This window comes from Coffea eugenioides, chromosome 6 (assembly GCF_003713205.1).
Source record: "Coffea eugenioides isolate CCC68of chromosome 6, Ceug_1.0, whole genome shotgun sequence".
NCBI classification, from domain to species: domain Eukaryota; kingdom Viridiplantae; phylum Streptophyta; class Magnoliopsida; order Gentianales; family Rubiaceae; genus Coffea; species Coffea eugenioides.
The window spans coordinates 6537233-6675312 of record NC_040040.1 but is presented as its reverse complement, the minus strand read 5'-3'; the positions used below and the strand labels follow the sequence as shown (position 1 = coordinate 6675312).

At 36.6% G+C, this 138080-nt stretch overlaps 18 protein-coding genes and 2 pseudogenes across 32 annotated transcripts; 8 read left to right on the top strand and 12 right to left on the bottom strand.

Annotated features, from left to right (window-relative positions):
• The first annotated feature begins 2125 nt into the window (after nt 1–2125).
• Nucleotides 2126–5633, top strand: LOC113775935 (fasciclin-like arabinogalactan protein 15). Its single transcript, XM_027320988.1, has 2 exons — nt 2126–3754; nt 5041–5633. Exons 1-2 carry the CDS (start codon nt 2404–2406, stop codon nt 5112–5114), a joined length of 1425 nt encoding a protein of 474 aa, XP_027176789.1. The 5' UTR covers nt 2126–2403; the 3' UTR covers nt 5115–5633.
• A 2840-nt stretch (nt 5634–8473) lies between these two features.
• LOC113776507 (protein WVD2-like 4) lies at nt 8474–11833 on the bottom strand. Of its 3 annotated transcripts, none has more exons than XM_027321687.1 (8): nt 11621–11833; nt 10584–11186; nt 10445–10497; nt 10150–10215; nt 9950–10034; nt 9794–9865; nt 9575–9682; nt 8474–8992 (listed from the first exon to the last, which is right to left on the bottom strand). In XM_027321687.1, the coding sequence occupies exons 2-8, from the start codon at nt 11175–11177 to the stop codon at nt 8609–8611; spliced, it is 1362 nt and encodes a 453-aa protein (XP_027177488.1). In that variant the 5' UTR covers nt 11178–11186; nt 11621–11833; the 3' UTR covers nt 8474–8608. The 3 variants fall into 3 exon arrangements, with proteins under 3 accessions (XP_027177488.1, XP_027177489.1, XP_027177490.1); XM_027321688.1 differs by having other exon boundaries at nt 9950–10031; XM_027321689.1 differs by having other exon boundaries at nt 10584–11093; nt 11621–11832.
• A 4936-nt stretch (nt 11834–16769) lies between these two features.
• On the bottom strand, nt 16770–21210 carry LOC113775279 (calcium-dependent protein kinase 1-like). Its single transcript, XM_027320091.1, has 7 exons — nt 20412–21210; nt 19198–19341; nt 18949–19101; nt 18241–18356; nt 17840–18007; nt 17310–17534; nt 16770–17057 (listed from the first exon to the last, which is right to left on the bottom strand). The coding sequence occupies exons 1-7, from the start codon at nt 20941–20943 to the stop codon at nt 16932–16934; spliced, it is 1464 nt and encodes a 487-aa protein (XP_027175892.1). The 5' UTR covers nt 20944–21210; the 3' UTR covers nt 16770–16931.
• A 7622-nt stretch (nt 21211–28832) lies between these two features.
• LOC113775297 lies at nt 28833–31116 on the bottom strand. The gene is made up of 2 exons (XM_027320112.1): nt 30755–31116; nt 28833–29631 (listed from the first exon to the last, which is right to left on the bottom strand). Exons 1-2 carry the CDS (start codon nt 30973–30975, stop codon nt 29262–29264), a joined length of 591 nt encoding a protein of 196 aa, XP_027175913.1. The 5' UTR covers nt 30976–31116; the 3' UTR covers nt 28833–29261.
• A 1192-nt stretch (nt 31117–32308) lies between these two features.
• Nucleotides 32309–35455, top strand: LOC113773462 (putative pentatricopeptide repeat-containing protein At5g06400, mitochondrial). The gene has a single exon (XM_027318109.1). It carries the CDS (start codon nt 32309–32311, stop codon nt 35453–35455), a length of 3147 nt encoding a protein of 1048 aa, XP_027173910.1.
• Nucleotides 35456–35691: 236 nt separating this feature from the next.
• On the bottom strand, nt 35692–41533 carry LOC113775742 (iron-sulfur cluster co-chaperone protein HscB, mitochondrial). 4 transcript variants are annotated; one of them, XR_003468928.1, is made up of 8 exons: nt 40810–41533; nt 40511–40607; nt 40306–40395; nt 39511–39576; nt 38815–38883; nt 38114–38256; nt 37893–37997; nt 35692–36018 (listed from the first exon to the last, which is right to left on the bottom strand). XR_003468928.1 is itself a non-coding variant. In XM_027320737.1 (7 exons), the coding sequence occupies exons 1-6, from the start codon at nt 41238–41240 to the stop codon at nt 38119–38121; spliced, it is 891 nt and encodes a 296-aa protein (XP_027176538.1). In that variant the 5' UTR covers nt 41241–41532; the 3' UTR covers nt 35692–36018; nt 38114–38118. The 4 variants fall into 4 exon arrangements, 1 of the variants encoding a protein (XP_027176538.1); XR_003468929.1 differs by having other exon boundaries at nt 37893–37967; XR_003468930.1 differs by having other exon boundaries at nt 37893–37959.
• Nucleotides 36727–37295, top strand: LOC113775743 (annotated as a pseudogene).
• A 665-nt stretch (nt 41534–42198) lies between the features above and the next one.
• LOC113776444 lies at nt 42199–47599 on the bottom strand. 4 transcript variants are annotated; one of them, XM_027321606.1, is made up of 11 exons: nt 47324–47599; nt 46394–46572; nt 46162–46286; nt 45968–46076; nt 45801–45840; nt 44943–45044; nt 44767–44866; nt 44518–44657; nt 43966–44068; nt 42823–43502; nt 42199–42746 (listed from the first exon to the last, which is right to left on the bottom strand). In XM_027321606.1, the coding sequence occupies exons 2-11, from the start codon at nt 46530–46532 to the stop codon at nt 42473–42475; spliced, it is 1812 nt and encodes a 603-aa protein (XP_027177407.1). In that variant the 5' UTR covers nt 46533–46572; nt 47324–47599; the 3' UTR covers nt 42199–42472. The 4 variants fall into 4 exon arrangements, with proteins under 4 accessions (XP_027177407.1, XP_027177409.1, XP_027177410.1 ...); XM_027321608.1 differs by having other exon boundaries at nt 46394–46538; XM_027321609.1 differs by having other exon boundaries at nt 44955–45044; nt 47324–47598.
• Nucleotides 47600–52640: 5041 nt separating this feature from the next.
• LOC113774850 (39S ribosomal protein L22, mitochondrial-like) lies at nt 52641–56364 on the top strand. 3 transcript variants are annotated; one of them, XM_027319490.1, is made up of 7 exons: nt 52641–52744; nt 53301–53457; nt 53718–53800; nt 54262–54423; nt 55130–55240; nt 55653–55719; nt 55801–56364. In XM_027319490.1, the coding sequence occupies exons 2-7, from the start codon at nt 53340–53342 to the stop codon at nt 56079–56081; spliced, it is 822 nt and encodes a 273-aa protein (XP_027175291.1). In that variant the 5' UTR covers nt 52641–52744; nt 53301–53339; the 3' UTR covers nt 56082–56364. The 3 variants fall into 3 exon arrangements, with proteins under 3 accessions (XP_027175291.1, XP_027175289.1, XP_027175290.1); XM_027319488.1 differs by having other exon boundaries at nt 53715–53800; XM_027319489.1 differs by having other exon boundaries at nt 52686–52733; nt 53715–53800.
• A 615-nt stretch (nt 56365–56979) lies between these two features.
• LOC113775399 (dihydroneopterin aldolase 2-like) lies at nt 56980–59545 on the bottom strand. The gene is made up of 3 exons (XM_027320253.1): nt 59348–59545; nt 58601–58805; nt 56980–57481 (listed from the first exon to the last, which is right to left on the bottom strand). Exons 1-3 carry the CDS (start codon nt 59367–59369, stop codon nt 57283–57285), a joined length of 426 nt encoding a protein of 141 aa, XP_027176054.1. The 5' UTR covers nt 59370–59545; the 3' UTR covers nt 56980–57282.
• Nucleotides 59546–61916: 2371 nt separating this feature from the next.
• On the bottom strand, nt 61917–70950 carry LOC113775528 (ubiquitin carboxyl-terminal hydrolase 8-like). 2 transcript variants are annotated; one of them, XM_027320448.1, is made up of 13 exons: nt 70505–70946; nt 70134–70409; nt 69586–69715; nt 68457–68516; nt 68259–68348; nt 67322–67666; nt 67040–67180; nt 66694–66864; nt 66188–66445; nt 65595–65743; nt 64429–64950; nt 63951–64224; nt 61917–62409 (listed from the first exon to the last, which is right to left on the bottom strand). In XM_027320448.1, the coding sequence occupies exons 1-13, from the start codon at nt 70807–70809 to the stop codon at nt 62275–62277; spliced, it is 2856 nt and encodes a 951-aa protein (XP_027176249.1). In that variant the 5' UTR covers nt 70810–70946; the 3' UTR covers nt 61917–62274. The 2 variants fall into 2 exon arrangements, with proteins under 2 accessions (XP_027176249.1, XP_027176250.1); XM_027320449.1 differs by having other exon boundaries at nt 62297–62434; nt 70505–70950.
• A 14549-nt stretch (nt 70951–85499) lies between these two features.
• On the top strand, nt 85500–90389 carry LOC113775091. Its single transcript, XM_027319831.1, has 4 exons — nt 85500–86138; nt 87616–87768; nt 87883–88569; nt 88999–90389. Exons 1-4 carry the CDS (start codon nt 85725–85727, stop codon nt 90082–90084), a joined length of 2340 nt encoding a protein of 779 aa, XP_027175632.1. The 5' UTR covers nt 85500–85724; the 3' UTR covers nt 90085–90389.
• A 3409-nt stretch (nt 90390–93798) lies between these two features.
• LOC113773461 lies at nt 93799–94809 on the bottom strand. The gene has a single exon (XM_027318108.1). It carries the CDS (start codon nt 94807–94809, stop codon nt 93799–93801), a length of 1011 nt encoding a protein of 336 aa, XP_027173909.1.
• A 1205-nt stretch (nt 94810–96014) lies between these two features.
• On the bottom strand, nt 96015–97024 carry LOC113773460 (annotated as a pseudogene).
• Nucleotides 97025–99979: 2955 nt separating this feature from the next.
• Nucleotides 99980–103280, bottom strand: LOC113774573 (putative phosphatidylglycerol/phosphatidylinositol transfer protein DDB_G0282179). The gene is made up of 4 exons (XM_027319125.1): nt 103060–103280; nt 102400–102501; nt 100895–101055; nt 99980–100387 (listed from the first exon to the last, which is right to left on the bottom strand). The coding sequence occupies exons 1-4, from the start codon at nt 103169–103171 to the stop codon at nt 100274–100276; spliced, it is 489 nt and encodes a 162-aa protein (XP_027174926.1). The 5' UTR covers nt 103172–103280; the 3' UTR covers nt 99980–100273.
• Nucleotides 103281–111555: 8275 nt separating this feature from the next.
• LOC113774543 lies at nt 111556–114602 on the top strand. Its single transcript, XM_027319084.1, has 2 exons — nt 111556–111865; nt 114189–114602. Exons 1-2 carry the CDS (start codon nt 111706–111708, stop codon nt 114452–114454), a joined length of 426 nt encoding a protein of 141 aa, XP_027174885.1. The 5' UTR covers nt 111556–111705; the 3' UTR covers nt 114455–114602.
• Nucleotides 114603–117996: 3394 nt separating this feature from the next.
• Nucleotides 117997–123225, bottom strand: LOC113774542 (zinc finger CCCH domain-containing protein 11-like). Of its 2 annotated transcripts, XM_027319083.1 has the most exons (9): nt 122757–123225; nt 122548–122632; nt 122211–122351; nt 121825–121925; nt 120556–120744; nt 120327–120457; nt 120114–120216; nt 118427–118621; nt 117997–118281 (listed from the first exon to the last, which is right to left on the bottom strand). In XM_027319083.1, the coding sequence occupies exons 1-8, from the start codon at nt 122925–122927 to the stop codon at nt 118433–118435; spliced, it is 1110 nt and encodes a 369-aa protein (XP_027174884.1). In that variant the 5' UTR covers nt 122928–123225; the 3' UTR covers nt 117997–118281; nt 118427–118432. The 2 variants fall into 2 exon arrangements, with proteins under 2 accessions (XP_027174884.1, XP_027174882.1); XM_027319081.1 differs by having other exon boundaries at nt 117997–118621; nt 122757–123223.
• Nucleotides 123226–124158: 933 nt separating this feature from the next.
• LOC113773285 (pentatricopeptide repeat-containing protein At5g02830, chloroplastic) lies at nt 124159–130104 on the top strand. 3 transcript variants are annotated; one of them, XR_003468800.1, is made up of 12 exons: nt 124159–124761; nt 124888–124975; nt 125076–125280; nt 126061–126168; nt 126469–126633; nt 127193–127783; nt 128129–128194; nt 128295–128375; nt 128713–128810; nt 128907–129111; nt 129211–129316; nt 129546–129583. XR_003468800.1 is itself a non-coding variant. In XM_027317896.1 (12 exons), exons 1-12 carry the CDS (start codon nt 124218–124220, stop codon nt 129908–129910), a joined length of 2577 nt encoding a protein of 858 aa, XP_027173697.1. In that variant the 5' UTR covers nt 124159–124217; the 3' UTR covers nt 129911–130104. The 3 variants fall into 3 exon arrangements, 2 of the variants coding, with proteins under 2 accessions (XP_027173697.1, XP_027173699.1); XM_027317896.1 differs by having other exon boundaries at nt 129256–129316; nt 129546–130104; XM_027317898.1 differs by lacking the exon at nt 128295–128375 and having other exon boundaries at nt 129256–129316; nt 129546–130104.
• A 147-nt stretch (nt 130105–130251) lies between these two features.
• Nucleotides 130252–131809, bottom strand: LOC113773286 (DNA topoisomerase 6 subunit A). Its single transcript, XM_027317899.1, has one exon. It carries the CDS (start codon nt 131722–131724, stop codon nt 130465–130467), a length of 1260 nt encoding a protein of 419 aa, XP_027173700.1. The 5' UTR covers nt 131725–131809; the 3' UTR covers nt 130252–130464.
• Nucleotides 131810–132244: 435 nt separating this feature from the next.
• LOC113775732 (thioredoxin-like protein AAED1, chloroplastic) lies at nt 132245–136209 on the top strand. Its single transcript, XM_027320727.1, has 9 exons — nt 132245–132676; nt 132877–133012; nt 133125–133170; nt 134037–134096; nt 134336–134372; nt 134785–134864; nt 134978–135069; nt 135807–135867; nt 135961–136209. Exons 1-9 carry the CDS (start codon nt 132367–132369, stop codon nt 136018–136020), a joined length of 882 nt encoding a protein of 293 aa, XP_027176528.1. The 5' UTR covers nt 132245–132366; the 3' UTR covers nt 136021–136209.
• Nucleotides 136210–138080: the final 1871 nt, after the last annotated feature.

The following is a 138080-nucleotide window of genomic DNA, read 5'->3' as shown; positions in this document are numbered from 1 at the left end:
TTGGAAATTGTAAAGATGATGTAAGCAAATAAAATTGGGGAAATATGAAGCAATCCAAACAAACCCATTGGTTGTTGAGATTGTCTGGCTCGTTTGGATTGCATTTTTCATGAAAAAATTACTGTAGCGATTTGATGTGTGTGAGGGAAAAAGGTAATAGAAAAATGTGATCACGAAAAATGATGTAATTTTTTGACAGAAAATGACAATTCATACAGGGCAATGATCATGGAAAATGACGTATTTTATAAAGTAGGACTTCTTGATATTAAAAAATAAATTTGATAGGAATAAATTTGATCACTTATGTAAGACAAATATCCCAAGGTCAAGAATGGCATTAACAAATCTTGGCCCTGTCGGCAAATCCACAAAATATGCATTTAGCACTAAGTTTTATATTATTAACCAAAATTGATAGCTTATAAATAAAAGAGGGTTACATACACCAACTTTGGATAGTTGGCGGCATTCATAGCTTATGTTGTATATCAGGCTAAAGGAGCAAAAGTATTTAGGAACTTTACGATTTCGAATTCCTTTAAAAGATAGCCGGCTTTCTTTGATTATTTATTTGTCATTTTCATTTTTTATAGATATTTGTCTTTTGGAACTTGTGTAATTATAGATATTCTTATTAAATCCACTTTATGCGTTACTAGCTGTACAGAGGCATTAAGGAGGAGTTAATTCAGTAGTATTAAGCTTCTGATTTTGACCCAAATTTTTAGGTCTTTCTCAAGTCTTGAGCGCCTAATGCCAGGCTTGAAAAATCCGCATGTTCGGCGAAGAAATAAAAGGCAGAACTCCCGAAGATGCCTGATCATTGATACTAGTAATTAGTAATTAACAGAAAGAAAAGAAGAAGAAGAAGAAGAAATAAGCACGAGGAGTGGACTGGACTCTGGAGTGACACCTATAAGAAGCAAAGACAAAAAACAAATGTAAAATGACAGATGAATGGTGGAATTAAGACAGCAGTGGCTTGGCTTACGTTTGACTTGCGAGCCGAATAAATGGCCAGCAAGGGAAATGGAAATGGAATGGAGGCAGCTAAGCCACCGACGTCCACCGCGTGGTCCCATTTTCCAGCCTGTCCAATACCCCAGCACATATATTCATCCGGAAAGCATACATTCCCCCCCCGCCCCCCCTCCTACCCCCTAGTGTAACAATACTAATCAGTGTAGACTCCTAATAAGTGCGCCATTACTTTTACTTCTAAGTACAATTATATATATATGACAAAATACTTTCATTTGTATTGCTATTTTTAAAAATTTTTATAGAAAAATATATTATAACAATATGATATAAATGAGGTAAAAAAATTAATTAACTAAAATGTAAAAAATTTTCTACATAAAATTATGCCCTGGTTGGAAGGTGAGTTTTTTGAAAGTTTATCTAAAACTTTACTGCAATTTACTGTAGAATTTTTAAATTTTTTTTTGAAATGTATAGATTTTTGAAGTGTATAGTGTAAAATGTTGAGAAATTTTTTGAGATTACTGTAGTTAAAGTTTTTAAAAAATTTGTAGCAGACAAACTTGATAAAAAACTTGGGTTCCAAACAAGGCCACAATCCAAACAACTGATTACATCTTTAGTTCACAAACAATTAGCATAGCACAATCTAGGGCCACTAATTTTTAGATTTTATCGTTTTGGGACCAATATAAACATTGACCATAACTTTATAGCTAGTGTTAATTAATTCACGTAAAAGTTAGCAAAAGATAGTAGTGATAAAGGGTAGCACAAGTTTAATGAATGGATAAGAGATTAACCACATTTGAACAGGGTTAATCAAAAAGATCAAAGCCATGACAGTAGTAATTTTGTAATCAAAAGCATACGAAAGGTAATAAGTACTACCATCCACCAGAAGCGTTTGAAAAAAAAAAAAAAGAATTATGAAGTGTCCGAAACAACAACTTTTCATTATTGTCTCCCGCGGGTTCCAATTGTTTCCCTCTTTCCACCTGTCCCGGTCTTTTTAATCTCCAAGCAATCTCCTACGGTGCATTTCTTTTCCCAACTCTCCTCCTTTTTACCAAACCTCAGGCACAAAACTATGCCCCCTTACCCTTAGGCCTTAAGCCTCACCCTCCCTCCCTCCCTCCCTCACACAACATACACTTCAATATCTGCCTCTCTCTCTTCCGTAGTCCCACAACTGCTACTTTTAATACCATTCCACCAAACAACGCACAGCCCTACTGCCTACGCTAAAACAAAAAGTCTAACATTTTATTTCCCCCATCCAGGTACAGCTCTTCTTCACAAGAGCGAGCGAGAGAGAGAGAGAGAGGAAAGGACCAAAGATACACAAAACGCATTCTAGAGTTTTGTACAGTGAGAAAGTAGTGACAGGAGGGTCTTCGGGACAGGACAGGCGCCATGGGCTTTCAGATCTATGGCGTTTTCCGGCTATTACTCCTCTTGATGATCTTTGTCTGTTCTACAGCTGGTGCTACATTGCGTGAAAATTCTTCATCCTCCTCCAAGAAGCACTCGTCAAGCTCAACCTCAGCAACCTCCCCCCAGATTAACTCTAACTCCGTTCTGGTAGCCCTTCTGGACTCCCATTACACCGAGCTCTCTGAGCTCGTGGAGAAGGCCCTTCTGTTGCAGACTCTAGAAGAGGCTGTTTCCAAGCACAACATCACCATTTTCGCCCCCAAGAATGAGGCCTTGGAGAGGGATTTGGACCCCGAGTTCAAGCGGTTTCTGCTGGAGCCAGGCAATCTCAAGTCCTTGCAGAATCTCTTGCTCTTTCACATGATACCCTCTCGCATTGACTCTGCTCATTGGCCTCACCACCGCAGCTCCAACAAATCCTCCCACCACGCCAGCCTCTGCAAGGATGCTTTCGACGAGAGCCTCAGGATTTCTCACCGCAACGGCGACGACCACATCAGCGTCGCCAGAATCTTCAAGCCCAACGACATCGTTCGGCCCGACGGCATTATTCACGGGATAGAGCGCGTGTTGATACCTAAATCAGTCCAACAAGATTTCAACTCCCGGCGCAGCCTCAGGGCCATATCGGCTGTTTTGCCCGAAGGAGCACCGGAAGTAGACCCAAGGACTCACCGACTGAAGAAGCCCGCCAGTCCTGCCCCAGCAGGGTCTCCTCCAGCTCTCCCCATATATGATGCCATGGCTCCGGGGCCATCCCTGGCACCAGCCCCAGCTCCTGGGCCAGGCGGACCTCACCATCATTTCGACGGCGAGGCCCAGATCAAAGATTTTATTCAGACGCTGTTACATTACGGCGGGTACAACGAGTTAGCCGATATTCTGGTGAACCTGACATCGTTGGCCTCAGAAATGGGGAGATTAGTGTCGGAGGGGTACGTGTTGACGGTTCTGGCGCCGAACGACGAGGCAATGGCTAAGTTAACAACAGATCAACTGAGCGAGCCAGGTGCGCCGGAGCAAATTGTGTATTATCATTTGATTCCCGAGTACCAGACGGAGGAAAGTATGTACAATGCGGTGAGGAGATTTGGGAAAGTGAGGTATGATACATTGAGACTGCCGCATAAGGTGGTGGCTGAGGAAGCTGATGGGTCGGTGAAGTTTGGGCAAGGGGACGGTTCTGCTTATTTGTTCGATCCTGATATATACACCGACGGCAGAATCTCCGTTCAGGGAATCGATGGAGTATTAATGCCGCCGGAGGAAACTAAGCTTGCGCCCAAGTCTTCCCCTCCTGTGGCCAAGGATGCTGTGAAGCCAAGGAGAGGTATAATTCTTTCTTCTTTAACCATTTTTTTTTTTTAAAAAAAATTAGTTTTTGTTTCTAATATTGGATTTTATATAGCAGCAGTAATTAAATTGCGTTTGTTTAGGATGAACACAAATTTCACCTCTGGCACGCTTGCGCAGTTGCGCGTGCATCCATAGATAAGGAAATAAAGGTTGACAAAAAGGGTGGAAATATTTGTGTAAAACCAATGCCAAATATTTCTGCAGAGATAGTAGTGAACGGTGGTTGAATTTTGATAGTAAATTGATAGGATAAATGGGTCAAAAATAAAAAAAGAGGCCAGTCAGTGAGATGATGAGAATTGCGCGTCAGTGATGGCCTCTAACTTAATTGGATTAATTGGGGACTAAGCTAAGTAAATACTACTGTTGTCACTTTAGGCTTTTGCACTCCAATTGAGTGAGAGCCCCATTACATCATAATAATATAGTAATCAGCTTTCTTTCTTTGTCACTACTCTTTTTGTTTTACTTTTAATAAATAAACAAACTAGCTGGAGCATTATTTGTCGATCCTCAGATTAGGTGGGTGTCGGGTTTTGTACTATTCAAAGTGTGCGTTATTGGATTTAAGGATGAATAAATAGTTTTAGGATTGAATGTTAGGTGGTTGTGGTGGTGGTGGTGGTGTCGGTGACCCTTGGAACGTATCCCTGTGCATTAGCCATTAGTGTGGAGTGGATCTAAAAAGAAAGAAGCATATCTCAAACAATGAAGTGTTGATGGAAGGGGGTTTGGTTTTGTATGGTTTGAGCCCATAGGAAGAAATGCCTTGAAAGAGATTCCAACGCAACCCCAGCTGTGATCCACGCCACACTCATGGATTCCTACCTTCAGTCTTGAGAAAAGCCTGTCTTTTGACCCTACTCCTGATAATTTCTCATGTCATGTCTTGAGATGCCATGGTTTTCATGTGGCTCTTGCCATGAATTCCTTTTTTAATATACATATACATGTATATATTTGGCCGGAATTGGTGGATATGAGCCCGAGTTTTTGGATCCTAATCTTCTTGTTGCAGTCATCAATTTTCTGAACTGCTCTCTGACTCTAAATTTGATGTTAATAGACTCTATGTATCGCCCTGCCTTATTCTTGGTCATATTATTTAATTTAACTTGTGATGGTGTTGTATTGATCAAGTTTTTTTGCTAATTTATTATGCTGTTGTTGTAATGTATTGATTAGGGATAATTAATTAATAGTAGTAATTGGGTGTTGGGAACATGGGGGTCTTAATTTAATCCTTTTTTACTCGTGCAGGGAAATTGATGGAAGTGGCTTGTAGAATGCTGGGGGCTTTTGGGCAGGATTCTCAATTCACTAGCTGTCATTAATGTTTTTTTGCACCCCCAGGAAATTGTCAAAGGTAAAAAAAAAAAAGAAAAAAGAAGGGAATATTGAAACGCAATGATGATGCAGCAAGCAAGGAGGATGGGTCTGGTCTGTAAATGGCTTCTCTTTTACTAAATCCTAGTGCCAACAATTCTGGATGGAAAAAATGGATAATAGAAAGAGTTTCCTGAATTATGGCAGTTCTTTTTTTTATAGGAACTTGAAAATTGTGCATGACAAAATAAAGTGGGGAGGATGTTCGATTGAGAAGTAAAATTCACCTTGGAAACCCACAGAAAAGAGGAGAGAGTTTCTTTGTTTTTCCATTTTGTTATAAATACTGTAATTACATATCGATTTTTTTATTGTATTTAAGTCCCTTTTTTTTTGGCTGCCTGGTGCCGACAGTAGTGTATGCACAAGAATATACATACACAATCCTTGGAAGAACATCTCTTTGGTTTTTCTTTGCAAAATCACGGGGTTGTATTGTATGTAATGTACCTTTCTGCTTTGTTTTCCTTCTTGTTTGTGGTGGTGGGCTGTCCTTTCTCTCTCATCGCTATTATTCATAATAATAAATGGGGTGTTTTTTGAGTTGGACGTTAATCAGTTTCCTAAATTCGTAAGCTTCAAGATGTCAAAAGAGGAACTGAACCAAGTTGTAATAATGATGATGATTTTTACCGCAGTTGTGACGGGTGTCGGTGACGGTTGTTTGCATGCACTATTATTATTATCTCTCGTGACTGAGACATCAAAACAGAAGCTGAAATTTGTAATTGCTAGGAAGGTATGATTATCAAATATATAATTGGCTAATTTAGAAACGAGTTCCCTTTTTTTTTTTTTTTTTTTTTTGTAGTAACAAGCTTGTGTATGAAATGCTCTGTTTGTGGAGATATACTAGTGTGTGCGTGATTGTGACGATTATCAATAATTGGCTAATTTTTTTTTTTTTTGCATGCGTCTCTCTGACTCGGACCAACTCAGAGGTTTGTTTTTTGCATTAATGATTAAGAGGACTGGCCACTGGCTATTTGGTCCAGTGGTCATCACCATTAAAGGTGATGCTGGAGGTCAGGGGTTCAATGCCTGCCTCCCACAAATTTGTCACAATTTGTGGCGGTCTTAATTGACGTTCATCGATGGAGTCTGTACTCACATCGAACCCCCTCCCCTTCCCTTTAGACTAGGCTAGATTAGATTATAGGACATCTATCGTTTTAATAATAAAAAAAAAGATTAAGAGGACTGGCAAAGAGAATGAGCTGGCTAACTTGGAATTATTATTACTCTCCAGTTGGAGGAACGGTTCGGTGGCCTGGTGGGGTATTATTATAATAGGAGTATCCCATTTGACTTGTATTTTACGGTTTTGATGATCAGCAACCGAAAAAAAGTCATTCAACAGCTGCAAAGCCAAACCCTTCAATGTAGTAACATGCAACATTCTACGGATCTTGAATCGGTGCCCACTTCTCTGATGATTTTGCTTGTTTAGGCTGGAGGAGGGAGATATGTGCAGGACTTTAGATTAGGTTGGGACGATTGAGCTGGTCAAAGATAAGGATGGGCCACTAGTACCGAAGACGAACAAATGATTTCACGAAAGAGTAATAAATACTCTTAGAACTATAAGTGAATAATGTTACCGTAGGTAAATAAACGTTTTTGGAGAATGACACTTGATACTTTCTTTAACTCGGTAGTTTCGCCAATTGGGTGTTTAAGCTTGCGGTAAAATTATTTTGTTTCCTTCTAGTTGGGTTGCCAACTTAATTTCGGTGCAGGTGACATGCACGGAGGCATGTGCAATCAAATCAAGGGTAATTTGATACAAAAAGTCAACCAGTCAACAAGAAAGAGAAAAAAAAAAAAAAAAATTTCACTTGAATTGTTTTTTTTTTTTTTTAAATTTTTTACCATAATTGGGTTGATAAATTATTTAGACGCAGCTTTATAAGTTTAGATATTCAGTTGACGAACTAGAATCTAATTTCTCAGATCTGCAATTTTTCCATCATTCTCAGATCTAAATTTCTTTTTGAACTTGAATCAGTTTCAATCAGATCTGATTGTCAGCAGATATGTACTGATGTATTGAGTTACAGTAATTCACTTGGATGGAAGATATATTGGAACATCAATGTTATCTTTATTTATATTGTTTTCTTAGATCTGTTATATCTATTGATTTCAGATCTATATGTATCTGTGTCATGTTTATTTGATATATTTTTCTCCATTAATACATATATTGTTTGAATAAAATGATCTTTTTTATCAAAATAAAAAAAAAGTTATTCAATAGACGTAGCTAAAAGTTAAGGTACTAAAGCGTCACTTTCTAAAAATTTAGGTGCCTACAGTGACATTTAGCCTACTTTATTTAACTGAACTGTGAAGCATCAAACTACTTCATTAAGCTCGTAAAGTATACCATAGAGAGGGAGAGAGACTTTCCAGTTTCATTTTTTTGAAAAAAAAAAACCCTGGGTCCCATCCTGTACTAGTTTTTTTGTCATTCTGTCTCGGTCAGGATACGTTTACCACATGTTCTTAGCCCTAAGAGCATTAAAAAGGCCTCACGATGTGTATGGATCATAGAATTCAGAGTTGGTTTGCTAAGAGTGAAATTGGAACGGTCCAATATGTAAGTTATGGACTCCCGACTACTAGCCCATATCATTCTGGGGGCTCCATCATCGAAGTTGCCGACAGCCTAGCGTCCCCAGAAGAAGTCTTTTAGGCTTGCCTCGTCAGTGGCTTGCTGTTCATTGTACAACTAGTATTTTTTTTTTCTCATTAAAAAAAAAAAACCTCCATTCTGTGTTTTTGTTTTTGTGACTCTTAATTAGTTTCCAATAATATTTTTCCTTTTTGATGCCGTGTTTTATCTCTAAAAAAAGGTTTATTTTGTTATATAATCCATTTATCATTTCCTTATCCATCAGACCCTTCCATACGTAGAAGTCCCGCAATAATCTTCCATCCATGCAAATGCGAAGGGCCTTTCTGCCTGCATCCAAGTCTGTTTGTACTACATTATTTATTAGTACTTCTTAATAAGGGAGTAATATAAAAGGTTCTGAGGTGTGGCCAATTTGCATTTGTTCCATTATTACCACTTACTAGCAAGTGAAGACTAGAGTGATAATCTAAAATCAAAATCAAAAGCCTTCGGCCATTGCTGCTGTTCTACTAGTATTTTATAGAACCATTACCAATCATAAGTTCAGCAGGTGACCACTCGTGCAATGATTGTGAAGGACGAAGCATTGGAGTCATCTCAAATTCTTGGAAAGTAAATCTCTCATATACTGTAGTATTCAAAAGCTGTCGAAAAATAAACCAGAAAAGATTAAAACAATTATTTGTACATCCGCAATTTTGAAGATAAAATAAATCTATGAACACGTAGTCAACCAATATACAAACATTTAAATACAGCATCCCACTAGCCTTCCTTTTTCACATCAATGTAAGAAGGCCCTTAGTCCTCGGCAGAGTTCTTATCAGCTTCCATCTCTACCTCTCCTGCAAGTTCAAGGGAATGGACAGTAGACTCATTCTGAATATCTTCTGAATCCTCTGTACAAGCTTTCCCCTCTGTTGGTTGCACTTTTATTTTGCCTGATTTTCCTTCAGCCTTAGCAGCCAAAGGTTCCCGATTCTGGGACTTGGATGGGAACCTTTTCAGTTGCTTCTTTGAAGCAGAACTTCCCTTGTCACCATTTGCCTGAGAATCCTTTGGCGACTTTCCCTTGTCAGTGACCGCTGCTGCGTTGCCAGGACAAGTTGCTCCATTTTCTGAGGATTCGTTTATTGAGCTTTTGGCCCTTCCAAGCTTCGGAGATACCGGACGAGTGGTTGGAATCTGCATGATTAACAAGCGATGAATAACAATATGATGATACTTTAATTAAGGCGCACGCTATGTAGCATTAAAATAAGAAAGAGAGAGACGGAAAATTTTGAGCAACTGATTCTGTGCTTAATAGACTCTTGTCAAAAAGTAATTGTGGTGTGTATCCTGCTGACACCAATAGACTTGAGCAGGCAGAAGAGCCGACCGTTCATTTGGCAACTGCAATGCCTGACAATATGATTTGCTACAAACTTTTTCCCTTTTTCAATGATGAAGCCACAGCGTATTACGGGTTCAATTGGCCAAATGATGACCCTTACAGACGTATAGTGAACCTAAAAAAGAGTTCATGTCCACAGACCACAAGCAAGAATGTACTACATTTTAATTGGAAGTTGAAGATGAAGTTTTAACCTCCATTTTAGTGGCCAAGTAGAAACTAAATGCATAAGTTGGCAAAAAATGCTATTCCTTCTTCCTCAACCCATTTTCTCTGCTCTCATCTTGCCATAGATCTTTGAAAAATGGTGTATATTCGACAAGGATCGTAATAAAGTCTCTGTACCGTATTAAAACTGACATCTAGTCTACCTTCTTCAATTCAACTTTTTGAGGGGGTTCTTTGTAGAAACTTGGCATCGGTGTAGCCTTGAAAGTCAAGCTCTTGCGGAACTGTTTTATCTCTGCTTCCTGGCTTTCCTGGTGACAGTAAAAGTAGGTCAAAAATGAAAAATCCAGATTTCAAGAGATCAATCAGAGAGAACCGCATAAATTCAAATACTTAGAGAAGGATCACAAAATACCAGGCACCTTTGATTTCGCCTGCAAGTTACTTTTTTCTGCTTCCTTTGCATGAATCTTTTCCTCCAGCTTTGAAAAGAACTGAGTAACAAAGCGAAGACTCGTAATTTGTACATAAAATCATGTCTTCAAAGGAACAGAAGCTATTCAAATTGCATTTTATACCTCTTTCCGCTTTTCAGCACGCTCCTCCAACCTAAAGGAAAATCCAGCAACACTAGCCCTCCGCTGCCCGCGAGGAGTGGTACTACTGATTATTGAGGCAAAGTCATGAAGGTTAAAAGTGATACAGAAAACATGTACTATGAAAGGCAAAAGTTTTCAATGCAATAGCTTAATTAGAGTAAAATGTTGAAGAACATTACGAAGAGGTAGTTGAGCGAGCATCATCCTCCCCTGTTCTAATTGATTTTGGATTTTGGTCAGGTGATCTGTAAGCATGAACAACTGATTCAGATTAAAAAGTGCTTTACTTCCAATTAATTACGATGGTAAATTACGTTTTCCTTCTCCTTCGCCACTGCATTAATTCGGATTTAACATGGTGATTTCCAGCATTCAAACAAAAAATAAAAGTAAATATGGATATAAGAGCAAAAAAGAACAAAACTGTTTCAAGTATTTCTTGCTCAATGAATATAAATGAAATGAGTCACTTACTCTTCTGATATTGCCTTCTTTGCAATTCCATTAGCAGAAACCGATTTTGTAGACTGAGGAAACAAATAAGGACAAATATCACACACGAGATGATACGTGAAGTAGAAATGGAGAAAATACTGAGCCAACAAAACCTCACCAAGGATTGACGAAGGCAAGGCACAGACCCTAAAGATGTTCGCTTGCTGATTGTACCCCCAGCGTTTGTTGCTACTCCCTTGCTGACCTGATTCAAGCGGGCACTTGAACTGAGAGTTCCATTTGAACGAGCAGCTTCAGCCTTCACCCCAGTGGTTTGAGAATGTCTGGAACCCAGTTTCGCTGTGAGTGCGTCAGTGCTCCTCGTCATACCATCAGGATGAGAAACTCTTGCAGGGAATGATAGGCTCTGAGTTAAGCTTGCTTTCGTCTTCCGAGCATGCAAAGCTGAAGCTCCCAAGCTATCTTGATTTCCAGTGTTCTTATTCTTCTTCAAACTGTTATGTTTTGAACCTGTCCTCGAATTTTTAGTATTCACATTTGAATTAGTCTTCGACAATTCAGTCCCTGACCCTGATGTCTTGATGGTCACCTTAGCCTTCATTTCAGAAAAGCCATTCTCATTAGATGCTTGTTCATTGTTTTTGACGCTGCCATCCTCCTTCACGTCCTGAACCGATCCAGTTCCATTAGTTCGCATTCCGACAAAACCACTCTTTTCATCTTCGACTTGAACCCCATTTTCAGACTCCATATGAAGAAGCTATCCATCCATAGAGATAAAATTTTCGAACTTTAAGTAAGAATTGAATACATACAGTTGAATTTCTTGCATTCACCAAGACTGAATATTAAAATGCTATATTTGAAAAACCTATTGTCAAAATACTAAAAAGAATAAAAAAATTGGAAGACATAAATGCAGAAACTAGGAAAAGGTGATGCTCTGATGCATTCTATCATCTCCACTATTCCTTACCATCCAATAAACATATCATCATAAAACAAGACCAGTCATTGGAATCCTAATGAAAATCCCAGAAAAAAGAAGCAGAAAAAGACAGTGATCCAACGGAATTCGGTGCTGAAATGGTAAGAAAATCGAGTGCAGGATCCAGAATTGTCATACAACTTCTAGTAAACGGGTAAAACAAGTGAAAGCGTAAAAGCATAAAGTTGGAATTTTGGAAGTGGTACCTTCTTTTTGGAACAATCGATGCGGATGACCTGATACGGTGATACCCCTGGAAATCGTGCTACTCAGTTGTTCAGTTGATATGCCTCGGAATTGTGCTCAGAGTTGATATCTGGTTCAACCAGTACTAAAAAGAGAGAGGGATGCCACTTGCTGGGGCGGTTTCCCATTCACTGTCACAGAGATTGATAATAGGAGGTAAAAATAAGTCAAGATGAGGGCCAGTTTTCCAAAGAAATGGTTTATGACTTGCGGGGGTATTAAGTTTCTGAACTGACTAAACTGCCACTCTCCTAACCAGAATCCAAAAACTGTAATGAGAGGGAAATAAATACGATCCTGGGGAAAAAAGAAGGCGCAGATCATTTGCATTTCCTATTTATTTGTGGGATTTGATAGTTTTTTTTTTTTGGGTCTACTTCAATGTGGCAATTCTTTTCCTAGTTCGTTTGCTTTTTATGGAGAAAATTTCCAGCTGATTGAGCAACATTTACGGTATTCTAGCTGTTGTAAACATAATGGAATATATAATTATTTCTCTTTCTATCACGACAAAATTACGGGAAACTTGAGCGAAACAGAAATCATGGTGGAGAACACCTCGGGGTGATTATAATTGAAGATCCAATTGGACAGCATGGAGCAAAGGTAAGCAAGTAAACAACCACTACATGCTTTGATTGAGCGGCCTGCATCTCAATTTCATCCTAGAATCCTCGCTCATAACAGTTGGTGTTCTTATAATGATTCTTACTAACTTTGATACCTTTGATTATTTAAAACATTGAATTAAACTCATACATTTAACAGTGATAGTGTATACACTTTAATGATGAATAATTAAACTCCTCAGAACTTATGCAAGTACTTAAGATTATAGCAATTTTTTGAAGTAATTTTTCATAAGCAAAACAGGATATATATATTTTAATGTTTGTTTTTTATATGATTCTCAATTCCGAACTCTGAAACATGTGCAGTAATTTAACACTGCAAGTCATCGGCAGACGGGGGAGGGATGGGTTGGATGATGCGGAGGGAAAGAGTGTAAGCGTGAGATCTCGGATTCGAGTCCTCTCGCTTACATTAAAAAAAAAAAAAAAACAAGTCATCGGCAAACTAATACATTTATAAGTGCCAAGAACAATTCATTAGCAATAAGAAGCTAATGTCATTGCACCCTCGTGTGCATATAGAAACTTTAGTATTTCCATATCTTACTAAATAAAATTTAGAAAAGAGGGTGGGTGTTACTTTTATAGATTAATCTTTTCTATGCTACATTGTCAGTATTGGATGAATGACAATTATATAAAATTTGAATTTGAATTTAAAATTTTATACCTATATCATGGATTCAACGCTGATAATATATACAATATTGGTATATATAAGATTTACTCTACTTCTATTGTCATTTTTTAACTTTCTCTGTTACCTTCTCAACAAAGGATGAAACCGTACTAGCACATTTAAAAAAAAAAAACTGATAAAGATAAATATCCCCTAACTTTTCCTCTTTGTGTTCAAACCGATTCTGCCCTTCGTAAACCGATTGATTATCCTCTTTAGTCATTTTGTTGCTTGAAGTCAACAGAGAAGCCATTTGGCAGCCGCAGGAAATCTAGGACAATTTGATACATATGGTCGAAATGTCAAAAAAAAAAAGGATCGAATTCTAGTTCCCTCCGAACAAGGTAAACTTACGCTTAATGGAGCAAATGAGCATGTCTTGACATTTGAATGACAAAAGCAGAATGGCAGATCATTATCACGCCATCATGTCTCATCTTCACCATACCATTTGGTAGCTGTGATTGAGATTTGAGGACCAAAAATATGCGAGCAAAGTCTCCGTGATGCAAGACAAAATTTTGGGCGAGCATGACATGAATACCTACTATGAGGCAACTAAAAATGCACGTCATGTGAGTGTTGATGAACGAAAACTATTCATCTCAGGAAACCCCTAATGTGAAAGCGAGTGAAATTGTTGTCGTCCAACTATGATAAGACAAATTTGTCATCAAACTTTAAATTATTTTCTAACCTGATTGTAGTGTTGTGATTGATAATATATTGAATACACAGTCGAAAGTTAGAAAGTCGAGATTACTATTCTATCTGTTTGTTCATAGACGAATAAATTTTCATATTTGACAATACTAACAAATTAACTACTGCTCATGATTTTTCAAAAAATAGGAAAAATTACTATACTTCGAGATTTTGTACGTAGGGAATTAGTAGTAATAAGAATCATTTCATGACATGGTAAAAGAAAAGCATGCACCATTCATCGGAGTCTTTTCATGTCTGTGTTTGAATTCCTATTCGTCCCCTTCTTTTAAGTGTAGTTGGGTTAATAAAAAAAAGTGTAATTGGGTTTTAATCAATGGTGAGGGGAATAGACAATTAGGTGGAGGGGCTAAATAGAAGGGCATATTAGTCAAATAGAGCATTTGATTGTTAAATTAATCAAGGGCAGAAGGGTAAAGTGGCGGTGCAGCAAATGATTGCACGTAAGGAGTATAATAAAAACAGAGGAGCAACTGTAGGAGAACGTGGGGGATAAAATTGGCGATGAGCCTCTGCGCACAGGCGGAGGGGCTGTCGCGTTGAAGGCCAACGTGGCACGACCGAGCAACGTGATTGGTCCCACGTTCGGCGTATCTTGACGTGCACCACCAACCGCCGTTGAGGATTATGAGCTGTCAGAACGTGTAGCGGAAGACGATCCATCATACGGCTGAATCGTATCCGTTGGAGGAATCTAGACCGTTGATCTTGGTGGGGTGGAAGTTGTTCAGAAATCATTCTCCCACCTTGGAATGATAATAATAATTGTAGTGAGGGAGGACTTGGGATTTTGTGAGTGGTACGTTGTATTCAAGCTTGGCATTCATCAGAGTACTTTCTTTTCTTGTCATCAAACTTATAATTTCCAGTCAAGCCCAAATGCCTCTTGGTCTTCATCATTTTTTTCTTGTTGAGATCGATGCATAATGGCATGCTATGCGTAGCTAGGCTGTGTTTGGATTGTATTTTTTTAAATTTTTTATAAAAAAAAAATTATTATAGTAATTTGATATAAATATATATATATAATAAAAAGATGATTAAAAAATGTGTCTACAGAAAACATAAATAGTAATTTTTCGCAATCCAAGCACATTCTTCTGGACAATCTTATTAGAGTTATCAGATTTAAAGTTGGCTACTTCTTTGCCTCAGTATATAATTATAATTGGGACAAGTATTGAGAGAACAAACAGTTGACACAGCAGGCATAGGATTCGTTATCGTACGTAACAGAGAGAAAATCATATGATATCCTCCTGTCCTGTCTTCTAAAGAAACACTAGAAAAAAGGGCTCAACCATTTATTACTTATGAATGTGTTAAATTCCAGTACCCCTGTTTCGTAAGATATTTTCAAGGAAAGCAGTCTTGCAGGACCAGGTAGGCATTGGGGGTTGAATCTCAAATGCATCTAGGTCCAACCCTAAGAATTTATCCTTCAAGTTTCTATGTTAAAAACAGAATCTTAATAATCCTTTAGCCATCAATTTAGACACTTAAATTGCGTTTGTAACTATCTTTTAATCAATTTTAACAAGCGTTGGTGTGATCTTTTTTTTTTTTTTTTTTACAACGATAACATTTGTATAACCTATTTTAGCCTAATCTAATGAGAGGGGGTCGATGAAATTTTTCTGTCGAAAGAAGCTACAATTAAATGGCAATCACAATTAAATAGCAAGGTGGGAGGCAAGAGTTAAACCCTTCACCTCCCACCAAGACTTAAATGTCTTGAATGTCTTGGGCCGTTGGCTGTGTGGTCTCATCCGAAGGCAACGTGGTGATGGTGCATTGATAATGAAGTATTCAAGCTGTAGACGATAGATAATTCGAGGACTAACTCTCGCGGAAAGCACAGGAGGGAGGAGAGATGATAGTATGGCAGACACATTTTAAAAATTGATACGGGCCCATCTCTATAATGCGAAAACTATTGAGTTATCCCTTTGACTATAAAAGCTTGGGACCAAATTAATGAATAATTAAATTTGGTTAAAAATAGAGATTTAAAGTAGTAGTATAATTTAGACGGGGTCAGGTTTGGGATGACATGAATTATTATTAGCGCAGCAATCAAGTGCTTGTACATGACTCTCAACGAGTCCTTGGTAGGGTATCCTATTTTGCAATTATCCTCAAACAGGATAAACTCTAAAGCTGAGTAGCCACTGGCCAGCCTTTGTTGCTAACTAAGTATGAAAAGCACATCGTAATCATAGCGATAAGAACCAAATCATTCTCTACTTGAGATTAACTTTAGGGTTAATTGCAAATTGTGCCCTCAATCTTATCATTCATTAGTAGTTCAGACTCTAAAGTATTAGCCGTAGCATTTAAGTACCTTGTATTATCAACTTACAGCACATTGCATAAACCAATAAAAAACGTAGTAGTTTTTTTTTATAAATTCGTTTTTAGTAGGAAATGAGTGAGATTTAAGAAACAGGGACGATACCAGAAATTTGGAAATTATAGTATTTGAATAAAAATTTCTAAATTTATAGGAGAATTTCAGTGAACATATGCAAACTCGGGGGTACTAAATTATTTCATTAGAAATTTGGAAGCCAAATTGGTTGCCCTTGCAACATTTTTGAACAATCTACGAAAAATTGATAGCATAAGGTACTAGAGAGGCAAATCACAAATCAATGATAGTTGAGGGGTGCATATCACAATTAACCCTTAATATTAAGTGCCTTCCTTTCTAGGGGGATTGTGAAAAGTGATACACTCTCGTCGAATAACGTGTGAGAAAACTTAAAAAAGAAATGACAATCAAGAGGAAATTTGAGGAAAAAAAAAAAAACATATGATTCGCTAGGAGTAGAAACGTTAATTGCAGCAATCTGCATCTTGTTTAACCCGAAAAATGGTGACAGTAAAATATAGGTCCAGGACCAAACGGAACATTGTGGATTAATTGAGCCCACTAGGGCTAGTTTCTCCCAGTCTCAGCCCATAATTTTTGTACCACTACTACTACTACTAATATGCTTCAAGCAGTATCATTTTTCTCCCGGATGAGCAAAGTTGCAAACGCAGAAAAGGACAAAAAGAGCCTCCTCAACTGGAAAACTTTTACTACTATCCATTGAACAATTTGCAGTTTCTAAAACTAAAAAGAGCTAAACAAATATTCTAATTAGCCAATGCTCAAACCTACTCAACTTATTCAATCATTTACAAAATCGGTAGAGATGCATTGGATTATTGCAGGCCATCGCATTGTTAGCAGGCCTGCATTGTCTCCCTAAATCCAAGGTTTAAACTACTTCCCAGATGCTGCTTACCAAGATCAGTAATCCCCCCTTTGTGCATCATGGCCACGAACTCATTGTAATCGATCTGGCCATCCTGAGAGGCGAAAAATATGTCCATGTTTATAAAAGTGGACATTAAACTTTTAAACACAATCATAAACAAGACGACCAATGCAGTGAACAATTCCCTTGTTCAGTGAAGCCAACTACATGGCAGTTTCAACTTGATTGGTTTCATTAGGTGAATTTCTTTCATCCTTGTACGTAGCGCGATTAAATGCATGAGAAGAGATGCAGCCAATAGTTCAGAATCTTGGGACTAAACAGGTGATGTGAAGCAACTTACATTATTCTGATCGGCTTCTTTGATCATTTCTTCGAGGTGCCCTTCATTTATGCCAAACTCCTCGCATGCCTTCTGAAGCTCATCCATTGTAATGTAACCGCTGCCATCCTTATCAAAATATTGAAAAGCAGCACACAGATGATCTTCTTTCTCAATTTTGTTGAGATGCAATGTTGCAGCAATGAACTCCCCATAGTCAATGGTACCATTGTTGTCAACGTCAGCCTGCATTTTCAGAATTTAACTGCTTAGATAAGGAAATCACACACATATATAATATATATATATATATATACATGTCCTGTCTGACCCAGAATTTCTGCTACCACATAATTTCTACTTCAAAGATTATCTAAAGAAAAACATGTTAAAAGTTTTGCGTTTACTAGAGCTAACAACTAGACCAACTCAACTAGACCAACTCAGAGATATATACGTGTACTACAACAATCTTTGGTACACGATCATATGTACCCCAAAAGAAAAAAGAGTTGAAAGATAAAATCTCATGTTTCCGTACAGATACTTACAGCCCGCATTAAATCATAGATCTCTGACTCATTAAGATCAGCTCCAAATCTTTTTAGTCCCGCCTTCAGTTCTTCAAAAGTAATTTGCCCACTGTTGTCCGTGTCTATCATCTTAAACATTTCTTTTAAACCTGCAATTTCTTCTTCAGAGAGACTCTCAGCGATAACCTACATGAAAAAAGGAAGCAACTTAGAAGATGCATTTTCTTGATAGATACATATACATAGATAAGCATGAATTTCACAGCTCTCTCTATTCATAAAATGCTTGCATCCATCAGGTGGATCTACAGTTAAATGTTACAAGAATTACCAAAACCACAGTAATACACATACTAATCAAAGCATTCTCTTCTCAGAACAGAACAAAACAAAAGGAAAAAAATGAACTCATAAATTACCCTGAGAGCCATTTTCTTGAACTTATTCATTGCTGAAAACTGTGTCAAGCGGCTCAAGACTGCAGAGTCAAGAGGCTTATCTGGAGCAACCCCATCAACTCGCACCCAAGGGTGACCTGCAAGCAAATCAAATTTTAGAGTTCTTCATGTTCATAATGTCAGTCAATGCATAAGACAATTGTGATATAAGAACCCAACTGCAAAAAACTTCTTCACCATGCTTTTCAAGAATATGAAACCAGTATAATCAAGGTACTCAAGAATATTGATTGGACATCGTAGACTGCGCTGTTAATTGGAGCATGCTGATGGAGAACTTGGATAATTTTATATTAAACATGGAACATTCTCATAAACCTAAAGAAACATAATGTAACCATGGCTAGAACTGATGCTAAACAGTTGCAGATCCATTTTCATCTTTGAAAATAGAGGTAATAATTTGAGTAAGGAATGATGTCGATAAACTAATCCAAGATGATATTCATGTCTATATCCGGCATATGAATATCTTAATGTAACAAAATATGCAGTCACAATCTTTGATCCTCTTTATTAGTTGTGACAAAAAGCCTTACTTAAGCATATTTCCTTTAATATAGGCGAGGCTATTTGCCTGGGTTCTGTCTTAACGTTCTTAGCATTGAGGAACAATACAAATTCAAAAATAAGAAACGAAGAACAGAGGATCTGTTGATAGGAACTCACAAAGAACTTCATGGGCAGTTAGCCTCTTTTTGGGATCTCTGACAAGCATCTTCCTAACTAAATCTTTTGCACTCTCAGAGATTTTAGGCCAAGGATCTGATGAGAAGTCAAGATCACCATGCAAAACCTCCTTAAAGATTTCTTGTTCACTTTCTGCAAAATACAAAGAAAAAAACAAGAAGGATAACTAAGTTAAAAATCTATATAAGACGATATATCAAAAGTTCAGGAAAAAACAGTCCCTCTTACCGCCCCAAAATGGAGGCACACCACTAAGAAGAATGTAAATTATCACTCCTGCACTCCATATATCAGCCTCTGGACCATATCTCTTACAAAGAACTTCAGGGGCAACATAATATGGGCTTCCAACAACATCAGTGAACGTCACCCCTGTAGTTCAACAGATTGAACATTTTATTTGACTTGCTGGAGAGAAGTAGATTCCAAAATTCACTAGTTATCAGAACAATTGTTAGGAGAAAATCCTTCAATAGTTAAACAACAAATAACCTCTGTCCACTGTGGAGTACAAACTGATTTGTTATCAAGCAACATAATTGCTTTGGTGTACATAACTTATCCTGCCAATGCACTCGCTACATAAAATAAAAATAATAACAACAATAGTAATAGTTAAAAAAAAAGCGCTTGATTGTCTTCAATCCTGTTCTATGAACTTTGGCTTATCTTTCATATCTTGCTGATTTATTATTCTGAATTGAACAGCTACCTTTTGACCTACCAAAATACTTGATCTCTTGTAGACCAAGACAATAACTGGTGAATTTCCTTTTTGAACACCAATCTACCACTTTTGAAAAGAATGAAACTTATGGCCTTCTCTATCTAGTGTAAAGAGGAAACTATTTTGATAAAGGAAATTGTCTTCCCAACAAGAATAAAGCTTTCAATTATGAACCATTAACTGTGTCTTTAATTAAGCAGATATTAGTAACAAGACGACAACATTGTCTTTCATCTATTGTTGGCGGGAACCTATTGCAAATTCAACTTGTGCAGAATGCTAAACTTTGTCTATTTAAAGGATGCTAACACGGACACTTAAACCACCAAAATATCTTCAAATTAAAGCTTTGATTGACAAAGAGAAAATACACATGATATATTGCCTTTACAGTTGCTTACATCCCAACAAATGCTTATAGGGCCTGAACTGAATTCACAAAATTCTTAGCTAGTCCCTATGAGCCAAAACAGCCTTGAGCTGAATTGTGATTGTCAAGAATCTCAAAGCTTCTTTGATCAACTAAATGTATTGCTCCCTGTTTTGATGAAAACGTGTATTTGCACTTTCCTTATAGTCGAGAAAACAATGCAACTTCTTATTGCTGTGCACAGACTACTGATAAAAAGTTCACCAAGGCTAAAAGAACTCGATTAACCAACCAGTGCTGAAACAAAATGAAAGAATCTAAAAGTAGTATGCAATAGCAACGTACCTGGTTTGAAGAACGTAGACAATCCAAAATCTATTGTCATAATTGGTGAGTCCTCTTCATTGTTGACAAAGAGGAAATTCTCTGGCTTAAGATCACGATGCATGACTCCTAAAGAATGACAAGTCTGGATCACACCAACTATGGTCCTAGTAAGATCAGCAGCCTTTCTCTCACTGTAATGGCCCCGCTTGACAATTCTATCAAAAAGCTCACCGCCTGTGCATAATTCCATGACAACATGAACAGCTACATTGTCCTCATAAGCACCTTTGATGGAAATAATATTCGGGTTCCCAGATAAGTGATGCATGATCTCAATCTCTCTCCTGACATCATCAACATCATCCAGAGTCAGCAATTTCCTTTTTGCAATGGATTTGCAAGCATACTGTTTCCCGGTAGCTCTCTCCACACAAAGAAAAGTAGTTCCAAACTGGCCGTTTCCAAGTTTCTGCCCCAAATTGTAGTGCTCCTTAAGATGAGCAGTTTTAGTTCTTAAAATACGGTCCACCTGGAGGCCTGCACTTGCCATCCTCTTGACATTGTGTGCCTTATTTTGTTTTGCAGCCTCACTCGGTTTGGGGGACACTGTTTCTGTCTGGGCTGCCTGCTGGGGTCTCGTGACTTGTGCAGGTTGCTCAGGTCTTGAGACTTGTGCAGGTCTTGCATCTTCCGTGGATTTTGATATTACAGTTGCTGTTGGCTTGGGCTTTTCATCTGCCCTTAAGTTTGTAACTTCCCTTTTCTCCTTGACTACATCTTCCGTGGATTTTGATATTACAGTTGCTGTTGGCTTGGGCTTTTCATCTGCCCTTAAGTTTGTATCTTCCCTTTTCTCCTTGACTACATCTTCCCATTTCATCGTCCTGGCTGGTTTTTCCTCTTCCTTAATCAGCATGATCACTTCCTGAGGATTCACAGGCTTTGAAATTGCATTCCCATCCTTAACTATAACGACCAATTCAGGAGGTGTATGCTGTACAGATAGGCTACCTTCTGATTCCTTAGACTCTTTAGCCACGGAGGGCTTTTCGCTGCTAACGACTGTACTGTTTTCATGTGCAATATTATCAGGTAATTTAGGCCCCCATAAAGAATGCGAAATATTCTGAAAGATCCCGAGCTTTGAAACTCTTGCATTCACACAATTGTTTCCCATTCTTGGATTTGCTGGTAGTTTCTTTTTCTTGTCTCGAGTACAAACTCTCCTTAATTTTGAAAACGATGTTTTAACTCGACCATCATAAATTCATGCAACCCCATCTATACATGCTTCAGCCCTTTGAAGCAACAACAACACAAAGTGAAGGACAAAATTGCTAAATAAACAGGGGTTTGCACGATCAGAGGCAAACCCGCTGATCAGAAATTATAAACGAGTCCAAACGCTCGTACAACTAACAGTTGCCTACCAACGAATTCTAGCACAACCACAGATATTCAATTGGGAAAGAAACAAAGAAAAATCGAACTCTGGCAATCAATAATCTGGGGAAAAGGAGGCAAGTTAGGCAACTTCCAAAAAAAATAAAGACCCTTTCAATGAGACTCCAACCTTTGAAGAAGAAATCCGACCAGTGATCTTTGAACAATTCTTGGCGAAAACAAATGTCAAACCACGAAAACACAATCAGGGACAATGCTAGAAGGAAGAAGGAAAGCGACCTTAATGAGAAAAGAAGGAGTCTTTGCCTATGAATTGAACAAGTAATAACCCCTCTGGTTTACCAGGTCACTCCTCCCTCTCTTCCCTCCAAATGCATAACCTATGTATGTATGCTACGTCGAACGTGGGATTTGTTTAAGGTTTTGAGATTTCTCTTTGCCTTTTGTTTTGGGAGTGCAAGATTTTGATTGAGGAGAGGGACGTGCATACATGTATGTACGTGTGTGAATGAAGGGTCGGAGAGAGGCAGGTTTTTCCGTTTGAATTCTTCAAAACACGCGCATTGTAGGATGCGAGAATATTTACTTGCCAAATTTTTTTTTTTTTTTTAAAGAAAGAAAATTCTACACAATTGGTCCATTGGAAATCTATATCTATATAAATTTGAGAAGTGTTTTAGCAACAAGCCTTCGTACACTTTACCACTCTCAATTCTGTTTTTATAGCCTTTTACATTTAATTTATTTCGTAAAATACATCATATTCACGTTTGAAACACACGACTATATTTCCATCAAATAAGAATTCTATTCCAACTAACACTCCTCTCTTCACATACCTTCTCACTCCAATTAATACTCCTCTAATTAATAAATCCACTCTGATTAAAACTCCTCCAACCCACCAATAATAAGAGATAACAACATAATTTCACAAAAAATCGCAATTTACTATCTCTTTCAATTTCCTTTTGGTTTCAATCTCTTTCAACTTCCTTCTGGTATCGATCTTAGCCCTCAACTTAGTTGCAAAGGAGGAAACATTTGCAGTTACACTTATGGTAAAAATTCTCTCAATTAATTAATTAATGAACAATTATCTATATTTTATTTTGAATTAATAATTGTAATCTATATGTTTTTTGAATGGTTTTAGGTTAAATATGTTTTTTGGATACTTGTTTTCATTCAAAGCATTAACATAGACAATTTATTCCATGAGTTATGCAAAAACTGTGGACAACCATGTCAATCTCATTTTTCAAAAATGGTGTGTATCCATTGTAATGGTACAGTTACATTTTTTCAAAAATGATGTATATCTCATTTTAATTATATTTTTTTGCTGTATATCACAATTTCTTCTTAACATATACAATATTAACATACAAGTTAGAGATTCTAGTGGTAACCTATGCCTCACTCTTCAAGACAGACAGGTACGATTCATATTTCATTGTGATGCTTTTTATTTTAGAGATTTAAAAGGGAAGGTATAGATTATTTATACATATATATATTTATACAATATTATTTACAAACTTTCTAAAACAAATGATAACTTTGAATTCCGTATACTCTTAATTGTTAGAAAAATGGAGGTACATTGTTCGACCAACCTATTAATTCATGCAAAAATCGTGCATTCTCATTTATAGTACGAACTCTGCAAAATTCAACAAAATTAATTAAACCCCCAATACTAACATTCGTACTTAGAGTTGATTAGTGTGAAAAATGTTCCCACCTTTATAAAAGATTATCAAATCGATGACAAAATATTTGTAAGTATTTCATTTACTTATCAAATTAAATATTCAATTACATTTAATTGAACCCTTATGTCGCTTAATTTATGATATAGATTTCTATTTTTTTTTCAAGATCCAACTTCCATCAATGTGGCAGTTTATAAATAATGCGGATGTTTTTATCATATATTAAACTATTGCTATAAAATCTCATCTTTTTAACTATATTTTCATGTGCCCTAAATTATATGAACAATTACATACATTTCTTACTCTTTTTAAATTCCTCCCTCGATTATAATTTCTTTCAAAAATATGATCTATTGTGTGTAGCACGGATGTTTAGATTAGTTTTGGGGTAAAAGAAAAGGAAACACTCCACACTAAGGAGCAAAACAAAAAAGAATGAATTACCTATACTATAGCTAGTTATCCAAAAAGGGGAAAAAAGATTTACTTTCTCAATCACCGGATCAACATAATTTTTCTTGTATCATGATACACTCACGCGAACTGTAAACTTCATGCATTGTTAATTAGGTCTAAACAAAGACATTTTTGAAATGGTAAAGAGAGGAATTATCGCGTGATGTGCAGAGGAATATATATTATACAATGACTAATGAGAGCGTGAAAGTGGGAAGCCACTCAATTAAGTAGTACTAAACAAAATAAACTAGCAAAACAGGTTTCTTATCTTGTTAGAGTGTTTCTCTTTTTTTTTTTGTGTGGTCAATTTGGGATTTTACTTTTATTGTTAATTAGTGTGGAGAACCGGGCCTAACAAGGCTTGTAAAGAAGAAAATCTGGAGGAGCTGCAAAACAGCTGTAAGGCGGCAGGAATATTAGAGGACTGCAGGCTATAGCCGGTGAAAAATTTCGTACTACGACGAAACAACACAAGGCATTTTCGTGGACTTAAAAGCCATTAGTAGGGTAGGGTGGAATTGGATTTCACGATTCAGGAGGCGACAAAATGGTACTAATGTTTTGTTGTTGTGAATTCCTAGTAGTAAGGAGATTTAAGGTTTGACCCTAACAGATTCGCAAATCTCAAATTTTTAATGACATAGATAAATATGGCCGAGTGGATTTGGACATCGGAACATAGAAAGGAAAATGTTAATCTCACCCTACTTCTACTATCATCATTTTTATTAGTATATGATTTTCGCGTATTAGATTATATGATAAAATAAATAATAAAAGTGAAGGGTGATTAATATTTTCCATATAAAAATAAGCAAATAAGAATCTCACCTTCCTTTTTTGATTATATTACACAAAAGGTGACTTCTCCGAATCCAATTTGAGCGCAATCTTCTCTCTGAAAAGGGATGGCGCCTGTAGATTGATATTTGCCTAAAGTACACGATCAAGGTTCGTCAAAGCATTCTTTTTGATGAGCTGGTGGTTAATCAATTGACCTTAGATTAGTTTGCTTCTCCGTCGCGCCATCCGGCCGAATACCCGTTTTATGTACGAACTTTCTTATGGATAGCGGCCGAGTACTCGTTAAACTTTCTTATGGATAGCGGCATCTGCTCAATACTCGTTTGTTGCAATACTCGTTTGTCGTTGTGTAACTGATGTCTAAACCCATACAGACGGAAACGACCTCCGACTTCGAGTTTCGTGATCTTTTCTTTTCTACCGAGAAATTAGATGAAATGCATAGCAATTAGGGCTGGGCAAGACCACTACTCTCAAGATTTGAGTCCAGCCCCCATAATTTTTGTTTTTCAAACTTCCCACCCTTCCCTACTGTCCCACATGCTGAACCCTGAACTTCATAAAATTCAGGGTATAGCGAGAACCCTACAAGCTCTTCACAAGTTTTATTTACTAGTGGGAATACCCGTGCTATGCACGGTGCTGACATTATTGAAAAAAAAATAAAATGATGAACAAATAAAGGTGAAAAAATTTTACCAATAAAATTAAAATATAATATCTGTTTAACAATAGTTTGAATTATAATAGAATGTATATATCATTCAAGAATCGTCTTTTTTCGGTTGTATGAGAATTTTTTTTATCATTGTATGAGAATTGTTAACAAAAAAATACAATAGTTAATATAGAATAGTATCAATAGAATTTAATACAATTGTGTTGTAATCAAATGAAAAATACGCACCAATTGAATTGTTATTTGCACATATAGTTAATGAAGTAATCCCTATATAAAAATATTTTGGTATATGTAGTAATTGGTAATCTATAAAATAAAATTAATTGCTAATCTATAAAATTGCTAAATTGTCTATAAATAGCATCAATAGAATGTAATACAATTGTATTGTAATCGAACAATTGTAATACAATTGTATTGTATTGTATCTATAGTTGATTTAGCAAGATAGTGCAGCCAAAAAGTGTGTATGTAAGATGAGTATGACGATATAAGAAACTGTATATTTACCATGATCACGCAAAATCATTGGTGATGTGGATACCTGGCGATCTTGAGGACAGTTAGATTTTTCATTTCTTTGATCTAGAAATAAAATATATATTAAATTAAAAATCAATAGTGTATGTATTTATTTTATGTGTAAATAGTGATACATTGTATGAGAACTGTTAACCAAAAAAATACAATAATTAATATAGAAATAGCATCAATAGAATTGCATTGTAATCAAATGAAAACAATTACAGAGAAATTGTTACCTGAACTAAGGAATGCAGTTTTAAATGCTCAAAAGTGCATTGACGATTGCACATATGTCAGGGGTTTGGTGAGTTTTTTGCTCCTCTTGAATCATTTTCTTTTTTCTAATTGTAATATATTACTTGCAGGTGTTAAGTAGGACTTGGCTCTAACCTTTCGTTTAAGTACTTTAAGCAATGAACTATTTATTCCATGAGTTGAATTGTGCTGTTGCTAGATAGATGAATCACGTAGTTGTAATTGTCATTATTGATAAAGAAAAGAAAGGCTATAATGCAATTTTGTCAAAAGGATTTCTGACGAAATTAAAAATTAATCCAATTTTAATAATGGGCGATAGTGCCTTAGTTATTCGTAGTATTTGAATTGTTTTTCTCCAATTATAAACCATTTTTAATTATTTTTTTAAATTATCAAAAAATATTTTTTATTTCATGCACGATCATTTTTGGAATAAAATAATGAAAATAACTATCGTAACACCTATTTTATGTGATAAATGTGCAATAAAAAATAATTAAAAAAATTTCAGTAATACAAACAAATAAATTTTTATAATATACAATTTATGTTAGAAATAGTAGAACCCTCAATCATGAACCTATACCATCCGCAATTATATAAGCAAGCAATACCTTTTTACCTTTGTTTTACAGTGTAACAATAAGCAAACAACCGTTCATAAGATTTTGTAAAAAATTTTCAGAAATAATGGATGATCAGAAAATCAATGCAATATCATTCATGACAAAAAACAAAGCAAAAGCAAAACATACTTAAAGGGCAGAGGGGACTGATCTGGAAAATTAAGCCGGCCGCAAGAAGGTTGATTTCTGCTGGAGTCTCTGCACATAATATCTTCCACTACTGCTCACAAAAGAAACAAAATCAATACATTTACAAAATCAATAGAGAACCCAAAACAAATAAGAAACTGAAAGAGAGGGTGAGGGAATTAACTCGATAAGTTAATTAAGTCGATTAGTAAAGAAGAATTTGTAGGAGTAATTGTAGGATGAATTAAGATAGTGGGATAGTGGGAGTGAGATAGTGGGAATATTGATTGGTGATAAGGTGATAGTGGGATAGTGAGAATATTGATTGGTGATATCGTGGGTTATAACCCACTACTTTTTTATGTATTAAAATAAATACAAAAATATGAGTTAAGATAGTGGGATAGTGGGATTGAGATAGTGGAAATATTGATTGGTGATAAGGTGGGTTATAACCCACTACTTTTTTATGTATTAAAATAAATACAAAAATTTAGAAAAAAGTATGACAAGTTTAGAAGGCATTGAGAGGGTTTCTGCTAAAAATCCCTTCCTGAATACATATAGATATAGATTGTATGGTTGCATAACCGCAACCACGTCACTAATTTCTGAGCACATTTTATCATTCTCAAACCTGTAATTTTTTCAAATACATATTCGTAAGGGTATGAAATATTATTAATAATTTAATATTTTGATATTTGTAAAACTTACCAACTGTGTAGGTATTGACCAAAATTCAAGTAGCAATTGACATACAATTTGCTTGTTCGAATAGTATAAAGTGACGGTTATTTAACTTGATATGGCATTGACAGCTATTTAACTTGACAGCTATTATTAACATTCAATTTGCTTGCCCGAATAGTATAAGGTTGCAATTGACATTATACTTGCAAGGTTGCAATCTTATTATGGTATTGGCAGAGTAGAAAGGACAATATATGGCATTGAAAGAGCAGAAGGGTAATATATGGCATTGGCAAATTCGCAAATTCTTGATTAGAAGGGTTTTAATTGTAGTGGGAAGGTGTGTATGGAGTGAAATTTAACTTGAGGGCCAATAAGGATACCAACAGCAAGTGGGAAGAGATATTGCGCATGGAATTGGAAGAGTTTTAATGTAAGTGAAATTCTTGATTGGAAGAGTTTTAATTGTAGTGGGAAGGTGTATGAGGAGTGTTAGTTGGAATAAGGTGTGTAAGGAGTGGGGAATGTGGGAGTGTTAGTTGGAGTTAACTTCTTGTTTGAGGGGAACGTGGGGTGTAATGTGCCCATGATGTTTCTTATGAAATAAATTAAATGCAAAATGCTAGAAAAATAGAGTTGAGAGTGGGAAGGTTTGTGAAGGCTTGTTGCTAAAAATCCCTTCTCAAATTTATATAGATATAGATTTTTGTTCTTAAAGGGGAGACTTCAGCCCTCACAATAGCTCCGTCAGCGTTACTACTTACTAGACTAACTTGGCTTTTTTTTTTTTTTTTTTTTTTAAGAATTAGTAAAACAGAAGGCAAGTAAACTACAATCCCAATTCACTCCTGGTATACTCTGCTAAAAAAGAGTCCACCATATCTATACTCTATACCACTGAGGAAAATGGTAATCCACGTACCTCCTAAGTATATATACTCACATACCGCCCGAGAATGTAGAGATAGCAAGTGACACAGACCCTAGACAGTGCCAAATCACCTGCACACATGATTTACGCTCACTAATTTCGCCTTGCCAATCCAAAAATGTTCAAGGAAGCTAATATAGCCCAAGATCGCCAAATACTTTTTTAACTCATTATACTATGTACCAGAAGATATGAAACAACAAGATATAACCAAAGCCCGCCTTCATCATACAACTTTCAGCTATCTTAGTAGTTAGCCTGTCGGATGCAAGAAGACATTCTCGAGCTTGCTTAGCAACTGAGGACGCATCATTTCGGCATAAAATAACTCTACTTGATGTACAACAAAGCAACAGATGTACTAAAAGAAACATCTCGGATGCTCTTCCAAATCCAAGTATTACTGCCAACATGTTACGCCTTAAAACAGCCGAAAAGTTGAACCAAAAAAATTAACGCACAAAAATATGCATAAGGCCCATTTCAAATGAGTAGTAAACCATCCAAAACCATCTACATTCCAGGCCTCTCGTCTACTTCATCTTTTTATTTCTGGGGCCAGACAGAATACTAAGCGTCGCTATCCTACTCCCAGCTTTATTTATTCTCTTACTAATATTGCAGAAGAACCTGCCTTCAGATATCCCTTGCCAATCCTGAAAGATCAACATCCCCATCAGATTTACTTGGCCCTGAAGGAACTTCTTTTTGAGGTACTTCTATGGGAAAGCCCCGACTTTTAGCTGCAGAAGAAGAATCACCGCCATTAATATGAGGAGTTACGGGATCTCCAAACACATTGAAGAAGCCATTTTTTATCTCTTCAGCGGCTTCGAAGGCTCGACTAATGGTACCAAAAAGACTACGTCCAATTGCTTCAATGTCCCGATTTAGGCCTGGAAAGTTAATATCTTCTGAGTTGTCCAAACTCAATGCACCTTTAGCCATCTGGCCGGTGACATCTTCCTCAGTGTATTCTTTGTTCGACTGCACCAGTTCAGTGGGGCTGAAATCAAAACGGAACAGGTTTTAGAATTAAGATAAATCAGCAACATGCTCAGATAGAATGCTACCAGAACCAGTAAAGTTGGTCTGTGAATTATATAATACCAGCTGCAAATACAGTCAAGATGAAAAAATCAAAAGAAATCAAAATCTGCCCACAAATGCTTTGCATATATTCCTCTGATTATAAGCAAGGCCTAGAGACACAAACCAAGATATGAAACAATTCTGGGAGAGGACCAATAAAGTTGCCATATAAATAAAGGAAATAAATTCGTTTGCTAAGAGCCTCTGCATGTAGTCAGCAGATGTTATTGACTCCTGCACTTAATTCACTTATCATACATTACTGATTCACCTTTCCCCTCACTCTTCTCTTGAAGAAGGCCTACTTACACCCTGTCATACAAAAATAGGGACCGAGAGAATTCTGATTCTGTGATGCCATGCTTGTCAGATGCAGATACTCTGCAGTAACATGCAACTATGAAACAAGTCAACTGAACTTCAAGCACAAGGAAGTTTAACTGGAGATGCTAAAGGACAAGTTCTGGGGGGAAAACACTCAAGAGATTTAAAACAAAGTGCCCAAACATGAACCTAAGGCACAACAACAAAACATTCAGCAGAACCAAAACCATATGCTTTGGAAAGGATTTATGTTATCTAACTTTGTAAAGGACTTATGTTATCTAACTTTGGAAAGGATTTCAGCAGCATTTATGTTATCTAACTTTGGAATGGACTTATGTTATCTAACCTTGGAAAGGATTTCAGAATCTTCTTGCAACCATGCTCGCCTGAAGATGCTTGGACAAGAATGCCATCAAAACCATATACTATTCACGTCACCAGGAATAACTCATTTTAAAAAAGGGAATAAAAATAGGAACAAAAATAGACTACAATAACAACGCAAACCTGGGGAAAAAATAAAATAAAAGTGACACAAATCCCAAGAGATGAAACGGACGTTGGAAAAAAAAACCCTAAATTAATCAGAACCCTAAATCTCAACAAAGGTGATCAATTCGCATAACCGTTAGCGAAAAAACTAGGGATTAAAAAACGTCAAATCCAATAAAAACTAGGGCAATTTAAAGCGAAGAAGAAAAATGGATTACCTTCCAACACAATCCTTGAAAATCTCTTCGGTTTTCTGACACTTTCTCATAAACTTTCCAGGCTCGACTTCCTCAGTGCGGCACTGAGTTTTGACAACTTTTCTGGTGGAGCACCGCTCGCCGGAGCTAGAGCTTGAGATACGAAAATCGCTAGCGTCAGAATAGGAGGAGGAAGAAGAACCGTCAGAGGCGGCTTCGTCACCCGTCCAGACCCAACCCATCGTTGCTGGTGTGGTTGCTTGCTTCGGGGACAATCCAGAAGGAGAAGGAAAACGTTTCTTCCGCCGGTTAATAAAAGCAGGACAATAATATTAATATTCGTAGTCAAGTCATTCGCTAGCTTTCTGGAGAGAGCGTTATTGTTCAAGGAATTGAAGGTCAGAATTTAACACGTGAAAGATCAATGGTTGAGAAGAAACAAATTTATGTGTACACATAAAAATCAAGTGTACATTTCATTTTATTTATGTGCACGTATTTTATATTTGGGTTAATTACAGTTTTCCCCTCTAAACTTGACCCTTTGTAACACTTTACTCCCCTAAACTTTAAATATATATACTTTACCCCTTCATTAATTAGTCAAATGTTAGTGATGAATTCTCCATCAAAAATTTAATAAAATGACATTAATTCCAATACATAATGGCTCTAGAATAATGTTATGCTTTTAATAGATTAACATAAAGCATCTTATTAGAATAAACACAAAGTCACATGTTTTAAAAATTTTTTAAAAAAATAAAAAATGGCATAATACCAAAGAATTGAAAATTTGTATTGTGGAACAAACGGATTTAAAAATTCCTAAAACTTTTGCGCAAGTTTTCCATTGCTTATCTTTCTTCCTTTAAATAGTAAATGGAGTGGTTTTGATAATTTTCATTTATGTTACAGCTTTCGTAAGATTTTCATGAGTTAATAAAATGCCATATGGTGTTTTTATACATTATTTTGTACTTTGTTTAAATTCTAAATTTTTAAAAAAGAAAATGAAGATTCTCTAAATACATTTTTATTTGGTATACACAGCTCTCGGGTGGTGTGATAAACACATTAACTTGCTTATGCTCTCTTTTTTTACAAATTTACTAATTCTTTTTATTATCAAAAGGTCAAACATAGGATATTATTGTATTTAAATGAATTTGGCAATTATTGAAGAATTATGTCACAATTTTAAGAATTTGGCAATTTTAACAATTATGTCACAATAAAACACACGATATTATTGTACTGAAGAATTTGGCAATTTTATCAATTTTGTCACAATTGTTATATACATTTAAGAATTAGTCAAGGGTATTTTTGAGTATGTAAAATATATAACTTCATTTTAACTGCATCAACAAGTTAATAACAGTGAGTAAAATATATACATTTGAAGTTTAGGGGGGATAGAATGTTGTTATGGAGCCAAAGTTTACGGGGGTAAAGTGTAATTAATCCTTAAAAGAACTACGACGTTTAAACTCGTAAGCATATTCCGGCCGTGTCCTGTGCTAAACGCACTTGCAAGCTCCAATAACTCTGAGAAACCGGACACCGAAAAGAATGAGGTGCATACTCAGGTTCCTATTACATCCAAAATCCGTAAACGATCAACTCTGCACTCAGGTCTCAAAATTCCAAAAGTGCACTTTTTCAGTTATCTCCAAATCCAACAGTGCAGATAAATCTCCGGAACACCCCATTATTGCCCAAAGAAACGACCGGAAGTTAGGCCCGCTCTTTAATGAAATCCTGGCCATTTTGGGAGCTGAAAATGAAATAACAGATCAAAATCCAACGGGGTTTTCGAGTGCAGAAGTAACGGACCTGAAAAGAGATGCTGTAGGAGCACGGCCGTCACAGGGCCTGCAAGATATTTGTTTAAATTCGCAAAAGAGAGTAGAACACCAAGACGAAAGTTTACTGGTTTCCGAGAATACAGTAACGGAAGTTTCGGATGGAATTGATGTCAGTCCCATGGTCCATAAGGTTACTGAGATTGTTAGAGGTGAAAATAGGTCCAAATCAATGGAGGAAAAGTTGGAAGAAGCCGGTTTTGAGTATAATGTGGAAATTGTTGAAAACGTTCTGAAGAGATGCTTTAAAGTTCCTCAATTGGCTTTGAGGTTCTTTAATTGGGTAACTTTGAAAGCAGGGTTTCGTCCCTCAACTGAGACATACAATATAATGATCTACATTGCGGGGGAAGCGAAGGACCTTCGTTCGGCTGATGTATTACTAGAGGAAATGGAGAAGAATTCATGTCAGAAAGATATTAAAACGTGGACTATTCTCATAGATCAGTATGGGAAGGCGAAGTTGATCAGCAAAGCTTTGTTGACCTTTGAGAAGATGAAGAAATCTGGTCTCCAACCAGATGTGATGGCTTATAAGGTTATGTTGCTAAACATTTGTAAAGCTGGGAAAGGGGACATTGCGTTGGAGTTTTACAAGGAGATGATCCATGGAAATATGAGAGTGAGCTCGGGTTTGTATCAACAACTACTTAAATGCTTAGCATGCTCCGGGCATGTTGATGCTGTTTATGCTGTTGGTGATGACATGATAAAAGTTTCGGAGATTCCTGAACACGTCATTTATGGTTTCATGCTGAAGAGTTTCTGCATTGCTGGACGCATTAGGGAAGCCTTAGAATTGATCCGCACCTTCAAGGATAAAAGTGCAAGCCTTGGATCTGAAAACATCAACACTTTGGTCAAAGGATTGTGTAGGGCAGATAGAATTGCTGATGCTTTGGAAATTGTGGATATTATGAAGAAAAAGAACTCTGTCGATGAGGAAATGTATGGAATCATCATTAATGGTTACTTGAGAAAAAATGATGTTTCTAAGGCATTTGATACTTTTGAGAACATGAAAGTTTCAGGATGTTCACCCACTGTGTCTACCTACACTAATCTGATGCAACATCTGATCCGCATGAAAGAGTTTCAGAAAGCCATGGAACTTTATAATGAAGTGATGGATGTTGGTGTACAATTGGATAGCGTAGCAACAACAGCAATAGTTGCAGGGTATATTAGTCAAAACCGCATTTCTGATGCGTGGCAAGTGCTTAACAATATGTTGGAGAATGGGGTCAGACTGACTAAAAGGTCTTACTCAATATTCATCAAGGAGCTTTGTAAAGTTTCTGCAACAGATGAGATTGTCAATATGTTGATCCAGATGCAGGCTTCACAGGTTAAAATAGGAAATGATATCTTTCAGTTTGTTATACTTTATATGATGAAAAAGGGAGAGATGGATAAGGTAAAAAATCTAAAGCAGATGCAGAAAAGCTGCAACATTTTTTCCAAAGAAGAGGACTCACCTACTGCTGATATAGCGACTCAACCAGAATCAAATGCAAAGTTAAATTTCAAACAACTAGAGCAACAATGTTTAGATTGTAATGTGGTGGAGTCAACATCAAGTTCCTATAACCAAGATGATTTGCATGAAGTTAACCGAATCTTGTCATCCTCAAAGGATTGGTGGTCTCTTCAAGACAAATTGGAGAAACGTGCTATACAGTTCACCCCAGAACTTGTGGTGGATACTTTGCGAAAGTGCAGCTTGCATGGTGGTGCCGCACTACGATTTTTCTCATGGGTTGCAAAGCAAAGTGGTTATAGACACAATACTGAGGCCTACAACATGGCTATTAAACTCTCAGGTCAAGTAAAGGATTTTAAACGCATGAGAAGTCTCTTCCACGAAATGAGGAGAAATGGCTACTCAATAACATCTGATACATGGACAATCATGATAATGCAATATGGTCGAGTGGGCCTCACAAACATTGCCCTCAATACTTTCAGAGAGATGAAAGCTAGTAGTTGTAATCCTAATGCAAGTACGTACAAGTTCTTGATAATATCTCTTTGTGGTGAAAAGGGTAGGAATGTTGATGAAGCAATCTTAATCTATCAAGAGATGATTAAAGCAGGGTTTCAACCTGATAAAGAATTACTAGAATCTTACCTTGGTTGTTTGTGTCAAGTTGGTAAACTGTTGGAGGCAAGGAGGTGTGTCGAATCTCTTCGAAAAGTTGGTTTTACAGTTAGTTTGACCAGATCGCTGTATATAAGGGCCCTTTGTCGTGGAGGAAGGCTGGAAGAGGCTTTAGAGTTAATTGATGAATCTGGTAGCGAGAAGCATACTCTAGAACAGTACACGTGTGGTAGCCTAGTAAACGGACTACTACGAAGAGGACGAGTTGAAGAGGCAATGTCAAGGGTGGAATCGATGAAGCAGGTTGGCATCCACCCTACTGTCCATGTTTATACATCACTAATGGTCCAGTTCTTTAGGCAGAAGCAGGTATCTAAAGCTTTAGAAACCTTCAAGGAGATGAAAGAGATGGGATGCCAACCAACAACTGTTACATATTCTGCAATTGTACGTGGATATATGGAGATGGGAAAGATTACAGATGCCTGGGAGATTTTCCGTCATATGAAGCAAAATGGACCATTCCCTGATTTCAAGGCTTACTCAATGTTCATTGCTTGTCTTTGCAGAGCAGGTAGGTCTGAAGAAGCTCTTCCACTTTTTGATGACATGTTGGATGCTGGGATACTTCCTAGTACAATAAATTTTCGAACGGTTCTCTTTGGGCTGAACAGAGAAGGCAAACACGATTTGGCCCAAATTGTACTGCGGAAAAAGTTGGATCTTAAATGTCGAAGAAAACTATCGTCGTAGGTTGACATATATGTTGCTCCTTTTTTTTTTTTTGGTTGGCGGTTCCTTATTTGTCCAGCGCTTTTTTTTTTTTTTCCAATTTAAAAAAGAAGCCGAAAAAAAAAATCGGGTATAAAAGGGTAACATGACGCTACTTCCTTTCATTTAAGTCACTTCGCATATGTTCCTTAGTAATACAATATTAATTGGACAATTGTGAAGATTAAAATTGTCCCTGATTGTTTTCGACGACAGGCTTCACCAAATTTCGTCTTTTGTTGTTAAAAGAGCAAAGCTTAAGAGATGTATTCTGCCAATCCAGTTTAGTCCACCAGGAATATAATGTACAAAACCTTTTCTTACTACAATCTGGAAGCAACTCTTAGTGACATGTCGTTCATCTATGACACAATCAGGCAATAAGGTTTATACAGCAGCAGAAAGCTGGCGGTCGTCAAGTCCCAGACTAATAGATAAATGTGGTCTCTTCACAAAATTTGATCACACAAGCCACTCGATTGTGTTTCTGGCCACCAAGTCATTTGGTTGAGCGTTTAGTCGAAGCATCACCACAGTAATGACACCTGCAAACACAAGGACAGAGAAGCAGCAATTTGAGGAAAAAAGAATGCATGCAAAGAACCAGATCCTTCTGAAATGAATAACGCGACAAGTGAACCAGAGATTGACAGAAGAGTAGAAAATACTGAACTCACAAAGACATTACAAAAATACATCTGACCCAATAAAAAGGCACTCCTACATCACCCCTAAAGCTGTTAATCGAACCGGGTAGCTCGCGAGCCGAGCTCGACCCGGCTCGATAAGAGCTCGACTCGGCTCGTTTACAGAGAGAAACGAGCCGAGCTCGAGCTCTACTCAATACTCGTTTATTAAACGAGCCGAGCACAGCTCGGCTCGTTGAAGCTCGTGAGGCTCGAAGGGTAGGGGTATTGTCGTCATTTCATCGTATATGTGGTACTAAACCTAAGTCATCTCCCGTCTGTACTCTGTAGCCCTAATTTTTCTTTCCTCTTTTACTCTAACCTTTTCCCGCATAGCAGCCATGAGCCGTCACCCTCCATTCTCAGTCACACACCGCACGCCGCACACACCCTCCATTCTCACCGCCAGGCGCCATCCCTAACCTCCCCTGATTCCTCTTTCTGTCAACTCTTTTCCAGTTCCACACCCGCAGCCGCACCCTCCATTCTCACCACCGTCACCGACTCACCATACGGAGCAGCCGCACCCTCCTTCTCGTGACTCCATGAGCAGCACCATACGGAGCCACCTCGGTAGAGCCAGGGGCTATGCACGGAGCACTGGGATGCATCACCCCAGAAGTCCTTGAGAAATATCTTAAAGTGGACTTTAAGGAGCCAGTGTGGTTCAAAGCCGGAGCACAGATCTTCTCAGAAGGTGGGCTTGACTACTTGGGAAACCCCAACCTTGTCCATGCTTAGAGCATTCTGGCAGTGCTCGGCTTCCAAGTTGTTCTCATGGGTCTTGTTGAAGGATATAGAATCAATGGTCTTGAAGGCGTCGAAGAGGGCAATGATCTCTACGGTGGCCACTACTTTGATTCTCTTGGTCTAGCCGATGACCCTGTTACCTTTGCTGAGCTTAAGGTGAAGGAAATCAAGAATGGAAGGCTTGCAATGTTCTCCATGTTCGGCTTCTTTGTCCAAGCTATTGTCACTGGCAAAGGCCCTCTTGAAAATCTCTTGGACCATCTTGACAACCCAGTTGCTAACAATGCCTGGTCTATGCCACCAAGTTTGTCCCCGGATCGTAAAGTTTTCTTGCTTTGTCTGGACTAAAATTTGTGAATGGAAACTTTTTTATTAATTTATATTTATTTTGCCCAAGTATATAAAGCAATTGAGCTCATGTACCGTCACGGATCCGCGATAGATAATCTGTTTTGGACATTTTGGTCACTGATGTGTTGTGGAAATGTTGAATTGGAGATGATAAATCAGGGAAAGTTTATCTTCTTTTGTTAGGCTAAATACGAGTGTGGCAGGACCTGATGTGGTGTCTCCCGTAAACGAGCTCGAGCTCGAGCTTCGAGCTCGATGAGCTCGCTCGATCTCAAACTCGAGTTCGAGCCCGAGCCCGAGCTCGAATTTTCTACCAATATATCGAGTCGATCTCGAGCGCCTTGTGAAGCTCGAATTACTAATCGAGCGAGCTCGAGCTAGCTCGATTAGAGGTTCGAGTCGAGCTCGATTGTCCTATGCTCGAGCTCGACTCGGCTCGTTTAACAGCTCTAATCACCCCCCACCCAAACAAAAAAAAAAAAAAAATGAAGACAACAACTACAACACACATAGCACAAACAAAAATATAGGGAAAAAAAGATCCACCGGGAAAATACTAAATAAGGAGACTTCTTAAGCACAAACTTCCTGTAATTGTTGATTATAATATGAAGCATGGAATTTAAACTTACCTTCTAGAAAAGTATACTCCTTTCTTGCATCAGGGATATCAGAAACTCTTGGTCTGGTCTAGTATGACTGAGTACCTTTGCAAAAACATGACTATCTTGACATAGCTACTCATATTGAAATTAAAAAGAAAAAAAAAAGAATCACAGTTTGTCATATATTCCTAAATTTCAAAGTTGGCAGGAAACACCAAAGTAATTCAGAAGACCAAAGAGCTGTATGCCTGTGTTAGAGCTTCTTAATGATCTCCTCATTTGCCCGCTTGTAGTATGTCATTCTCTGGATTGAAGATATCGCTTCTTCATACTTTCTACTCTGAAATGCATCTGCGAAGGACTTAGACCAATGTTCCAGTTTTTTCCGTATCTGCATAGATAGAAACATAGATTGCACAAGTCAAAGGTCAAGATGTCAAAAGCACTTAGATCTGCACTTCTGCCTTGATAAAAATCATCAATGATACCGATATCTATTTGGTGTTGGTTTACCTTTTATGGAGGCACTTTTATATCTTTTCACATGATAAACTACTCTAAGCCTATCCTAGAACATGAGAAAACATATGCAACCATTCAAAAGAACGATCTTTCCACCTCCCTCTATTTCATGCACTACATAAGAGTTCATTCCATATTAGAAGTTTCTTGGCATGGATTATGAAGGTAATCGGACAAGATTTTAAGGTTTACGTTGAAAACCTTAAATAAGGGGATAATATTGGTTAATTTGGTTCTAAATTCAAATTTGAGCTCAAGAATTAACTATTTTTCCTTGACTTCTTCTTCTAGGAACCTAAACTGATTTTAGTTTCTAGGACACTGTGAAAATGCGTATTTTCCCTTTTTTATAATTCAATGCTCTTTGCTGGAGGCCCAACATGAGTTTCCTGCACAAGATCACCAAATTACAAAACCCAGTTCATACCTGTGCCTGAATGTGATTTAATGCCTGTGTCTCTGCTGCTTCTTCAACAGCTTCTCTAATTTCCATGATCTGCAGTTTAAGCTGATTGTCACTTACGATATCACAAACTTAATGAATTTCAGGCCTTTCCCACTTGCTGATAAATATGCAGGCGGTCGGTTCACTTATAAACTTTATCAGATAAGCATGCTTATCTTGAAAAAGAATGACTACAATTTTTAGAATCTTCCATAAAAAAATTTACTTTATCTACATGAATCATGAAAAAGGTTAGTACAGTTCGAACTATGTGCATTATTCTCTGTTTAATCTCATGCAATGAGATTCAATATGCAAATTGCTGTAAAATGAAATGCGTTTCAATATCTATTTTTTAGCAAGATTCATCAGTTGTGAATGTCAATCACTAATTCTTCGAGAGGAAGCAGTGACACATTGGTTTAAGTAGTCTGGGAAAGCTCAATCTGCCAAAATATCAAGGCAGTCTCAAGATATCATATGAGTTAGCTGGATTCTAACTATCCATTAATGCAACTTAACCTTAACTTTATAATGGAACTTTTGTAAAGCCTCACATCATTCTATATGCATTTGAAGCTAATTGTAACCTATGCAATGTCTAGGTAATTGGAGAAACAGGCAAACAAAACAAAAAACATGTTAAATACAAGAATTATTACGTTTAAGAGAGATTACCTCAGCAAGTAACTCAGGGTCTGAAATCCTGCCCTCTTCGTCCACCTCCAGACCGTCAAGCTTCAGCTACAAAGTTGGGAAAGAAATTGAAAAGCAATCACAATGATACTAGTAGTATACAACAAATAGTAGTGCTGATGTCAGTGCAGAGACATGTACGGCTAACAATGTGGGAAACTTATATTAACATAGTCAAAAAATAAAACACACAACTGTTGTATTAAAAATTAAAACATCAACAGGTTTTCATGCCTTATTACAACAAATGCTGAACCTTTATGTTTACATAGTTAAACAATTATACAATCCAGCAGTAGTAGTACAACATATTAGCACATGCTAAGAAGGAAACCTCTTGAACATATTCAACCTTTTGATGTTCCTTTTGAAGGTCCATTTCCCTGTATCATTTGGTTAACCAGGAGAGGCAAAGCTTCTTAACTTTCCCATTTGTTGTGTAGTTATGACACCAAAGTGATAAGCTAGCCTCATCTAACTGATTTTCAGCCATCAAAAGGACTTGTGCTAGTTTGATGCATTATCAATCATTAAACTTGCTAGTTTGAGCCACTAAAATTGTAGAAGGTGAAAGACTATTGTGACCAATTTCCATGAATTTGGGTAATTCATAATCAGAAATTTGTGTAAAGGACGCACTATTCTTTGCTTCTACAATGACACTCTTTCACAAGAAAGCAATAAAAACCAGCAAAAAGTCTCAGAAGAAGAGCTATTTCTATCATCAAAAAAAAATTGAAACAGTTCATAGTGCATCGTCTAAAAAACATAACCTACAAGGTACACAGCTCTTGACAATGTGTCGCTGAGGGTCCGATAAGCATCAGTCACCCGCGCAGATTGTTCAGCAGCAAAGTCCCGTTCTTTCTAACAGAGACAGCAACAAAAAACCAATTGATATGAGAGGAAAAAACTCGACAGTAAGCATATGAATATAAAACTAAAAGGGACTGAAGCAAAATATAGTTTCCCAAGGAAGAACCTTGGATTTGGTGTGAACAAGATCAGGATGCAGCTTCTTCTGCCAATCTTTGTACTTGCCCTCCAAATTTTCGACCTTGACATCGTATTTCTTCTCCCTAGAAATTATTGGACAGGAAATTTAATGACGCTTTAGAGATAGAATCGTTCTAGAATAAAACTGGAGGATGTCTAGCACGGAACGTCTCATTCATATGGGAAAATAATGGGGAACTAAAAAAAACATCACAAGCACCCCGAATACGCAACAAAATTAGGGCTGTAAATTAAGTTTTAAAAGAGAGGCGATAAAAAACTCACACTCCTAAAATCTGGAAGTAATCAATGGAAGGATCAGGAGGTTGGACGCTGCGACAACCGTGACAAACCAAAAACGGCACCGCACTGGATGCAACAGCATTACAATTCCAGCACTTTGAATTGGCCGCAGGAGAACTTGCAATCGAGCAGAAGAAACCGGAGTTTACACCGTGGAGCCCTGAATGGAGTCTCGGGGTTTGGAAAACTCTAGAAGACGGAGGAGAATGAAAAGAATAAGAATAATTTCCTTCTATTTGGAATTGGGGAGGAGATAAAAGAAGAGAGGAAAATTGCGAGAGGGAACTTCGTTTGGAAGTGATTTCGGAAGAAAAGGGGTCGGCGGTGGCGGCGGAAGGATAAGGTACTGAAGCGCTGCCGCGGTGGAGGAGGTTGGTCGAGAGTGGAGTTAGAGAATGGAGCTTCTTCCACATTTTGCACTTCTAATCTACACCCAAAAATAGAAAAAGAAGTGATGACAGAGAGAGTAAGTTGTTATGTGTATTTACTGTTTGCGCTGGGCAAGGGCAGTAGAGTAGGGGAAGAAACTTCCTACTCTTGTGATAGGATTCTTCGTAGTTATATTTCACGGCTTCGGTAATTCATAGAATTAGCATGCACGGCGGGTTTATGGCCTACGGTTCGGTGTTTCCATTTGAGAATAGCAGCAGAAGACAGATCCTTGTACGTACATGTTTGCAGATGTTTCTTGTACCATCAACGGTTGAGTGGAAGTTGGCTGCTGCTAATCAAAAAGCAACCGTTGAAGTAGCCTAGGATGGTAACGGGGCAGTGTGCTCGTGGGGGCCTAATGGGGCGGGGCAGGGAGGGGAAGAGGGAATTTTTTCCCGTCATTTAGAAATGGGGCGGGGGATGGGAAAGTATACCTCCGTCCCATCCCCGGCCCGTGACCCGCTAAAATATATATATAAATAAATAAATATGTATATAATTATATATAATATTTAATTTAATTAGTTACAAATTCATGATAATGATATTATTAATTATATGTATTATCTAATATTTATTAGTATAAGTAATATAATTGATATTATCAATTATACTAATAATTATATATGTCTATTAATAAAAATTATTAATTAGTTATACTAAAGTTACTAATATATTTATACTAAATTTTTAATTACACTTAATACAATAGCATTTTTTTTCTCAAAAAAACATACAAGTATAATAATAAATTAATGATTATATTTATACCACAAGTAAAAACTTGACTACTTTAGGTATATTTATTTCATCATATTGAATTGTATTCAAATAACTTTTGTTTGATTGTTTTTATGAATTTCAATTGTAAAATTACAATGAATAATAACTTAGTGATGTATTGATATTTTAATATTTAATTATTTGTTAAAATTTAACTATAATAAAATTATATAACAAATTTTTATTATCTCCACGGAAAGCGAGAGTAGGGGCGGGAAGAATTAATAGCTAGCGGGGCAGGGGCAAGGGACCCGTTGCCATCCCTGCCTACTCGTGGTACATTTCCTGTCTCCTATCAACCAACTCCTAATTGCTGATACTACGTTATCAATATCATCTGGTAGTTACAAAAATTATTACCTACTTGGTAAATTTAATGATAAATGGTACAAAGATTGACACTACTATTTGTCAACTCTACTCCTCATTTTCAAGATGATGACTGCCGAGAAAGAGAGCTGAAGCAGCAGAGCCGAACTTTCCTGTTTTTACTACTCCTTGCCTCATCTCCGGCAGCATCATTGGCATCCGGACTAATAAATATATTCTCTTCATTCATTGTCTTCTCCGCAAGCGTTAATTCCGTTCTCTGATTTTGAGATGAGAGCGAAGCAGCATGGTCAATCTCACGAGGACCAGAAACATTCTCAACAGGCGATGCTGGAGCTATTTTATTATGGTTGGCATCCCTGGAGTGCGTATGTCTGATAATGGATTGAATTAGTGGAATAAAATGATAAATCAATGGTAAGAAACAAACTATTGATATGAAAAGAATACCTGATACCCCGGCTACTGGAGCTGTTCCTGGGTTCATCTGCAGCAATCATCACTTCTGGATCTTTCTTTTCTGTTGGCTGACCATGTGTCTCCACATTTTTGCAGATATGATCAGCCTCTGAGGAGACCGCCTCTTCGGCCTCATTAATTTCCAAATTTTGTGATTCTTCTTTAGGGATGCCGGGCAATATCCTGGTTTCATCATTTGATCTGCATCCCTGGAAAACAGATATTACATCATCCAATATTCTCAGAGCTTGTTCAACCTCCGGGCGAATAACTACTTTCTTATCGTCAGTCCAAAATCCAGAATCAATTTGATTCGTGGGTAAATAAATAGATCTATTGTGATCTAATTCAGCTAAACATCGACTTTCTTCACTATCATTTTCCTTAATCTCCTCGATCTCACCATGTGATTTTCTATCTTGAACAAACGAATCCCCAGCTTGGGAATTAACTGCAAGCTCATGGTTATGAGCCATCTCTTGACCACTTCTAACTTTTTCTTTCTCTTCTGGTTCTTCTTCAAGCAGAGAGGCTGTATCATTATTCATTTCTGGTTGAGGAGTCTTGGTAGGTAAACCATTTGAGTAAAGGGCTTGACGAATTCGAGCATACAGTGGATCTTTCAAAGCTTTGGCAAAATCTTCATCACCTTTTGCAACTGAAGCAACTTCCTGCAAGAGTTCCAAGGATTATGCATCTGAGGAAAGCAGATACTAGGCACCAAAAGATCCAAACCCAACACTGAAAGTTAAAACTGCAAGGACTTGTGCACACTTTTCAAACTCACTGGGCAAATGATTTGGCTTTGGGATAAAAAGTCATAGACAACTTCATCTCTTTACCATTACTTCAACTAGAGATCCTACTTGGCAAGAGATGCACTCAAAGTACCAGGCTTGCGGTATGTTTTAACTTTAGCTATGTATATGCATACAGTTTCAGGATCCTAGGAGTAACATTAGTAAGAATTTGAGAGAGGAACTATATGGACCTCCTAATCAAAATAAGAGGCCCTGTTCATGCCACCATTAGATGAATGTTCATGAAAATATGAAATGCATGTGTCACCAATAGGAATGCAAGTAGAGACTTAAATTGTTTTAAGAAAGATATCTCTAGAAAAGCATTACTGACCTTTTTATAGAGCCTGAAACCACTTCCTATGATCTGCCTTGAAACAAAATTAATGAGTGCTGGAGGAACAAAGTTTAGTTTAACATCCACGGTTGCTATGGACCTAGAATATTTGAATTAAAGAAAAAAATTGTAAGCCAGAAACAGAAAACTAAGTTAAGTATGAATATTAAACTCAAGATGCACTGAAATATAAGCCTTTTTATAAACTCAAGATACATGTGATCTTTTCATAAACAAAATTCTTTTTCCACATGTTTAAACACTTGAAGTAAAATTTCATAAAAGTAGTCAAAATGCAGTTGCCATGTTGGTTATACATGCGTAGATACACAGATAGATAGATTCATCCTTGTATAATTAAATCCTCATGTCAGATCTATTATGTATTTCTGAATTCTTTCTATCATTGTCCTCCAGTTATGTAATTAACAAGTCATTTATCTTTCAGGTCATGGAATAGAATGGATCTACAAGCAGCACTTAACAGTACCAAATTTTTATCTATCATTCTATAATAAAGGTACATGATATTTAACCAAAACTGCTTACCGGAAGTAAGATCTATTTGCAGAAACTTTCTGTAAAACACCACCTCCCACCACATCAATTCGGACAACATCTTGTGCATCAGGTATCCCTTCTCGAGTGAAACCATGAGTACTTGTATCAATGCTTTCCAAGTCAGATATCTGAGTAGACAGAAAAGTGCAGTTTAAGATACGGTTCAAGAATAAGGGACCCAGAAAAGCAAAGGAGAAAACACAACTTAGACAAGATAACGTATTGTTAAATTCCTACCGAGTTCAAAAGCCCAACAACCAGATCATCTTGTAAGTATTCAAACTCAAAACAATGGACTAGAGCCTCCCGTGTCAACAATGGCCATGAAATCTTCACTCTTCCTTCCAAGTAATTGAGCACATCAGAAGGCAAGGTATGACTTATATAGAGCAACTGAAAATATTTGGTTTTACCTAAAAACAAACCTCACTAAACATATCTGTTCACCAATTCTGACCTTTTGCAGACACTGGGAAGAGATGATCTTGAAACTTGGAATGCTAATCTGTGGCCACCTGGTATAAAAGATACAACAGAATGATGTTATTACAAAAATTCAAAATTGGAGCGGTAGAAAGCAGACAAAGATTTTGAGTAATTTTAACCACATCACCAGGTTACAATAAACCAAAAAAAAGAGTCATTTACAGAACCAATGTACATAATTTTCAAATACATCCAATATGAAATGTAAAAATTTATTATAAAGCTATTACAGGTTGATTAGGGATATAGCATAACTGGATTGCAATATCTGATGGTACTAGATTGCATCTTTTCCTTTTCCCCTTAACCATTTTTGTTTTCCCACACCTACTGCAGGAAATTGTTAGGGAAGAAAATGCTAAAGCTCATAACTTTAGGCAATATTAGGTAATTACTTCAAAAACATTTCAACAGCCAAAAGGATGAACAGGATTTGATTCACACAAGTTGTCTGGTTGTACTCCAAATGTCACTGGCCTAGAATCCAGCAAGCATGGTATCACGTCACTTTTATTCTAAGAGCTACCAATGTGCTTAATGAATTCAACAGTACTGTTGTAAATGCAACAGCCAAGCTACAGCTCAAGCATATCAGATGCTGCTCCTTTCATAGTTTGTGGTAGCAAAAGCAGGTGTATCCCTGCCTAATTCTGCTTACCCAGTCGAGATGATCTTTTCAGAACACTAAACAAATTTCAACAGGTAACAAACCCAAGATTGAATAAGCATATCCTGTGTCATTATAATGTTAAACAATGGCACATATATCTGGAAGCAACCTTTACCATTTTTGAAACAAGCCCACCTCCCATGAGATGCATAGACCTGCAAGTGAATAGAAAAACCATTTGAAAGTTCTCAATAGCAATCAACACGGAATGTGGGACTCAACCAAATGTGCATTCAACATGGAAGAAGAGGGAGATCAGTTCAGCAAATTAATGTAGCTTACAAACATCTAAAGGCCCATCTACATAGCCTTCAACAAGAAGGGTATGAAATGGAGTGCCTTCTGGTCCTTCTCTATACATAACACGAAATTCGTCAGTATCCTGTTTCACCTGACAAAATAATATGGTAATAGTATCATTACCACACTTCTTTTCACCAGAATGAAAACTGCAAGCAATATGAATAGAGACATACTTTCCAACCACGATGTGAAGCGTCACTGTGTTTTGACCTCTGATCATCCACAGAGGCACTCCTTAACATTCCCAGAAAATCTGAGACTTCTTTGGTTCTCATTTCTGCAATATTGTCGATATAATCTACAAAGCATGAATATCAATGTTTAGTATGATTTAGTTGCATAAACTTTAAAGTGAGCTAAACTATTGGAACTTAAGATTTTGGAAGAGAAGCTTCTAACCCCAACCTTCATTCTCCACTTTTGATGAACGTAAAATGTGATCTTTAACGAGTGTCCCAAGTGTCTCCACGTCAGTAAGATCATGAGAACAAAGTGTTTTATCCAGCCTATCTCGGTAAAGTGAGATGCCACTGTCCTCCCTCATTTTTTGCTTCACCAATTAAAAAGTGATATTCTTCTCAATCCTTAAAGAGGCAAACCAGATACAGCTACGAAGAATTATTAATATTTCATTTGAACACTATAGCGTATGAATCTATGTGCTACATAATGCTAAAGTATAATTTGCTTTTGTTCTACTTCTTCCCCATAAAAGCAGAAATGACGATTGAATACAATCAACACATCATTGATTCAAGAAATACCATCAACCAAGAAACCGGCCCCTCAAGTACTAAAGCGTTAAAGAATACATCCATTTGTCATATACTGAACTTCCTAAACATACTAAATAAATGAATTGGCAGTAAGCTAGCAATTTGTCGCCCAAACTTTCTCATTTGCACAAATTAGGAGGCAAAAAAGGAAAGAGACTGAACAATAGAAAGATTAACTATAAAACGCCTAGAACGTATAATCATCTATAAAAATATTTCGGAAAAACTTTTCTTTTTGCCTCCATTCTCTATAATCCGGGGAGAGGGAGGAAACATTATCCAAATCTTAACTGCAGTAAAGACGTACATAGTACACAACAACCTCAAGTTGCAGCGATAACCTGATTCCAAACAGCCGCAAGTGCAACATAGTCAAAATAAGCATGAACTAGAACCACAAAAGATAAATAAAAAGCTGACACTTTCAAAACTTTCAACCCAGAACAAATATATATCTTTAAAAAGATCAAAAGCAGTTGTATAATACTGAAAAGCACCAAACCAGCTAAAATATGCATGTCTGAAGACAGAAGTATTACCAAATTAAAGACAAACTCACATGCAATTGATGAATCAAGAAAATCAGGTAAAGTTTTTGGTGTAGTAAGTTCTGAAACAGGAGAGCATGACCCACAAAGAAACTTGTGACAACACTGCACAGTTGTAGATCTCGACAGATGTTTTAGGCAAAAAGAGACAAGATCAGCTGATGCGAGACCAACTAGAAGGATATGTAACATGGGTTTTTCTTGAACACATCGAATTCAAAGACGGACAGCAGAATCATCGTCTAGTGTTAGCGAAATCACATCACATCTTCCAAAATCTATTAAGTTAGAGGCAAAAAATAGAATACAGCCCGATAAAATGAATGTTGCACGGCATGGAGTTTGTTAAAGAAATGAGGACAGTTGGGCCCGTGTTCTACAAAAGCACAATTACTTTTGGAATCTCTGCTTCTTACACCACATTAATTATTGACTTTCATACGCGTTTTATTTTTTTTCTCTTTTGATGTAACTGCAGTCAATTGTTTGCAATCATCTCTGACTAGATAGATCACAGTAGTCCCTAGCCCAGCCCCTATTTTTTTTTTTTTTCCCGTTCAAATACTATGATGGAATAACTGAAGTGGATAAATAATGTCTCTTTTACTAACATACATGCTTGCTTTTACTTTTATTGCTGTATCAACCAATAACATATCCCATTTTCTCCATCCTTAGCAGGGTGAAACTTTATCCAGAAATGATTGTTGAGTTCCTTTGAAACATTTCATCATGATTCTTTCCGCACTTAAAAAAATAATTGTGGGTTTTGACCAGGAAAAGAAAAAGAAAAAGAAAACAATTGTGGGACAAGGTTGTCCTGTACGATTGTACCATACGGCTCCTGCCGTAAAAATTCTGTGAATAATAGAGGGAATTAGTTGGATGTTTATCTAAAATTTTGCTCTATCTTACTGTAGAAATTTTAAAAAAAAAATTTGAAATGTGTTTTTTTTTAATATTTTGAAGTGTATAGCTTAAAAACTTTGAAAATTTTTTTGAGATAACTGTAGCTAAAGTTTTTAAAAAATTTATAGCAGACAAACATGACAAAAAACTTGGCTTCCAAACAAGGCCTAGATTGCAAGTTGCGGGTTTATATAGGGATAATTTCATAAACCTCTCTTGAGATTTCTAACAATTACAACCACCTCCCTTAAAAATTATGTTTACCTCTCTTGATGTTGTGAAAAAACTATAATAGTTTTGACAACTCTACAAATCCTAAATGACAAGCGGATGTTAAGGAAAAAGAAATCAGCATTTTAAAACAAATATTTTTTATCCAATAATTCTAATTTCATATCACTTAATACATTATATTCAATTATTAGATGATTTAAATGAACTTCTTGCTTAGTTTCATAAATAACCTACTAGTGGGGATGCATTTATTTGTTTTACAAATCAAATAAGGACAATATAGGACATTCATTGAACTTTTTGTACATACATCGCCATTTATTATGAAAAAAAATATTTCTTAGGTGAGGTTTCTGTAAATTTTCAAACTTTAATGCAAGTGGCTGCAATTATTATAAATCTCAGAGGAGGTTTTTGCAATTACCCCTTTATACAAAGCCAAACACTTGGGCAGGCTTGGTTTGGTCAAATTTTACCACATCTTTATTGTATCTTTAACGTTTAAATTAGTGAGATGGAATGACAATTTTGAACCATCGATCCGCTCAAGTCTACCCAAATTTTTGTCTTATACAAAATGCTGACCGCTTCTACCCAAAAAAACAAAAACAAAATGCTGACCGCAAATGGGTGCTTGGACTAAAGGTAACAGACGCGGATGGGAGAGTGGCATACAGAGGGCTGACACGCGTTGATTAGCGAGTTGGGACAGATTTGGGTGCTTCAAAGTCTAAACACAGAAGGAAATGGACGGTGCATTGCGCCACCCATAGTTATTAAACCCAACCCGGGAAGGAACCCGGCGAAGGAGGTGGGTCAACGGGTTACTGGTTTAACCGGTGGATGAGTGGTTGAACCGGTGGGTCACTACATATATTTAAATATTAGGGAAAATGATCGGTTTCATCCTTCACATTTTACAAAAATATTCTTTTCGTCCCTCACTTTTAAAACGAAGCAATTTCGTCCTTGACATTTAAAAACTGAAGTTCTTACATCCCTGAACCCAAATTTCAATCTGAATCAAACCACCAATCAACCTGATTAGAAATTTTGGGAGTGTAATTGGTAGATCACTTGGTTAACTCAACTTGATATTCATGTAAAATTTAATGAACCCAAAAAGAAAAAATAAAAAATTATAACATAAAAAAGAAAGATTAATCTTTCCTACATTATCATTGTATACACTGACAGTTTTATGTACAGCCATATCATTTCAATTTAAATTTAAACGCTAAATTTTATATTTATGATACACATTTAGATTTGCAAGCGGATATACTAACGGCATATGAAAAGATTTATCCAAAAAAAACTCTACTATTCCAAGACAAAGAATGGCCTTTTATATTATAATTTTTATTTTTTTGGTTTAATAAATGTCATGTGAATATGATGAAATTGACCGAGTGATCTATCAATTCTATTTTCGAAATTTATTACTAGGTTATTGAATGGTTTGACTCAGATTGAAAATTAAGTTCAGGGATGTAATAATTTTAATTTTTAAATGTCAGGGACGAATTTGCTTCATTTTAAAAGTGAGGGACGAAAAGAATATTTTTGCGAAATGTGAAGGATGAAACAAGTCATTTTCCCTAAATATTATATTTCATAATTATTTATATAAGATATATGATATAAATTGTAATAAATAATGCCATAACAAAAGCTCATTTAATTTAATTTGTTATAAAATAATTAATTCATATAAGAATCAATCAAATATAAAGTTATTTATTAATATACCAAACTTCAAGTGTAAAATTTTATCTATATTTAGTGTAATTATCTAGCTTATTTATGAATTTTAAGTGTAAAAAAATATTAAAAATAATATTTGTCTTTAAATGAATTATGTAATATGTTATTTTTGGAATTCATTTTATAACTTATAGAGTTTGGAGGGTAATAAATTTTTATTAAAAGATTCCAAATAAATTTGTTTTAGAGAAAAAAAGATAGAATTGAAAAAACATTTATATATCATAATAAAGCTACTATATCAATATATATGGAAGTAGTTTGGTGGTAAGCAGGCGGTAGTGTTGGGGCAGAGGTCCGAAGTTCGAGTTCCAACAATAGCAATATAATTTTTCCACAAAATTCGGTTAGTGACAAAACCGGCCAAAACCGGCCGGGTTTCCGGTTTAACCTGGTTCGACCGCCGGGTCGCTGACAAAGTCAACGGTCTCTTTGCACAAACGATCTGATTCCAAACCCGGTCCGGTCCAATGACCGGTCCACTGGTTTGACCGGTTCGACCGCCGGGCCGGGCCGGATTTAATAACTATGGCGCCACCTTTAAGCGGTTGGTGAGCATGATCGATCCGCCAATGCACGTGGCGACTCGCCAAAGGAGAGAGTTCTTCAGACTTGCGCAGGTCAAAGCGGTGGAATAACATTGGATTGCTGTCTTTGTAGAAATTATTTTGAGGAAAAAAATATTAAAATAAAAGATTGTACTACTTCCTCAAAATTCTAGTCACACTTTGAGAATTCAACTTTTTATATCAATAATAATGTGTTTTTCTAGTACTTTCGCTTACACTCTCTCCTCCGTACCCTCCAACCCATCCCTCCCTCCTCACTATCAGTTTTTTTTTTTTGGTAAGCAAGAGGACTGTAATTTTTGAATTTCTCTTTTCAATCTTAACCCCTCAAAATTCAAATTTTGGATTTAAATGAAACACGAAGTTGATTAAAAGTAGGGATAATATTGAAAAAAGATATCAACAAAAAAATTTTAACTTTTTAAACATAATAAATATCTTGAAACATCTCAAAATGAAATGTAAAACAAAGATTTTGGAACGGAAAAGAGTATCGAGGTTTTGTGGCGTTTATCAAACAAAGAATCATGGGCTTCTTCTTTTCAAACGTACTACTATTACAATTTTCACAATAGACTGTTCGCTTATTGAGTGGGATTTGTCACGATGGAGTCCCGACAAAGGCCCAGTGCAATTTAGCCTGTCTATCATCTGCTGAAATCTGTTTAGGCCCTCGAAAAACTAATGACCCAACATTTATTCAGGAGAGGGAAAAAAAAGGAAAAGGTCAAAAATTTGGTGTGGCACTTAAAGAAAATTGATTTATATTTTTAAGGGCTCCATATTATAGTTGTTATAACGATTTATAAAATTTCTTTATGCTTATTTGGGAAATCTCAAATTTTTCATCAATTTATCGAATTATATTAGATTCTGATTTGCACTGTAACATTACAACAATAATAATTCTCTCCTATTTTCTAAGTTAAACAATAGACTTAAGAATCTTCCAATTTTCAACGAGTTTCTACTTGAATCAACCCACCCAAAGCCGAGAAGTACCTAGCACTCACTATCTTAAAAATTCAAGATACCACATAATTTTCGTATTCATTTGCTTTGTATTTATATAAACTCACCCACAACTCAGGGCCCCATAAAATGAAAACTAATATAGTTTTTGGCTGCTAGAAAAAAGGAAAGAAAAGTCAAGGAAAGTAACTTTCCTATAATTTTTGAATGTTTATTTGTTAGGAAACTTATGGAACTCACCACATAAAAATTTCTTATAACAGTTGATTTTCCTGTAAAATTTTTTCTTGCTAAATTGATAGGAAAGTGAGTCATAGGAAAGTTTCAACTAATTAATTTTTTTTACAACTCCTTTCTTTCTAATAAGCTTCTTCCATTCTAAGCTTCTACCTAAATTAGAATATCTTAGAATTTATCATTAAAAAAAAACCGGCTTATAGCTAGACATTCTATGCTCCTTTTTATGTCTACATATCTGTGAAATAACTTGTACACACATATAACCTTATTATTAAAGAATGAGATTAATTTAGAAGTAAACAATTCTTCCAATATGCAAAATGTTATATCTATTACATGTTTTTCTATAAATATATAATGCAAAAAATGAAGAGATTTAATATTGAATATTTTATACTGACGAACACACTATCCAATTCTTTCAATGACTTTCCAACTAAACAAACAAAATAATTTGTATTCTCTTGCATCATTTTCTTGTTAACCAAACACGTGTGAAAAAGTTAACTTTCTTTTTCCTCACCTCACGTCACTTTATTTTTCCCTGCAGTCAAACAAATTGAGCCTAAAGAAAAAGAAAAAGAAAACGAAGAAGAATTACAGTGACAGCAGGCCCAAACGAAGCCCAGCAACACAGTCGACATTTTGAGGGGTGAAAAATAGTACCCGACCAAATAACGAATGTTTTCGTGATCGTCCTCAGGATTGCAGCTCTGCTCAGCTCTCTAAGGTCTCTCTTTGGTACGCCTCCTTTTCCTTCACTGCCATTTCTCGCTTACTTGCTTTTCCTCACTGTCTTTCTTCACTAGACTGCATTTTTTGCTCTAGGAAAATTTTGGCGAATATTGAAGATTTGTCGATCATTTGTTACTGTTATTTTTCCCAACAGCTGGGTAATGGGTTAGATAGGGTTTTACAGAACAGCGAATTTCAACAGCTGACCATCGTCAAAAAATAATACTTACTTTTAGTTCCGACGAAATGTAAACTATCTGTATGCGGAAAATTGCTGCTGATTTGTGTTAATTTTCTGCACGAAATATATTCGATGAAATGCCAATGCGAAAGTTTCGTACTTTAGTCCAACAATTTTTTCTGAACTTATATTTGAAGACCCATTTATGATTTTTAATTTTTTGGGAGGAAATATTTAGTACTGTTTCAAATTGGAGTTTCATCCAAAGTGTTCCAAGTGGACACTTGGACTCCATTAAGTGTATACGGATGCCGACTGCTATCCTCTCTGGATTCTTGATTACTTCTTTTTTTACCTGACGAATATCTTGGTTTTATTCAGGTGAAATTGTCATTATTGCTGAGTTTTTTAAGCTAAGGCATGGTGGGTTGGCAGCGCCATTTGCAGTCCTTATTGCGTCAAGCTGGGAGGAGACTTGATCAGAGCCGCCTTTCTCCTTTATATTCATTTTATCATTCAAAGGCTGCCCCAGGACTTGGTAGTTCTATTTAGTTTCTTGTGGAAACCTGATACTGATAGATGCATTGACTTTGACCATAAATAGTCGTACAAGGCTTTTTTTTGGTTGGCAATGCTGAAAAATTCCTTTTTTTTCCCAAAAAATGTAATGCATCTCCTCTCTGTTCCAAGACTAAGATGTTGGGTATCAGATTATCACAATATGTTGTAAAATTTACTGTCTGAGTAGTCTTTATATGTCTTTCAAATTGTATGACTGAGAGAAAAAGCTTTTAGCAGGTGAGGCGGCTCATAGAAACATACTGTGGAGTTCGCATTTTCATTGCACAACAAGACCTTTATATCACTATGTCCAGCAATTGGTAACTGCTTTTTCTCCTTTGATGAAGAATGTGTTGGTGTTTGGATTGTAATCTGTCATCTAGTTGCTATTTTTTTAGTCAGGTCACTGAAGAATGAGAAACTAAAGACAAGCAAAATAAATACATTAAAATATGTTTGGCAAGAAAGGATTATAAGATGAGACAACAACAATTATTAGAATTTTATTCCCCTTTATATGTAAAAGAAGAAAGTCTATTTCCTTATCTTGATCTGCAAGCTTTCTGCTGGCAGACAAGACTTCTCCTAAGCTGGTTGGGCAGAATTTCCTTCCATCATAATGTGTTTCGCTACAGTGTTGATCTACTTTGGATTGAAATTTTCATACTGACTGTGTTATATCTTTATGCTTCTTGGTGCTTAACCATTTAGTTGAGTGGCTTCAAATCTTCCATGCATTAATCGTTGATCTTTGAGATGTTGCAAACTTTTAACGCGGCAGGGATTTACCAGTACGAGAAAGCTACTTGCAGACTCTTCTAATGAAACTCCAATTTCATCTCCACTAACTCCAGCTTTAGCTTTGAGCGGTGGAAAGGCTGAACCTGAGAAACCAGTTTCTAAACCTTCAAAAGTACAAGCAGTTTTAAAGGGAATAAAACAGGTATGATAGGCACTGTATTTTAAGTGTGAGAAAGTTGGATGGTAGTAAGTTGGCCCGTCAAATGTGTTAACAATATGGGTTTGCAGATTTTCTTTTACACATTTAGATAATAGTCTAAGTCTATGGTTGCTGCAACAAGTCCCTGAACGCTGTATTCTAACAAATCATTTGAACTCCCGATTCATTGAAATTCTATTTCTTGCTGGGTGGGGGGAAACGAAGGAGAACCTGCAGTTGAGCTGGTAGATATTTGAACAGTTCATCTGTTTATTCTATGTTATCTCCATTTTATCTGTTTGTTCTTTTTTAGGATTGTTTTCTGTTACTTTCTCATTTTACTCTTGTTTTCTTTTATTCCAGACTTCTTGCTGACTCAGGTCAGAAGGCATTGTTCTTTGCGAGATATTTTTTTCCCTTTGTCTCTTTCTTTGAGAGAATTAGGATTTCTTGAGTACTTTCTGTAATATTAGTTTTGGTCCTCATAAGTAGTCATCCTAAGTAATCTGTTGGAAATTCTGGCTTTTTTCCACACAATAAAGATGAGAAAAAGAACATCCTACTGTGTTCTCCTATAGCGTTGGAACAAAATGGTCATCGGTATTATTTGTTGCAACCTTAATGGGGCTTTGATTCCTTTTTGCTTCTCTAGATCTGATTTAAATATTGACTGCTCTTTTTCTAACATTGACGTAGTTACTGGTTTCAGAGTCCTAAGAAGGTGAACTTGGTTGCTGCATTAGTCCGTGGTATGCGTGTTGAAGATGCTTTATTGCAGCTACAAGTAACAGTTAAGAGAGCTTCTAAGACAGTCTATCAGGTGATTTAACTGTCAGCATTTTTTGGATGATTTGTAGCAAATAATTTTCCATGAAATTTCTGTGGTCTGTTCTCTGTTACGCCAGAGACAGGTTATGTTTCTGTTAGTGTTTGAGGTAGAGTGGTTGGAAGTCAGTTGCATCTATTCTGATTGCATATTCTTTTGGCCCTATTATGTTGAGGGTGTCTTGCATCCGAAAATCCGATGCTTCACTTCTCTGGTAAGAACTCTGAAAGCTGCAAGGTCTAAATAAAAACATGCACTGGCAGTTGTTCAAAGGGGTTCCTTTGTATTTGTAAACATCCAATACTTCTTAAGAATACAATCGATGGTCCTTGAAAGATATGCCCATTACTTCTGGAAAAGTAACATATTGCTGTACCACTGCTGATATCACAGTGTTGCTTCCCAGGTCATTCATTCAGCACGGGCAAATGCAACTCATAATCATGGATTAGATCCGGATCGTCTACTTGTTGGTAACCTTTGGTCATAAATTGTCTGTCTGTGCAGTTCTTATGTGTACCCTTTTTTATTTGTGGTATCATACTTCCCTGCAGCTGAGGCATTTGTGGGAAAGGGATTCTATCGAAAAAGGGTATCCTACCATGCTAAAGGAAGATGTGGGGTAAAAGTAAGACCAGAATGTAGACTGACGGTGGTTCTGAGAGAGATTACCCCGGAGGAGGAAGCTGAGATAGCCAAGTTGAGAGTTCACAATTTCCGCAAACTTACTAAACGAGAAAAAAGGCTTGTGCCTCATCAGCTTATTGAGACCACTCCCATATGGAGCCGCAAAAGCAAATCAAAAGACGCTGCATCAGATGCGATGGCAGCTTGACCAGATTCCAGTTTTTCAATTTTGGTTGAAAGCTTAGGTGTTATATAGGAGACCCAAGCATAAGGAACGCCAATTATCGACTGCTTCCTTCTCCGCGTATTGACATCTAGAGTTGTAGTATTAATGCATTTTAGCTTCCAAAAAAAAAAGTGTTAGAACATGAATCTCGCTATTCTACATTGCAAGGCTTGTTTGTTTTTGAATGTTTACTTGAAATGACTGGTTTGCAGCTTGAGTTAACTGGAACGGCGACAGACTTTTCTTCTGTTGCATTAGTTGCCCACTCGTGGTTAGGAACTGCAACCCATTGGAAGTGTCAGTTTCTTATATGGACGGTGGTTGCAACAACTTGCATGATGTGCTATTCGTGGAGAACTCAGACCGAGCCAAGAGTCAGTTTCTTATATGGACAGGGGTTGCAACAGCTTGCATGATATGCTAGTCGTGGAGAACTCAGACTGAGCTAAGAGCACCCTGCTCCTCTGGACAATGGGTGCAAATAAGCCAAATCGAGTTAAATTTTGATTTAATCAAGTTGAGCCTCAACGGAAAATAGTTATTTTATTTTTAAAAAATAAAAAAAATAATTATTTTTATTTCTAAAAATAAATAAAATAATCATTTTTTAATAATAATAAAATATTAAGAATATATATATGTGTAATTTTAATATTAAAATAAAAATATATATATATATATATATATATAATATTAAGCTCGCGAGCTAATTACAAGTTAACGAGTTTAGTATTTTTAAATTTGAATTCGAGTTTGAATTCGATATTAATCGAGCTTGACTCGAACTGCTATTGGCTCACAAGTTGGATTCGTTTGCAACTCTACTCTGGACTGGTTTTTGAGACTGAGAGTAGTAATCAACCAATATTCCATGAATAAATTTCTTGGCAACTAAACATTTACTATGATCACCGCAAACATTGTAACACCTTTGGTAGATTCAGGCGAGAGACACAGCCAAATTAAAGCCCGTGGAAACGGCTACCAAAATCCCTACGCCACATTGCCGAAAGTAGCTATAGCATTGGATATTACCAAAAAATAATAACAATAACAATAATAATAGTTGTAGCATGAATAATAGGTGAAATGAACAGCTATTAAATCGAAAACATATTTGCCAACTCAAGAGTGGCTATAACTTCCTATATTGATACAAGAAATGAGGTCAGGTGACAATACTCTATAAATCAGAACTTCTGTACCGTATGATCTCAACACCCAAGTAGTCTACCGGACCATGAACAGCAACATGTGGCTTTCCGACCTGCACACGAACTGCAGAAATCTGAGGATACTTGGACAGGGTTGTAGATGCAATGAGTTGAGCCACAGATTCCAAGAGATTTTTTGGTGGTCCTTCTACAACTTCTTTGACAATGCTGCCAATCAACCAGTTCAAATTATAAAGAAGCTGTAGCTTACTAACAAACTACTGACATTTATTTGTTTGACAAGTGGAAGAGAATTCTGATCTAGACATCATTGCCAACAGTGTGAATTGTAACTAAATCTCAGTAGACATAATGAATGGCAAAGCAAGGTTCAAAAGATAACTTATATTAAATGCTTTTCTCCGAATTTATACTTTGGCAGGTCGACCCAGAAGGAAAAATGGGTAGAAGCTAGAGGGCAGGTGCGTCAAAGATTTCACAGAATATCCTTTTCATCTAGATGTATCAACAAAATTCACACACTGCATCAATAACATAAATGCAGTTGATGCATTGCAACCACTGAATATCCTTTGAAGAAACTAGTTGTCATGAAATTTTCAGATCACAATATCGTCATCCATCTACTAAAGAAGCTTTTTGTAGAACCTCATAGGGGAAGACCATGTATGGATTAAGTTATTCCAGTAGGATAGGGATTTAGACAAAGGTAGGTCTGATGTCTCGAGACAAATTTTGCTTTTAACTTGTTTAAAAAGCCATGGGCTTTAGATTAACCATTTTCGCTCTGCTATTCCAACATTATACAAGAGAGGAGCTCAAATATAGTATAGACATACTCCTACTTAAGTGTCGAAATTCAATAAATCCTCCTGCCTTTTTCACTCTTTCTTTTTAATTAAGTAGCCCTGCTCTCTGACTTTCAAGGAACCGATGTCAGGCTGAACAACCTGAGCTTCAAATATAAGAAAAAGTGCAAGGTACAAGGGAGTCTGCTGCTCTGTTTAGACAGCAAAGCATTCCAAATTAGACGAGTGATATTTCTCATTCTGAGTTATTCTTCAATTGTCAAAGAACAAGAAGCAGATCCTACCCATACTCGCTTTTGCAAGCAGTTTAGTTTGGCATTTATAATATCCTGCCAGGAAGATGTTTGAATCACGTGAACATGGTCACCCAACAATGGAGAAAAATATTGGTAGGCAAAAGATCTATGAAACACAGGCAACCAAAAGCAAAACAATCAAGTCCCAATTCTTAAATTCTGTTAAGATTTTTGCCCCTCAAATGGGAGATAAATGAAGAAAATTGGGGTTTATGACTTACGCATATATGGCAGTATAACTTATAGTATCTGAGAGGTGATCAGAAGTACCAGCTGCTCGCAGATCAGTCCAGGCATCCACATCTATCAAGAACTTCTGGCCAAGCTTCCTTTCTTCTTGCTTCACCCCGTGATACCCGTGGAACTTTAAACCTCTGAGTACAAGCTTGTCTCCCATTATTAACACCTTATGATCTGTATCTGCAGCTGATTGGAATGCATGGCAATGAAAAGCAATTAAGGTAGACTGTCTTGACGCCAACAAAATTAAATTAGATATGTATTCAAAGCCAATATTAACAACATAGAATTAGTATCAAGAATTAAAGCATTAATATTTGATTTTTTAAAAACCTTTTTGCACTGCATCAATGAGTCGAGAAATCATCAAATCAACCTTCAATCAGATAAGGAAAAAAAACTAACATTTTCGGCCACACCCCTCTTGTCTATTCACAAATTTCTTTTGCTTCTTGCAGATAAAGGAACTACACAAAAAACAAGTAAAAATATACCAATGTCCAAGGATAAATACCTCAGGGATGAAACAAGCAACCCAACCATCTTAAGAAAAATTATCAATAGATAAAAATATAAAATAGAAAAACCAAAAGCTTTTCGGCTGTAAACTTTCTTCAGCAAACACTGCAAAATTTAAAAGACAAAGAAAGAACGCCAAAAAAAAAAAAATAGCGAGTTACATGCACACAGAATTAGCATATATTAAGCAAAACCAGATAATCACTTACAAATGCTGGGTGATGACGTCATCAGTCAAGAAACCGACTGAGCTGAACACGGCAGCGCCGCCTAGATTATCTACAGTTCAGAAACCACTACCAATAGCTTTTGCCTGTTTTGTTATTCCTCCTACACTAAATTCCACAAAGCCGGGGGAAAAGAAGAAAGGGTTAATAACATTTGGATCCCCATGAACCATAGGCGTAGTCACACTTTGCCCTGTGAAATTTTTTTTTTTTATATATATAGACACACACACACACTTTGCTCTCCTATCCAAGTTAATGTTACACCTTAAAAATGTGTGAAAATTTTCTTTCAACTTTTTTTTTTTTTTAAAATTTTTTTTCAACTTTGCCCTTAGTATTATTCACACTTTGTTTCTCCCTTTAGTAAAAAAAAAAAAAAAAAAAAGGTACACTTTGCTTTAATAGTTAGCAACTCTATATATAATATATTGAACCAGTAGGAAAGTTATAATATAATTTTAATATTTTAAAATAACATATGTTAGGCTAAAGCATTATTGATGAAAAGTATCATATATATAGTTCTTCAAAATAAGCTTTCTATAACATTTCTTTACAATATAATTTTTGTAAATTTTTCTCTAGATGGAATTAAAAACATTTATAGTTAAAAATGTACTATGAATAATTTTGTATGCCATAATATATTTTGAAATATTTAAAATTAACTTTAAAATCTTTTACCTCAAAGAATAAAAGAAAATGAGTTATGTAAGAATTTAATAAATTTGACATTAACAAAACACAATGACAAAACATTATGAACACAAAATTTAAAAGCACTTGTCAATATAAGTTTATACATAAAAAATAACAATTACGTACTTTTACTTAATTAATCTAAAAGATATAAATATTTTTTTAAATTACAATATTTGTTTTAAGAGTAAGAAAGGGTATACGTATTTTGTTGATATCAAATTTATTAAATTTTTACATAACTCATTTTCTTTTTGAGGTTAAAGATTTTAAAGTTTATTTTACATATTTCAAAAAATATTATGGCAGATGAGATTATTTACAGTACATTTTTTACTATGGAATTTTTAATTCTATCTTGAAGAAAACTTAAAAAATACATTGCAAGGAAACATTGACAATAAAGTAATTATATAGAAAGTTTATTTTAAAGAACTATATATATATATGGCATTTTTCATCAATAATATTTTAGTGTAAAGTATGTTAGTTTTAAGTGTTATAATCATACTGTAACATTCTCATCAGTTCAATATAATATATATAGATATATATATATATAGTTGCTAATTATTGAAACAAAGTGTACATTTTCTTGGTTGAAGGGGGCAAAGTAAGGGCAAAGTTGGAAGTAAAATTTTCACATACTTTGAGGGTCTAACATTTAATAGGATAGGAGATAACGTGTATATATTTTTTTTATTCAGGGGGACAAAATGAGACTATTACTATAGTTCATGAGCGCAAAGTGTCGTTAACCCAAAAAAGAATTACACACCCAATTCCTATCGACCCATGACTCGGTGATTGGGTTTGTCAGAAGTAATTATTATTATTATTTTTTGGGGGTCAAATGTATCTGGATTCTAGGGCGCTTAAAACCAAAGGATTTTTTTTGTTTTTTTTTTGTCAAAACCAAAGGATTAGGCGACTCGTTTTCATTTTTTCAACCCCCAATATTTATAGTGTAGACCAATTAATGTTGAACAAGTAAGATTGTAGGGTCGAAAACCAGCTATGAATTGATTTTTATAGACTGCGACATAGCCTTACAGAGGTTGGCAATCAACCTCGGAGGGAAGAGCAGCCCGAGCTTCAAATTAGGAAAGGATGGAATAGGTTTGAACTATTTTATCCACCTCATCTCGGACAAGGATAGAATCAATCTTCCCAAACTCGACGTGAACTGGTTGTTCGACGCCCTAACTGATAGCAGAAAGGTGAAAAAATTTTGAAAGCGAAAGAAAGTAAATGTGAAAAAATGACAAAGATTTCCCCTATTTATAGAGAAATGGATGCGCGAAACAACTGATTGATATAATACGTCTCATCATGAAACCATAATTATGTAAAAGATTCCAATAATACGCTAAAAAAGGCATAACCCATTAAGTACAAGCCCATTTATTCCCTACGTTGGTGAACTCAACTCACAATTAACAGGGCTAGAACTCCAGAGAGCTAGCTTTCAACTTCCAAGCTGGGTATAGGACAATAGAACCACCCAAAAAACAAAAAAATTTTAAAACAGGAGGAGCAGGAGGCATACATTTTTGTACCACAGAGCACTAAGTAAACAAATTCCATGCAATAGAGGTAAGAGCATAAACTCCCAACACATCGAATTGTATGTGCAAGTTTGCATTGTTAAACTGCAGCTGCGGCTCCAAAAAGTAAAACCGATGAGCAAAACAGCAAGCAATTACATAAACAACCATGGATGATAGCACATATAAGATGTTGTAGAATAGATAATTACAACACGGGAGGGTTGGGTTGGGTTGGGTTGGTTTGGGTGGTGGGAAAGATTGCGAGTAGAAGGTACCACCTATGTAACAAGGCATCTCACTGAAAAAAAATAATTACGCCATAAATGTTTCAGTAAACAGGTAAGCACGAAAACAAAAGAGGAATACTGAGCTCCATAAAGACAAGGATTCAAAAGTATAATCAATTTCGACAGGAATGTTAACACTACGTCGCTCCCTGACGATCTTCCCACCAGAAACAGGTAAGGATGATGTACAGACATATTTCTGGAGGAATCACCTCTTAAACAAGTAAAAATTTTGTTGGCATATGTACAATGGTTACATTGCTGAGCTCCTCCAATTTGCCCCAAATGAACTTGGAAACCTAGAGGCTGGCAGCAAACCTGAGGTACGATGCTTGAATATGTCTCACTATCCAGTTTTCCAACCATATAATTAATGGACATTATTATGTACAGTATCTGAAATTCTCCTGTAGAAGAGAACATAAGCAGATGATGTCTTTATCTGCTCCTCGCTAATATGGAAAACATTGCTGTCATCAAATTCGTACCACCTATTTTGCCCATGCTGCATCAAGCAACAAAAATTCCAACTGGGATAATAAGTATTTTGGATATTCTTTCGACGAAGGATTGACCACTTGGGATATAAAAGTTTTTTTTTTTTAAACCAGAAATTCAAGCTAGAGAAGGTGAACATGTTTTAATGATCAAATGAGTTCAACTATAGGAAAATGCGCACAAAACTAAACTATGCCTCCTAGAAGCCAAAGGATTCCAACTCCAAAATATGAAGAAACAACGACTGAATAAAAAATGAAAAAGAAATATTTAAGCAGAGAAAGCATCAAATAAGAACTGAACATAGATGAAAGAATGCAATTGTCAGCAAAAGGACAGAAAAATCAAGTAACAGTTCTTTATCAAAGTTCTCAACTATTTACTGACGATAACATCTGCCGTTTACTGACGTTTTCAACAAATCCATTATTGTTCCACCCACAAGTCAATCTATTCTATCTGTTGATGTGAATAAAACACCTCTCTCTATAGGTTTCCTGAATATGGACCCCCAAGAAGGCTAACCTCTGAACCAGGGAAGAAGCATTATTTCTATGCATAACTTCAATATCAAAAGTAATAACTATACAATCTTATGATGGCTTTTATATTAGGAGTGTTATTAAACAAGCATTTAATGTTCTTGCTATGATGTACCGAATTAGAAAGTAAAGATCAACTTTTAACAGAGCCTTTAATCCAAACTAAACTCTCGTTCTTATCAAAGAGTAAATGCATGCTATTATTATTAAGAGAAAAGGATCTAGTCCTTCCAACTAAAAGACAAATAAACTCAAGCGGAGGTCAAAATATTCACAGTCGGTAAGACAGAAGAGGGGAGGTTGATGAAGACGTATCCAGTTCAAAATAACTCATTCAGCATAGAAAAGAAAGATGAGACACTGGATTTTACATCAACAGAATATGTCTTCAACCAAAAAAAAAAAATCCCACAGCTTCTGTGCAACACTTGATATCCAGTAATTATGTATAAAAGGTTATGAAAACCACATAGAATGGACACGAACTGCATCTTCAGTTCTAACTAATAAATATGACATCCAACTTGATATCTTTTCATCAAGTCCCTTTGCTAGTGGGATACAAAGAGAAAACACATCATTTAGGTTAGTCATGCAGACATCTCTATGTCATAAAGACCAGAGACTCCCCCCCCCCCCCCCAAAAACAAGCAGAGAGGGGTGGGATTTAATAAGTGGGGAGGGATTTGAACACAAGACCTCTAAATCCTAGGGAAAATGTCCAATTAAAAATAGAGACCAGAGACGTTCTTGTTTCCCAAACAATACTAATCACCATTTCTAAATTCCTTGTTACATCAGAAACCTTTGTCAAGTTAATTCTAAGATTCAATTCCAATGATCTCCCTCATCTATTTCCTTGAAGAAGGTAACTTGAAATTTTTACAGCATCCTTAATTCAAAGGTTGTTTTTGTAACGTCTTTCAGAAGTCTCAAGGTGAGATCAATCACCCCACAGCTTATCTACAAAAAAGAACGTAATTAAAGAAAGCCGAAAAGAACTTACTTGAATGAATGCAGTATAATGACCACTCCCCATGCCACCTTGGTGATTACTTACAGCATAAAGCATGTAATGGTGCGACATATGGATATTTTTGTGAGCCATGTAATTTGATAGATCAAAATCATTTATAGGAAAGTCAACAAATGTTTCTAGCTTGTTTCTGAAATATCGGTTGTATGAGAACCTCTTTAAATGAATAACCAGTATCTCTGGCAAGCGCCACAGATCTAACTTTTTGCTGGCTTGCCTGTGAGTTTTGCAACTGGGACAGTACCTAAATAAGTTGACAATACCACAAGGCAGTGAGACCAAAAAAAGCAATTTCTGCAGGGAATGGGAAACATTGCTCATGAGAAAGTAGAGCTAATACAGTTTTACTTTGTATGAGCTATCAAAAAAGTCTACAAGCAAAAATGCTAACAATAGCATCACATTTGCAAGTTGAATACATAAAGCAAAAGAAACTCAAGACACGCACCACATGTCTTCTGGTCCAAGTGGTTCCTCCTTCAAGAAGGCGTCAAGGCATTTATATAGGGAAACAGATTCCTGATACTTTCTTGAGAAGAGTGTAGATTTATGGACTTCTGGTAAAACACTCATAAGGGAAGTGTCATACACTTCCAGCATTTTTTTGGGCCAGGAAACAAACACATTCACAATGCCAGAAGACACTGATATTGGCCTCGGGTTATTCATTTCTATCTTATACTCTTTCCAACAAGATTCATTCAGATAAAACTGAAAGTCACAGCTGTCAATCTCAGATTCAGGCTCTATGTCTGCATCTTCATCCAGAATTGACTCTATCTTACCATCTCCATTAGTGTCAATCCCTTTACAATCATAGTCATTTGACAATTCTTCTGCAGGCATTACAAATGGGTTAAGCAGCTTTAGGAATTCTTTGCGTATCTCAGATCCTTCAGAAAAATTAGATACCCTTGACAGGAGGGGCACACCAAATTTCTTGCAATATATGTATCCAGTAAATTCTGACCTGAATCAAACATGTTATAGAAGATACAGATTAGTCCAGAAGTTTATACGTCCATCCCCCATCCCCACCGCCATGATAAGTCTTAAGTAAAGGTGGAAAGCTAACAAATCAGTGCCAAATATGCTTTCCTGAAATTATCACCAAGCTCAAAACTCAAAACGCAAGCTCATTAGATCTCTTCATATAAATTAAATCCTTAACCTTTTGGAACCTACAAAGTGCATGAACGAATAAATCATCCAACAAGACACATAAAAGTTCAGACTGTCTTTGATTTTTGAAAAATAAATGCTCTACTTTCAAGGGGACAAAACAAATGAATTCAGCCACCTAACACTTGTGAAGAATTGTTGAGGAAGCAACAAGTAAATTTGACAATGGATGTTACTATTATAAGTACTGGCTGCTTAACTCACAAATATAGTACAATACCATATGCCGTGTGATAAGTGCTTGCCAGGAAGAGAGAGAGAGAGATCAGACAAACAAGAATTTGGCCACAGACTTAAAAGAAAAACTGACAGCTATCACATCGTGGAAAAACATTCTCAGAAACATAGAATTTTCAAAAGACAGCAACCTTGGAAGCTAGAGCTGATTCCAGCAACAGTAACAGAGATTGGATGAAAGCTGCCAACACTTACTTTTCTTCACGTAGATGTCGGAACACGAACAAAGGAGATCTTTGACTTTCTTTCAGCATTCTATAAGCGACAAGATGAGCCTGATCTCTAATCAGGTCTATTTTACCAGATGGCTCCTCTAGATAACCAAGAACGCTACCATCAAATACCTGCAGATGACCCCACATGTCAAGGTGTAAATTCTCCATTTCACAAAATCATACAAGCAACATGATGGGCGGGCCAACAATATCCTAGACATGTTAATTTCACCATGAATAATTTGAATGAAAGACATTTGAGGTTCTTCGAATTAGATGCTTAAGGTCAAGTGAACTATAATAATGGAGCAAAAGGAACAGCCTAATCGTGTAATATTCAGCTTGATTTACAAAGTTGAAAAGAACAATAAGGTCAGACAATATAACTACCATTGCCCGTGGCTTGTTAATGGTTTTATCCAGCTTTATGCTATGGATTACACAAGATATTTGCAGAGTAAAATCATAAATAGTAGAATCGAACTGGTAAAGAAAGCTTGGGTTGCCAACTCAGCCGGAATACATGATAGATAGAAAAGCACCAATTAATCAACTATACTTTGAAAAAGTTACCTCAGCAATTAACAGTGTCTCATCATCTCGTAAACAGCAAGCCACACTCAAGGCCTCAACCAGATCACTCAAAGTCCCATCTCTGGGCACGGCAACTGTGACTGGCAAAGGCAAAGTGATACCATCGGTGCTGAAAATAGTCAAAGTCATTTTTCTCATTGTTGTAGAAGGAAGTGGTAATGACAGGTACATAAATGGATCAAATGTAATGGATAACTTCTTGCAAACAGGGCAAACCAATGTTGACCGGTACTGACCCTACAACACAATAAACAAAATTAATTACTCACATAAGCGAATTAGCAAATTATAGTGCCACTCCTTTGATGAGGTAAATCTTCCTAAAAGACTCTGTCTTTCATCTACATTATCACAAAAATGTGAGCCCATTAAAATTCATCGTAAAACAAGAATGTTTGTAAAGTTGGATGCACTTAAAAGTTAAAACATGCAAAGATAACGGCATGGGTCATCAAAGACATTGGTAACAGATGAGGAATGCTCACTTGGCACAGATCAACAATGATAGAGTCATTGCGAGCAAGATGATTCCGCCAATGTTCATCTGCAACTTCTTCATCTAAGTGTCCATCTACATCCTTCACTTCAACATAAGGCTTATGCTTTACACGATCGAGATCTTCATGAAGCCCATCCAACAAAAAAGCAAGAAACTCCTACATGGCAGTAGACAAATAATGCAACATTTTCCATGATTGATTTTTAATACTGTACAAAATGGCATCTATGACATCCACAAAACTACAGAACTCCCTTTTATGAATGTTACTGTGGAATAGAAAATTGCATGGAAAAAGAAAACCTTAAAAACAATACACATTCTTCACTGACTTGAGCATCATGCTGACTATATCCGCCGAACTGAGGAGCAAAACCAGCAATCACAGACTTAAATATCCTTGGAGCCACTGGTGTTGCTCCTGGAGCCCATAGCTTCCTCAACAATTCTCCAAAAGTTAATGCTAGCTTACCCTGATGAAGTGGTCCAAATTAGTAAAAACTTGATCAATGTGGACACATTTATGAGAGAAAGCGAGTTTAAACAACTTTACTGGAGATTAAAAAAGGTACAAGAAAACCAAAAAGAAAATGTAAAACATCATTAATACTTACATTCATGCCTAAAGGATTTTCGAAATTAAGATCTTTTCGGAAGTCTCCAAGGAAATAATCAACCAGCTCCCTTGTATGCACAAGACACTGGAGGGCACTGTTCATAAAACAAGTGTTCCCCAGATTATATAATCCAGTCAAGCCCAAAGCACAAGCATTACTATAGCTACCATCAAGGGGAGGCGACTGCTTGAATCTGGAGAATAGCTCATCATCCATACTCCCATTCATCGTCATTGTACCACTGATAGGAGGAGCTTCAATCTTGCATTGGTCAGTAATCATTTTCTCTCTTTTATTGTCTCTAGCCTCAGCAACCCCATAAACTTGCAACTCCAAAATCATCTGTAATAAGCAATTCCATAGAATGAAAAGGAATATACAGTTAAAAGTCAAATCTATGCGAAGTATAACATGTTAAATAAGCCATCAACTCCATAAAACAAATAATCACAACTAATATAATGTTTTGAATTATTATGATCAAGTAAATAAAACACTCCTCTTAACAGCTAAATGTCCCGTGTGAAAAGTAATTCAAAATGTTAATGGTAGACTATCCATTCCAATGCCGTCCGATATAATCACTAAGAAGCCTATACGCAAACATTGAAGAAAACCAATACCAAATCAGTAATCGTATGGGCTTTATTTCTTCTGGAAACTAGAAGTGTACCTAATCAAAACTCCAATCCACAGAACAACCCAAAAAGAAAAATGAAATTCACAGTGACACAAGCATATCTGCATTTTGCTGTTTCATATTCTATGCATTCAATGGCAATTTTAAGAAAAGAGTCAACTTGATTGTACATACTCATGTCTCTAAGAATTAGGATCATGTAGATCAACATTTTCACATTTAGTCAACTAGGATGTAGGCCATATAAGGCTTACAATGATTACAAATAAAGAAGAGAAGTAAGTATCTACTTACCTCCTGACGAGGCTGATCAAAATCACTGAGTAGCTTCCTGTCATCCATGAAAAACTGGTTTGTCTGTCCGGAAAAGTCCCAAATTTCCAACTGCACAACAGATGAAAGAGATCAATTTGTCTCCAGTTTTTCCTTTCTTTCTTATACAAAAAAGGAGATGGAGCACGATGTGGGCTACTAAAACGTTACTCAACTTACCATGCCGGAATCAACACAAAAAATACTGCAAGCTCGATCAAAATCTCTAAGCTCGTTGTCCTTGAAAATGTATGGAAAACTTGTCAGATAAAGAAAGCAAGAAACCACCAAGACAAATCAGTTTGTACTATCTGCATATGGAAGAGATCCAAAAGCATGAGACAAATCATACTAATCACGTTGCTCTTCTAAAGCATGAGACTATCCCCTTACAACTGAAAATCAAGCTTTCGTTCAGTCCCTTCATGCGCTTTTTGCACATATGAACATATTATTCATAAACTTTTACAAAGCAAACTAAGAAAGTTCTTAACCAAGTGGCAGAAAGGTAATAAATTTATGGTAATTAACAGAGGAAGACAACTTCCTACAAGATAGACTTTCACACTTACTATCACGTAAACTAAGTAGCAAACCATTTAATTTGTTGGTTGGCTGAACATAAATTCTCATTAAAGAACAGTGCTATATCTTTACCATTTAGAAATCCCAGAATTTGAAAGCTTAAGCTCCATGGAACACTATCTTACTGTTGAAACACTAAAAAATTCAAATTGCAGATAGAAACACAATGTAGAAACAATATGATTTTCCCAGACAATTATTAATGATTTATGCAGCCGAGAGCCATCACAGATAGAGCTGTCACAAATAGGCAGAATGATGCAATTATCTGGGGCACAATGTATAACTGAGCTAAGAGCAAATCGTGCGAGCCTCCAGTGCAGCGTGCTATGCCAAAAGTGAGAGAAACCCTAACCCTCATTTTGCTCTTAGAATATGAAATAATTGAATTCTATGTAGTTATGGTTGTTAATACTTTAATATTGTGGCAATTAGAATTAATGCGACAAATCAACGCTATACCCATTCTCTAGATCCTAAGCCAATTTACATATTCATAAAGCACAATACATGAACCGGGCTTGTACTTCTCTCCGTCTCTTTCTGCGCAAGTAGATCAGTAACTCAGCTCTCAAGAACTTTAATCAAATTTCTTTTATGCTTGACCAGAATTGAAGTTCAATCACTAGTTGGCAATGAACTACTAACAAGAGGGCAACAATCACAACTTAACAGGGTAGAGAGATGCCAAGGAAAAGGAGGAAAAGGAGGATTGTCTTGAAACCTTTCGGTTTATCCTTATTATGAGTGAATCTGTTTTGCACGAAAAGGAAAGTCGGATTTGTAAAGAGAACAAGTCCTGTATAATATCTGCTGCCGCTAAAAAAGCTCCCACATCCTTAGTATCATTATGCCTACAAGGAAGAATGAAACAGATAAAACGTCAATGGTACGGTACATGAATTTCCTCATGACTGACACTAGTCCAAACACACAACTTTTTGAAAACGGACATCGTCAGATTACAGATATATCAAGAAATCGGAAGTCAATTTATTTACTCACTTTCTAAAGGTGAGGTTTATGCCGCTCTCATACTAATATTCTACTCACGAACGATTAAAGAACCGTCAAGATTTTTACAGGGACATTTATTACTACACGGATTTCTGATGGCTTTAAAGAAGCCTTTGTCGGTTACTAATGATAATTAGTTATGGCAACTCAGTAAATTCATCCATGATTAATTCGGGAGTGGCAAAATACAGAAGAAAAGTAACTGCAAAAGCATGCAAAAGACCTAAAGAGAGTGAAATTAAATAAGTATTTCACCATCTAAAACCTCTCAAGAACATCCATTCAGAAATCAAAGCAAGACTAAGATCACTGGTGCCGCTGCAGCTGCCAGAAACGCCCTCTCCTTGGGCGGTGCCGGTCTCCCCAACTCTCGTCATGTCAAGGACAATCTCGGACTCCACCTCCGACAAGAAATCATCCATCTCAAGCTCCTTATTACTCAAACGCGACGTCACATTATACAAAACTCCCTTATTCTCCCCACAGCCGCCACCGCCGCCATACAACGCCGCATTCGCGTCAGTCCACCACCTACATAAAAAAAAAGAGTCAAATAGTAAAAGAAAAAAAAGTAAGAAAAGGAGGAGGAGGCGGCGGCGGCGGGAGCGAAGTGAAGAAAAAAGTACCTGAGGGGAACTAAGAAGAGGGGTTCAGGGGAGGAGGAAGGAGAGGAGTAATCGGAAGACAAAACGTCGTCGGCGAAAGAAGGGGAGGGGGAAGAGAGGGAGAATAAAAAGGAGGAATCCATGCGGTGGAAAGAGACGGAGAAGTAGCGGAGGGTTTTGAAGAAAAGGCGTTTGAGAAGGCGGAATGGGGAGAGAGACGAGAGGAGGGAGAAGAAGGAAGTGGAGCGGTGGTAGAGAGAGAAGTTAAAAGCTTCGAGTTGGGGTGGAATACGCAGTCGTTTCAAGCTTCCAAGGCTACGGCTCATAATACAAACAACTCTCTCCCTCTTTCCTACGTAGGCACACAAACACTTCTAGAGAGAGAGAGAGAGAGAGATGAAGCAAAGCAATTTTACTACTCCCACAGTCCCACTACTACTAAAGTAGTTTAGTAGTAGCAGCAGCAGAGAAGAAAGGGAATGCGGGGCGGTATTTTCCAGAAGGAAGGTTTGGTTGATTGATTGACGATGATGATTTTCCTTAATTGTTCTTTTTTAAAAATAAAGAGAAACAGAAATTCTTTTTTGCTACTCCATTTTCTACGAGCTATTTCTGTAAAGGCCAGACGAGACCCACTACTGGTGTTGTCCCGTCCGATGGGGTTCGACTGGGTTGGGCTGCGGATGACAGGTGGCGACAAAAATTTGCGATGATGACAGGAGCTGGAGCGACTAGTAGACTTCGTACTCTAATTCAAAGGATGATTCGAAAATTCAAAATTGATTTGATTATACTTGATTTTCTTGCGAGTACAAACATATAGTCGAGCACTTGATTTGACTAAAAGAATAATTTTGATAATTTATATAACTTTCAAGTCTAAAAGAGTAAAATCGTAATAACTAAATATATACTCCCTCCGTCCCATTGTTAATGTCATATTTCACCTTTTTCATTGTCCCAAAATTAGAGTCACGCTACACTATTTTCCTTCTAACCTTCCGTCCTTGCCCTCATAGTGCATGTGCTAGAAAATCCAAATAAATTTGGTGGGACCTACTATTTATTATCCATTTGGAGAAGCAAGAGGAGTACGTGAGACTAACTCTCACTTTATAAGCCAATAATAGCGCGTGTCTCTAACATACAAAGGGATGCTTTTGGTTAAGATGGGACCCACGAAATCATTACTCCATGAAAAATACAAAGTGCAGCTGACCATTGTACTTGCGACGGGATAAATTTGGAACAAAGGCTTGGCTGTCAATAATGATATCACTGTACATAAAAAGTTGCATTCCCTATAAACGTCTCTAATATTGGGACGGAGGGAGTAATTGTTAATTAATTACTTTGTATTTAATAAGGTTCAATAAGTCATCGAATTTGAAAAAATAATACTCAAACTTGACTTGAATAATTAATGAATTGAGTATAAGTCAAAATTTTGACTGAACTATTCGCGAGCTGCTCAAGAGTAGATCGATTCAATTACATCCCTAATGGCCCTCGTCCCAAGATTACTTACTGACTAGGAACAAGAAGGTCAAAACACAGGTTCCGTTTTGATTACTGATGTTATTATGGAAAATTTTCACAAATTTTAATATGGAAAATTGTCTGGTCAATTAGAATTAGAATTCCAACAAGGGTATGTCGTAGCCCGCTACATAAAATATTCTAGCGATTTTGACCAGGAACGACCAAAAAACTAAAACGAGTCTTATCTTAATTAAAAAAAGCAGCCCACATCTTGACTGTCTTGGCCTGTCCTAATTTCAAGTCTCATTAGGATAAAATCAATTTATTAGGGACTGCACAGTTATTTGGCAAAAGCGAAAATGAGCAAACCGGCACTGGGGTTGAAAAGTTTTGTTGGGAAAAAAAAAGGCTCTGGAATTGGATTAAGAAAACTTGCGTAAATTATTTCAAGAGTGCTTGTTTCTGTTTCTTTAACTTTACCTTTTTCTGATGGAAATACACTACAGTATATTGTTCTTTCAGCATTATTTACTGTAATAATTAGAAGGCCACTGACAGGAGCTTCAACCCGTCAAATCAACCACAACACATTTAACACAACCCGTGAGAGAGGATTCAAGGAGCTTGTATTTGGGAAAACAAATAATAATGAATGACTCAGCTTATTTTGGATGTGAAAGAAATGAGGGAACTTTCTTGCAGTACCATACAATAATCTACTATTAATGATTCAATTTGGTTCCAGAATGTCAAGAATTCACGAATTAAGGGCTACAAACATTCCAAAAATTACTGGCACTATATATGTTGTAGAGCATTTGTAAGTCCTACCCCACCCCGGCACCCCCCAAACCCCGGGGGGCCGTGTCATAGTCCCCACAGGAAGAATGGAGGGATAATAAAGGAATCTTCATCCAGGCGGTCAGATTAATTACGGCCCAATCCGTCCAACTATAATGTATGGTAATGCAAGTGCAAAAGAGTTATGGTAATAGCCAAAAAAGGTCAATCCACAACATAAAGAAGTGAATTCCTGCATGTGGTAGGAAGCATCCTTTTTCGGCCAAAGCATGCATAACTCTCTTAACCATCCCTGTCTCTGTCTGGCTCTATCGCCACAGCAGCCCTTCACCAACAAACTTTTCAAAGGGATAACGAATACCTGACCAATAATTCATTTGCTTATAATTAAGATCTCTTCCCCCTTTCTCTCTCTCTCTCTATATATATATATCGTTGAAATGGGGGAGGGATGCTTGAATCCCAACTAGGCAACACCATTCTCTATACATACACAACTTCCTCGATCAAAAAAGATCGCAGGTATCATCAGTTGTGAGCTCCAGGCTTCCAGCCTCCCTCCAGTTTTTTTTTTTTTTTCTTGGGTTTTAGTATTACACATGGAAAATAAGAAGGTAAGCATCCAACAGAAAACATGACATCCATTTATTCTCGAAGCACTACTTGTAGTACTACAGCATTTCCCTCCTCTTCAGCTTCTTCTATGAAAATTACGTACTTTGTCCATGCACGGCCATTCGTCACCCCGGTGCGAGGTACTATCAAACGCAGAATCTTCTCTTCCTTTTTCCAAAAACTACAGCTAGCTGCTGCCGAATTGCAAGAAACTCTTTGCCCTTGTAACACAGAGAAGTCGGGCTCTAGCGCAAGCCCATAGCTCGTTCGACTCCCAGTTCAGCACTTTGTTGTTGATGTTAACCTTGGACTTTCCATCTTTATTTTTAGCTTGTTTTGATGCTTGTCACCAATTAATCCATGGTTTTGATAATTTATGCTCATGTTTCTTCTGGTTATGACCATGTGCTAGATGTGTAGAACGTGGATGAAATTGCCACGGTCTGTACAATAACTGCTTTTGTTGGAAATAAGCAATTATTCTTGAACCATGCAGTGAATTTATTCTACTACTCTTACTATTCAAATGATAAAGCAGATAACCCCCGTATTTATAACTTACTTTTTTTTTTTAACTTTACGTTAGTATATGTCTCGCTAAGTGTGAGATTAACATTGAGTTGTAATTTATGACTATTTGATATCACTATTGTGATCCTACATGTAACTGTATTTAGCCTGCCTTACGCAGTGCTCTTTATCTCCGAAACAATTATATCAGGAAATCCAATTTGAAATGCGGCAATATTCTTAGTTTGCAGGTAAAGCATAAACTATGTAACCAAAAGAGTTTTAAAACTCCCTTGACCTATGACGAGGTGATTTCTGGATGGACGAATCAAGTCGACAGTACAAACACACCTGTCAAGATAGAAGAACGAGCGGGGTCTTATCCCCCGATCTAGCTCTGATGCTAAAGTCAATTATGTAAGAAATTACAAGTAAAAGCAAGACTAATTGGACTCGAGTTATGAGCAAGAGCCACACTAAACTGAGTTGGAGTCTATCTCCCCCTCCCCCTCCCCCCTCCCCTTCACAAAAAAAAAGGAGGAGAATATTTATAGTCAAGAGACTCAGAGGAGGCATGATGGAACCCGCTCCCTGTCACCTGTAGGGCGTTAGTTTAGGGCGGCGGTGTCAGAGGTAGGTCGATAGCAGCGGTCATGTCAACCCCGCCTGGCATTAATCAGCTATGCCTGTTTATGTCAGACGTCGACTGACCAAACTTGAGGATATAGCCGAGGAGGGATCATCTTGGAAAGGTGGAGATGAGTTATGAAATAAAGATAAGGAGTCAGAGATAATCACCTCGACCTTGAGCATCATAAAGAAGTGAACCACCTCGACACTGAAAAGACGAAGAGGGCCGAGGTGAGCACTCACAACCTACATTTTAAGTTTAGACTTTTCTGAAAATTTCGCCTATGCACCCCGTCTGAACTCTGAACCAGTTGTGGCTCAGTCTTTTCTGATTTTGCCTTTGATCTTTTTAAATTCACTTCTCTCCCTAGTATAAAGTAGGAGTAGATATAGAATAAAATCTATTGTATCAAAAAAAAAAGTAAAGTATAAACTACGTGAGTTTTTGCCGATCCACTGAGAGTCAGTTGTGATTCTGCAAAGCACCATTGTGAACCTGCCCTACTTTGTGCACGCAACCAACACTAGTATGAACTTCGGAATCAATAGGCTGACCTGTTCTAGGATTTCTGGGCTTGGTCCCAATTCAAGTTATTGGAAGTTGCAGTTTCTGGCCCAGACTATCGCTTGGGACAATTTCAGTGATCATTGATTGGCTTCTTGTCCTGGAAGACTTCGACCAATCCCGCCCATCAATCCCTAAGAGCAAGAGTTACAAATCTGACGAACAAAATGGATTTGGGCGAAACTCGTATTAAGGAAAGGCCACTGTAATGTTCCAATTTGTGACGGGCGACCTATGCTGAAGCCCAACTTTACGACATTCCGTCATTTCGACATAAGTTTCTGTTTTCAATTCTAGAGCTTGAATTCGCATCGTCTCCCAGCTGATGCTGAAATACTTGCCAGTACTCATCGTATATATAGCTATTTTCATTTGCTCATCCTAATGCTGCTATCATGGCATTCATTCATTTTAAAGTTAACTTCGTTGCAAAGCTTACAAAAACTAATTTAATCGATCATTTATTTCCACTTCTTGAAGCTCATCATAAAAATTCAGTACCCATCAGTATCTTGCTTGGGCAATCATACTTTGTTTTTAAGCAGCAATTTTACCGATTAAATTATGAGAACATCTTGCTGGTGTTTATGGCACCCAAAATCCTTCATTAACTATTGGTACAGTAATCTCAACTGAAGATGTAACAAGTCGTACGCTCTTTTCCATTTTGATTAATTGACTAATCAAACTTTCTTGTAATTCTATGGCAAATCTCTCGTTTTAGGTTAGAAGAAAGCTCAAGAACCTGAGATGATATCAAATTTACGTAATGGATATCCAGACAAGTGGTTTTGCCTTGTTCATATATGCACAGACAGAAGAAAACATCGACGCACTGCAAATCAATTCGTCTGGACAGTGTAGCGTAATCTTGATACTTGATTGGGGGTGATCGTGGTTGCTGGCTTGGACGGAGCCCCACCAGTCTAGCAAAAGGTGAATTATGTGTCTGGAAATGCCGAGGTAATATTCATAGGATCCTCCTCAACATGATGATCTTTCTTCAATACCTAAAAAAAATCTAAATGAAAATCATGATTCTAGCTCAGTGCATCTCCAATTTCCACCACCTGCTGCTGTAATCATGGCTCCAATTGAAAGTTTTCAAGTATCCAAAGGTTTGTGTACAAGTATGCATCTTCATCACACGCGGGTTGAAATTTTGACCGAGTTACTCAATAGTATGGTGTATAAATTCGGCCATACCGATTTGCCATTGAAATCAGTTACGTTTAAATTAAGTAGGGGTTATTAGCCAACATATCACTTTTATGCACTGTAAACATGATATTCTGAATTCAGACATAAAAAGGTCAAAATACTCGAACTTGGATCAGGCGTTTTCAAATATCAAACCAAGCTTAAAATTGATTCCATTTGGTTCGATTTCACTGTTGATCATATTATGAGATAACACTTCCTACTAGGGCGCGAATCGAAATCAAAATCGATAATTCGAAATTTTGAAATCCAATTTTTTTTGAAATTTTGACATCAGAATTTTCGACCAAATTCGATTTCGAATTCACCAACTCCGAATTCAATTCAGAATTCGGTAAATTCCAATATCATCGAATTCAAGAATATAAAAATTATTATTATAATATAAATATTATATTACGTACATATATATATATATATGAAAAAAGAATTTGAATTCGAAATAGGAATTTCGAATCACCGAATTCAGGAATATAAAAATTATTATTATAATATAAATGTTATATTACATATATATAAATATTATAAATATATATATGAAAAACAAATTTGAAATTGAAATAGGAATTTCGAATTGTGAATTCAAAATCAGAAATTTCGATTTGAAAATTTTCATTACCAAATTCGCATAATTCGAAATTGCAAAACCCGATTTCAGTTCCGAATTTCGAATTACTGATTTCGAAAATTTCAAATTCAATTCAAATTCGATCAGTAAATCGAAATTTTTCGATTTTGCACACTCCTACTTCCTACAAATGAAATTTTAAAGGCATCATTTGATGATCCGAGGATAGAAAGGTTCAACTCAAAGGCCTTTTGAAGAAAAAAAAAAACTGACTGAATAGAGTCTACTCTCAGTAGGTATAGATTTTGATTTGGATGGTTGGTTAGTATGGCCACAATAAGTAGAATAATCTAGCCTGTGTCATTGACTCTTGAGGTTTTAATTACCCATGCCATAGGCAACCATCACGCTTGGTCAGAATTGAAATATAAGAGCGAAGACTCTGGTTGCTTGAGAGCTGAGCCGACGGTGACCGGCTTCACATTTATGACAAATTCTTAAGAGTTTCGGTACCTTAAAAAGACTGTTTGATAAAATAAAACTAGCAATACGCATTCAATTACTATTATAGAGTATTACCAATTTTGGTTTTGCCCCCTTGAACTCACGAGTTTAGTTCAAACAAATTGGAAGCAAATATATATAGTTTTTCTTTTGAAACTAAAATTTCTAATGCGGGACAAGGTTCTTAAATTGCATCCGTTTAACATAAGATTCTTATTTAGTTACGAACAATCAATTAATTTACGTGGTGTACTAAAAATTGATAATATAAGGCACTGTTTAATTACTTAAATTGATGCTTTAAAGTGCAAATCGCAAATCAGTAACAATCAAAAGTTCTTATTGCACTTACCCCACCCTTCCCAACACCAAAAAAAAAAAAAAACACTTTATTTGTTTGGATATCTCTTTTTTTTTAAATACTAATAATTCGCTTGTATTTTAAATACATTTTCTAACACACCTTTTTAAATTCTCAATCACTTTTTTATCTCATATACATCACATCATAAAAAGTATTACAGTAATTATTCTAAATAATATTTCAACTAATACTCTATCCAAACAAATCTATTACGGAGTTAAAGTTTGCCGCGTAAATCTTTTACATTTCCTCCCGTTCTACTTGAGTGGAGTTTGGGATCACTTGCCATCAATACACAAGTGTGATGACTGCTGATGCATGCCCCCCGTCCTCCTCGGTCTTTTTGTATTTTTAAGATACAAATCATTCTTATTATTGATGGCAAATCCGCAATTAAAACCTTCATATCCCGGATTAGATGACCTTAACAATGAAGATGACGAGGTCGGAGAAGATCATGTTATCGTACATAAGCTCCGACAGAAAGAGTACATGCTATTTATGCATTTTTATCTTTCATTACCCACCAAAAATAAAAAAAAAAGAATAAAAATTGACTAAAGTGGTGGAATCGAACAACACAGCCCAGAACCAGAACTGAAGAGGCTGGCATTTTGATAATAATTAATCAGACTCGGGACACTGGAGCATGGTGTAGACTGTTCCACTGTTTTAGTTTAGGTCCATTTTCCACTTGCACGACGATACCTTTTTGTTTTGTGGCTGTTGTTGCAGTTTGTCACTTTGTGAGGCCTGCGAGTTTTTGATATTATTTTCTTGTTTTATTCATCTTCTAAGTATATTGTTCCTTTCATTCTCCCTCGATTTTCGAAATCGGGAATTCTTTTTTTTTTTTTTACACTGAGACCATACGTTAGGTACTGATATTAGACTTGCCACTTAATTGTGGCTTCTTTCGACGAAAAAATTCCGTCAGCTCCTCCCTCTCCTTAGATTAGGTTAGAATAAGTTATACAAATGTTATTGTTGTGAAAAAAAAGGAATATTAGTATTAGACTATTAGTTATTGCAAAATAGCAGCCTTATTTGCTTCTTAATTTTTATGCATAGCATCTAGCTAAGTGACACACATAGAGGTTAATTAGGATGTCCGGCATTAATGATGCATGAGATCATGCAAAAGAAATATTGTGTTTGGATTGTCAAATTATCTCAAATAATATTTCACTTGCATCATAAACACATTTCCCAATTCACCTTTTTATATTTTCAATTACTTTTTATCTCACATACATCACATCACAAAAAGTGCTACGGTAATTATTCTAAATAATATTTCAATTAAAAAGTGCTCAATTAAGCTTATCCATTTCAAAGAAAAAAAAGATTTAAGTAAATGCAAAATGAAGGGCTAAACCCAAGAAATGGAAAGCATCAAGACCATTTTTTCTAATGATGATAGATATCAAGCAAAAGAAAAAGGACAGAACGTGTATGATAAAAGACTTGCCATATGTTGTAACATAGCAACAAATTAGTATAACAGATTAATTAATTGGCGTCATGGATTACTGTTTTAAGCTTCTTATTTCCAAAGGCCTTGCATATTAGAGCTAAAACCATTTTAAGCTATTTTTTTGTGTATTAACAACCTAACAAACTTTAATTACACAGAAATATAATACTGCATTTTCCACCGTAATTCTTCATTAAGAATTCATTTATTCGTCGCCATTAAGTGCGACCGCCCCTACTTTAAAAAGAGTGGCAAATCAAAAGGATGACCGAACTGGTGACTGCAGACACGGCATTGACATTTAACAGGAATATTTATATCAAGTTCTACCTTAATATAATATAATACTCCTATATAAATAGTAAGTTAAAAAGTTTAATTCTTCACAGGACAGGACTGTGGATTTTTTTTTTTCTATTTAAAGTAAATTATCAGTCTCGTTATTATTATTAAGGACACGACCATGTCATAAAAGTGGGCATGCACGGCTGGATGGTCCTCAGTATTATGCAAAATTACTCGACACATATAAATTCTCGAGATATCACAATGAGTCGTATTTCTATCGCTGCTGTAAGAATACCTTTTTCTCGTCAAGAGGCATGCAATTCCGGCATTTGGTCTTAATTGATGTGCACCAAAATCAAGAAACCCCAAGTAAGAAACGTATCAAGTATTCTTCCCCTTGACGGCTTGACCTACTCGATCGACAACCTTATTCATTTGCATAATTGAGGAGATCAAGTTTGAACCATCATGCATGATCGTTCAAGCTTAGTTCCCAAGCTAAGTTCAATTCCTCATAGTGGCTTCAGCGACAACGAGAGGTCATATAAACCACTTAACTTTGATTCAATGGCCACAAAAAAAAAGGATTAATTCCCTCTTTGAACTGTAAGTTAAGGATTTTAGCTCCATTTATCGTGAAAAGAATTCAAAAAAGATATCGGAATGACCCTTTGATCTAAGTCAAATTCTTATAACTACAATCTCTTTAGATTCCCCTCCCTACAAATTAAGATAAATTAGGTTATAAAAATCTAATCGTTGCAGTTAAAAAAAAAAGATAATGAAAGGCCGAATAATCTATATATAATCTTAGCCATTTCCGAAGATTTCTTCATATATATAATTATATCAATATGGCATCAAATGGATGGACACAGCAATTATCGATCAGGGTGAAAGCTAGAATCATGCATAATGGAACCAAACACACTGCTACAAGACAAATAGAGTACCTATGCACATTTGATCCTGATATATATGGAACTGAAATGACTCGATAATGAAACGACCGTCACATTTGATCCTTCGGCACTTTTCAACAAAATTTTCCAACCACTATTATCCAAGTCTCCCTTTTTTTCACTTTCTCTGTAGAAAACTTTCATAAAAAAGGACGTCAACATAGCTGGCTTTACTAAAATTTTTATTATAAAAAGCATAAAGAGAATCAGAATTGCACGCACGCATGAAAAGCATCCAATTCCGCGTCTTAAGTCAGGTGATTTGGAATTTAATGTTTTAGTAGCCCGAAGTTAAAATATATTTCAGTCTCCAAAAAAGTCTAAAAAGGACATAGCATAAATTAAGGATCGTTATAGGGTGCTTCTGACTCAGAGCCAACTGTATCTGTTACTATTAAATATTTAAAACTAAGTACTGGTCTGGGGTGCCTGCCGATTATCTTCTTTCAAACAAGATAATAGCAGTAGCAGTAGCAGTAACCCCAAAAAAAAAAAAGGATACATTGTATTAGTACCAAAGAACGAACTGCTCTTCTGATGCTATCTTCGGTTAATGACGCGCGCATGCGGATCGGTTCCAGACGAGTGCAAGTCGTCGCTAGTTGCCAGCCAATATGGCACCATGGGACTAAGGTCCGAATAGTCATTAAAAAAAAATAGTTCGGATCGATTTTGTATAAAATGCACAATATATAATTTTATATATACACGATATAAATTATTTTAATAACATGTAATTATAGAACAAAATTTTGTGAATCTCACTCATGATATGAAAAACGATGTACAAAATATAATATGAATTTTACATTTTTTTTTGGGTCAAATTTTGACCATCAACCTTTCGAAACAGTTCCTTCCTGCAATCATTCATGCCTCTCCTCCGGCACGATGCGATAAACAGGAGCTTGGAAATTAAAAAAACGTACATAAAGCAGATTTTCTCAACCATATAAAAGAACAGACAGAATGAGCAAGTTTTCCCAGAAGGGTCCTACATATGGTATTAATTCGTGCAGCTCCTAGTACGGATATAGCATGCACAAACATTTCGAAAATATGATGTGTGAAATCAAACATACAAAAAATATATATATATACAACAACAACTTACATCGACTTGTACAACTATAAATTGTTACAAAAGGAGAAGTATCGAAGATTTCTTGTATATTAGTACGTAATTGAGCAGAATAATGTGGATCAAACCAATTGTCAAGTTGCAATTGCACCCCACAAAGCGACCAACCCTCCCCTAAGCACTTTAATATGATTATTTATTCAATGAGACCTATTTTCCCATAAAAGATTTGCCAATAGAAAGAGCCCACTGAATATCAAGCAAAATACCAATTGGCGTTTGATGCAAATGTGTTGCACATGAAGTCAAGTCAATGGTTCATTTTCAAAGTCACTTGCATATTAAGTTACTACTCAACAGATAATTAACCAAAACGGATCAATTAAGCGACCACTAATAATATGAGCCATAGTATCAAGACAATGAAAGAGAGCTTCCAGGGGTATTAGAATGAATTAAGACGTGGGTTACAATTTATATCTTATATATCCAAATCTGGGATCACAATTTCAAACTGGGTTAATGTTAAGAGTAAGTTGGATCCATGACATGTTAAATTCAATTTTTGCATATTTGTCATTCATCCAAACGCTAACAGTATATACACTATCAGTGTAGGAAAAATTAATCATAATGTTAATTGTACAAGTATTTAATTTAATTATGAAGGGTGTGAACTGGAGAATGACGGGGAGAATTTAATTAATCCCTCTCTTTAATTAACTCAAACTTATATCACAATCATCTGAATGTTATTACATCATATCAAACTCAATATTTGCTTCATATGAATGAACGTTCAATGGCAAACTAAAATGGCTTTTATGTTTTGGTGCAAGAATACTAACATATTCAATTCATCAATCGTTCCTTTTTTTTTTTTTCTTTTTCCTTATATATATATATATATGAATCGTTTTGCTTTGACGTTAGCGAGTGATTTTATTTTAGCAGCAGGTATTGTGAATTTTTTAAGTTTTTTTGTAGAACGGAATTAAAGAATTCAAGAACCCGGATTCTAGAACAGGGAAAACTAGAAAGTCGTAACTACTATATAGTATCTTCTCAAACTTGAGTTATTAAAGAGGGGGGAAATGTATAAACTGAGTTGAACAGTAGACTTCCTTTCAACCAGAGAAGTGGTGGTTGGGGAGTTTGAGTAATGTTACCTCTCCATTTCAGATAAAGGCAGAAAGACATGAAACTTGCACAAGGTTAAAATTTAGAAGCGGAAAAAAAGGACTGTAAAAGGTGATAGGGACCATATATCGTGCTTTAATTTTCATCCACGAGAAGACTTCTCAGCAAAATCAGTACACCAAAAGCTACACGGTGATCATCTCAGTGAGATGGAGATATACAACAACTTGCAAGAAGTAGATATTTCTTTAGGCTTCAAAGTTAAAACTACTACTGGTGTTTAAAGATTTATTTGATTCTACTCTCTATAGGATTTTCTTATATTGCATGACTTAAGAAGCGCATTTTCACCATTTATGTGCGTTAGAACCACATCCATAGTTCCAGTTTGTGAAAATAATTGTGTCTTCAGAATTCATATTGGGCTATTTTGTAGCATAAAATTCTCTCCTTTGTTGTTTCTTTCCAAAATGCCCGCAGCTCTTCTAGTAAGAACGATAAATATGGTTCTTAAATACGGGTAAATAACAACTCTTTTTATTCGGCTACGGTACTAACTGATTGCTCTTTTTTTTCTTTTTTTTTTTTTGGGAACTAGCTATTAATAATGCATCGCCAAGTTTCGATAGTCATTTCAAATCCCGGATTCCATTGATGTGAATGAAATATTGGCATGTACTAATTGCTTGATCTCGAAGGATGAGTGCTTGCAACTTCTATATATGCTATATCTTTTAGTTTTCCGTACGTGTATAAATAAAATTGCATACTTATGATCATCTAAAAGAGAAGAAAACACCATGGGAGGAAAGCCGCAAGTACGTAAAAAGAAAAAGAAAAAAAAAGCAACTATTGTATGTTTTTTAGATCTAACTTGAAAAAACACGTGTCATATAGATCGGAAATTTTTGTTTTGAAAACTAGAAAAGAGTTAACCAACAGCCTTTTGAGCTGTTAATCATCATCAAAAACTTAGGATTCAAATCTTATTTTTTATTAACGTGTCAGTATTTGTAACTTCTTCTAAAATACAAATGTTAGATCTGATGATGGTGAAGGATAAAGAGTTGTTGCCGCGTGTATAACGGTGCATTTATGTTTCAGTTACGCAGATGTAAACCAAAAATTCTGAATTGTAGAAAAAATGATAAAGAGTTATTGACGCGTGGTGGTGATAAATTTCTCTTGTAGTCTTTTTTTTTTAACCAAAAGATAACTCATGTTGTCATTTAATGCAACCAAAAAACAGAGACTGGATTAGTTGACAAACGAAGGGAAGGATAAAGAGCTTCGACATCCGTACATATCTTAAAGACTTGATGAAGTAACAAATTAAGAGATAATCCACAGCTAAAAAAACACAATTAAGTGTTTATCAATGATCAAGTGGAATCAGTTCATATTTTATTGCTTCTTATCATCGATAAAATGAACATCCCACCCAAAAAAAAAAAAAAGGAAGGATAAAAATGAGCAAGGTATCCTCATACCTCATACTAGCAAAATAAATAAATAAATAATCAAAACAAGTGGGAAAACCAAACCTAAAACAATCAATGCACTCGGCTGCTAATAAATGAGAAGCTGAATACAAGAAAATAAAGAAAAGGTCAAAAAATGACGTCACTTAATTGAGAATAAATAAGAAAAGAAATAGCACTACTAAGTAAGGATAAATATGAAATATCCACCCTTCTCTCTCCCTCTCAAAAGTCCCGTAAACTACTCAACCGCCATATCCTCTCGCTCTCTTCCTTGACCTTTTTTCATCTCACAATGCACCCAAGTCAACTGCCAGACTCCGACGCCGTTTCATCCCCAAAAATTCAGCCGTGTCCCTTAAATCCACTACAACATATTGCACTCGGGGTCCCACCAAAATCACCCACGGCATAAGTATAAGTGTATAACCCCGCCACCGCCAGGCGCCAGCCCATATAACAAAACGGATTACGTTTACAGAACCGCACGCTCGCACCAGACTCACAAAACTTTGGCATACCTTTGTCTGAGTACTAACCATACGAGCTGAGTGTGTGTATATATATATATATGTATATACACTTCCTAAAACAACACAGACATTATTAGTTTTACCACATCAAAATCACAGCTGTTGGTATTTATTGTCGTATTTCTCTATTTATCCACCTGGTAACAAATTATTTATGGATTTAGTTATCGAGTGCTTACGGAGAAAGAATGAATTCAGGGTGTTAATATTTTTGTTTTGTTTTCTGAGGACAATAATTATGAAGATGCGCAATCATATGTTATAACTTAGGTATATGAATCGAGTGTTTACTGACTTTTCATGAGGAAAATCTATTTATACTTAGTACCATATACTTATTAGCCACGGCAGGTAAGTGTATAGTTACGCCTCTTAATTACGTACAGGAGTTTCGGTGGTTAGCCATGGCAGACACAACCACCAGGGAGCTTTGTAGTTTCACCTGTAGAGTCATTTGTTGTTTTTTAGGTTTCAGTTTCACCACTCCTAAGTACGGAAGCGCACAACGTTCGTATAGTCGTCACTCGTTAGTTAGCTTATAACTGAGCTTAAGCTGTGGCTTTGGGGTTTGTTGATGCTAAGTCGTATTGACGCAATACCCCACCTCTTCCTTCGGCCTTCTCCCCCAGCCCCCACCTTCCTACCCCAGCAATTTTCTCCCCTCTCTTTTTTTGTGTTTATAAAGTCTATAAGTCCCCCCCACCCCCATGCTTTTCTCTCTCTACCCTTCGCTGTTTCTCAGCAAGCAAATACTAACGGCATATTCTTCTTTCTCTCTCTCCCTCTCCCTCCCTCTTTCTCTCCTTCGCATCCATTTACACACACACACACACTCTCTCACAGAACACACAGTAAACACATTGAATTGCAGTAACCATTCTTCCTGAATCTCTTCCATTTTTATCTCCCCATGTAGTCTCCTCAGATCTCATACCCCCTTTAGGCAAATTCCTAAACCCAAAAAAAAAAAGGGTCTGTATTTGCTTTTGGGTCTTATCTTTTAAGGAAAGAATTTGAGAATGGTGGTCAAGATGATGAGGTGGCGACCATGGCCACCCCTGCAGACGAGAAAATACGAGGTCAGATTGAAAGTACGGAGACTGGAGGGTTCTCTGGCGGTGATGGGGAACGGCAGCAACAATAATGATTGGGTGCATGCGTCTTCTGCAGATAAAGAAGGTGGTGGGGCCGCTCCACCGGGATTCACGGTGGAGATCAGGTGGAAGGGACCCAAGATCGCCCTCAGCACTTTCAGGAGGAGCACTGTTAAGAAGAACTGTACTAGAGAGGAGAGTGTCAAAACCCAGGAAGATGGTGAAAACGGTGGCTTCTTGGTGCTGTGGGACGAGGAGTTTCAGAGTGTTTGTACTCTTTCTGGGTACAAGGACAATGTGTTTCATCCCTGGGAGGTTGCCTTTGCTGTCTTCTCCAATGTGAGTTTTCCTTTTTCTTTTTCACTTAAAAATTTTCTTTTTCTTTTTCTCTTTCTCTCTCCGACTTTGTTGACTTGGGATCTTATTACTTTTTATCTTAATTCAACTAATTGATTCAGTATTTTGGCTTTTCTGGGCTTTATTTTCTGGTTAAGGAAATCTTGATGTGGTTGTGGGGTTTCTCATTTGGTTTTGGAACGCCGTTAAAGTTTGTTCCTTTTTTTGGGAGAAATTCTGTCAGCGTTATTGGATACATGGGGTTTATTTGTGGAGAATTAGGGTTTTCATGATTGTTTCTTTCCATTTCTTTCCTTTTTCCGTTTGATGTTCATTCTTGGATATCATTGCTCAGTTTGCATGACTAGTTTGGATTATAGAAGGTTATTGGAATAAAAAAGTTTTCCTCTTTTTTTGTTCTTTTTTTTTGTTGTTTCATGGAAGCGTATATTTTAGTTCATGCCTTGACTTGGGAAAACAGGTAAAGGAATGAATAATGAAAAGGAAAGAACTGCATGTGCACTCTAGTTTATTGGTGACTCACCATATCAGTTTTTCCTCTTCTTCCGCTCAGATATTCCTTTATTGGTTGTGAATAGATATGGGAATTTCAATCTGTCTCTGGAGGAAATGTCTACCATTTGCTTCCTTCTGTGTACTGAATTTGCTTTGATTCAAACCATGGGTATAATTCTTTGAGGAAATGCCAACCATATGAGTGTTGATTTTTTGTTTTTTGGGGTCAGCAATTAGACCACCAGAATGTTGGGAGATTTTGGAATGTGTTTTAGCGTTTGCATTTCTCCAACCAATTGTTTTCTGTGTGTGACATCGAAGAGTTGTTATTTATTCATTTATGGATGCTTTTGCCACTATTGATGTGATACTTGTTGATTCTTGAATGGAAGATAATTATTCTTCTGTAAGTCATTACATAGGTTTTTCGCTTGGCTATATATTTTGTTTTCCATCTGTTAAATGAGTTTGGCGGCTACTGTTATATGATTGGCTTTTATGTTTTTATATGCTTTTTTTGATGATAATGCAAGAGGCTTGGCATGTCTTGTGGTGGTCTTTTAGATGTATATATTCAGACATCTCTAATGAGATTGGTTGTTTTGCTACCCCGCGTAAGATTCAGAAAAAGTCATTTTGGATTTCAGGATGCCAATGTTAGATATAAGTTATTAAATTGTATTGTCGCTACTCGACGTTTTAGTTACTTCATCCGACAAAGTCAGAATGCCATTATTTTATCTTACCAGTTATCTTCTCTCATGCAATTATGTTAAAGCGGAGACGTTTTATTCTGTAAGGATGTCAGCACGTCATTTTTGCAAAAGAAATTATTTTTTTCATGCATCATGTATGTGCACTCAGTGGCAGTGGCATAGGAGAAAGTTTTTATCATTTTCTGATAAGTAAGATTCTCATATGATGCTTTATTGTTACCATTTTCTGTTACTTTCTCCTGTTCCAGGGTTTGAATCAAGGGGCAAAGAACAGGGGATCTCTTGTTGGTACAGCAGTCTTGAACCTTGCTGAATTTGCTAGCGTGACTGAAAAGGAAGTTGAAACCGATATTCCTTTGGTACTTTCTGGCTGTACATCTGAGCCTCGGCTCTCACTTCGTGTATGTATCATCTGTTGTGCAGCTTTTACCAGATGCCAAATTGAATATTTATCTTTATGCTGGTTCGATTTACATTTGTTATTGATATCCGATTTTATCTCTTATCTGATACAGATATTGTTTAGCTTATTGGAGCTGAGAGGTGCACAAGATTCAGTAGAGTCAGCACAGAGGACAAGTTTTCCTGTTCAGTCTCCACTACAGTCTGGAGATAGTCCCTTACCAGAGAAAGATGAGCTTTCTGCTCTTAAAGCTGGTCTCAGAAAGGTCAAAATTTTTACAGAGTACGTGTCCACCCGGAGAGCTAAAAAGGCTTGCCGTGAGGAAGAAGGAAGTGAAGGCAGGTGCTCGGCCAAGAGTGAGGATGGCGATTATGCTTACCCATTTGACACAGATTCACTGGAAGAATTTGATGAAAGAGAATCAGATGATGGCAAGGAAAACGCTACTGTTAGGAAGTCATTTAGTTACGGAACATTAGCTTATGCTAACTTTGCAGGTGGGTCGTTTTACTCCAATTCTAGGAGCAACAGTGTTGATGAGGATTGGGTTTACTATAGCAACCGCAAATCTGATGTTGGCTGCCCACCTGTTGATAATCCAATTACTTCTGTTTCTGAGGCATCTGTCTTGCAGAATACGAAACGTAGTATATTACCTTGGAAAAAGAGGAAGCTGAGCTTCAGATCTCCTAAAACCAAAGGCGAGCCATTGCTGAAGAAGGGAAATGGAGAAGAAGGCGGAGATGATATCGACTTTGATCGCCGGCAGCTCAGCTCAGACGAATCTTTCTCTTTCTGGGTAAGAAAGTTATGATTAAATAGTTTGTTGTGGAAAGTATATTTTTCATTTTTCTTGCTAGAGCTTTGAATCCACAGATACTTGTCCTGCCTTCTGTATGCAGTGTCTCAGACTCCATTAATATTTTGGCATTTTAATGATTGCTTGAACGTTTTATAAAGTTAGAACCTTCCTTGACTGTCCTTGATGAAGTTTTTGGCGTACATTTCCATTACAAATATAGTTTTTTAGTTGACACACGCTCTGATTTTCAAATCATGTTCATTTTGAGGACAATGGCACAAGTCCATCAAGTTTAGTATTTCTTTTGTGGTGAGAATTCACCATTCAATCGCTTCATTATAGCTCCTTCCTTATTCATCCTTCTTTTGTATTTTAATGAGTTTTTCATTTTCAAATTTTAAGTCATGTTTATGCCAATTTTGGCAGTGGCGGAAGACAGATGAAGACTCAAGTGCACATCGCTCATCTGTATCTGAGTTTGGAGATGACAATTTTGCTGTTGGTAATTGGGAACAGAAAGGAATTATGAGCCGAGATGGACATCTGAAGCTCCATACCCAGGTGTTCTTTGCTTCTATTGACCAGCGAAGTGAGCGGGCAGCTGGAGAGAGTGCATGCACTGCCCTTGTTGCTGTAATTGCTGATTGGTTGCAAAATAATCGTGATCATATGCCGATTAAATCACAGTTTGATAGTTTAATCAGGGAAGGATCTCTAGAATGGAGGAACCTTTGTGACAATGAGATTTACAGAGAGCGATTTCCTGACAAGCACTTTGATCTTGAGACTATCCTACATGCTAAAATTGGTTCTCTTTCTGTAATTCCTGGAAAGTCATTTATTGGATTTTTTCATCCAGATGGGATGGATGAGGGAAGATTTGATTTTCTTCATGGTGCCATGTCATTTGACAATATCTGGGATGAAATCAGCCGTGTTGCTTTAGAATGTCCAGGTGACAGTGAACCTCAGGTCTACATTGTCAGTTGGAATGACCATTTCTTTGTGCTTAAGGTTGAAGCTGAAGCTTACTACATCATCGACACCCTAGGAGAGAGACTCTATGAAGGATGTAACCAGGCTTACATACTGAAGTTTGACAGGAACACAACCATCTACAAGTTGCCAAATACTGCTCAATCATCCCAAGAAAAATCTGTTGGTGATCTGCCAGTTGTTGCAGCAGCAGAACCAAAGAATGCGGATTCCCAGCAGGTAAGCTCAAAAGAAGGTTCGTCAGAAGATTCTGAACCAATGAAGAGTGAAGAGGAGGAAGAACTGGTCATATGTCGAGGCAAAGAGTCGTGCAAGGAGTACATAAAGAGCTTCTTGGCTGCTATTCCTATTAGGGAACTGCAGGCAGATATCAAGAAAGGTTTGATAAAATCAACGCCCCTACATCATCGATTACAGATTGAATTTCACTTCACTGACCTACAGTTACCAGCCCCTGTAAGTCCACCAGTAGAAGAAGTCGCTTCAATTGTGCAACAAGTAATTGAAGTTGCCTAAAAGACGTTTGCTGCATAGTGACTTCAATGTAAATGCATAGACAAGCATGTTAGTCCTAACTTTGCCTTTTTCTTTTCCCTTAGTCTTGAGGTGAATGGGTTAAAAGAGTGCCCATTTGATCTTTTTTTTTTGGTTGCGCTTGTAACTGAGTATAGTATGTTGCGATGCTGTTTTCCAGCTGATGCGTCCGGGTCGTTCTGGTCTCTCTGTAGTCTGTCTTTAATCTTACCTTCTCTCAAAGGGATACTTTTGTAAATGACTTTGTTTAATTTCGACTTTGTTTAATTTCTGCAAGTGTTCTATAATGTTGCCAACTTATTATTATCTTATTTCCTTCTTCTCCATGGTTATTTTATTGGGATCATTAATAATAGGATTAGATGCCGAGACCCCGCAATCAATGGGTAGGCGTACTTCCTAATCTTAGCTGAGCTGGTGGCGGTGTCATCCGATTTTTCATTTGTTTTTGACTCGAGGATTATTTTCTGGCTGGATCGTGGGGGCAGCGAATATAGATGGCCCGGAAGAAGAAGAAGAAGAAGAAGAGAATCCGACCGGCGGATTGCATGTTCGTGTGATGGTGACATTTTTTTTTGCTAATTTGGTCTTCCGAAAGATTCTCTGGGCTCAGCAACCAAGCAACGATTCTGCCCAAGAACTATCGTGGCTGTTTACAGCAATCTTGTTTCAGAGCCACTCAACTTGGGTCCAAATGAGGTTATCTCTCGGCATGCATGCAATGGATACTCGATACTATTCCGCACCCACCGGTCAGAACTAACACCGCTTGCTTAGCATATTCTTCTGTAGCCTGTAGGTCCAGATCAAAAACAGTAAACTATGTAGTGGTTGTTGACACGAAATTGTCTGATATGATTAGCAGCACTTGATATAGTCGCAAATCGTTACCAGAATGGCCTAAACTTCGGCACAGAATATGTCGACTGATTCAAGCATAATACAGAATACGAATAGGAGTGTTCTAATTGCAGATATTAAATCCAGCCTCATCAAAAGCTGAATCACGAGCCAAATTCACTATCCTACTATAATTGGCATTTCGTGACGAGTAAAGAGAAGAAAGAAGAACCAAATAGTTCTGACGAATTATGGAGGTTCTTCAACTTTTTGAGACCAATTGGAGGATGCTTCGAAAGCATTCTCCCTTTTTTTTTTAGCAAAAAGTGAGCCGAGATCAATCAATCGAGATCTTTGATGATTTGATGCAGTAAGCTTTCAAGCTTTGCTTCCAAAGCCCCTACTTTCTGGTGCAACTCTTTTTGACCGAGTGCTTTAGACACGCTATTAAATGATACTCATCATTAGACCTGGCAATTATGCCCAAAACCCAACAATCCACCCACTAATTTGAGAGGTTGGGTTGAGTAATTTGGGTGTTGGGTCAATTTTGAATTGGATAATAAAAACTCAAATATATTTTGGGCAATTTGGGTATTTGTGTTGGACACTCATTACCCAACTTAAATTTAAAAAATAAATAAAAAAATTAAATTCAAGAAATACGACTCTTGTTTCCGACGACTTCAACGATAACTTTTGTTCTTCTGCCCGAATAAATCACCACCACCTCCTCCTTTGCCACCTCTACTCTTGAGCAAATTCACATCTTTCCTTCAATTTATATTTAACTACGCTTGGTGTTTAATATATTGCTCCGGTGGGGCATTGTTTTTCAAAGTCTCTTATCGATGACATAGCTAGTTTGAGATTTCAGAAAATCATGCCACTAACAAATATTGTTTTAGAAAATCATGGAAAATATCGGCCACCACCGCCAAAAAGCATATCAGAAATGCAATTGCAATATAGAAACCTATCCAGATCAGCGGCTGAGCATATTGTGCTAGATCTTGTAAACTCCGTTGGCATGCTTCATATTGTTTTTGGACTACTTCACAAATTGTGCTTTCATTAAAACTTTTCAAACGAATTGAATAGTATATTTGAACTAATTGATTGAGAATTGTATCTCTCTCATCAAAATTTCAGTTTAATTTAGGCGTGATTGGATCTTTTATGGAACTAAAAATAGTTTAAACAGTTAATACATGTGTATTTGTGAAAGTATATTGGTGTGTATTTTAGCGTATAAAAATAATGTATTTCTAAAGAATTTAAAAAGTTGAGTGTGTGTTTGTATCTGTGAAAGTATTTTAGTGTGTGAAAATGTGTGTGAAATTTTTTTTTTCTATATAAAAATGTATTTGAGATAATTTATGTATCAACATCTATTAATTAATATATTGGGTCATATTTGGGTCATGGGTTTGAAATGACGCAATATGACCCAACCTAAAATTAACGCAATCTAAAATTGGACGGGTTGAGTATAACTCATTTAACTGAAAATTCAATATCAATCCACCCAAAACACGTCCAACCTGCCCAATTGTCAGGTTTACTCATCATCATCATCATCATTTCTCCAAAGAATTTTATTACGAGGATATACATGCGATCGATTAAAATTCTGTCACCACTTGACACTTGTTCGCAGAGAATCACACTTGTGTGCAGCACATGGGCTTTGAGGGTAGTGCTTCAGAAATGTCCCTTGACCGGAAGAGAAGTCAAGGGAAAGGGTACCGATAACTTGTAGTATGTTGTTTTTACCGCTTGCTTAGAACCCTAGGCCCTATAGTAGGGATGAGTTGCGCTTGCATTCCCACACTTGTCTATGCTTTGGATCAGGCCAATCTTGTTACTGGGTCATCCGTCTCTCAATCTTCACATGCCCAAAATTAAACTGACTGCTGTTTTGTTCCTTGAATCATTGTCCAGTTAGTTATGCCGGCGATGCATATCTCATAATGTAACAGATAATGTAAAATTAGGGCTATAACTGTGGGGCAAATGCAAATTTGAATTTGTTCACTCATAGAATTAAATTAGTATAAAAAATTACAATTAAAACAAAGTTATATGAATTTATGTTAAAAATTAAATTATAATAATGACATCAATTAACAGAAACACAAGGAGTTATAAACGCCTTCCCGAAGTAACTGTTTTAAGTGTTATCCCGTTTGTCGTAAAAAGCCGAAAAGGAACGTAAAGTGATAAATCAATTACTAGCAACTGTTTTTCGCTCTTTGACCTGAATAAAGGAAAAATGAAGTTGAATGGTTAGTAATCTTTTTTCTACCTTTGAACATTTGTCGCCAGCATGCATACTTTCCAGTGCTACCTAACCAGCAACTAGGTTTGTTTTCTTGAAGTTCGTCAGCACATCGTTATTCCCTTCCTCTTTTTTATTTATTTATTTTTTTGGGGCGAGAAGAGTGAGGCTGTGATTGCATTCCAGCTCCAGAAGTCTGAAGAAAGTTTTGATTAAACCATGCAAAAATGATTTGCTCGGTCATGCAAGTAAGGACCATGAATATAGGGCGGCTTCCATAACCGGTTGACAAAGCAAAGAGCTTTCTTTGCCTTTGAATCTGATCCTAAAGATAATTTAGTAGTTGAAGCCAATGGTTTCAGTTTCATTAATATCAGGCAGATTTGAAATGGTCAGTATTATATATCTCTTGAATCCAACATTTCACCGGCAACAATAATAGAAGAAGTAATAATCAAGTACTTCGCATGGAGATGGATCATGAAGAACACAATCATGATGCTACTCAAGTTAATATCGTATTTTACAACATCATTCAAAGAGTCGCATGCTTGAAGAAAGAAAAACATTTTCACTTATTTAAAGCCGCAAATGGGGCACTTCACTAATCCGTTCTCATTGCACTCTGAGCATCTGATTGCCGGTCCATCATCTGGAGCGATGATCTTGCGGCTTCCATTGCAGTTGAAACACAGTACGAATTTTACTCCTGCGCAACCAGTGCAAGCAGAATTGTTTGGAGTCACAGGTATCCCTTGCAGGAGCTTCCTCAGCATTCCCCTTTCATGCAATCCTATCACTTCATCTGCCCCTCCGATATATCTACCTCGGATGAACAGCCTGGGAGGGACTACCCTTTGTCCCATAACCCTCCAAAGCTCTTCTCTGTATTCCAAGTGCATCGCGACATCTCTCTCGTGGTATTCAACTCGAAAGCTCTCCAGAAGGAACCGGATGCTTGTGCAGTCTTCAAAGGTTTTCCTGATTCCTCTCATGCTTGTTGTGTAGAGAACAATTGATTCGCTTCCACCTGCAGGAGGGCATCTTTCTTCAAATCCCTGCAATGATGAAAGAAGTTCAGACAGATCATTTGCATCAATCATTTTGCTTTCTTCCATATCTGTCAGCTTAAAGCAAGCTACTAGTGTGGAGTCAGACGGGCTCTGATGAACATTTTTTTGGTTCAGCTGCCCTACAGCTGACCCCCCACTTTGACAGTCGGTCTCACATTTCTCATCAATGGCTGATTCTGCCATTAATTGTAATTCCTCCTTGTTATCGAGAGCAGAGCCTGCGTCCTCCTCAGACTTTAAGGGGGGTCTAAAATCTTCTGCTTTCTCATCATCACATTTGCCAGGAACCAGTGCGTCATCTTCAGCATCCTTTATGATCTCTGATTGATCTATTCTACCGCCCGTGACTAGCTCTGATTGAATATTATCCTTCTCGCATTCTTTTGGAGGTGATGAAGTTTGGAAGTATTGGTTTGACAGATTGGTAGTCCTAAACAAGAAGCCTTGTTTCAAAGAGTGGATGGTTGATATGGAATTCAGTTTCTTTACAATTCTTCCTTTCATGCTTTTCATCCCTTCAAGTCTCTCTCTCTCTCTCTCTCTGGTTTCTACATTTGCTTGCACCCCATTCAACTATTCACGAAGAGTTGAGGAAGGCCTGTGGAGATATGCTCAACATTGATGGTTGATTTTTCTACGTCTTTGATTTCCAGTGATTGGAAAGTGGCATCTCGAAGGCTGTTGTTCTTCGCCTTTTTGAATCTCAATCATGACTTGATTCTTAGGGCGGCAATCTGGTGTGCAAAATAGACAGGTACATCCCCCCCAATCGAGGGTCTCTTAGGTCGTTGCGCATCATCGACGGTCCACATTCGTCAAAAGAATATGGACCTACATCGTTGATAGTACATGAAATGGCTATATGATAGTAATGGTGCATGGGCGTTGTTGGCCACCAGAGTTGTTTTCCAGGGAGACAAGGTGTGCCACCATTCATCATCCACCCACAAGGGAGCAAAAGCCATTTCCTTTTTCCAATCAGTTGGGCTTTCTGGATATAAAGCAACTATAGTGGTTGAGCCTTTTCTATACCAGCCATGAGTAATGTCTCAGTCTGTCAACGCCAATAAAGCAAATCAACAAACCCTGGTTTCTTGGCCACCATATTCATTTGCCGAGGTACAACTCTAGCTCTGACCAAACCAACTTGGAACATTATTATCTAGCTCTGACAGCATAGAGGAGCACCAAAGGCACCGATAAATGCTAAGATCAACAGAATATGCTGCCCAAGCACGAAATCATTCTCATTCTACCTAATTGTTTGCTTCTGTGATTGTCAAATTAAGTTGTTCATCATCAATGTCACCCTAGATGTTCTATGGATACAAGTTCTTTAATATTCCAAACTCTTATTTTCTTTTTTTATTCTGCGCCGCACGAGTTATTTCTTTCAATTTCTCTCTTTTTACCCGTTCTCGGCGTTGGCATGTACTCCGAGAATTTCATTTTAAAACTGCCTATGATTTTGAAATACAATTTGAGGTGGGAAGGGTGTGAAAAGAAGTGAGAAGATTTAAAAAATTTTAAAAAAAAATCCATCCCATTCCACCATCATCTTTATCGTATCTTAAAGGGAAAATGACCAATTTAGTCTCTATACTTTTTTTTACTGTCAATGTAGTCCTTATATAATTTTTTTGGCCAATTTAAACCCTATACTTATTTATCGGTTCCAATTGAGGAGCTCCGCGGCGGCGCCACCTTGTAATTGCGATTCAACGTCTAATTGAGCACTTATGCGGGGGCATTTCTGGTACTTCACTGTTGGAGCTCCTTTCAGAAGTAAAAATCAAAACCAAAAAGTTACCGGTGCAATTTCCCCTCCTCCACTCCCCACCTCCACCCATTGGACTCCGAAGACGGGAAGATGTCCGGCATATTCCGGTACAAAACCTGTGGCCAGGAGGGTGTGAAACTGTAACAGCAACAAGATCATTCCCTCTTGCCATTTCCAGGGGCCATTGGACATCAACTGTTTCAATAAATGATTCAAAGTACATCATTCGAGACCACTTTGGTGCTGCATCATAATCTTGCCTAAGGAGAGGATGCACTAAAGGAATGGCTCTTAAAACAGCATACGCAAACTTAAGCTCTTCAAGAGTAGGATTTCTGAACTGAAGTTCAACAGATGACGTGCAGCGAACAACGTCAATAACTGGAAATTGATCAGTACCCGAGACCTCCAAAGCTAATGACTTTATCATTCTCTTATTTGAAGGGAACATGATTGACTCCAGCTCATAAGTCACCCTCAAAAGCTCAGTGTTTGGAACTCGAATAGTCTCCCTAGAAGCAGTCATTTTTTTTTGCATCATCATGAGCCCTGAACATGTAAATCCCTATATCCCCACCATTCCCACCAATAAACTGAACACAAGGAAATGGCTGTTTTCTGCTAGACCAGTCTGAATCCTTCCCCACCTTTATACCAAACAAATGCTCTGGGCGCAACCACTTCCATGGATCAGTCCTGTACAAAGCGGCGGCGGTTCTGTACAGAGACTTGATAAAAGGTGGAGTAATGCCATCCACCTTCAACAAACATGCTCCTGATCCAGGACCAAGTCCTGGGCCACACCCAAATTGTTGTTGATATCTAGTAAACAAATTCTTCAAATGCACATCCATAGTAACTTCCCCACACCCGCAGAACAGATCTACCAAACTTCTTGAAAACCCACAAACAATTTAGACCTCCAAGTCTAGCAATTTAACTCGGGCATATCAGTTCCATCAGAATTTCCAACTGAAAGGGATTTGGAGGATGAGAGGGAGAGTGTGGTAATCTTTGGGGCGAGGGAACGGAGCTTGGTTTTGTACCGGAATATGCCGGACATTTTCCCGTCTTCGGAGTCCAATGGGTGGAGGTGGGGAGTGGAGGAGGGGAAATTGCACCGGTAAGTTTTTGGTTTTGATTTTTACTTCTGAAAAGGAACCCCAACAGTGAAGTATCAGAAATGCCCTGCATAAGTGCTCAATTAGACGTTGAATCGTAATTACAAGGTGACGCCGCGAAGCTCCTCAATTGGAACCAATAAATAAGTATAGGGTTTAAATTGACCAAAAAAATTATATAAGGACTAAATTGACAGTAAAAAAAAGTATAGAAACTAAATTGGTCATTTTCCCTAAACTATATAACGTGGTGAAGCTCGACCTACAGTGGTGTTGATTGTCTATTATTGCTGCTGTCCTCATTTTGCATTTTGTCATCTTATTCCAATTATGCCCTTTAGTGCTAATTTCTTTGTAATTTCGCTGTCAATGTTGTACTTTGTGGTCTTTAGCCTATCATCTCTCTTTGTTATTTCTTTGCTTTTGTTTGTTGCAGCTCTGCAGCTATAACTTCAAATCTTTGATAGACACTAATTTTTTGGGCTATACAAATCTATATATAGTCTAGCAACCTATTTGTGTGCCTTTATATATATATATATATATATATATATTGATTTTCTGCAAAATATAGATATCGACAAAAATATTCATTTTTTGGAAAATTTATATGTGCACGAAAGTTTTGTTTATCTAATAAATATAAATCAATTGTGCCGCTTTGTATTAGCTTAAATTAATACTAGAATTTTGCTCGTGCCTTAAAATGGATTTTTTTTATTGATTGTGAATTTATACAAATATGAATAATTTAAATACGAAAGTTAACAACAACATGTCCATTCATATTAACTTTAAAAAATTAATGTATTCTAAATGTTCAATTATTTACTAATTTTTAAAAATTTGTCTATATATTTTCACTATAATATGATAGTATACATCAAATAATATATCCCATATCAAAAACTTGGTAGATATTCTTTTTTTATATAAATATTCTTTTACATAATTTAAATTTTTATAATGACCATAAATCTAGAACTATATATTCACATTTAATTAAGTAGAAAAGATCCAGCAATCAACTTTTTTATCAATAAATATTTAGTTTCCAACAATATTGGTAATTTTGTTGGTGTAACAATTAGTTCTCTTTTTTACACTAAGTTAATTGAAAATTAAAGAAAGAGATGATGAACAATTTGAATACTAATCAACGATATGATGATGAAAGGAAGTAATTTATGGAATATGTAAGATTTTAATAATTATAATGTGAAAAAGGCTTTACTATAGTTCTATTTAATAATTTGATAGAAAGCAAATATCATTAAGATAAAATTAATTATTTTTTAAAAGTTATTTTAGATATCATTAAGATAAAATTAGTTATTTTTTAAATTTATTTTAAATTAGGGATAATTTTTAAACATATAATATAATATTCAATATGGATAAAACCCAAATGACCCATAACCCGTTAATTCTCTTTAATTAGACATGCTACAAAGGAGTGAGAAACACTTTAATTAAAATAGCTACTTTCATATATATAAATATATATATATATATATAGATGACCAATTATTTTTAAAAATATAAGATAATTTCCCTCTATTTCAAAAATGTTACTTCGATAATATTTCTTAATTACTGAATTATTAACTTAAAGCTTTTGCATTTTAAGATTGAGTAGCATAACATAGATGCGGTGAATACAAAGTGATGATTAATTAGGTCCTTGTCTATAAATGAATAAAAATAGATGCATGTCTATAAAAGTGATAGTTAATTAGATGCTTGTTTTTAAAAAATATAGGATAATTTCCCCCTATTTCAAAAATATTACTTCGATAATATTTCTTAATTAATGAATTATTAACTTAAAGCTTTTGCATTTTAAGATTGAGTAACATAACATAGATGTGGTGAATGCAAACTGATGATTAATTAGATGCTTGTCTATAAATGAATAAAAATTCACTGTGCAGCTAATAAATATAAACAAGTTCTGCCAATTTCTATTAGCTCATGACTAACTGGTTTGAGAACAAAACAGAAGAGTTTGCCTCCATTTCAAAAATCTTTATTGATTGAATAATGTTTCTTAACCACCGAATTACTAATATAAGACTTTTTCATTTTAGAATTAAACAATATGACATAAGTGTTGTTGATCTGAAGCGATCATAATTTAAACGCTTCCTTATAAATGTATCGATGTGATATTAGTTGACTTAAAAAAGAGCTGTTTGATCCATAATTAGTGTTTTATTAGTGTATAACATTGAATTATTAAACATTATTAATTTATCTTATCAATGAACAAGCAATCCAATATACCACTCATCTATCCACTATTCTAACTCCATTATCATATAAAACATTCTAAATTTACGTTATTAAATAAATCTTATATTGCAAAACCACTATTCTAACTCCATTATCATATAAAACATTCTAAATTTACGTTATTAAATAAATCTTATATTGCAAAAGTCGCGGGCCGCCAAGCCTGGTTCTCACATAAGGCATGCCTTCTTTCTTTTCCTTTTTTTTTTTTTAAATAAAACCCGATATGCTTTTAATTTTTTTTTTTTTTTTTGTCAACGCAGTGGGGTATCTGGGTCCATGGACTGGTAATACTGTACGACCCAACTAATTCCCACTGCGTGGCCGGAAGAGGTTGCCCAACATCACCGACCAAGTAAACCCGGGGACTCGATCCCTGGACGTAGCTCTCCCCCAACTGAGACTACAACCACGGAACCGAACCCCGAAGGCCGATATGCTTTAATTGCTGACAACATTCGGTAAGAATACTGTAGAACACAGAGAATAGGCAAAGATGATCAGAGTTTCGTCATCGTGCAGATCTATAACTTTTTTGAAGGATCAGTTGGCTAGTAAATTTAGTACATTATACTCTGGAAGTTCAACTCAATGGAGACTGAGTACGAAGTTTCACTCATAGTACCTCGTGTTTGACATCTGATCCAGGAAAAGAGAACGGTAAGAACAATCTTAGACGTCACATAGTACCAATAGAGGTAGCTTAGTAACACAAGTCATCTATACACATATTTTATTTTTTAAAACCAAATGGCCAATGTTGACTAAATCTTCCAAGCACTCAAGTATCGGCTACATCCTCCGTTGCAACAAAGCCTATGCTGAAGTCAAAGTTAATGCATGTCAACAGCTGCTTGTTAGCATCCGACAATTTCAATTTGAGCGTGTAGGAACCCTGCATATGTTAAAAGACTTGTGAGCTGATATTACGACCAAGCCAAAGACAAATGAAATTATTATTTGTACAAAGTGCTTTGACATTCAACGGAATGCAGCTCACTGTAGACTGTTTAGTTCGTAGTCACTGTGGAAGATTCATAGGATGCAAGTGCCAAGATAACAATTACTGTTCATATAGGGGAGTAAAAGATGGCTTGAAGCATCTAAACAGGTTTCTAGTTCACATGGCAGCCTCTTGAAAGCATGGGCAAAACACATCCCCACGTGGCAAAAGAAATCAGGGAGATCATAAACAAAGGAGCAGACAGATGCCATGCGGGCTACATTATGAGATGTCATAGGTTACCCCCTTCACAAGGCTCACAAGAAATTCCCAGTACCATGGGACTGCAACACAAACCATCATTCCCAGGCAATTCTAGATTGGGAAGATATGCGGAGAATCAAATGTTAAAGGAATATATAAAGAACCAGATTAAGCAGAAGTGAAAGGATAACTCACAGGTGGGGTATATCCCGGTAAAACTTGCGAGTGAGCAATCTCAAAATCTCCTGCAGTCACAGGGCACGATGTCTCGTTACAAAGATTATGTTTCTCCGTGCGAACATTGAATCCAAAGTAGGACACATCAATCACTAGTTCCCCTCCAGCGATGGTTGCATCTGCAAACAAAAAATTCAAGTAAGATTCAAGGCAAAAGACTACTAGAACAATTGTCATTCAATAAATAGGACTGTCTGATATTTCTTCTCATTAGAAACCATTCATGCTTATATTGATTTGTTTCATGGAACTTGAATACGGGCTTTGCTCTATGAGATTATAAAGGTACTAACAGAAAAAAAAAGGCCATTACAAAGAGCTTCATAGAAACTAGGATTGAAATATATGCAAGCTTACCTTATGTTCCTTGAATTCAATACCCACAAAATACCATATACCCTGTACTGATTGTAGCAGGGAATAATTGTCCTGATACTAGTATTTTTGTGCACCATATACGTATGCTTCATTTAAAAAGAAAAGAAAAGATTATATGCAATTATAAAATTACCTTGAAACTTGTGGGATAGTGAAGGTTGCTACTTTGGATAATGTTTTTAAGTGAGAGAGTAATATGATTTTTCCCTTTGCTGCAGCAGTAATATTCGCATTCCAAAAAGTTACAAAAATGGGTCACCAAAGAGGTTGCTCTGGCTTTGTATATAGTTCATTGGAAGAACTTAACTTCGTATCACACACACACCTCTCACACATGCACACAGTTCAGTAGCTTCATATCACAAAGAGAAAGAGGCAAGAAACACTAAACCACAAAGAATTGAGTGCAAAGCTTAGAAACCCAGAGTAACAAATAGCAACTTAATAACATGTTGCCTTTAGCAGCACTTCCTCTCACAAATACCATTATGATTCATGACATATACCATAGAAAGACGAGCGTGCAGCACAAGCATAGTGTTCTAAAACCAGCTAACACCGAGAGTGCAGATTAGCTCATTTGCAGAATAACAAAACACGGCCTTAGCCCTTATGTGGCTTTAAAGATGAAACTGACTATGCTTCGTGTCTCATACTAATCATCCCCTCTCCAAAAGCTTGAAATTTACATAGATAAAGACGAGAATGCCAATATCTTACACACTAATGCCTTGAATGCCTTAAACCAAAAACACAAATTTCTGGGAAGCGAATGTCATTCATTTGAGGACATCATATTAATACAACTGGGTCCCTCAAAATTGATTATTGTAGCTTATTGACTCTACATACAGGCCATTATATAAATCAGAGACCATGCAGACTACTTTGCCAACAGGTAATGGTAGCTAATTGAAAAAACAAAATGACAGTCCCTTAAGCGAAAAAATGTGATATCTAGAGCAACGGCTGTTTCTAAGGTTCATAAAGACATCCAGTACAAATCAAACTTAATTTTTTATGAGCAGCAGGCAGGCTGGACAAAGAATGGGCGAAGGAATTGAGCTAACAGTAGTATGTAATACCTGTAGATGCAGCGATTTTGAAGGTAGTTTTCTTGTTCCTTGTGATAGGGTAAGGTGTGATGTCAACTCCACTGACCTTAACAGCATACTGAGCCTTCTTATCTACATTTAAATTTGGGCAATAGATACATTAAGACATAAAACCGAGGGAAGGTACCATTAGACATAAAATCAACGCTATTTAACACTAAAATGAACAAAGATCTATGAAATATTTACTTCTCATCCATTTAGCAACAATAATAATATTGACCATCCATATGCATAAACCAAATTATAAACTACTGATAAAGAAAGAGGTCGGCCCATAATTAGAGAATCCAACTAAAATAACAAAATTCGATTAATCAGATTTTAGATTAACAAGAATTTCTTGTATTTGTTACCCATAAGTAAAGACGTCGACTTTTTTGTACTTTTCTTTGCAAAAGAAGCCCTCATTCTCTCTTAATAGTTAGGACCCTAGAAAAACCCCTAAATTAAGAAACAAATAAATCACAAAAGAAGATAACTTCAAAACAAAATTGGTTTGATCTCAGAGGCCAATATGACTTTGAACTAGCTTTAACTTGGTAAGGGAAACCCCGAAGTAGATTGTGAAAATAATCAAACAAAATAAATTAAAAGGGTCCTAAAGCAAAGGTGGGAAAGAAACTTAACCGCAGTATCGAACTTTCGTAGATGCGGCTGAAGTCGACGGAACAAGTAGTAAAGCCACCGACAGGAAGAGTCCCAACAGCCCAATCAGATTGATCAATTGAGACCTCGCCATCGGTTTTCCGACACCAAAACAGAGAGAGGGTCAGATTTTTAGGAGGAAGAGGAGGAGGATGAGTGGCGAGCGAAGAGCCGAAGACTTCGCAATAATATTGGTCTGAAATGAAGCAAAGAACGTTAGGTGGCGTACTCTAGAATCTAGAGCCCACGCCCAAAGGTTTTTTTTTTTTTTTTTTTTTTTTTCACGGAAACGTTAGAAATATTGATATAAAAAATAAACTATACAATTTGAGCAGAGACCCATATTCAACTTTACAAGAGTGTCCCTAGACAATGAGGATTTAAATATTCCTCATCTTGCTCTAACTTAGTAGCATAAGCACTAATCCTTCTACTGATCATATTACATTTGTGGTCTATCAAGCTAAATCAGCATTCCATAAACAAAGATTTTAACATTTGGATGTATTCCAGTTGAGCAACAAGGCTTATGTCTTGTGCTTTGTTCGTCCTCAAACAACGTATCAACTGAGCAGATGAAACTATCACTTTCACTTCCTTCCAAAGTTTCTCCCTAGCCTTACACAGAGTGTTAGTTTGATTGTTGCAGCATAATCCAACATGCTATCTCCTATGCTTCTTTCCCTTGTGGCCCAAACATCAAGTGTGTCATTACCTTGGCTAGCCACTATAACAATTCCTAGTGGCTTCCCTTCCTCCTGCTGGCTGACTTTCACTACCATGTTCATCAGATTGCTTTCATCATTGTTTTGCTGATCTTCCTCATTCCTTGATGTTGTTTCCTGGATGCTCACTCACTTGTCTCTACATTGAACTTCAGCGTACTCCAACCACTCTATATGAGCTTTCTGTACAATTTCACAAGGGTAATGGTATCTATAGTTGAAAATCTTCTCATTCCTAACTTTCTACACTTGCCAGAGAATGTTGGCAGTAAGAGCTTGATGCTAATTTCCTTCAATCCTGCTTGTAGCTTCCATTAGACCACTCCACCATTTAGTGAAATTGCCTCTGTAATCTGCAAAGGTCTTACGTACGACTAATTGTATTCAGATAAAAAAAAGAGAATGGATAGCAATTCTTTCCGTAGTTGGATAAGCTGTGTATTTACACTTATCTTTAACCTCGGTCTTAAAATAGGGATAATTTCAGAAACCTCAACAATCCCACTAGTCTCTCCTAAAGTTTGCAAAATTATACAAACTTCCCCAGAAGTTAAGATTTTGATAACAAAATTAGTCCAATTAGAAAAAATATACTTTAAGGAGAGAGATGAAACTTTTATTTCATAAGTACCCCATATACATGTATATAAGTTGTATTACTAAAAGAATGAAAATAATTAAAAGTTAGAAATAATTAATACACACATTTTAACACTCACAAAATTCACATTCAATAAAATTAGACAACACAAATAAGCAACAAAATTATACGAATGATTACGAGATTTAGTATAATAGACTAGTCATCTCTTTTGATATGATATTTGCTATAATTCTTGTGATTTAAAAAAAATTTCAAATTTTGTCTTTTTTATAACTTCTTTCTCCTTTACTAATTTTCTGATGATTAAGTAATTAGAGTACTAATTAACTATTAGTAATTAATCAATGAAAATAAATGTTGAAAATTTCTTTAATGATGAACGATAACTTGTAATTTCAAAATACACAAATTTTATATCTAATGGTGCTATTTTGTAATTGATAGAACTTGATATTGACCAGAAATCAGTTGTGCATAATGTAAAAAGAAAGGCTTTGGTAGAAGAAAAAATACATGCCAAAAGAAGGTTATTCAAAAGGATTTTTTTTTGAAATTCTTAAAACTATAATAGTTGTAAATTAATTTTGTGAAAGTAAAGGAAAAATGAGAGAAAGAAAAGACAAAGTTCAAAAATTTTTCTGTTTAAAATCAGAAGAATCATAGCAAATATCATATAAAAAGAGAAAATTGGTCTGTTTTTGCTTAATCTCGTGATCATTAGTGTAATTTTGTTACTTATTTATGTTGTCTAATTTATTAAATATGAATTTTTTGAGTGATGAAATGTGTGTATTAATTATTTCTAATTTTTAATTATTTTTATTTTTTTACTAATACAACTTATATATATGTATAACTGGTATTTATGAAATAAAAGTTTCATCTCTCTCCTTAAGTACTTTTTTAATGTTATTTTTTCTAATTGCATTAATTTTGTTATCAAAACCTTAACCTCTAGGGAGTTTTGTGTAATTTTACAAATTTCAAGAGAGGCTAGTGAGATTATCAGAAACCTTAGGGGAGGTTTCTAAAATTAACCCCTAAAAATATTATGGCCTAAGTTTGGCATTTTTAGTGCACATAGTTTTGGGTTCAAAGTAGGCTTGGTTGGAATTTAAAATTTTCACACTTTTTTTGTAATTTAGAAAGTAAAAAATTAACTAAAAAAATATTAATTAAAAAATTGGAATTTTACATAATTCATATAAGAACAACTTTAATTAGAGCCACAAACTTCTTAAATAATACTAATGTTAAAAAAATAAGCAAGATATGATAATAGATATTAATGTAACCTTTAATATCTTTTTATCACATATTATACTTATTCATTTTATACCTTACCAATATATTGCAAGTTTATCCTTTAATAAGACTATGAATGTACGACTAGATTCACAGTTAAAGTTTCTTGCAATGCCTCGTTTGAGCAAGATAAAGACGTCAATCGACCGTATGCATTCATTTTGCTGCCTAAGGACATTTTCAAAATAACATTACTTAAACGTTGACACGTGGGTATTAATGAACATCGGTCCACTGTACATATATCTCTACAATACACTTTTGATTACATATTATGTACAATATTTATATTCACTTGCGCTATTTATTTGATTCGAACGATTAATAGTAACATTTTTGGACGAGTCGCGTACACATTGAGTGTGTTTCAATAGTTAGTTACTATAATAACTAAACATGTATATACAATTTGTTAGACCTAAGTATGAAGGGATTGATTAATTTGTTTAACTTCGTTTACGTATTTGCTAGAGCTAATATATCTAATTTTCCTTGGTGATTTTGTAACTTTAGTTTGTGTTGATCATTTGAAAGTTGTTTCATTAAGTATCTGGGCACTATTTTTTGAATACTCTATTTGATAAACTTTCTGTTATATAGTAGGTTGATTGCAAAACAACAACCACCCTTAACAATCCCATTCGCGCTTTTACTATATAGGTAGATAAACGAGATGGATCGGGCTTGCACTCAGAATTTGCTCGAACGATCGTGGACAGGGCCATCCGGCCTGCAGCAATTCCAAGATGACAAGTCACCGTTTGGAGGCTTTCACGAAATTAGGAATAGAATAAGATGACTCGAGGCCTCTTACAAATTTACTAGTGTGAATACCCGTGCTACGCACGGTGCTAGCATTATTGAAAAAGTAAAAATAAAATGGTGAATAAAAAAGGTTTAAAAATTGTACCAACACAATTAAAATGTAATATTTGTCTAACAATAGTTTGAAATATGATAGAATATGCATATCATTCAAGAACTGCCTTTTTTCAGAAGATAGGTCCTAAAAAAATAATAAAAATTTATTTTAGAAAATGAATGATATATTAACAAAAATGAATGTAATTGAATGTTGTTAAAATGAAATACTTACAAATATTATGCATTCGATTTGATAATCTTGCATGAAGGTGCGAACATTCTTCACACAAATTAACTTTTAGTACAAAAGCCAAAATTGGTGATTTAATTAATTCAGTTGAATTTTGTGGAGTGCGTACTACAAATGAAAATACACGATCTTTGCATGAATTGATTTGTTGGTTGAACAACCTATCACCATTTTTCTGAGAATTAAGTACGTACGAAATTCAAAATTAGTGTATTTTTTTACATAGTTTATAAATAGCATTATAAAAAACAAATATATATCAAGAAATTCTACCTACCTTCTTTGAGATAAGAAGCATCACGACCAAATACGAATCGTGCATGTCTGTCTTGTAGATTAAGATGCATGTTACCATTGGAATCTCTGATTTGTATGTCAACATTGTACCTGTTTGACAAATAAAATGTTATATACAATACAGAAAAATATGTTGAAATTAAAAGTACATGAAATTAATTACCTAACAACAGTGTCGATCATGTTATTACAATGCAGACCAAAGTGACAAAGAATCAGATAATGACTATCTTTTTGTGATAAGAAACATTAACTCTTTTGGCCTAAAGATACAGAAACCATCATCATGACAATATCAAATACTATACACTAGTGGGAATACCCGTGCTATGCACGGTGCTAACATTATTGGAAAAAAAAATAAAATGGTGAACAAATAAAGGTGAAAAAATTTTACCAATAAAATTAAAATATAATATCTGTTTAACAATAGTTTGAAATATAATAGAATGTATATATCATTCAAGAACCATCTTTTTTCGGTTGTATGAGAATTTTTTTTTATCATTGTATGAGAATTGTTAACAAAAAAATACAATAGTTAATATAGAATAGCATCAATAGAATTTAATACAATTGTGTTCTAATCAAATGAAAAATACGCACCAATTGAATTGTTATTAGCACCCATAGTTAATGAAGTAATCCCTATATAAATATATTTTGGTACATGTAGTAATTGGTAATCTATAAAATAAAATAAATTGCTAATCTATAAAATTGCTAAGTTGTCTATAAATAGCATCAATAGAATGTAATACAATTGTATTGTAATCGAACAATTGTAATACAATTGTATTGTATTGTATCTATAGTTGATTTAGCAAGATAGTGCAGCCAAAAAATGTGTATGTAAGATGAGTATGACGATATAAGAAACTGTATATTTACCATGATCACGCAAAATCATTGGTGATGTGGATGCCTGGCAATCTTGAGGACAGTTAGATTTTTCATTTCTTTGATCTAGAAATAAAATATATATCAAATTAAAAATCAATAGTTTATGTATTTATTTTATGTGTAAATAGTGATACATTGTATGAGAACTGTTAACCGAAAAAATACAATTATTAATATAGAAATAGCATCAATAGAATTTAATAGAATTGCATTGTAATCAAATGAAAACAATTACAGAGAAGTGGTTACCTGAACTAAGGAATGCAGTTTTAAATGCTCAAAAGTGCCTTGACGATTGCACATATGTCAGGGGCTTGGTGAGTTTTTTGCTCCTCTTGAATCATTTTCTTTTTTCTAATTGTAATATATTACTTGCAGGTGTTAAGTAGGACTTGGCTCTAACCTTTCGTTTAAGTACTTTAAGCAATGAACTATTTATTCCATGAGTTGAATTGTGCTGTTGCTAGATAGATGAATCACGTAGTTGTAATTGTCATTGTTGATAAAGAAAAGAAAGGCTAGAATGCAATTTTGCCAAAAGGATTTCTGACGAAATTAAAAATTAATCCAATTTTAATAATGGGCGTATAGTGCCTTAGTTATTAGTAGTATCTGAATTGTTTTTCTCCAATTATAAACCATTTTTAATTATTTTTTTTAATTATCAAAAAATCTTTTTTTTATTTCATGCACGATCATTTTTGGAATAAAATTATGAAAATAACTATCGTAACACCTATTTTATGTGATAAATGTGCAATAAAAAATAATTAAAAAAATTTCAGTAATACAAACAAATAAATTTTTATAATATACAATTTATGTTAGAAATAGTAGAACCCTCAATCATGAACCTATACCATCCGCAATTATATAAGTAAGCAATACCTTTTTATCTTTGCTTTACATTGTAACAATAAGCAAACAACCGTTCATAGGATTTTGTAAAAAAATTTCAGAAATAATGGATGATCAGAAAATCAATGCAATATCATTCATGACAAAAAGCAAAGCAAAAGCACAACATACTTAAAAGGCAGAGGGGACCGACCTGGAAAATTAAGCCGGCCGCAAGAAGGTTGATTTCTGCTGGAGTCTCTGCACATAATATCTTCCACTACTGCTCACAAAAGAAATAAATCAATACATTTACAAAATCAATAGAGAACCCAAAACAAATAAGAAACTGAGAGAGAGGGTGAGGGAATTAACTCGATAAGTTAATTAAGTCGATCAGTAAAAGGGTTGGAAAAAAATTATAGACATATTATATTATTGAAAATAATCGAAAATAAAAAGAATTACAATATGGGGAATAATATTTAAAGAAAACACGGTACCGGAATTTTTAATTTGATGCGAACGACGTTTTAATCAGTGTAGCCTGGATTTTGTTCTTCGGATTTGATTTGAGATTTTTCTTTCGTCAGCGCAAACTTGTTGAAACTTTTCCAACTGGTGTGTGGAATCGTTGCGGTATATGTTTCGTTTTCTAAGCAAATATTTCCTCCTTTGCAATCTTGCGAGTTTGAAATCTAGTTGTTGTTGAAATGCTTGTAGGCGGGCATATTCCATGGTGAGGAAACTTTAGATGAGTTCCTTACAAATTTTGAGTGAAAAATTTTAATATATTAAATAATAGGATAACTTGAATTTGGGACAGCAGATAAGTGGGGCAAAGGTGAAAAAACACAATAATACTAATCAATAGCTAAATGAGCAGGGTCACTTATTGAAAGGTAATCACCGCCGGCTTCGTGACGTCTGCCGAAGGTTCAAGAAAAGAAGTATGATGCGTACTAAGAAGAGCACCGGAGTTCTGGTACCAGGATGGGATAGCTTTCAGGTATTTTCCTGTGTTATGTGAAGACGCAATTTTGAATTAAAAAAAAATGGGTCATTAAGAGATAGTTGGAGTGGACTCTTAATTGGAGTGGGAAACGGGAGAGAATTTGTAGGAGTGATTGTAGGATGAATTAAGATAGTGGGATACTGGGAGTGAGATAGTGGGAATATTGATTGGTGATAAGGTGATAGTGGGATAGTGGGAGTGAGATAGTAGGAATATTGATTGGTGATAAGGTGGGTTATAACCCACTATTTTTTTATGTATTAAAATAAATACAAAAATCTAGAAAAAAGTATGACAAGTTTAGAAGGCATTGAGAGGGTTTCTGCTAAAAATCCCTTCCTGAATACATATAGATATAGATTACTACCACTACTACCATTGCCCCCTTCCGTACTCTCTTGTTTCCTTTCTCTTCTCCTTTCTTCTCATTCTTTCTCCGTCCTTCCCCTCCTTCTTTTTTTTTCCTCCTTCTCCCTCTTGCAATTGGATCTGGTTGCGACGAACGAGAAAGAAGAAAATAGTGATTAAGAAAGGAAAAGGAGGGGCTAAGAAAAGAAAAGAAAGGGAAAGAGAATAGGACTATGGAGGAAAGATGAGAGGTAGTCATAGGTGGAAGCGGTGGTGAGTGGTTGTGATAAGAAGTTTTTAAAAAATTTAAAAACATTTCAATAAAATTTTAATTTTTAAAAATACCCCAATAAATGACTTGAGTGACAAATTTTTCACATACAATATTTTTGAAAAAAACACCCAAAAATAATATAGGATTAGCATTTATCATTACCATTTCAATTATCTAATAGTTAGAAGTTAAAGCACCAAATTGACAAGGAAAAATACCATAAACCTCCATTGAGATTTCTTTTAATATCACCTAACATATCTAAAGTTTTAAAAATATCACTCGTTTCCCTTACTTTTGTTATTTGTGTAACAAAATTTTAAAAATTCATAATTGCCATTTTGTTTGCTAAATAAAAACACTCCTAAACCACTTTATTTATTCCAAGAAAATTATCACCTAGAAACAATCTCTAGTAATACTACCACATCACAATGTGCTACAATTCATAAAAATATAAATTTAAAAATAAAAAGATATTTACAAAGAAATACGTTAACACAAATTTAACTTTATATGCTTAAAATTGATTTCTTATGAATCTATATTTTTTTTCCAACTTATTTTTAACATGTGCCTAAACTTTTAAATTGTACTGCTCATTATAAAAATCAAATCAAAATGATAAAGAAATCACACCACACATATTGCAATAACAAAAAATAAAAGATAAACAGAATTCAATTTACTATAATTTTACAAATAAAAAGTTGCACAGTCATCCAAAAAATGAGTAAGAGAGAATGTTAGAGAAGAGAGAAAGAGAAGACAGTGATTTTTGTTTCTTATTTTTTTAAATTTTAATTTTCATTTATTTGATATGTGAATTACGTATCAAGTGTGAGCTAATATAGTTTTTTTTTTTTTTACAATTATCAGGAGAGGTAAGTGATATTTTCAAAACTTCAAGGGCGCCAAGTGATATTAGAAGAAACCTTGGGCGAGGTTTCTGATATAATTTCGACCAGGAGAAGAAACCTCAAAAGTCACTAGAAATTCAGGGACAAGACATGTAATTTCGACTCATCCCAAATTCCCAATTGCAGTTAAGGGGGAAAAAGCAAGAGAGAGAAAAAAATCTCCGAGGGAGAGAGGGATTATCGTTTCAGCCTCTGCAACGCTGAAAATAATATACTCTCACTGATAGCAAAAGCGCGATTGGTGAGTTTTGAAGCCTTGAGTTCCCGGTGAAGAAAAAGATACCGAATGGATATTCGACTTGCATTTGGAAGCATTTCATCATACACTTTAAGGCCTGATTCAAGAAACAGAAACGCTTTCAGTTTTATACCATATTGCTCAAGAAAAGACTCCAAACGACAGCCCCAGCAAAATGGGAACAACGACGGCGACGACAGAAATGGAGGTACTTTTATCTTTCTAACATATACAGTCTTATAACTTCGATGTGCTTTTGGCGCTAGCGTATTTGTTTATCAAGTTTTTAGGCCCCGGTGGTTAAGGACCTTTTTAATTTCCTCTTAAATGAATGTTCGATTCTCACCATTCCCACAGGCCTTTATGAAAAAAAAGGACCTTTAGCTAAATGGGGAGACTAAATTCGATATGTTCTTGACGGAGGGGGTTCATAAAAGGTTTTGGTCTCTTGGATTGTCAGTGCCCACGTAGAAAGGTCACCATAATTTTCTCTCTGTATTGGCCATTACTTGGAAGTAGGAACAAACAGATAGACAGGAAAGAAAGGATCAAAGAAAGAATGGAGTATATATTTTTTGAATCTCTACTGTATGGTCTGGTCGAGTTTGTAGTTAAGCCCCGATTCATGATGGGTATATACCGTTTATTAGGAGTTCAATGCAATATATTTACCTAAATTCTGTGGACTTTTAAGTAGTGTCTGTGAATACTTTTAAGCTTTACAGGTCTCAATAAATGAAGCATTAGCTTGGTTGTTCAGTCCATTAGGCCGTTCAAAAAGCAATTAATCAAGTTTTGCTGCAACCAACATCTCTGCTTTACTCATTTAGTTTATGGAATCGGACCAATTAATGACGCATTTCAAATGTTTCTGATGGCATCTTTTGATTGTCTGTCCTTTTCTTTTCTTTTCTTCTTCTTTTGTCTGCTCAACTCTATCGCAAGATGTTGCTGAAAAGACCTTGCAGTTCATGGTCGTGCAAAGTCATCTCAGTTTGTAAATTAGTGCTTCTGCTATCCCTTCTTTTTCCCTAAAAAAAAAGAAAGAAATGGAAATTTGTTTATTTTTAAACTTAATTGAAGGTTAAAAGATGTATGATCTGATAAAATCCCACTTTTTTGGCATTTTTTCTCTACTAGTCCTTTTCTCAATCTTGGAATTTCACTTCTTATATTTCAGTATAGCTAATTCTCTCAATAGTATATGGAGCAGGGTACTTTGTTCTTGTAATGCTTACACTGTAAGTTAATGTCCGTCTTTGTTGATGATCTCAAAGCAATGAATCAACCTGTATAGTCTTGAAGATAAAGTCATTTATTGATTGTAATGAAGTTAGGATGCCATTAAATTAGAAAATGGAATCACTAAATAGAAACTTAGATACTGAAATATATTTGATATGAGTATCTGCAGACAAAACTTTCCATGTGTCAGGTGAATTCCGTGTTTATGCCTGCCACACTTGTTTCTATGGTATCAGATTTATCCAAAATTGGAGTGTGTTTGAAATCAGCACCCGGAGATATGTGTTGCATGGGCTTTCCTTCTATTGTATGCTAAATCCAACTGATCAAGGATCCAAAGTAGCATGTCCAGATAAATTTAACAACTATCGTGGAAGTATACATGCAAGAATATATACGCATCTGAAACCATGCTAAAGAACAGATCATTAGTATGCTGTATTACTGCCATGTTATGGTTTCATGAACTTGTTGGTGAGTTCTATGAATAAATGAAAACTATCTCATGGTTATTACCAACAGTACGTGATATGATAATGAAAGGTTAGGACATGTTTTTTTCTGATTACATATCTAGATTGGTACCATTTTCTCTGTAACTTAAGGTGCATATAGTTGCACGTATATAGGAATTTATGTTGTTACGTGGAGACTGGATGGTTCTTTGGTAGTGGCTTATTGGTTCAAGATTTTGCTCAATTGTAATCGAGCTGTATTCCAATGGCTACAGGTAAAAGAGTGTTTCGTAGGAGATAAATAAAAAGAGGTATAAAACAGTGCTGAGCTGACATGGGACATGTTAATTGCTCAATTGCTTTTAGTGTTCTTAATTAAGTATAGAATGGTAGACAGGTTGCAAGTTGAGCTGACACGGGACATGTTAAGACTGGTGAAGAACTATTGGGAAGAAAACTAAGATGCCTGCTATATATACTTGGAGAGTGTGGTTGGAAAAGCAGACTTCCAAGGTTTGGAAAGTGCTATTTCAAAGAGAAACATTGGAAGTTTGGGACATTTAGTCATAGATTAAGAAAAAAGATATATTGATAGAGATTTAATAAGAATTTCTTTTATCATTTTATTGGAGGAGAGTTGATTCATAAGTTGGTGGACAAAATCTTATACACCTTCTTAAGTGCAGGAGCTTGTAAGTCTTCTAAAATTTGAAATCGCTCTTTGTACATGTAGAATTGATAAGTTTAAGATTTTTTCTCATTTCATATGCTTAAACTGCCTGCAAAATTACAAGGAAGAATTTAGCATTGATTGTACTCCTAATTATTTAGGTGACAAGTTCTCAACTGATTGGGACAAGGCCTGGTCAAGTTACAGGAAGCGAGGGAAGAAGACCCTGTTTTCACAGTTTTCTGACAAGTATGTGAGCTGGAACCCCAGGCGTTCTGACTACCCACTGTCTGAGGAAGTTGATCCCATAAAAAGAACAGAGAAGTCAAACCTCAAGTTGTGGACCAGTCAGAGTTTCACTCTTGGCGGTGCTATTCTTATAGTCACGCTTCTTTTGATCTACACCATTCTTGCACCAATCAAGTGAATTCATTTGACTTTGTTCGCTACTTAGAAACAACTTTGTGCTGTAATGATCCATATTCAGTAAGCGAGTTCAGGAAAGGATCATGTAAAATGTAACTTGATGCAGCAGCTTCTGTGAGTAAATATGGTGAATCTACTGTTTTCCATAATTTGTTTGACCTTATTTAAATTTTTAGTGTCTACTATTGAAAAGTTAGTTTATGGCCAGTCATTTTTCAACATTGTTTCGATTGATCCGGTCTACATAGTGAATTGTCACTGCCAGCCAAAGTTGATTGTTTAGTGGTCTTACTATCTATTACAGAGGGAAGATTTCCTGGTGGAAAGTATGATTCCGTGGCTACCATTGTTTGCAGAAAACAATCACTTACTACTGTCTGCCAAACTGGAAGATAAAGTAATGCCTTCTGGCAAGCCCTGCTTGTTGGGAAATTTTGTCTGAACTCTTGCTCATGTTGTTTGATGAATATGATTTGAAGCAGAATATCTGTGAGGGACTTTTTGCATTACTTCATTAATTTTATGTTTCTTCCTTGTTTTCTTTTAAACTTAACATGAGAATTGCATGACTTCCCTCCTTACCAGTATGAGAGATTTCTTTCTCTTTTTATGTTTCCTTGGGGTGGAAAAACTCCCATTATTGGGTCTGAGGTCAAAATTTCAACTTGTCAAGCTCATATTATTTAATTCAGCAGGGTAGCATTGAAATTTGTTGTATGATCTCCTGCAAATAATCACTTCATTATTACGATTAATTATCAGTGATTCAGATGTTGTTGGTCTCCTGTATGTCTGTGTCTGTGTGCCTGCTCACTTATTACATCTATGACTGTAAATAACTTGTTTTCCATCTTTTCTTCTTAATTTTCCATGCACTTGTTCGCAAAGTAGGTTTTGCTGATTGTTGGTAAGGAAAAATCTCCCAAGACAAATTTAGAAGCTGAAATAATTAATGTGCTTTCCTGTCCATGTCCTTTTTCTTCTTCTCTCCCTTTGTGCCTGCTTGATGTTTTCGGTTTGTCTTATTCCTTTTTCCGTTCTACTTTTTTTCCTGAGGGACAACATCTTGGCCTGTTTGCTCATTTTGACTGGCATAGCTTTCAGGATCCTTTTGATGAAATGCTTATGTCTTGCAGGAAGTAGAAAAACTCAGAAATCGACTGAGCTTGCTTGGCTCTGGAACACGTGTGGGACACTCTTCAGGTAACCAGTGACACGCTGTCTACTTTTTCTTTTTTTTTTTTCCTGGGGGTGGTTGGTGGTGGGGTCAACCAATGAAGACTCCTATATTTGAGAAAACATAACTAATAGCAAAGTTATTATTGTCTCTTTTAGGTGGATTTATGGCAGACCACTTGGAAGTTATTCATATTCTGAAGGATGGCATCCATGTGCATTATACTTTATGCATTGTGTGTTCAATTGACCTGATTGAATACTCAAATTTGATTGCTTGTAGGTAGAGCGTGCAGGTTGTGAGATACTTGTTTGAGTAGTCCTCTGGAGATTAAGCACTTTTAGGAAGCAGGTATCTCAGGTATAGTAGAAGCTATGTTATACGGACTCTTCATTTTGTACTAGAGTACCCATGTACACAGGACTCTCGTACCCGAGTCTGAGTAAGATAAGAGTACAAGAGTGAGATTGACATCTTAATCATCAGCATTTAACTTTTTTGAACTTATTTATTATCACATGATTTAAGCAACTTTGTTTGTAGCATATCAATTGCTATTTAACTTATTTTTAACCCGAGCAACTCTTACATAGTATATTTTCTCTAGAGAGAATTAAGTTTAGTTTAATATTTTTTGCAAGGGCAATTGATAGGAAGAACATTATAATTTAAAGTATGCATAATTCTAGAAGTTATTCCCCATTAATATTGATAGAGGTTTTTCGTGTGCTTTGGAAAATCCTAGAGGATATCTCTGTAACAATGACAAAATTGAGGCAAGCTCAGTGTAGTATATACTTTATGATGAGTTTCCATTCTGTATAAAGGTATACATATGTTTGCTAGTATTTTTCCAACTTGTTTCTTCTCCTAACTTTCTTCAAAATGCAGGTAATTATTGTTCTCAAAGATATTGTTCTCCGCAGATTTCATCTGTTTTATTCATCTACATCAATTTTGAAGCTGTTAGAATATCCATCTGCACGTTTCTTTAATGCAGCATCTCTATTTTCTCTCATATCTGCTTATGATATGATGTCTCCTCATTGTAAAGGGTAAGCTGACTTCAATGGCCCATACTGAAGAAGTTACTAAAGTCCAGAAGAAGCAGTTGTCTCAGCTCCCTCCACAGCAAGGCCAGGTTAAGGTTGAGATTTTCTGTATATCATGAACTTCTCGACTGAATGGTTCCAAAGTTGATACAGAATACAAGAGTACCAAGAGGATGAATAGGAAAGTTGTGGTGCACTGGTAGTTGCATGCAGTAAAGGAGAGACTGTTCATCATGCATCACGAGGAAGGTATACTGTTAAACCGGTTTTATGCTAGCTAGCTCGGCATGATAGTCAGGAACAACCCAGGGATGATAGCAGAAACACGGCTATCATCACATCGGACCCCGGGATGATCACGTCCGTCATCTTGTGTAACCAAAATTTTCCGCTCCAATGTTATTATTGATCAAAGTTTAACCAGATTAGGGTCACAGTTTTCATCACTGGTGAACGAACATCATCTGCAACATGCTCTTTCACCAGTCCGGCACCCTGAAAAATGTGGGTTCTCTCCCATGTTCTGCTATTACTTAAAGAGGACGGCGTCATCTTCTCTCAAGTAAATCATCTTTAAGGTTTCTGTTGTCGTCCACCTTGTAACAGTGAGAGAAAGTACTAAGAGTCTTCGGGTTTTCTTGTGGATTGGTATCATGGCACTTTCTAAACTTCGGAAGTTGGTGTAAAGAAAACAGAAAAATCATCTAGTGCGGCGAGCGCAGAATGGTACAAACATGTTAAGTTGAATGGGTAATAGAAACAGTTAAAATGGACTCTACTGGGCAGAAATTTTCTCGAATAGAGTGCCTATTACAATGCTGATAAAGCCGAGGAAGGAGTTAATGAATGTTGAAGTGCATGTAACACTGGATCACTTGACAAGTCAAGCTTCAACTGATATATTCCTGTAGGCCGCGGCATAAACGAGAACATAAAAGAAACAATTTCTTCTGAAAAATAACCAAACTGAATACCTTTTCTTTTTTTTGCATTCATATTCATCACTACTGTTTAAAAGGCATAAATGTCTCCTATGCTTCGTACCAAAAAAGCAAAGGAAAAACCACTAGGGTTCCCAAGTATCTATTTGTAAATGTGTGATCTAAAGGGGAGGTTGAGTTCTGCAATACAAGTGCTAACACCACAGACACGTACGGTCATGTACCGCATGTATCATTCATTCATTTGAGGCAGCATTGGTCACAGACGATAGCGGACATCATAATCAAAACTGCATAAAGAGGCCTTTGGTGGAAGATTTGCCTTTCCTTTTGTCGTCAATGATGCAGCCACTACATTTTCTTGGTTTTTAGGAATCCGGAATGAGGACCTATTATTTAAGGGTTGAAAATTTGGCCATCGACTTGTCACTAGATGGCTGTATCAAGATTACAGTCATTTTCCTACCGAAAAAAGGGACACAAATGATGATATTTAACTATCACATGCTCCATCCTATCAAAGTTGTAAGCCAATTCCTCAATGAATAGACATCCCTCTTGCCCCAACGGAGAAGGCAAACCAAGAAAACATTTTCAGGAGACTAAAGAAATCTCTTCTGGACAGCTCCGATCCATTTGATCGCAGAGAGTACTCCATCTGTGTTAACCGGCAGACAAAATCCAATGTAACCTCGATATAACAACAAAATCGAATAAAAGTCCACGAAGGTGAAAACCATATCCAGCCCAACCAACAGATGAGAGACTATTGGCTTTAGTAGAATGTAGACTCTGCCTCTTACCAAAGATCAAACTCTATCACTTGGTTCATTGATTTGAAGTGATGCTCTCGATAAGCTTGCTTCCAGTTCATCCAACTCATCCACGTCCAAGTCGTCCTCATCATCGTCATCAACATTGTCATCAGAAAGCCCTTCAGCAGCTTGGGCAACTGAAGTTGAAGAACTTGGTCCGTCTGTAGTAGAGACTTTTTCACCCTAAAAGCCACAATCATAGTATACAATGTCAATAACGCAACAATAAGAATTTTGAACAAACAAGTGAACCACAGCGCACATTGGGACAACATAGAATCATTTACAGTCCTTTGGAATGATGGATTTTAGTTCAATGAAGAATTCCAAATTAATGGATTTGCAATTCTAATTAGTCAGAATATTTTGTTTGGCATAGGTTTTACCAAGATGAGAATTAATATAGATCAAAACAAGTTGGGGTGAAAATACAAAATTTATAAAATGTAGGGGCGATTATTGGATAATTCCCTTTTCTTTATTCTCCAACTCCAAGCAACTGATTGCTCTGGATGCCTCTGTTTCTTCTCTTTTCCAGCAATGCAGGAGGTGGTGACAATCATGATGACAACATCACTACTCTCTCACCCACACACTTGCATCCACCTGAACGCATCATAATCATTTTTGTTTCACTTACTCTATATGCCCCTTTTGTTTTTGCTGTCCGGGGATGGCCATCACCGGCAATCACACAAGTTCGCATGTCTGAACTCGAAGAAAGCAGCAGGGGCCATAAAATAGTTGAATTAGAGAGGAAGAAAGAAAGGGAGGATTTGAAATAACACCTATTTCATTAGTTTTAGCTCTCAAAATCCCTCTTCCAGCTGCTGTATTTCAAATCCAGATATGGGTTAAGTTATCCAAACAACAGAAGGTATTTCGGCAAAGGATTTCAGATCCAAATCCACCCAATTACCCAAATCCTTCAATACAAAGCAAGGTCAACAGGGATAGATTGGGTCATCACTAAAGCAAGATCACAAGCCACTGTAAGGCCCACAACCAGAAAAGGAAGACATGATAAATGTAGGAAATTAGATAATTATTTCCGCAAATATACATGGGTAAGAATAAGCTATTATTTCCTCATTTCTTTTTTCATTGTTCCCCCATTTCTTGAGTTCCTTTTCAATGCAGGGCATCTTAGAAGTCGTCCTTCAAGTTGTCTTAGAATGGTAGTTTAACTGCAATTTGTTTCCTGAGGTGGTTAACTAATGGATAGAAGCTACTTCAGTAGCGCACTTACCATGTGCTTCATTAAGCAATTTTTGTAATCTGTCAATCAAGGATGCCAATAAAATTTCCAGCCCTAAACAGTCTTTTAGCTGCAGCAGTACTTCATGCTCGTTCCTTTTTTTGGGGGTTTTTTTTTTTTTTTTGGGGGGGGGGGGGGTTTAAAAAGTAAGTGCTCTTTGATGAAAAAAAACCTTTGCTTCATGTTTGTACTTCACATTTCTATGTCTTTGGGTGTGAAAAACCTTATCAGAACCATACATTTTTATCAATGCCAACCTCCGTCTATGCAACCTCAGCAGCACACAGACAAAGATGCACAATTATATCCAGAGACAAAAAAGTATCCGTACCAGTAATGATCACGCTTGAAAGCCAGAACACAAGAAGTCTCAAAGTAGCCTCAAGAAAATAAAACATGCTGACAAGTTTAGCATACCTTTTGTTCAGGAACATCCGACTCTTCGTGTCTCTGGTACCGGTCATAGGCCCCAACATCATCCACAAACAAGCTAGCATCTGACAGGAACAGCTCGCGACCACTACAGCATTGGTAATCAGACATTCAGTGAGTAGTTACAGTACTGATAGTGTTTGTCTACCCACAAAAGCAACAAGGCTCAACAAAAGAGGGGATAACCAAGGTTGATACCTCATACGATCATTTTTAGCCCTATCAGCCACCTGAGCAGCTAAGCTAGCATCTCTTTCCTCCATCTTTTTCTTCTTCCATTGCACAAAAAGCTCAGGAGTCATAGGAGTTGTAGTCGCTACTTTTGCACGCTGGTTATAAAAAGTATACACTTGTCAAGAATAATTCCAACTTGAAATAGCAACAGGAAAGCCTGTAACTGAATGGGAATAAGGTCTTTCCAGTTTACCTGATCTTCAATCTCCTCTTCAATAGATATTTTCTCAGTTTCTTCCTCGATCAGAGCCTTGATCTGAGATTTTAGAACATATCCAGGAGGAAGAGCATGTCTGTAATGGCAATCTTTACCACCATTTGGGCACACCCAAAACCAACCATATTGCTTTTTCTCCACTGCTTCCAAAAAGTATTTACATACCTGCCAATAGTTTGGACATGAGTATGTAAGTTATTACAATCTGCTGTTCCATGTGTCACCCAAGGAATATAGAGAAAAAAGAAAAGGAGTAATATTTTGAAAAGCTTGGGAAAATGCATATACCGGGAATAAATCACCCCTTGCAGATTGGGATTTATATATCTAACTAATAATCAGAAATCTTGAGATATCCTTTTTGGCAAGCCTATAGCTCTCATCAAATTGAAAAAATGTTGTTTATGATAACATCATCATTAATTAAACCTGACTAGCAGCACCAAATAAAACTAGTATTTTTGACTTGCCACATCAGCTTATAAACATCCACATTAAGTCAAACAACCAGGAATTGGAACACATAAACTCTAAAGGATAAATTTTCATTGCTCATAGACAGTTTAAATGATGAGAGTTTTGCAGGTTTGGACCGGTAGAATCCTACAACAACACAGGAACATAACTACCAACTATGCAATACTTTGCTCTTCCAATGCCATCAATTTGCACAATGCTTGGACAACTGCAAAAAATCTCAATCTTTTGGCGCGAATTCAGTTTCTAAACCACCTATTTCAATTTAGAGGGGAGACATTTCTCCATGTCTAAACAGTCCTTGAAATTTTCGTCCTAACCTGAAGTAACCGCTTTAACATAGTCTTGCTACCAAGCCTTCTTTTCAGAGCAGGATTACAGAAGTTTTATCATGCATTTGTTGCAAAGACATGCAGGTTTTGACTGATTTATGAAAAAAAAAAATTCAAATGCATAAGAACCCTCTTACAACAAAGACCAAGAATATATTTCGGGAAAAGAGTATTTTTCAAACAATGACAACATTGATCCAGATAAATGATAATAAAAAGATGAATAAATCAAATTAGAAACTTTCAACCACCTGCGATGCCAATTAAGGATACAAAAAAAGAAAAGACTAATTAATCAACAAAATTTGCATCAATAGGACACAACATGAAATTGTATCAAAAGGGAAATGTTGAAAATCATAGTTCTAGTTCAGAGCATCATTCAAATGTAAACTATGGACCAACGTAAACACATCAATGGGACTAAAGGACTTACTATATCAGTTGGCTTATTTTTATTATACTCGTTACTTTTCGACTCCACAACCTTCTCCAATGTCTCCTGATCCCAGTCATCCATTGTATCTTCTTCTATCCCTTCAAACCCAAAGAAAAGCATGGAACATAAGTCAAACCCCACCGAAAGGTTCGAGGGCCAGGGAGGAAAAAATGGGGAAGGGGGGATTAGAGCTATGATAAAGCATGCATATAGTAGGTTAACCTTTGAAAGATTTTGACTTTTGGGAGAGGTTCTCGAAAAATATTAATGCAGCACTTAATTTGGAAGAGTTTAAAAGGTGGTCAGAGAGCATGCTAAAAATTCTCTTGAAAATTTTTTCCAGAAGTCCCTACAAACAGAGGGTAATTTTTTTTTTTGCTTACCTTGATCACGCGTGTCGCTGTAGATATCAATTTTCTCCCCCTTCCTTTGAACATTCAAATCGTGTGAGAACTTGCATTTAAAACCCTTGGCACACTGCCCCACCTTAAAATACTCGCACAATATTGATTTTGGATCAACACCTACATGAGATCATGAAAGTTACCCCAAATTAACTTTTATTCTAACGCAAATTCTATACAAACATTAACCAAAGAAGAAGACCCTTTACAAAAGGATTATTCTGTTTAGCAAAACTTTGAATAGCAACAAAAATTACACAGAGATACTTAAACCATTAGAATTAACATAGGGAAAAAGGACAATTTGGATAATTACCAACGGGTACTTTAGGTTGACTGACAGCAACTTTGAATAAATCATTCAGCTCCTTCTCTTTAGCCTTCTCTTCTTCCATCTTTTTCTGTTATTTAATGAAAATCATGGTCGATTACAACTAACGATAGAAAATGTGCATAAAAGATACGAGCTTTAATTGAAGATACACAGCACAGAGAGAGGAGGAGGGAGGAAGGGGAGAATATTACCTTGGCGTTGATTTTGGAGGTGTCAGGTTTCGGCTGGACGGATTGCTTAAGGGATTGAACGTATTTCTGGACATTTTTGGACTTGTTCTTGTTTTTGAGACCGAAGGTCTTGTCCTCGACTATCTTCTGCTTCTTGGCTAAATCGGTTTTTGATGGCTGCTTGGGAGGCATCTCTTATTTTCATCCAAATCCAATCCCTCCGCCGCTTGTTAATTAATTTATACTGATAAAAGTATCCCTCTTAATCCCGCCTGCTATTGTACATGGGAAGGTGGGGTTCTCAGCTTTTCTCTTGTTATTTTTAGCTGTCGCAATTGTCTGCTTCACCGGTTGGCAGGACAGGGAGTGGCCGGAGAACGGAGAGGGATAAATGCTTCAGCATTCAGCTGTGTCTGTGAAAACCGAAAAATAATAAAAAAAAAACTAAAAAAGAAAACGAGGGTGACAATTGGGGTTCTTATACAAGGGTTTGCTTTCCAGAAGGTGCGTACGTTGTTTACTCTTTAGTACTTACCCTCTTCTTTTGCTTCTTTTTTTCCCCCTCTTTTTATTTAATCTATCCTTTTCCCACCTTCCCTACACTAAAGTGTTTAATCTCATCTCAGATATAAACATCCGCAAGAATCACAGAATTTCATGGATTGTTGTCCTCCTTCATGACTAATTATTATTATTATTATTATTATTTTCAAGTCATTCTCCAAAGAAAAATTTGCATAAAATTTCATTTTGTTACCTTTCTCAATTTTAGTATACGAAACCTCTATCTAAAAAAAAAAAATTTTAAAATTTTAAGGCGTTGAAAAGTTTTTTTATGTGGCGGACACCGAGAAAATAACAAATGTTAAATATGTTATTCGATCTTTCATTTTTTAAAAAGAAAGGGAAAAAAGTGTAACACAATCACTTTACAGTTTTAAGGAAAAATAGCAAATCCATTTTGGTTGAGTTCATATAGATATAAACAATAATAGTTTTTTTGTAAACCCAAAGTAGTTGCTAAAAAGTTAACTCAATTTGGTATTTTCTAAATTAACCAAGCACACATCATTAAAAGATTATTATCATTTTTAACAAATAACAAACACACGAGTTCCCTAGCGATTTATCCTTTCAAAGTTCTGAGGGGAGAGAGCCCATGGGCATAAATCTTTCACGACCCTTCGGCTGAATCGGCAACATCAGGCTTCTTGTCACTTCTCAATTTGGCCCAGAATCACCGGGCTTCAGGCCCAACGATCAAAGGATTTGAGTAAAAGGCCGATCATCGGGTCCAGCCCTGGAGGACCAAAGATCGAGCAGCGAGAAATGCTCGCCTTTCAATTTCAATCTTCAAATTAGCCTTAACAAGTTCATACAAATAATTTTTTTTTTCAGGAAAAGAAAAAGAAAAAGAAAAAGAAAGCGGAGGCTTTCCACTTTCAACTTTCAAGTCTCTCAACGGGAACTCTCTTGTTTTTAATGAGGGACGCCATAGCCATCTTAGCTTCCTGCTCTGTTACTCTCCCTGCGACTCATGCTCCGGCTCCTCCCTCCCACCACCGCCGCCGCCGATGCCGCCCGTCTCCTCGCACTAACCAATCGCTTAATTCCACTGCTCCTTCACTTCACTCCACGGTACGATGGGATTATGCTTCCACTTCCCGCAATCGCAATCGCAAACGCCTCGAATATTACACCGACCTAACCTCCAACCTCGCCCGAGATGGAAGATTCCGAGACTTGTTCATGATTGCCGAAAGCTTCGTAGTTTCAGGCGGGAAGCCTTCTCAATTTGTGGCCTTGCTCGATGTCAATATTGTTTCTGCTGGGATTTCTAGAATGATTAAGGATGGAAGGCTCGGGAGCTTGATTGAGGTGTTAGGTGGTCTGAGGAAGCTAGGATTCGCTGTGGTTGAGCTCTTTGACGGACTCGCAGTTGAGGCACTTCGGCAGGTGTGTCGTCGTCAGCTAGGGAAACGTGATGACGTGGAGGAGATTGTGAGCTTGTTGGAAACACTTCAAGGTGAGTTTCAGTTGGAGTAGTTATATCCTTATTTTTTTAAAATTGTTAACAGGCATTATGTCTTCTTGTCCAATTGCTTGCCATTATTTGGCTTTGACTATTCACTTCGATGTCGTAATCTTTCAGGGCTTGGTTTTTCTACTAAAGAATTCGTTGCGCCCTCCGAAATCATAAGGCTTTGCGTTTACAGAAGAACCCCAAGTGCTGCTATAAGGTATGATTTGTTTTGGTTCAAGAATAGTATTTGGTTCAGAAGTTGCATAGTTTTCTGTCTAGTGAGCTGCTGTCTAGTTATTTGATGTGACATTTTGCAGGTATGCACAAATTTTTCCGCAGGTACATACGCTTTTGTGTACCATAATGATTGAATTTGGGAAGAAAAGGGACTTGTTATCTGCACTCAGTGTTTTTGAAGTCTCCAAGCAGAATCAAGGCTGTCCCAACATGTATGCCTACCGAACAATCATTGATGTTTGTGGACTCTGTGGGGATTATTTGAAGTCTAGATCTATTTATGAGGTAGTTGCATTTGTTTTGGGTCTTAATTCCAGTTCTTTGCAAAGTTCACAAGTTTTACCATTTGACAATTCGTAAACCAATGGCCAAGAGTCATGCATATTACCTGTTATGACATTTCTCTCTTTGGGAGACCTTGTTATCGGATGGCATCTTTTCAATTGTCATTATATGGTCCTCCATCCTAGTTATTCTGGCTCATGTCCTTAAACCTTTTCTGTCATTAGCACTTGAAAGGATGATGGCTTATGCACATTTATCTTAAGCCTGCTTTGGACCCTTCTTGTGTGTAATTTTACTTGTATAGCCAAAATTATTCTCTTCTTAAGCCAATTTGTAGCTGTTCACAAACACTCAAAGATGTGAATTAGTGCGTGCTTGTGTTTACTATTAAAATACTTGTAAGTTCAGTATTTAAGAGGAAAATTTTGAAACTTGCACTTCTAGGTTGCGGTACTGGATTATCTGAATTATTTGATTTATGTAATTGAGAGATAGGATTCTCAATAAACTGATCTTTTAGTTGCATTTGTTTGACTGCTACCAGTTTCCCAGCTTGGTTTGATGATTTACTAAATCCTGTTTTCATTGTTTTCCTGTTCAATGAGTTTATAATTCTCAATCACTGATCTGTATTTGACTCCAATAAATTTTCTTTATTTTCTTGCATTACCTATTTTTAAAGACAATATTTTGCCCATAAGGGATTCAAAAGTTATTTTTTCCTATCCCTTGTGAATGGTGTGAACACAAAGCCATGCTAATGTTTAAATTTTACTGCAGGAGCTACTTGACTGTAAGTTCATCCCAAATATTTATGTTTTCAACAGTCTCATGAACGTTAATGCCAGTGATTTCAGCTACATGTTACATATCTATAAGCAGATGCAAGTAATGCTCTCTCTCTCTCTCTCTTCCCCTCCCTCTCTCTGTCTATCTATCTCTATTTATTGTCCTTTTATTTACCTTGAAGTACTGGTTTCGTGCACTGTGGAGCAGCAAAAAGTCCATACTGTTTTTGATTGAGGAGTGATTCTGGAATTTAACTTTATCATTGAATGTATAAAGATATTAGTCACCTCTTTCTCCTTCTTCCCTTTTTTCTTTTTGTGATCTTGCATTTCATTCATTACTTATTCAGTTGTCAAGTACTTACCGTGCTTAATTTGTTTGGTGGAATGCCACATCCAGAAAGTAGGTGTGACAGCTGATCTGGCATCATATAATATCCTTTTGAAGTCTTGCTGTCTTGCTGCAAGAGCTCATCTGGCCCTAGACATTTACAGAGATGTTCAACATTTGGAATCAAAAGGGGCTCTAAAATTGGATGTGTTTACTTACTGTACAATGATCAAGGTACAGCAATGCCTTTTCTGTCTTGATTATACTCTGCTTGGTGCATTATGTGTTATGGAGGCTTCGTATCCAGGATGAGAGTAATAAACTCATCTGCAAAGCAAAGGAACAAAATTCATTTGTGCAGAAGGATTTGTAGTTCATCTCATGCTGTTCTCTGTGTTGAATATTCTTGAATTGTCCATTTGGCTTCTCCAGATTGGGCAGTGGCCTTCTGAACGTGCTTGCAATTGAAAAATTCTGACATTTGCCTGCGGACTTGAAGACACATGTTTAAAATGGTTAAGGAGTGTTCTTTCACATTTATTTCAAAGACTTAAAATGCTTAATATTAGTCCGACCCTGAAATCTATGTTCAAACTACTATGTATCTTGCATGGTGCTCTAACGCAGGCAACCAGCATCTGCCTACTTGTTTCTTAAATGCCTTTGAGTCCAAGTATCATACATTTTTTTCGTACTATCTTGCATCCTAATATTCCTTTTCCTGCTCGAACTGGATTTTCACCCTGTGAGGAGTTATCCTTTTATCCTCACATCCCCTGCACCAATTATTCAGGTCCTTGCAGATGCTAGAATGTGGAGAATGGCACTGGAAATAAAAGAACATATGCTGCTAGCTGGTGTTATTCCCAACACTGTAACGTGGTCATCATTGATCAGTGCATGTGCCAATGCAGGTCTTGCAGAGCAAGCAATTCAATTGTTTGAAGAGATGCTTCAGGCTGGTTGTGAGCCTAATTCACAGTGTTGCAATGCTCTTCTTCATGCTTGTGTTGAAGCTCACCAATATGATAGAGCCTTTCGACTCTTCAAGTCCTGGAAGGAAAACGGTATTAAGATGTCTGTAAGAAAAGATTTTCATTGGATGAACAAAATAAATGATTATGCTTGCAGCAAGCATGAAAATTCCAGTACAATAACATGTAGAACCTCTGACTCAGAGCATCCATCCTTTCCGATAAGGTTTTCATTTGCACCCACAACTTCAACATATAATATTTTGATGAAGGCCTGTGGCACTGATTACTACCATGCCAAAGCATTGATGGATGAGATGAAGATGGAAGGTCTTTCTCCGAATAACATAACATGGTCCATTTTGATTGATATTTGTGGAGGCTCAGGAAATGTACATGGTGCTTTGCAGGTACCATAGTCTACTTCGTTCTTAATGAATAGTAATTACCATGACTTCCTGCCCTCTCAACTAGTATGTTCTTGTCAATGGTAATATGGAATCATTAGGAGCTCCTTCCTGGTTGCATCAATAAGTGATAGCACCAACTTTGTCCTTCACAGTGTCATGCGTTGCGATCACCTCCGCCTCATCACCTATCTCACCCCCATCCTTTTCTACAATGCCTTGTTTGGCTAGTGCAGTGATTCTCATTCTCCTAATCACTCATGCTTGGCCGAGCAATAATCAAAATCTAAATAAATGCTTCCTGCAAGGAATACAAATTGTTTTGTAATCTTTCTCCCTTCTGTGCAGATCTTAAGGTCCATGCACCAGGCTGGTACTCAACCTGATGTTGTCACATATACAACAGCTATTAAGGTAAAAACTTTCTGCTAGATTTCTAATAAGGGCTGATTGTAGCATTTATTATATTCAAGTGGATGGTCATTTTAATGGATTTTCATCTGCCATGTAACAGATTTGCGTGGAACACAAAAATATCAAAGTTGCATTTTCATTACTTGCAGAAATGAAAAGATATCAAATAAAACCTAATCTGGTAGGGATCCCTAAATTTACAAGCATTCGTTTTGAAGTTACCTGGACTTTTCTGGCAATAAAACCAATCAGCCAGGCATTTAATTGATGCTAACAGCGGAGGCTTCCAAAACGATTTGGTTTTCTGTTATACATTTTCCTTTTGTACACAAGTCAATTGTCCTTGGTTATATGATGTTTGACCATTAAAGATGTGACAAATGTGAAAAGTGTTTGAAATCTGTTCGTACTCATGATGCTGATTGAAGTTTGTTATATGAATTCCTGAATGTTTTATTAGATATGTTTTCAAGACACAATTTGCTTCAGTTTTGTTGATTTTTGAAATTTCATTTCAGGTGACATATAATACTCTTCTCAGGGCTAGGAGCCAGTATGGTTCCCTGCAGGAGGTACAACAATGCCTAGCAATATATCAGGATATGCGAAAAGCAGGGTATGTTGTCACAAAAATCTGTGTGCTTGTGTGCTATTTAAGTCATCGTTTTAACCATTTAAGTCCACATGGTCTCATTACAATCTTATTTTTCAGGTATAAACCTAATGATTTCTATCTGAAACTGCTAATTGAGGAGTGGTGTGAAGGTGTAATACAACAAAACAAACAGAATAAAGGCCAGATTGCTTCCGACAGAGCTTCTTTAGGGCCTCAGAGTCTGCTTCTTGAGAAAGTTGCAGAGCACTTGCAGGACAGTAATGCTGAAAGCCTGTCGATTGACATTCGGGGCCTCACTAAGGTGTAACCATAAACTTTAGCGGCACATAACAGGATTGTTGCATATAGATATGTATATTTTTCTATTAGAATTAAAGCCTTTCATCTAACACATTGACAGGCTGCTCATTTATTTAATCGAGTCTTCCATGCAATGCATTGACAGATTGAAGCTCGCATTATGGTTCTTGCAGTTCTACGGATGATCAAAGAGAAGTATAATCCAGGTAATTTGATAACTAGTTTAGTACTATCTAAGAAGTTAAATTTATGTAATGCGATTAAACTGTCAAAGCTGCCCTGCCTAGATAATAAAGTATCCTGTTTTAGAAACTATTCAACTCCACAAGATTGTAAAGCTGAGCATTCACATAGTAATTGCGCATTCAATTATACGACCATCAGGAATTACATTTGCCTTGTACCCTTGGGCATTTCAATTTTTTTTGGTTGTAGGAGATTCAGTGAGAGATGATCTGTTGATTATACTAGAAGAGGAGCCGTCGGGATGTGGTTCCAGACACGAAACTGGGTCTACTGAAGCAATAGCTAGCTTGTTGCAGTACGATTTGGGGCTTGAGGTTCTATCAGTAGGGTCAGTAGATGGTAGAAACTTTAACGGTGGTTTTGATATTTCCTTTCTGTATCCTAATTCAAAAGTTCTACAAAGAAGAGATCTGCCACTGAAATTGGAATCTCCTTCTAGAAGGCCTGTACCTTTACAGCGATTGAAGGTAACTAAGGGATCATTGCATCATTGGTTACAAAAAGGAGATGCTTCTACCAGCAGATCAGACTCATCTCCTTCTGCAGAGAAGTGAACTGAAGAACTGATAAAGTTATCAAGTTTGTAGCAGTTATCATTCTTTTATTCTTTGTATAGAGTTGCAGATCAGTGTTCTATTTCTCACAATAAGGTTGTAGATAAAGGTGAAGTTGCATTTCACTCAAATCAAATGTATTTGACTGAGACTGACTACAAATGTACCATCAGTAAAGGCAAAATTTAGAAATGGATACATAGAGAAAATCACATGCTACTCAAAATATTCTGTCTGCTCATTTAGCCCCGGTTTCATGCTATTGCTGCACCAATCCTGCAAGTCAAAGTAGAGGCATCCTAAAGATCTGAAAAGCAATTTGACTTAAAATACTGAAGACAGATCCAAAAAGCAATTTAACTTCAAATACTGAAGATTAGACACTTCTCCTGGGCATCAGAATTCTAAAATTGTTTATTTCAATGAACTGAAGCTTTTTTCCCACCACAGTTGAATAAAACCATACAATAGCATCGCGAATCAGGATGTTTTGCTAATGAAAACGCAGATGCACGGCACGGTTTTCCATCCACCAAGAGAAATATGAGGTCATTTCAGAGCCAATCCTCCTGCTGCAGTTTCAGGGGCAGATAGACCTCGGACAAATACTGAAAGCCGAACGAGCTCAAGGCCTGAATCTCAGCCTTCTGCTTAGTCTTCACCATCAAATTTAACTCCTCAACCCACCCAGGATTTTTTTTCACAAAATCTTCCTCCAACAGATCCTTCCCAGTCTTGATATCCTGCTCTGTCATCGGCAACCTGCACTGCTCCGGTATGTTATACTTATCCAAATCACTCGGCCTAATCCCCAACCACTTAATATCAGGGGTCGTCAAATTTGCGCTGTCGTAAGACATATTCTTGGATCCACACCCGTAAACCGACAAGATCTTCAACCCGTAAGGATCACTATCCACCAAAGCCAACACCGGCACCTTCAATTCCGTCTTCAGTTTCCTCAAGAACAGCCTGGTTGCCACATCCGGTTGTCCTTTGGCCGTGATGATTATGCACGGGAACCGATTATAGAACCTATCCTCAGCTAACCTGATATAAGCAGCATCCTTCTCCACCAACAGAATAAACAATGCATCACTCTGCATATCCCCGACCCTGTCTATATTGGGGGGAATCGCTTTTCCGCCCATCCCCATCTTGGTGCAGTCGATCAAATCACCGTTATCGCTAAAAATAAGCCGGCCAACAACCACCCCCTTTTCGGCGGCAATCACATTGAGGCTGGACCTGGTGCAGCCCAAGATGCAGGAGACGTCATCCAAGACGGCGTCGGATTGTGTCTGGTCTTGGAAAAGCTTGACGTCTGTGTAGAAGAGGTCACGCTTAGTGACGTGGATGCTCTTGAGGCAGAGCTGGTGGATGAGCTGGAGGATGCGGGCGGTGATGGTGGTCTTGCGGACGGTGGAGACATTGGCGTAGGGACGGAGGGAGGACTTGTCTTTGAGGACGATGCGGTCGAGTTCGGGGACGTAGAGTTGGTTGGCGGAGGAACGAGAGGGGACGGAGAAGGAGAGGCCCTGGCCGGAGAGGATGGAGTGGGTGAGGCTGAGGACGAGGGATTCAATAGTTGACTGGACGGAGGAGAGAGGGAGGTCGCTGACCTCACGGCATGCTTGGGAAAGAGAGAGGTCGGCGAGGGTTAAGGGATTGGTAGAGGCGGAGGGGGTGGATTCTGCTGCTGCTAGGGCTTTGAGGGCTTGGAGGATGACGGAATCGGGTTTGAGTTTGGACTTGAAGGGTATTGAGTCGGAGTCAGGGTCCGCCGGTCGGCGGCGCTTTTTCTTGTCTGCCATACTCTGGAGAGTGAATGACTTGCTTAATTTAGGCGGACTCGAGACTTGCCTTGCTTGAGTTGTGGGGCGGGGAGGCGGGAAATGAAATGGGCGAGCAGCAAGACTTTAACTAGTAGTAGCCCGGAACTTGTGTCTTGGGTGCGTCAATGGAGTATGAAACTACTATGATTTGGGTTGGATCCTAAATTCAAGCCCATTAAATTTAATTAAGACCCAAATCAGTTTAACGTGGAATGAGTAGGAGCGTAACGTAATAGTACTATAGCTTTGAACTCAGTTTGGGTTTGGCGGGGAAACTTAAGGGAGGCGAAGCCGGCCCAAAACAAAAGTTTGAGGTAGTAACACGTGGAGGCCTGATTTTCCACAGGCTGGTGAAGGTGACTGGAGAGTCCGGTTTCTTCGTTTGTTGTTGTCCATCCAGGCTTCAGCATTGAAATGAAAGTGATGTCGTCTCGTCTGTAATACTTATATAAGCAGAATTAATCATTTTCGAATTTCATGCAACTGCTAGTACCGGTCCGGTAGTAGCATTTCCAGAAACTTCTCTCCCATTCATTCCAGGATACTGGCTAGAATTAAACAAAACCAATTATTAGTAGCTGGTAGTAGTATTTTTTATTTTCATTAAGAGATAGACTAGGCATGGCAATTCCTCTTCCTCTTCCTCTTCCTCTTCCTCTTCCTCTTGGTGCCACCACACCACTCCTGAATCATCATCATCATCATCAAGTCGCCGTGCCAGTGCGGCGGCGTCGTCATGCTGTACGAAACGACAGTATGAGCTTAGTTGCAGCAGCTCCAACAACACTAGTGTTTCAGCCACAATTCGATTCTGCTGTCTACAATTACAAGAAGAAGCCAATCATCAACGCTGCCTTCCCATCATCATCCGCTCTTACTCGAACTAAAAGGCTTCACATTATTGTTCCCCGCGCTGTATCCGCTTCTCCTGGCAAGTTCCCGCTATAATTGCCCTAGTAGTATCCCAGTTACTGTATTACTCTATTGGCCTCGAATCCTTTTTTAACATTTTTCCAGCAATCAGAGTAATCAGAATTTAGAGATGCGAGCCTTGGATTTCTTTTTTCCGTTTCAAAAAGGTGTATGATTCTATTCTCTTATGATTGCCACATCATGTTAATGGTGAAATAGGAGCTGAATCTTCTGAGGTGACGTCCGAAAACTTGTTAGACGGCGTGCAAGTCTTTGACTTGAATGGAAGTAAGGTTGCCATTTCTGAGCTGTGGAGAGACAGGAAAGCTGTCGTTGCATTTGCTCGCCATTTTGGGTACTGCTTCAATTTTCTTTTGTTTCCTTTCAGCTTTTGCCTCTTGTTTGAGCTCCTTTTAAAAAAGCAATTCCGAGTTGGTACTAATAATTCTTTGTAATTTTCATTGCAGCTGTGTGCTTTGTCGCAGAAGGGCTGGTTATCTTGCTTCTCACAAGGTTTGACGTTTCTTTCACTGCCTCGAGTTCAGTTATAATGAGGCTTTTATTGGTAGTTCAGAATTCAGGATACTTATCTCCTTTCCCATCTCTAGTACTAATAAATACCAGCAGATTCTCAGTACATAAATTTTCTTCTTCTTGGGTGTTTCAACCATGACTACTACTATCTTCTGAATGTATGCCCATCTGGCAGCTGTTAAATGTTTAAGGCCTCAAACTCTGTTGTTTAAAGCCTCCTGATTCCATCTTGCTTTTAAGCTAAAAGCTTTCTGAGGTCCTCTCATTTGCTTTGACTTGTACTCTTACCTTTCTTTTTGAGTCGCAATGGCTTGATAAGGAGAGCTAGCACTGGCTTTTGAGAAGTTTCAAACAGAAATTTTTTATTTGAGTTCTTAAACTTCGTAATCAATCACTTGTTATAACATTAATATGTCCCCAAGTGATATTCAGCTAGATTTTGCCATTGCAGCAGTTTATGGTCTGACTACATTTGCACAATTATAGTGCAGAAATGTTCGTTTATGATTGTAGCCTATCCATTTGGCTATTGACCACTTAATTTTTTCTTTCTTTTTGAACATGATAGTGGGAAAACTAACAACCGGATTGGAAACACAGGAATCAACTTAAGTATCTGATTTGTGGGATACAACTGTCTTTGTCAATTACTATTAAAGATGCTGACTAACAAGTCAAACTGAAGAAAAAAATGTTAATAGTGTGAAGAGCACAGATCTCCTGAACACAGAAAAGAATCAGTGTTAGTCATGAGTGACTGGTACTTAGTATTTAAGCCTGTTTACCATTCAAGGATAGAGTGAAGTGATAATGTTGCTCTAAACTCTCCTTTTCTTCTTTTACAGGAGAAAATGGATGCAGCTGGTGTGGCACCGGCTTTAATTGGACCGGGTAGTGTGGATCAGGTATCCTGCTGAAGCTCCTTACACAATTATCTAAAGGTCACTTTCACTACTCCTGCCTTTTGATTTGCTCAGAAACATGGCATCTTTGGTCGCCAGATGAACAATTTTTTTGTTGCTGTTTAGTGTTAAAGCTCAATGAGAATTATGTAGCTCTATCATCTGCTGTTTCTTTTTCCTTGCCTTAAAACGTACAGAAAGAAGCAGCAAATTGAGGAGTGAAATCTGTCTTGAAATTTCAGGCAAGGGCATTTGCTGAGCAAACAAAATTCAGAGGAGGTAAGTTTGAAAGACCTTTCCTTGGAACAATCAGTGTCACAAATATTCATCGGAAATCAAAGGCAATATTGCACAGAATTTAATGCCCTTTTGGATGTCTGTTTTTGGTCTTTACTATTTTTCTTCCATTTTCAAGTGCTAATACTGCCCGGGAAAAGAAAATGATTTCTGTCTTATTAGACTCATGAGTCAGGAGAACATTCTTGAACCAAATGGACAGAATTGCTGAATAATATCTATGTAATGTTGGTGATTGATGATTTAAAAGAAATTTCCGCTCAATTCTTGTACAAAGCACATGGATCCCCAACAAACAAAATGCATAACATCTTCCCAAAGTTGAAGGCATTGGTGAAGGAATTGATCAAATTGTCGTTTAAACGCTTTAATGGTATTCTATTCTACATTTCAGAAGTATACGCAGATCCCAGCCACTCATCATACGAGGCACTCAGATTTGTTTCTGGTGTTTCAACAACATTTACTCCTGGGGTATGAAATATCTTTTATATGTTTATCATGGCTGACTATGTCTCTTAGGTTGTACGAGAGATTTTCCTTTAGTGCCTTCTTAGAGGAAAATTTTCATCCATTGATGAATCCAGGCTGGCCTGAAAATAATACAAGCGTACATGGAAGGTTATCGACAAGATTGGGGGCTTTCCTTTGAGAAGGAAACTAGGACAAGAGGTGGCTGGTACGTCCACTTCTGTTTGTACTCATGTATTCGTGTGATGAAATCGTTGGCTGTCTGTCAGTTTGCATTTTTGGATGGTACATTCTTGCAATCATTGGTCTTATAAAATTTTAGTAATAATCTGCAGTTCTTTTGTTTAATAAATATATCAGATTAAAAGACATTAGGAATCATTTGGCGTACAGACTGGCAATAGGTTAGGCCTTTGAACAAAGAATCCCCTGCTTTGGATGCTTTACACAAAATCTTCAAAACTACCACATATTTTTCTATCTTGTTTACAAGCTCTGAGTTCTTTCAGAAAGGTTAAGTTTATTAGAAACTAACTGAATTGCTGCAAAAAGCACTCTGAATCTATGGGAAGAAACAACTATCACCATCATGCTCCATTTTCCAAGTAACTGAGCATACAAGTAGAGTTTTTTTTTTTTTTTTCAGTGCAAGTGGGCGGACTTTGAGACCTCTCACTTCAACACATCCCCCCCCCCCCCCCCCAAAAAAAAAAAAGGTACAAGTAGACTTAATAGACTGATTTTTGGATGACTAGACTGTGTCACTGTGCGCTACAACTTCATGAATCTCTTTATTGGGTAACGGCTCAGCCTCATCTTGGTAAACCGTTGTGCATGCAATGTAAGCTCAGGACCTTTTGTTAACGGTCTGAAAATGTTTGATGGTAATACTCTTTCTGTCAATTTGATTATCCTGTGAAACCACTATCTGGTGATTGTTCTCAGGCAGCAAGGTGGGATCATAGTTGCAGGTCCTGGTAAACATAATATATCGTACATCCACAAGGTTAATCCTTGCACTTTCTTAACTTCTACAGTACTAGAAGTTTCATGGCGCTGTTTTGATTCTGCAAGCTTACTGGAATTCTGATTACATTAGGACAAAGAAGCCGGAGATGATCCAGATATAGAGGACGTCTTGAGAGCATGTTGTCCGTAATTAGCGAATTGAAGTCTTTCTCCACCCTCCAAAGCAATATTATTTGTTACATCTCTTAATCTTCTAAATTCACAGAGTTTATCGAGGGTAATCTCTTGTTTTATACGTCATTATACCACATAATATTTGGGTTTCAAGGTATAAATCCATAGGTACCGGGCCTTTCATTTCCCACCGATTTAGACCAGAAATTGAGCTTCCTTTTACTCCTCGTTAGGCTTATGGATCCATCGGCTGCAAGTTTTTGTGCCATCTAGGAACGATTCTTGAGCCGGCATGCACGTCAGTCTGCTCAGAGTTAATTTGAGAAAAACAAATGTTAAGTATTGGAAAAAGCTGATATACAATAATACAAACACAGCAAAAGCCGGTCTCTCGAGGCAACCAGCAAAATTATTAGATTTCAGTGACTAGACAACCTAGTTAACTCTTCGTCCAATGAGTCTCTCCCCCCTAGATGTCAGGCATGAACTCCGCACTTTGTGCTACATGGTGAAAATGACATCACAGCCAAAGCCAAAGAACAGATGATCAATACTCTCCTCTTCTTTCTTGATGGCAGCAAAAAAACCTATCATTACACTTCTTTACTCTATGCATTGTGGACGGTCTCCTTTTGCAGAATAACCAGCATATACCATTTCACTCTCTGCCCTTTCATTGTTCACCACCTGCATCTGCATGGCAGACTTAATAGAGAATAGAGTCGCTATCAGTCGAAACAAGCTGATCCTCTAACTCTATCAGTGGTACAAAGGTCAGAGGACTAGTGGCCATCAAAGATCTTACTTCCTGTGTCATTTCCAGGACACTTGAACTACACTTGGCAAACACAATCAACATTTGACATTCCAAAACTATTCAAGCGGTCCCCAAAAAAATGTTTAAAGAGAGGCCCTATAGGATGCTAATAATAGAGCTGTAAACAAGTTGAATTAAATCGAGTATATCTGTTCGTTGAGTTACTTGAACAAGACTCTGTGTTCGATCGATAATTTTCAAGTTCGAAATCTCTTTTCATGTTCAACTTGTTAATTAAATTCCTAGTTCAAATTTGAATTTGAGTTCAACTCATTTAACATAAACAAACTGATATCGAACAGGTTCGAGAAGCTCAAATTTTGGCTTTTTCTCTCAAATAATCATTAAATTCAAATACAAAACTAACCAGCTAACACTAAATTTTGTAAAATGATACTGTAATTAGGTTCATATTTATGAACGATCATTTAAATTCGCAGACAAAACTCTTGCTCATTTAATTACATATCGAGTCAAAATGTTTATTCAAATTCGACTCTTCCAAAGTTTCGAATGAGCCGTTAGCTAACACAAGCAAATCTTAAACTAGTTGAACAATCAAACACTTCCACTCGCATAACAGCACTGGCCAATAGTCAAACCAAAAGTTGGTATCGACTCCATTACTCACAGACATCTCGCGAAAAGGATGGATAGAGTCTTTCAGCTTCAACATTAAGTATTTTTTGGGCCGGTTTGCTTCAAAAAAATGCTTTGCTATTTTAATCTTCAATTATTGTGGATATCATCATATCAACAAGAAACAGACACCTATTTTTGTAATATTTTTCTCATTTATTGGTTCGGCTTATCTTCCCCTCCCTCCTTCCCCAATCCATAGGACAGAGCCAACGTTAAATACGTATAATTATAATATATACCTTTATCAGCGTCTGTTGGGGCAAAAAAGCTACAGGAGCTTTCACTAACGGAAAGCAAGCCAAGCAATTTCTCGTCAAACACAACTAAGTCAAATAAAAGTAAACAGATCAAGAGGCTAATTTAGCATTGAAATATGATTGGTATCACCGTACTTATATAGTATACTGTGACGAAAGAGCACTACCAAGCTGCAGCATCTTCCACTTATATCCAGTCCCTTACACAGAAGCTCCTCCTTAAAGCAGTTTCATAATATAATACGGACTGGCCCTTCGGGTTCGGTTCCGTGGTTGTAGTCCCAGTTGAGGAGAACCACGTCAGGGATCGAGTCCCAATTGTTAAGGTTAAATCTCCCTCAATCAGATTAGTTTAGATCC

Bases quoted from the DNA above. Each gene is read 5' to 3' on its own strand.
- LOC113775279 (XM_027320091.1), bottom strand. From the start codon at position 20,943: ATGGCAAGTGCAGGCCTCCAGGTGGACCGTATTTTAAGAACTAAAACT. The intron at 19,102-19,197 runs GTAAGAGGGACT...TGTATTTTGCAG, and splicing joins TGTGCCTCCATTTTGGGGCG to AAAGTGAACAAGAAATCTTT. The intron at 17,535-17,839 runs GTAAGTATCTGT...CTGAAAATGCAG, and splicing joins TCTATGATTTAATGCGGGCT to GCTGACGTTGACAACAATGG.
- LOC113775732 (XM_027320727.1), top strand. From the start codon at position 132,367: ATGGCAATTCCTCTTCCTCTTCCTCTTCCTCTTCCTCTTCCTCTTGGT. The intron at 132,677-132,876 runs GCAAGTTCCCGC...ATGGTGAAATAG, and splicing joins CGCTGTATCCGCTTCTCCTG to GAGCTGAATCTTCTGAGGTG. The intron at 134,373-134,784 runs GTAAGTTTGAAA...TCTACATTTCAG, and splicing joins GCAAACAAAATTCAGAGGAG to AAGTATACGCAGATCCCAGC.
- LOC113775399 (XM_027320253.1), bottom strand. From the start codon at position 59,369: ATGACGTCATCACCCAGCATTT. The intron at 58,806-59,347 runs GTAAGTGATTAT...CATTCCAATCAG, and splicing joins GACGTCATCACCCAGCATTT to CTGCAGATACAGATCATAAG. The intron at 57,482-58,600 runs GTAAGTCATAAA...GTTGATTGGCAG, and splicing joins AGTTATACTGCCATATATGC to CATTGTCAAAGAAGTTGTAG.
- LOC113774542 (XM_027319083.1), bottom strand. From the start codon at position 122,927: ATGCCTCCCAAGCAGCCATCAAAAACCGATTTAGCCAAGAAGCAGAAG. The intron at 120,217-120,326 runs GTATCAACCTTG...CCAATGCTGTAG, and splicing joins GCTAAAAATGATCGTATGAG to TGGTCGCGAGCTGTTCCTGT. The intron at 118,622-120,113 runs GTATGCTAAACT...TGTGGCTTTTAG, and splicing joins CGGATGTTCCTGAACAAAAG to GGTGAAAAAGTCTCTACTAC.
- LOC113775935 (XM_027320988.1), top strand. From the start codon at position 2,404: ATGGGCTTTCAGATCTATGGCGTTTTCCGGCTATTACTCCTCTTGATG. The intron at 3,755-5,040 runs GTATAATTCTTT...TTACTCGTGCAG, and splicing joins TGCTGTGAAGCCAAGGAGAG to GGAAATTGATGGAAGTGGCT.
- LOC113775091 (XM_027319831.1), top strand. From the start codon at position 85,725: ATGGTGGTCAAGATGATGAGGTGGCGACCATGGCCACCCCTGCAGACG. The intron at 86,139-87,615 runs GTGAGTTTTCCT...CTCCTGTTCCAG, and splicing joins CCTTTGCTGTCTTCTCCAAT to GGTTTGAATCAAGGGGCAAA. The intron at 87,769-87,882 runs GTATGTATCATC...TATCTGATACAG, and splicing joins AGCCTCGGCTCTCACTTCGT to ATATTGTTTAGCTTATTGGA.
- LOC113775742 (XM_027320737.1), bottom strand. From the start codon at position 41,240: ATGTGGAAGAAGCTCCATTCTCTAACTCCACTCTCGACCAACCTCCTC. The intron at 40,396-40,510 runs GTTCTTCCTTGG...TGTCTCTGTTAG, and splicing joins TTGTTCACACCAAATCCAAG to AAAGAACGGGACTTTGCTGC. The intron at 38,257-38,814 runs GTATGAACTGGG...CTATCTATGCAG, and splicing joins TAAATCACATTCAGGCACAG to ATACGGAAAAAACTGGAACA.
- LOC113774573 (XM_027319125.1), bottom strand. From the start codon at position 103,171: ATGGCGAGGTCTCAATTGATCAATCTGATTGGGCTGTTGGGACTCTTC. The intron at 102,502-103,059 runs GTTAAGTTTCTT...ATTTAAATGTAG, and splicing joins TACGAAAGTTCGATACTGCG to ATAAGAAGGCTCAGTATGCT. The intron at 100,388-100,894 runs GTGAGTTATCCT...TAACATATGCAG, and splicing joins TACCGGGATATACCCCACCT to GGTTCCTACACGCTCAAATT.
- LOC113774543 (XM_027319084.1), top strand. From the start codon at position 111,706: ATGGATATTCGACTTGCATTTGGAAGCATTTCATCATACACTTTAAGG. The intron at 111,866-114,188 runs GTACTTTTATCT...CTAATTATTTAG, and splicing joins CGGCGACGACAGAAATGGAG to GTGACAAGTTCTCAACTGAT.
- LOC113773461 (XM_027318108.1), bottom strand. From the start codon at position 94,809: ATGAAAAGCATGAAAGGAAGAATTGTAAAGAAACTGAATTCCATATCA.
- LOC113774850 (XM_027319488.1), top strand. From the start codon at position 53,340: ATGGTGGGTTGGCAGCGCCATTTGCAGTCCTTATTGCGTCAAGCTGGG. The intron at 53,458-53,714 runs GTAGTTCTATTT...AAAAGCTTTTAG, and splicing joins AAAGGCTGCCCCAGGACTTG to CAGGTGAGGCGGCTCATAGA. The intron at 53,801-54,261 runs GTAACTGCTTTT...TTAACGCGGCAG, and splicing joins ATCACTATGTCCAGCAATTG to GGATTTACCAGTACGAGAAA.
- LOC113776507 (XM_027321687.1), bottom strand. From the start codon at position 11,177: ATGGAGTCTGAAAATGGGGTTCAAGTCGAAGATGAAAAGAGTGGTTTT. The intron at 10,498-10,583 runs GTGAGGTTTTGT...TTGTTTCCTCAG, and splicing joins CTTGCCTTCGTCAATCCTTG to TCTACAAAATCGGTTTCTGC. The intron at 10,216-10,444 runs GTAAGTGACTCA...TCATGCTTACAG, and splicing joins AAGAAGGCAATATCAGAAGA to ATCACCTGACCAAAATCCAA.
- LOC113776444 (XM_027321606.1), bottom strand. From the start codon at position 46,532: ATGAGGGAGGACAGTGGCATCTCACTTTACCGAGATAGGCTGGATAAA. The intron at 46,287-46,393 runs GTTGGGGTTAGA...CATGCTTTGTAG, and splicing joins ATCAAAAGTGGAGAATGAAG to ATTATATCGACAATATTGCA. The intron at 46,077-46,161 runs GTATGTCTCTAT...TTATTTTGTCAG, and splicing joins CTTCACATCGTGGTTGGAAA to GTGAAACAGGATACTGACGA.
- LOC113773286 (XM_027317899.1), bottom strand. From the start codon at position 131,724: ATGGCAGACAAGAAAAAGCGCCGCCGACCGGCGGACCCTGACTCCGAC.
- LOC113775528 (XM_027320448.1), bottom strand. From the start codon at position 70,809: ATGAGCCGTAGCCTTGGAAGCTTGAAACGACTGCGTATTCCACCCCAA. The intron at 68,517-69,585 runs GTTTCAAGACAA...TACATTTTCAAG, and splicing joins TAATAAGGATAAACCGAAAG to GACAACGAGCTTAGAGATTT. The intron at 65,744-66,187 runs GTAACTTTTTCA...GGTCATCTGCAG, and splicing joins AGACACTGTTAATTGCTGAG to GTATTTGATGGTAGCGTTCT.
- LOC113773462 (XM_027318109.1), top strand. From the start codon at position 32,309: ATGAGGTGCATACTCAGGTTCCTATTACATCCAAAATCCGTAAACGAT.
- LOC113775297 (XM_027320112.1), bottom strand. From the start codon at position 30,975: ATGGGTTGGGTCTGGACGGGTGACGAAGCCGCCTCTGACGGTTCTTCT. The intron at 29,632-30,754 runs GTAATCCATTTT...TTTTGATTTCAG, and splicing joins TTCAAGGATTGTGTTGGAAG to CCCCACTGAACTGGTGCAGT.
- LOC113773285 (XM_027317896.1), top strand. From the start codon at position 124,218: ATGAGGGACGCCATAGCCATCTTAGCTTCCTGCTCTGTTACTCTCCCT. The intron at 126,634-127,192 runs GTACAGCAATGC...CCAATTATTCAG, and splicing joins CTTACTGTACAATGATCAAG to GTCCTTGCAGATGCTAGAAT. The intron at 127,784-128,128 runs GTACCATAGTCT...CCTTCTGTGCAG, and splicing joins ATGTACATGGTGCTTTGCAG to ATCTTAAGGTCCATGCACCA.